The 121,896-nt window shown below is 43.4% G+C and overlaps 2 protein-coding genes and 2 long non-coding RNA genes across 6 annotated transcripts; 2 read left to right on the forward strand and 2 right to left on the reverse strand.

Annotated features, from left to right (window-relative positions):
• The first annotated feature begins 7,962 nt into the window (after positions 1 to 7,962).
• On the forward strand, positions 7,963 to 27,949 carry LOC140587604 (uncharacterized). 2 transcript variants are annotated; one of them, XR_011989247.1, is made up of 4 exons: positions 7,963 to 8,099; positions 25,289 to 25,375; positions 25,483 to 25,663; positions 27,314 to 27,949. It is a non-coding gene; the product is annotated as an uncharacterized lncRNA (long non-coding RNA). The 2 variants fall into 2 exon arrangements; XR_011989246.1 differs by lacking the exon at positions 27,314 to 27,949 and having other exon boundaries at positions 25,483 to 27,032.
• A 378-nt stretch (positions 27,950 to 28,327) lies between these two features.
• bmp2k (BMP2 inducible kinase) lies at positions 28,328 to 58,519 on the reverse strand. Its single transcript, XM_072708929.1, has 16 exons — positions 57,714 to 58,519; positions 44,296 to 44,414; positions 43,962 to 44,067; positions 42,538 to 42,680; positions 41,595 to 41,716; positions 41,245 to 41,326; positions 40,901 to 41,033; positions 39,197 to 39,300; positions 38,947 to 39,026; positions 38,540 to 38,688; positions 37,889 to 38,409; positions 37,405 to 37,503; positions 36,090 to 36,265; positions 35,726 to 35,880; positions 35,123 to 35,233; positions 28,328 to 30,946 (listed from the first exon to the last, which is right to left on the reverse strand). The coding sequence occupies exons 1-16, from the start codon at positions 57,862 to 57,864 to the stop codon at positions 29,610 to 29,612; spliced, it is 3,588 nt and encodes a 1,195-aa protein (XP_072565030.1). The 5' UTR covers positions 57,865 to 58,519; the 3' UTR covers positions 28,328 to 29,609.
• Positions 58,520 to 60,186: 1,667 nt separating this feature from the next.
• Positions 60,187 to 117,626, reverse strand: fras1 (Fraser extracellular matrix complex subunit 1). Of its 2 annotated transcripts, none has more exons than XM_023820753.2 (73): positions 116,894 to 117,626; positions 115,920 to 115,951; positions 97,788 to 97,895; positions 97,518 to 97,610; positions 97,040 to 97,199; positions 96,583 to 96,716; positions 95,945 to 96,028; positions 95,243 to 95,344; positions 94,829 to 95,020; positions 94,223 to 94,312; positions 93,765 to 93,912; positions 92,709 to 92,852; positions 92,487 to 92,621; positions 91,129 to 91,272; positions 90,623 to 90,763; positions 90,332 to 90,472; positions 89,626 to 89,793; positions 89,085 to 89,225; positions 88,649 to 88,792; positions 88,205 to 88,357; positions 87,552 to 87,698; positions 87,295 to 87,441; positions 87,043 to 87,183; positions 86,567 to 86,707; positions 85,945 to 86,085; positions 85,371 to 85,641; positions 84,263 to 84,347; positions 83,715 to 84,035; positions 82,632 to 82,791; positions 82,160 to 82,338; positions 80,597 to 80,707; positions 80,389 to 80,503; positions 79,971 to 80,108; positions 79,823 to 79,855; positions 79,380 to 79,511; positions 79,084 to 79,212; positions 78,739 to 78,986; positions 78,496 to 78,647; positions 78,236 to 78,398; positions 77,899 to 78,031; positions 77,544 to 77,734; positions 76,962 to 77,118; positions 76,404 to 76,667; positions 76,101 to 76,289; positions 75,855 to 75,974; positions 75,578 to 75,757; positions 74,796 to 74,920; positions 74,445 to 74,585; positions 74,125 to 74,352; positions 73,092 to 73,205; positions 72,824 to 72,974; positions 71,898 to 72,057; positions 71,516 to 71,684; positions 69,776 to 70,022; positions 68,991 to 69,335; positions 68,741 to 68,901; positions 68,450 to 68,597; positions 68,131 to 68,336; positions 67,803 to 67,959; positions 67,352 to 67,552; positions 67,007 to 67,194; positions 66,631 to 66,906; positions 66,263 to 66,495; positions 65,865 to 66,025; positions 65,169 to 65,383; positions 64,939 to 65,089; positions 64,653 to 64,760; positions 64,399 to 64,558; positions 64,178 to 64,294; positions 63,251 to 63,417; positions 62,908 to 63,113; positions 62,114 to 62,260; positions 60,187 to 62,025 (listed from the first exon to the last, which is right to left on the reverse strand). In XM_023820753.2, exons 1-73 carry the CDS (start codon positions 116,982 to 116,984, stop codon positions 61,441 to 61,443), a joined length of 12,000 nt encoding a protein of 3,999 aa, XP_023676521.2. In that variant the 5' UTR covers positions 116,985 to 117,626; the 3' UTR covers positions 60,187 to 61,440. The 2 variants fall into 2 exon arrangements, with proteins under 2 accessions (XP_023676521.2, XP_072565031.1); XM_072708930.1 differs by lacking the exon at positions 116,894 to 117,626 and adding an exon at positions 116,229 to 116,290.
• Positions 97,796 to 99,287, forward strand: LOC111848597 (uncharacterized). The gene is made up of 3 exons (XR_002839348.2): positions 97,796 to 97,915; positions 98,360 to 98,437; positions 98,802 to 99,287. It is a non-coding gene; the product is annotated as an uncharacterized lncRNA (long non-coding RNA).
• Positions 117,627 to 121,896: the final 4,270 nt, after the last annotated feature.

Here is a 121,896-nt window from a genome sequence, read left to right on the forward strand (position 1 = left end):
AACTCTGTCACCTTTAAGGCTGAATTATTAAGGCTCACCGTTCAAAGAGTCGGTATTTCAGATTCCAAGTTAAATAGAGACGCCCTATGGCACTTTGGGGGAGATGGAAGAATGTCCTTTTGTATTTTATACCTAAATATATTTATACCCAAATGTGTGTGTCTGTGTGTGTGTCTGTGTATGTGTGTGTGTGTGTGTGTGTGTGAGAGAGAGAGAGAGAGAGAGAGAGAGAATTTGTAATTATTGCATTGTGGGGACCCAATGTGACAAACCCTGTTACTTTTAACATTGTGGGGATATTTTTTTGGTCCCCACAAGAATTATCTCAATTTTATAAAAATATGTGAATGCAATCAAAAAAACTAAAAATGCCAAAATTTTGTATTTTACTTATGTTTGATGTTACGGCTGGGTAAGTGTTAAGGTCATCATTGTTGGATTAGGGTTTTTCTCCATAGAAATGAATGGAGAGTCACCATAAAGATAGGAATACATGGACTCTGTGTGTGTGTGTGTGTGTGTGTGTGTGTGTGTGTGTATGTGTTTGTTTGTGATTCACACTAATAATACACAGCTACAGTTAAATTAGCAGAGAAAAAAGCTGCTCATGTGTTGTGATTTTGCATTATGCACTTATGCATGAATACAGCACAGTAGGACTTTCTCATCACTGTTTGTCCAATGAAGAACAAAACACAGCACAGTGGTGAGGCTCAGTGTTTATAAACCAATCCTGCAGTCTCTCCCATACTCAGAATGGTTTAATTTAGTCAAAAGAGACAGAGCCAAGTCTGTGAAGTTGGCAGCTGTCTCCTACCCTAAAAGCCATGTAGTTCTGCTTATGTTTCCAAGCACTGAGCATCTGAGTGCAGCCTTCACTTGGGGTTCAGTGTTCAGTAATGTCACAGGCAGAAGGATGACCGGGAACACAATGTGACCTTCCAGGGCTTAACGTCAGCTTTCGATGAAGACACACGGTCCAGTTAAACACCTACGATGTTCAGCACCGACTCACATGCACTCCTATAGAGGCGTGCAGGACATCTGTATCCCGAATGCACGAAATGTAAAATCTCTGCTGTGTTTTTAACAAAAACCCTTTAAGTCTGTGTGCAAAAGTTCTGTGTCCAATCAATGCAGGAACTAAGCTTTTTGAAATGAAGAGATGGTAAATAAAACTTCTCCCACAAATGCCCACTTGGCACAAAGATGCTGTAATGGGCACCATGCCCGGCATGGGAGATTCACACCTAGATCTGCGCCTGGCTCTATGCAAATGTGACCTAAACGGACCGCTTAGCCTCCCTTTCCGTCGAGCGCCGGTCCTCTGAGCAGCGAAACAAGCCTCGGAGACGCGGCTGACGCGCGCGAGCACAATCTTATTAACGGCGGCTGGCTGACGCGCGCGAGCGCGAGGTTATTAAGCGGCGGCGGCCAGGCTATTAGGCCGCTGCCGCGCTTCATTTTGCTGCTGTCAAAGACAATATCTGTTACTTCCTTTCGGCTGAAGCACGTTTAGCCACCGGGAAGGGAGAGTCACAGCCGTGTTTCCTTCTAGATGAACCCTGCAAAAGCGGACAGGTAAACCCGTCAAAATAACCTGTGAATGGAAACCAAGGCGAAAGCAGGTTGGGAATCGCATAGTTAGTCCATTATTCCATTTCTTTATTATAAGGTGTTCTGCCAAATTCTGTGAAGCAAGGTTTCAAAGTATTGTTACGTCTGGCCTGAAATAGGCTGAGATTTAAGTTCTGTATGCTTCACTCTTTTCCATTATTATGCAAACATGAAATAACTGACGAGACTAAGTAATGCGTTAAAATGTGTACTGTAGGTTTAACAACGATGTGAAGCAGGTGATTACAGCTCTTTTGTTGTACAGTATATATCTTCACATTATACACTCAAATTACAAACCTAAATAGTACTGAGTTTGATGAGTAAAATGGAGTTTTAAGCACACAGATTATTGAAATCCAGTACTACAGTGGAGGTTATTGTGGATGTTTGGAATACGAGTTCTCTAATTTGTCTTTTGTGTAAATACTTAAATAAGCCATTTACTTTAAGTAAAAATGTATCAGATGCTGCTAATGATTGGCAGAAGCTACAAGAAATGGGCGGGTGATCTTCTGGGTTGTAATAAAAAATATAATATATATAACAGAAAGGACTAATTAAGTTAATAGCATCCTGGTCAGACTGGTGTTTCTGAGATCTGTAGTCAGCATTGTCAGCTGACTTTTTCACAATAAGCACCCCCATTCTGGATCTCTGAAAGCAGTGGAAGTGAACAATTCAGGCATTTCTATTCTGATCTTCTGCTCTGTTTCCCAGCCTCTTCCCCCTCCTCTCGACTCGGCTCTCTGGTGGAAAACTGGCTTCCTTGGAATCATTTCCATAGAGATTGCCTTCAATGGTCTGTTGTTGACACATTCCATATTTGGTTAAGACAGTGTTGTCCCACAATCTACCAGTCTTGTAAAAGAACATTTGCATGTTTTGCTGTCTAGTGCCCCTGTATACCTACTATCTGCAAGCGCTGTAACACTACTAGCTAGCTATCAGCTATGCTATTTATTTGCTTAGAATAAATTTAATTGCACAAACAGAAAGCATCTCACTTTGCTGGGCTCTGAGTCACTGGTGATATTTGGACTCTGTCTTGTTGAAGATTTTGCAGCAGTAGCGACAGAATTTTCTCCAACGATCTTAACAATGATACATTATAGAGGATACTATGCTGTTGCTTTTGAGCCTGGTAGCCTGCATTGTTGTTTTATTTTCTTATTGGGGTAATCAACAAATAAAACATTTTGCACTTCTGTTCCTAATTGCAATGGGAAACAAGCATAGCGCTTAATTGTTTAAAGGTTTAAATCTTTCATATGACTACTTCAAACTCATTGTGTCCCAAATGGGTAGATCAGAAGTGCATCATTAGTACCTGATTACAATTAATAAGCACATATGTCAGCTAAAGGTTTTCAAATGTGGAATTGATATCATCTAAGCCACTCAGCGCACAAAAGTCAACAAGCTCATGCAGTGACGGAGCTGATGTTGCTGGTCCCATATGCATGACCTCATACAAGGGCTTCTGTACCTACAAATACTTCAAGGTTCATATACACTTAGGGTTCTGTATAATTTGTATTAAAGAGGCAAAGAACCATTTTAAATTAAGTACCACACATTACAGGAACACCATCTACTGTAGGTACCTCACATTATGGGAGGGTAGAGAGGTAAGGAGCATGCACTGGTTACAGAGCATTGCCACACCCACCACACAATAAACCACCACAGGGATGAGAACCTGAGTACAGCCATGTGGCGGGTGTTACCTCAGCACCACTGTAGGCTGAATGGACCAGTGTGCCACCAACCCCCACATTTTTCCCTGTAAGTTGGAGGACCTCCTTATAGGGCTGGATGTAGATTAACATCATACCCAGGATGAAGCAATTGCAGGTTAAGGGCCTTGCTCAAGGGTCTAACGGAATAGAATCACTCTGGGCATTCAGGGGATTTGAACCCACAACCTTCCAGTTGCTGGCACAGATCCATAGCCTCAGAGCCACCACGCCATCAGATTATGGGAAAGCGCTTTTAGTTACTGGTTAGTAAAGTTTTACTTTTGAAATGTAATTCCTCATTCTTGATCATACCACTGACCATAAACCTGCTATAAAGAGAAGCGTGTACCCGTTTCCCAATCATTTGACTTTTTTCCAGTATGTAGAGAGATGTGTTGTCATCCCCAGTGAGAGACTTACATATGTACTGGTATTTACACCCCTGTTTTCTGTCCACAGGGTTCTCAGAGGGAAAATTCAGAAGCTTATAACAGTAATAAAAGACTGAGGATAGTATATTCAATTCAAAAAACCTAGATGGACTTTCATTTACCCAATCACATTGTTTATTGAATAAAAAGCAGAGAGCCCCCTCCCACACTGGGAACATACAGAGCAATCACACTAGTCAGTGTGCAACTGGGGTCACCCAGCTCTCCAGCTGGTATTTGAAGCAGTGGTGAGTCACTCAGAATTTTGTAATTTTCTGACGGGTTCGGCAGCAGTATCACAGAGAGACATCTAAAATTGACCTCCGGCTGAACATAAGCTGCTTTCATGTAAGACAGCGATCCTCATGGCCGGGGGTGCTGAAATCCCAGTGTGTTTACAGTGAATCATGAGAACTGTCAGTCACACATTTCCTTCGCAGTACATTACTGTCAGCCAGGTGAGAAAGGGGTTCAGGGATCTGAATCAGTGTTACAGGAAAGCCTCTGTTGTGACACCTTCACTGTGTCACTGGTGTTCCTGCACAAGCCCTTACTTCTTTTTCTGGATGGAGGACAAAATTTCACTTAGATTCACATAATCATATCATGGAATAGATGCTTGAGGTCTCTTACCTGTTTTTTTTACTTGTTTGGTAGCATTTCATTCTATATGGTTACAGAATCAGACCTATGATGACATCTATCCCATACAGATGCGAAGCCATTGAATGTTAATCTATTTGATACAAGCTCTTCAGACAAATGTATCTTTTGGTCAAATGAATGGAACATTGCTTCTGTGAATACACTATATGGCTAAAAGTATGTGGACACCCCTATTAATTTGAGGAATTGTCTAATTAAGCCACACTGATCATCAAACGTATAATTAAGCACACAGTTATGTAACATTATGCAGCAAAGATTAGCAGCAGACTGGGTAGTTGTATAGAAGAGGTCAGTGAATTTCCACTTGGCACCATCATAAGATACCATATTTCGAAGACAGTTCACCAAATTTCTGCCCTGCTAAATCTGCCCTGGTCAACTCCAAGTGAGGTAATTGTGATCTGGAGACGGCTGGGAGCAGCTTCAGTTGCGAAGTGGGTGGTCATATAAACTCACAGAAAGGGACCTGATCACCCAACATCAATACCCAGTGCTCAATGGCAGCAAATCCCACCAGCACGAAAATAATCAACAACTTAACAAGTTGATTATTTTCATTAATTCGCACACCTTGACATGGATCATGCAGCTTATACAGCTTATAAAGATATTTTAAAGTCACATTTCCACATGAGTTAATTGTGACTATAGAAATCTAATTATAAAACACACAAAATAATAATAATATAATAAACTACTCATGGTTATTTTTTTCACTTGGCATTTAATGGTGATCCAACGTGCTCTTAAAAGTATAGTCCCTATAAGGATAGAGCATTTGCTTAGGCTACTCACTGGAAGTAGCTGGTCTGCTAAGTTACCATAGAAACCATCAACAGACAGCCTCTTGCATTTTGAAAACCAAGGAAAATTATGCTGATAAGAATGACTGCTTATTTATGATTAAAAAAATTACACAGGTTTTTATATTAATATATTTATTAAAACATTAAAACCCATTAATATAGAATATTATTAGGCTGCCAGAACTACCTGTGTGGTTCCACGAAAATAATCAACAGCCACGTGACATCGCTGGACCAACAGGAAAATTGTATTTACCAAAGTCATAGTATAATAGGGAAAAACTATGACCATCTGCATATTCATACCCTTAATTTAGGAATGAGATGTGGGACAAGCTGGTGTCCACCTACCTTTGGCCATACAGTGTACTTGTAGAAGATATGCAGGTTATCTGGAAGGTCACAATATGTAAATAATATACAAATTCGTATGTGAAATAGAATACTGATGTTTTGAGAAAAAAATGCCAGGAACTGGTAATATTAGAAAAGTAAAACACAGAAAATGTATCTGAATAGTCTGATTTGTCCTTTTATAATTCTTGTACATTTTCTTTAGCAATGAAAAATTACTGTGTGGTGAATAAAATCACATTTTAAATTAAGACTTGAAATGTTCGCGTGGTACTGCCTAATTTTTATGGGGGCAAAATGACGGAGACTTGCAAGTCAAAAGTGGCTGTGAGCACATGAATAGTGTGGGGCAGGTGCGCAGTAGCATCCTGTGGCAAAGTGAAGTCTTAGGAGAGGTGCAGTCTTAGCATAATGTGCTAAACAGCTGGGTCCCATCACTTCTCATTGTGTGCCAGAAACAGACATGGCTGACAGAGTGATGCACACAACCTATCCTTGCCTAATGACTGTGCAATTCTCCATCATTATCTCCATCATTAAGAAATTAGGGGACAGAAGGTATTTACTGTAAACCTGCCACCTCCCAAGGAGAGAGAAATTAAAACTGATAAATGCAATCTCACTGTCTATGATCCTGCTGACTCCCAGATCCAGTATATACAACCTTAACCGTCATTAATATCCTGTAATTGGCTTGGATCTCCACCACGCGCATTAAGATGCTCTTCAGTAAGAGACATTGTGATGAATATCACCGTCTAACCGCTCTAAGGCAGACTCCTCCTGTTCTAGTGTGCTGCACCGTGTAAGCAAAGAGGAGGGTAGGCTAGCTTCCTGGAGAGCAGGTGCTAACACCATACTAGAAGAAATGATATAAGTTCTTAAATGTAATTTATCTTCCAAAATGTTTTAAGGTAAGCAGAGAGCTCATGGTAGTTTTACTTACACAAAAATAACCAATCGGATTGGAGAGGAGGTGGGTCCAAGCAACTAGAGGAGGCAGGACTAAGACATCCGATTGGTTGGTCATGCCTCCTGTAGTTGTTTCGACCCACCTTCTCTCCAGTCTGATTGGTTATCTCTCTAAACCAATCATTTTTCCTTCTGCCCTCAAAACTCCCATGAGCAGAGATTACTGTATATGTTTATAATGGGACAGCGTATTAAAATAGCATTTTATTTCATTTTAAACAATGGTGGAAATACATTGTAGGTTCAAAAACTTGATTTATAATTTGATAAGGATATATGGACAGCAGAATACATCCATTTTGCAATGGCCTTGCTCAAGGGTCATTCAGAGTTATGACTACTCTGCCAAGGATAGGATTTAAACCAGCAACCTTCTGATACCAGAAGGCCTAACCCGCTGTGCCACACACTGCCCCCCTTTCCATCAAAGGGTACATAATGTGCACACGCAATTATACCCTACAGACAATATGGAGGCACTAACTAGTCCACCTGCATCCCTTTGTGGTGGGGGATCAAAACCCAGAGACATGGAAGCACATACAAACTCCCCACACACAAGGGAAATGGGATTTAAACCCCCAAATCTGGCCACATTGCCCCATGGATAAACCACCAAAACAGTGTATTTAGCTTTAGCTTTTTTGGAAAATCCCCAGAATGTCTCTGTTTATGTCACCATCTAAATGAAGGCAAGCAGGCAGTGAGCCCAATACTATTGGAAACAGAAGCATAATACATTAATAACGAACAAATGTATGGATGTGTCTCTGATATAGCAATCATAGGCTTGATAATTGTAATTGAAGTTTTAATTTTGGTCCCAGAGGTGCCTGGCAGAGTCTATCAATTACAGCTTTAATGCAGTGGCCATCTGCAGCTGCAGCCACACGGAGTCGTGTCTGAACTGCTGCGGCCCCCACACCCAACCGCACTCCACCCCCCTCCACTGACACCATGGTTCAAACAGCTCATTATAGTCACTCTGTTCCTCCCCATACAGAAATGCTTTTCATTAGGAGATGCCTGTATGTTTGTGTGTGCGTGTGTGTGTGCGTGTGCGTGCACGCTTGTGCTCGTGTCTGCAATAAATGAGCACCAAATGAGCAGGTGTCTTGAGAAAGCTGTACGACGCAGCTACTAGTTATTATTTATCTACATTACAGTGCTGAGACTTTCTCATCTACTGTAGTTAGTGCACTAGCAGGTAAATCAACTGAAACAGCAAACTTGCAATTTTATTTAAGCAACTGGCAAATTCACGAGAAAACATGCGCACTGTTCAGCTGAATTCACTATAGAGTGCAGCAGGAAGCCACAGGCAGGCTCCGAAACGCTGCTAAATCCCCATTTTGTTTTGTGTCATGAGAAGTTCGTGCTCTAGTTTGAAGAGGAATGGACGATTCAGGTGCAGTAGGGATGCAGAGTAGCAGATTTCCCGAGTGCAGTGGAGCAGCGCGCTCCGAGAAATCCACGTGCATCCGAAACTTTCCAGAAGAGCAGATGAAGTAAGTCAGACGTTGGCCCGGTCGGCCTACAGCGTCTGGTGCGTGCCAAGCTGTCTGACTGGCTTCGGGGCTGGGGGCCGCATCCTGCCTTCCTGGCAGGCAAGAAGCTAGAACATTTTGAGTAGGAGAAAAATTAATGGAAGTAACGTGTGGGTGTCTTTGCTTGGAGGAATGAGGGCTTGTGAGAAAGAGAGAGAGAGAGAGAGCAAGTGTGTGTGTGTGTGTGTGTGCGTGCGTGTGTGTGTGTGTGTGTTGTGGGAAGTGTGCGGGGGTGGCATGTAAAAGAAATTCAGGTCAGTCTTACAAATACTCACTGGGACTGAGAATATTCCCTGATTCTAAATGTACATCTCGGGCTCTCGTTTCACAATCACAGACAATGAAGTTGAAAGGAATGAGATGAATGAAGATTTTCTCCTCTTATTATCAGGGTCACTAAAGCATAGATGCCGACCCTGTGCTTCAGAAAGATTGCAGACCACTGCTGTCTGAGGCTTTTTTTGTACTGGAAAAAATCCTCAAATTTCTTATGTAAGAGTGTGATAATTAAAGAGCTTTGGGGAAAAAAAAGGTTGACATAACAGAAGTACAGCCTGAATATATAATAAAATCTGTTATAAAGTCATTTAATGGCCGTGAGACTCTGCAAGCCACCCGAACGCGTCTCACAGGAAGCGATTTGGCAAGTATGAACAAATGTTCAGTGTTACAAATGAGCAAACTCTAGTGTGTGTGAGCCAGAGTCTCAGATGGTCAAACGTGGCCCGAGGAGAGGACAGCAGCACACTGCCAGCCACTGTGCAAAGCAAGGCCGACGCTCTTTGGGGTGAGATGTTAAACCAAGGTCCTTGGTACCAATACTGACAGTCCGTTTTGTTTTTTTCCCGAGCCCTGTACTTCTGAGAACTTTGAAGGTTCTTTTTATTGTTTGGCATGGAGAGATGGGCATAGTTAAAGCACCCTGAATATGAGTACATAATACAATCACTTTATTCTGATTCTGGGCTCCATCTGACTTTAGACTTCTGTGTCCCTATACTGTACTGGCGTGCTGTTCTACTGACTAAACTCTATCCATTCATTTTTGTTTCATGGTTGTGTACTCATGGTTGTGTACTGTCTTTGTACTTTCTCTTGTTACGCATTAAATGTTTGCTTGTGCGCACATTACACACCTTGTTGTTGTGTGCACTAGAATATCCTCCTGGGAAAAAATAAAAGTTTTATCTTACCTTTATTTTATTTAAATGAAATAATAACACTATCAGCATTCAACACCCAGAAAAAAATGTAATAAAATTCATTAATGTAGCTGTTCATTGTCCACATTAGAACATCTGCTTGGATAGGCTACACATCGATCACATCCCCCGTTGGGTTCCTTTATGAAATAAATTATGAAAAATTAAACTGGCTTCTAAAATGTTAATGAGCAAATAAGCCAGTTATTGGAGTGTACATAACTTACATATCTTTCCTATTTTAAGCCTGGATATCACACATTATAATACAGCAAGTGAATTAGTGAGAAAACTCATCACATACCCCCGGAAGAATAAGCCTGCAAGTAAAAGCTCAAAAACTGGGCGAGTTTTGATAGTTAATTTATTTAAACAAGCAAAGGATTTGGGAAGAAGAACACAGACTTCCTACCTATCTTGCCTCTTTCCTCAAGGGGGCGATGTGATGACTATTGGCCCAGCTTGCAATAATGATTTTGATCATTCTGGGATCAGCAAATTCTCAGGCCTATAGTGTAGATGTAGTAGCTGCTGTACATTTGTGGTTGTTTGCTGTCTTCTTTTAACAGTCATCGGCATGACAACTACAATGAATGGGAGGTTTAAGCATTCAACACCACACTTAGTCATTGGTCAAATGTAGTGTCATCCTGCAGGCAATAAGAGTTTCGCAGAGCAATTTTTAACAGCCCTATTTATACAAATTTTGGTTTATAACCTTGGTTTCAATAGTAGCTAATTAACAGTTTAGCTGAAAAACATATAGAGTAATCACTCCAAACTAAAACAGGCATATTTTCAGTTTAAAGGTGAATGCTTAACTGCGTACCAGTTATGTCAATCCCTGTCTATAAACATACAGTTACAATATAGCGATACACCAAAAGGTGAATATCAAGGTAACTGCTACAGTATATCTAGCTGTAAACTGACACTAAAATAACCAGATGAAAAAGGGATCACGTTCCCGTTCATCTGAGGGTAATTTAAAGTTCAAAAGGAGTTCAGACAAGCAAGATGAGTCAAATATACAAAGATCACTCCTTTACGGAAGAAAAGATCTTAAACAATGATTTCTGAGGTGTAATTGTGTTTATGGGCTCACGTGTCTCATTTAGTATTCCATGCATCTTTATTTTCATTCCACTATTATCAAAGCATTTCCAACTTCAGGGCTCAAATATTACTGTTCCCCCCATTAATAAGATATTATTTTGCAGGGCCAATCAATGAATAGGGAAAGAGACAGAGAGCTTTAAACTTTATAACCTATATAAAAAGGTCCACTCTGCCCTTCAACCTTGAAACGTTTAACATGATACAGACAGTTAACTGGTTATTTTTCATCTCTGGTGTTAATCTTCAGCTTTTATAGTTAGTGTCTTCCTCTGCCCACTGTCTATATGAGTGTCTATAATTACACTCAATCTACTCCACAGTTCCAGTGGACATGCACTGGCAGAAAAATACGGTACAGCCCTGGTACCAGTTTACAAGATACAAACAACAATAATGTACCCCCAATGGTACAAAAAAGTTCCTTAGGCAGCCATTTCTGTACCCTAAATTATTCTAAAACGTACATTTACCTACAGCTAGGGTATAACTGGCAGACCCTTGAGGGTGCAGCTCCAGTGACAAGTAATTGTACCCTCAAATGTTTTCCTGACAGTGTGTTCACACGTTTTTGAGACATGGCTAGCAAATGAACACACAGGCTTGGTCGTTGGAATTACGGCATTTTGTTGGTAACAGTAGAGGCCAAACAACAAATATTCACATTCTCTTTTTTTACGGACAGGGCAGAAAATCCACCCAGACGTGTGGGAAGCTGTGGTCCCAGCAGCGGCCAAACAAGCCCCTCGTCTCGTCACATCAGCACGGCCTTCAGGCGTGCAATAATTAAAGTAATTCGAAATCTCACAGGCCACTGCACAGATCTAATGGTGCTCATCTCTTCATCCTGTAGCCCAGGAGCACAAGATACTGCGATTTGCTCCAGAAACTTCTACTCTCACCCTGAAGCCTGAGACTCGTACATAACGCCCCTTGGATTTAAACTCTTTCAGTCAGCATGACAGATTTGTTTTCTTATTTCATGTTAATCTCCTTGGGGTAGAGTTCTGTTCGTGTATTGGCTATAATTGTGCCAAATTCTATGAGACTTGAGGTTCTTTCGGTCGGTCGACAAACATGATACCAATATCCACGGCGACACTGTTCCCAGCGTGAGATATGTTAAGCTTCTTTCCAATGCTTCCATCATCATGTCAGTTACAGATTTGCAGCATAAACCAGCTGCGGGCATCAATGTCTTAATTCAAGACTCAAGATTCAATTCTTTATGTACAACAGTACAATGATATTGGGATAGCAGCTTTGCGAGCAGTGCAAACAAAACACAAGAAATGTAATATTTAACTATATGTGCAAAATACAAAATAGTCAATAAAAAGGTGCAAAATAATGGGAGTTTACGATCAAATACACTGAAATACACAGAAGACTTTAAATGAATCAGACGGATTATAAGCACTGTGACGGGTTGGTGCCCCATCCTGGGTTGTTCCCTGCCTTCCGCCTTTAGCTTCCAAGATGGGCTCTGGATTCCCAGTGACCCTGAATAAAACAAACAGTTGAGGCTGAACAGACCGGGAATTAATGGAGAAGAAGCGTTTCAATGAAGAAGAGACAAGAGCTTTATTCTGCTATTCAAGACAGATGCTCCGCAGCTAAGATACAATAAAGTAGTCAATTGGGAGACAGGACAGAAAATTAGGACAGGGCAGCGTGAGAGAATGACCACTGCCAAAGGCAAACTCGTGTGGTACAGTCAGGTGTAGACTGGGCTCAAGTGTGACAATGAAGGCTACCAGAGATCTTATGTGGAGACCAGCGTCATCTGGTGACCTTGAATGATACATAATTCGACATATTAGTCAATATTAGTTTTCTCAGATGTTTCTTTTTAGAAGAGTATTGGAAAAAAAAAACTAACTTGGGAGACAGTTCAGCTCTAGCACTCTTCTGTCAAAGCACTTGATCACAGTATTAATTTTGTTAGCATATTTTGATTTAGTCTTAGTCTTTTGAAAAAAATGCAGTTTAATTTTAGCCATCTTTTAGTCATCTAATTTTATTTTTAGTTTTAGGCTCGATTTAGTCGATGCTAATTACAGGATGTTTAGTCGACGAAATCTATTTTACATTTAGTTGACAAAATCTACAGTACATGCAGTCAATCAAACTATCAGGTTTAGTCATATTTTAATACACATTCTTATTTTCACATGTACACACATACACACACACCAGGGTCTACCTCTATCTGTTCTGTATCCATCTGTAAAACTGTTATTAAGGCATGTCATTAGGTTTGAACACATGCTCTTTAAGGACACAGATGGTTGTAAAGGCTGTAATACGAAACATTCCACTAATTCAAAATGACTTTATATGATTTTTATTTAACAGTAAATAAAATATAAATAAAACCAAAATTTATTTGGAAACAACATACTTGCACATGACACATCTTGATTCATATTATAAGTAAAAACACCAGTGCATAGAACCTGAATACAGAAAACTGAAGTGTCATCTCTCAAAAACACAAACAGATATCAGACTAGTCAAAATCAACAGGCTGGTGCTCATTCACGACACTGAACACAGTTCATGACACTGAACTTTTCAAACACATTAAAATAAAAATCAACTATTTTGTTTCTATTTATTTCATTCTGCTTCATGTTTGTGATGTTTATCCGTTATTACTGCAGGCAGCTTGCAGAGTCTTGTTTTCTATCACATTATATGTGAACTTTATCGATATGTCAGAATGTTTTTTTCCTACCTGAAGCCGTCTGTGGCCTGGATCAGGTTATTAGTACCTCATATTCCCTACCGTCAAATGCTCCAGACATTCTAAGGTTCCCCATGGTAAAAGTTGCCCCAGCCTAGCGCAAATGTAGCAAGTTTATACACAGACTTTAAAGACAAACTGCATGGTTTACACTCTTGAAGCTAGTTAGATCAACATTATCTAATCATGCACGACTTCAGTCAACACTAACTAAAGATTCTACTTCTGAATGAATCAATTTAAAATCTCTTCCTGACATTGTCTTTTTTTCAAAGAAAGAGTCAGTACATTTCGATTTTTGGCATCATAATTTTATTTTTTTACTCTCATCTTGGTTTCATCAATTAAATTCTCCTTATGATTTTCGTCACCAAAATTAATACTGCTTGATCAAATTGATTGAATAGATCTTTGACAGGCATTAGAAAGCTGTCGCCTGATAAGAAACACTTAGGTCTAACACGTCTGACCTTTTCCGTAATTATGTGATTAAGTATTGACATGACGCTAAATTGCCCTTTCATTGTAAGGCTTTCTTGTAGCAGAGGCATGGTAGCTACACTGCCTCGTTACTTCAGGTTGAATTGTTCAGTCATGGCTTGTTGAGATGTGATCGTAACACTAAAACACAGGTTGTTTGCATTCTGCATACGCACAGACAAATAGGCCTGATTTATGCTGGCTAAAAAGGTCATTTTCAATTTCTGTGTAGAAATGATCTTTTCCCACAATGCAATAAACATTTGTCTGATGCCTTCATTGGTTTTATTGGAGCTGACAGTGTAGTTAAGCTGTTTCCCTTTGCTGAGTGGGGTCATGACAGTAACGCTGTGAAAAGCTCCATCTCCGACTTGGTATTTATTGGGATTAGAACGGGAAGGACAGTACGTCCATCTTGAGCCTCAATCCTGTGGACCAAAGGTTCCTACTGACCTTCTCAGGTACATTCATATGTACAAACATCAGGACACAGGAGGGGCCACCAGGGTCTTGTAAAAGAACAGGACTCTGAAGCCATTTTCTTTCTTCCATGATGTTTTGCACGAAGAAGAGTCAAATAAAATTACATATACGTAACTGTAACACGTGGACCTACATGTGACAGTGAAAAAGATACTGCTTGTGTTTGTGTGCGGATAACACAGTGTGTACTTGCTTTTAAATAAGCAATTAAAATTTCTACAATGAGATTTCGTTCACCTGGGTTGATAACAGATGGGAAATGACCTGCAAGGATTCTATTAAAACTCATGTGAAGCGTCCTGTTCCATCTCCAGCAGGAAAGTGATACAAGGGTGTCATTAATATTGGAATATCACCCTTCCCTTTTGTAGCGGAAGGTCAGCGTGACTATGTCCTTCCAAGGTTAAGTAATCATGTCTTCAGAATGGGACGTTGGTACAGGCTTCTGCTCTTTTCTGACCTATGCTGGAGCTTTGGGAATCCCTTTTGGGAGCTGTCATCTTTTTAGGGCAGCATGGCGTGCAATGTGGGGCAAACGGATAACAATGCAGAAGTGAAGATGTCCTGTATAAGACTTCCTGTGCTGATATGAATCCAGACCATCTGCGTTCCCAGCTGGAGTGCCAGCGATGGTCTGGCACCAGTACTGCGGCATATTTACAGATCTAAACACAAATGGCTACTGCCTGATTGTTTCACGATTCATTAGTCAGACAAGCTCCCCTCTCCCGCCAGCCCAGCTGTTACAGAGTAAACCTTTGTCACTTAATAGGGCTGGTTATTGCTTTCCATCAAATTTATTGATCTATGTCAGACACCTTTTAGGTTGAGCCGCGAATCAGACCAGCCCAGAGAACAGTGTAAATGATTGTTTTTACAATGCCGATGTATCTGATCACAGAGATAGGGATCTTAACATCACTCTATGAGACAAAAGAATGTTTAACATTTATTGATTTATTACACATCGTGCATTTAACACTTCAACATATGAAACTCTTATCCTAGAAGATGCGTTTTACATTACACCATGAAATGCCCAGGAGTCTAAATTTCTGATCAAATACCATGTAAAAAAGATGCAGCTCCATTGAACAGCACAGTGAAATTCATGAGGACTTGGGTTGACTTGGTTTGAGAGGCTTCCGTGCTATACCACTTTACATTTCATAATCCCTATAAAAACATGCAGCAGTCTGAATGCTTTGTAGTATTCATAAGCCACTTAATTATAATTTAGTTTTTAAGTAATTGCATTATAAAAAGAACTTCTGCATGTTCTTTGATCAGCTCTTACCATTTCTTATAGTATATAATGATTCAGTATTTCTGACACAGGCTAGGAAAGGTTTAGCCACCATTTTACTGAGAGGCACATTTCAAAATGAGTTCACCAAATCTGCAGTAAAATCATGACAATTTTTAAATCCACTCTTGCATGCCCCCCCACCCCCACCTTGCACGCCTCTTCAACACAGCTGAGGCACTAACACAACGTTAGTGTTACTGCATATGGGAAGAATGAGCACGTGACAAGGCAGGTCGAGTCTTTTCACCAGCAGCCCGATCGATTTCAGGACAAATGTTGCTACACATCACTACTTTGACCTGGGACTCAAATCATAGTCTCCTGCTGGCCTGCTGCCATCGATCCTGCTCAGTATTATACATTCACATCTCTGTGTCACAGTCAATGGGAGCCATATGGTGGTTTTAATGCTGATCTGTAAGCTGATTATTAGTTAAACATGTATTTCATTCATTAACTGCCTGAAAAAATTTTGCCGATCGTCGCAAGATATTCGCATGCCTTGGGTCTTTAAAGAACACTAAGTGCGTGTTGCATTGCTCTTACGGATTTCCACATATGTCTGCCTATCTCCTCTTCCTAGAACCGTATCTAAATGAGACTGTATGCTAGAACAGGCATTACATGCCTCAGAATTTTAAATTCATTATAACTCATTAACATCTTATTAGCATATTAGTACATTCAGGCCCTCAACCATTGCTGATTGATCATGTTGATTGATGCACTATTAATTTCCTCCAAACTCAATTGAACCTTTTATGAATATTGGACATCAAAGTGGTACTTGTTTAATTAGTGGTGCCACCTTTTTCCAGATGTTCAAGGGCCTCCTTAATGGTAATATATAAATGACATATGCTGGTTTCCAACTAAAAGCTATAAAGAAATGTTTAATTGAGGGAACCATTGAAATAATTTGATTTGCTCCTGACATAAAATGCCTTTTACAAGAGTACTGAGCTGCTCTCTTTCAGATCACCCATCACACAATGATAGTGAGGTCTTAATGTATATTTGTATGCATGTATATATTACACATGTGTAGCACTGAGTGTGTGTCTGCCTGCAAGCGTATTGACATTAAATGAGGTATACTGTTGATCTCTCGTCACACATGAAAACCTACTTATTCTACATATTCTACAGAAATGAAACCTAAATATTCTACAGAAAACTGTGGTGGTTGAGGTGAGAGTTGAGGAGCTTCTTCCAGCTAGCCTGAGCTGTTAAGCTCCTCTGAAGCCACCTTCAGGAGCTGTGTCTTGGACAGAGGTGACCTGACATGGTGGACACCCAATCCAGCACAATGCCTGCACAATAAAACTTTGATCATAAGCAATAATGAGATGCTGAGTCTTGATTTAAACATTTCTTATATATGTTTTATTTAAAAGTATGCATTGAAAAAATCCATCCATTCATCCATCCATCCATCCATCCATCCATCATTAATACATTAAAATATTGTATGTAAATGGATTATTTTCAGTCATAGTCATGTAAGGGAGATTTTACAGTACATATGTTTGATTGTCTAATGTGTCTGTGTGTGTGTGTGTGTGTGTGTGTGTGTGTGTGAGCGGGTTTACCTATCCTTATGGGGATATAATGTCCCCATAACGTGATAAATATGTGTTTTTTTTTCCCTTATGGTCCTTGTCCCCATAAGGGAAAACTCTATTTTATAAAAATCGGTGACTGCTATGAAAAAACTAAAAATGCAAAAACTCTTGTATTTTGTTAGGTTACTTATGGTTATGGTTAGGGCAGGGTAGGGGTTAAGGTTGTCATAGTTAGCGTTAGCATTTTCCCCATTGAAATGAATGAGCGGTCCCCATAAGGATATGTTTACCCTACACATGTGTGTGTGTGTGTGTGTGTGTGTTGTGTGGGTTTGCACAGATCACATTTTAGAACCAAATTGTCCCCGAAAGTATAGTAAAACCTGAAATTTTCCTACTTTTGGGGACATCTTTTGAGGTCCCCATTTGCATAACCTCAGTTTTACAAAAATTTGTGAATGCAATCAAAACAGTAAAAATGCCAAAAGTCTTGTATTTGGGTTAGTTATTTATCGTTAAGATTAGGGCTGGGTAGAGGTTAAGGTTGTCATGTTGGGATTAGAGTTTTCCCCACAGAAATGAATGGAGAGTCTCCACAAAGTTATAATTACAAACCTGTGTGTGTGTGTGTGTGTATACATATTTATATATTTATATTCATACATTTGCCCAGGCTAGTCATCTATTTAGTCTACGCTGAGTGTGAGATCTGCATGTACGATCTGCATGCTGTCTAGGTGCAGAAGCCAGGTGGTGACAGGGAAGATTCTGTACCCGCATGTACCTGCATGTACCCGCTTGTATCACTGCAGAGCTGCGTGTGCCTGTTAAAATTCTGGGCCATTGCCCAGTCTGGATTGCTATCGTCCCTAGAGCCCTGTTCCCATGAATGGGCCCCGGGGGGCTGGGGTGGGGGGGGGGTGGTGGTTGCTGGCTACTCAAAGCCCTTTACTAAGGTCATTATATCCTCCACACTCCACATATCCTTAGAAGAATCCTGACAATGAGAATGTACATTATAGCTAATGATGCCAAGAGTTGCTGAGTGAGAGGCTCGTATGGTAGAGGGAAATATATGGTCAGGATTTAGAAAGGCCACTTGTGTAATCAGCTGTAAAAGCAGTGTGCTGTATGAAGGTCAGAGCAGATTTCCTGGGGTTCAGCAGATGAAGGCTCACTTAACTTCTACGTGGGACTGGTTTATATTTGAAATTGCATGGGAGGGTGCTGCATGATTCTGGCATTTACTTATTTTTGACATCAGTTATATCATCATCACCTTGAATAAAATACATTAACTACTTTATAATTGCTGTGATGTTGCCGTTAAACTGGTTGTTGTGTATTATCAGTTGGTCACAGTGCACATACTTACTCCATGTGCTTAGGAAGTGTAGCTCCCATCTAACTGGGAATGAAAGATGAACGACAGTGTAACTATTCAGTTTCACAATTTGGTAACTGAATCATTAATGTAAGCACTGTGACCTAGTTTAAAATAGCTGCTGACCTAGTATTGGTAGCTCAAATAATAATAATAACGTTTTTTTAAGTTTGACTTTTAAATCTAAGGAACATAAGTACGATGCTGTAAAGTCGGCTCTCCTGTCCAGCTGGGGTGGGCTTGCTGCTGCCTTCTGCTACGTCACACAGTGGGGTTTGGGGTCCCACAGTCACTGCACTTTGGACCCTGAGAAACAGCAGGACTGGCTGGTATTGCACCTTGTGGTCTTAGACTGAGAAACAAATTATACCAGCATTAACTTCCTTATTTGACAATTTTGAAAATGATAAAAAAATATATAAACATGATGTCTATTGATGTAATAATTAACATTAACATTATTACAGTTGATAAATGCATCAATACACATATTAACACAAAAGACCTTTTCTGACCAAAGTTTAAAAAGCACCTCATCACAGCTGAGTGACGTTATTCTAGCCTTAGAGGACATTTCTCTCAATCTGGCTGTATGGTCAAACTTGGAGTCTTTCAGGAAGTAGGTTAACATCCCTGTACAATCCAGGGCTCTACATGCAATTCTGCAGCAGGGTGGGGATCCTAACTGGCTGCTATGCCAGCAAATCAACTCTTTCAAATCATATTACTTTTGCTAAGCTGAATATAAATTCTCCATTCTCATCAAGCTCTCACAGTATGGTCTCCTCTGACTGATATTGGCTCATCATACTTAATCTAGGGTGAAATTTCCTAGTCTGTGCTAAATGACTTGCAGCCTTCATGAGAGAAAAGATATTTATTTTTCTCAGGGCTAATGACCTGTCCCCCAGACCCACCCACTGATGGTTATTTACTAGAGCCCAGATGCTTGGGCTCAAAATGAGTGGTAATGTCAGCAGGGCCCATCTTTCAGCTGGCTTCCTGATTGAATCCGAGTGATCCCATTGACATTGACTCTGTGACTTTTAAAGCCATTACCTTCTGCAGGAGATGATCACCTCATCAGAGCTGCGAGCCGACAGCTGATTAGCAACAAATTACTGACAGGACTGAGTGCTGACATTAGTGGGAAGGAAGCGGCAAATAAGACGGGATGGAAATAGGACGTTTCACCCAAGACTGACTGCTCTGCGATGCACATTGTGTGGTTCTGAATCAGGGTGGGAATCAAGCTACATTCTTACACGCTAAACACTAAGCATTTACTGTATTTTTATACATATACAACCATTGGTTATTCAAAAAACAAATACAAGATGTTTTAGACTGTCCGGCAGTTCAAAAATGGCAGAATCACGGCTCAGCATTTTTTGTGTTCCTTTGCCTTCCTCTCCCTTTGAATTTCACTCAGAGTGCTGCTAGTTTTTCACCACCTTCAGTTGGTATCATTGGGCTTTGGAATGTGCCAGACAGCTGCCTGATCCATACTTTCCGATAAACACGACTGCTAACAAGCACACAAACTAACCATAAAATAAAATTGCTTCATTGATATGGCCAACTAATGCACATGGGAGTTTACGTAAAAAAAAATGTTCTTAGGACAGAAGGAAAAATGATTGGTTCAGAGAGATAACCAATCAGATTGTAGAGGAGGTGGGTCCAAGCAATTAAAGGAGGCGGGACCATCCAATCAATCAAGCAAACATCCATAGAGACCTAAAATTTTAACCTGTTTAAGGCTGATATCCCATCTTTCAGACTAGAGTGATTTCCAGGGGATTCTTCGGATTTACCCAATTGGGCACTGTAAGGGGGGGGGGGAAGTTAGGACGATTCCAAGGGCCCCGGTGTGACAGGAGACCTAAAAAATTTGGAAAATAATTAGATTGACCTGGACTGGGGGGTCTAATATGATATGCTCTCATGGGGCCCGAAATCTTTAGCAACGCCCCTGATGGGTACCGTTGGATGTTGTAGAGCCTCTGGAATAAAAGTGCGTTGAAAATTTATTTCCATGATATTCTGTTTCTGCGATATATGCTGCTGACCGATGCTGAGATTTTTCTTTCTATGAATCCATTTGGGGACTACAAACATGACGCCGTTTACCCAGAACTAGGAAGAATGGTCTCAGCTCTTTATTGGCTTATAGTTCTGTCAATCAGAGCCCAGATAACTTGTTGGATTTAAGGTAGTCACACAACAGACAGGAACGAGTATGTATGATTTTAAACATTAAACATTATTCACTTTACCTGCAAAGAAAATGTTAGCGGATTTACAGTCAGTGGAACTAAATTTAGCAGAAGCTAATCGGTCTGCTAATGGTTTTCAAAGTTGGTGGAAACAACAAGCAACAAACATGAAAAAGTAGCAGGTAGCGGATTAACGGAACCCTGCCCGCCACTGCTGCTGAACCCTTCATCTTGGGAATGGTTAGCAGAAGCTGTAGCAGATAACACCTCAACATTGCCTGCTCCCATTTTTTAACTGTATTTTTAAAAACCAGCACCAACCATCTGACTAAGAACCATTATATATATCTCTAAGCAGAAGAACAATAAAAACAGGAAAAACATGAATTTGGATGGAACATGTAGATAAGTAATTCATGTGTCGTGTTTATGCAGAATGCCTTGCTTGTCTTTCTGATTACATTTATGTAGTGAGTGTGCTGTCATTCTGTGCAATTGGAAGCATCTCTGACTGCTTACAGTCCTACAGCTAGAATTCAGCGGAGGCCCTTCAGCTGAAATTTGTCGAGGGTGTGTTTGATCACAGAAGGCCCAAGATGGATGTTGACAAAGGCTAAACCATTAGGTCCCTGTAGCAGTCCTCTGAGGATTGTGGTGTTTAAGCCAGTAATGGACTTGTCCTTGGTGTCCTGGTTTAGTAGCGCTCTGGAACGTCTGTCACTTGTCTGGATGGGGTCAAGATTGGATGAAAGTATGCTTGCCTTAGGAGTTCATCCGCCAGGGCGAACCTTCAGCTGGTTTTTAGGCAGTGCCGAAATCATTGCTCAGCCTGCAAACTCAAATTTGGCTAGACTTTAAATCTATTGGGATTCTAGTGATTCCCTGTTGCTCGTAGATGAGTACTTATCTAAAACCATCGTATCTGACTGTTCATGTATTATGCAATACCTCTTGCTTCTTTCGTTCGTGCTCTTATCCTTTTATGTCACTAGTGATACCAGTTACATCACTGGTTTTATCAGGAAGATGCTTCTCTCTCCCTTAAGTGCTTCAGTACATCTGGCTGTGTTTTTTCCCCTGTCTGTACTCCTAGTGCATCCAAATTGCCAGATTCCCACAGCTGAGGTTGTGAGGGTCGGACTCCTCCACGTTGTAGAGAAATGTTTTAATTACCACTTGATTAACCACAGGTAATATGCAAAGTGCTACTTCACTAAACAATTAAAGGCTGAGGTAAAAAGCAGAATACTCCACCACCCTCAAAGTTGTAGGTGCACATTCAAAGTCATGGTTGAAATGCACCACCAGATTTCATTTCCCTCTTTTACATAAACAGATAATCCCATGTAATAAAAAATCCATCAAACAAAGGTGAAATGGATCAATTTTCTTTTCCAAGATAAATCTCACGTTTTACACTGACAGGATCATTACACAAGTCACATTTCTGAAATGATGTATTTTAAAAACCCAGCTTTCCAATCTCCTTTAAGAAAAGCTTATACTCTGGGCAATAAAGTACATTAGTGCACAATATGATACAGTCCATGAAGATCAGGGTTTGATGAGGGTTAGAGAAAGATCAGCATATTTTAGAGCACATCGCAGTCCTGCCGTTATCACTGTGGAGTCACTGTGCCTTCCATCTTAATGGCATTCTATGGTGTTAAAGAGTAAACTGGCTTTTCCTTTCATTTATGTCAATGGACAGCTGCAGTCCTTCAGCCCTGTACAGTACATGGTGCCAAAAGTGTAGGAAGGAAAGAATTGCAATTATTTCAGACCATACATATTAACTTCTATACCGAAGTGTGACCTTGAGACGGTTCATATTGTACATGATTGGTACACTGGATCCTTCTTGGAGGAAAATACCAATTTTGACGAAATACTGAAATCCAGAAAACTTGTAATGGTTCTGACCGCCACGCGGACAATTATTTTCACGGTATCTTCTCATTCAACGTTAAATATCAGCATAAACATCTATTTAATATTAATGTACTCGGTAAGAAGAATAAAATGCAATTATCTCCTCCATGTGCACTGGATGAACGAGTGAGATAACTGGAACTGTATTGCAAAGAACTAGCTTCAAAACTAACTGTGGAATGTGCAAATTCCATGGTGATATAGAGTCGTTATATTTATTGTGTTTTAAAATCATTTTAAAGCTTTAATTTACGCGTAGTTCTAGATTATTGAATTGCAACATCGCCATCTGGCGGAGCGTCCGAAGAATTGCTTTGGTTGTTCAGCCACAACCAAACACAAGGGGACACGGTTGCATATCCTCGGTGTTATTGTTCTATAATTTGTCTGTTTTTTTTTTTTACATATATATATAATTCATTTAATGAGTTTAAATCTACATGTAATTTTACAAACCAAATTTTTACTTCTATTTGAATTCTAAATGGATACGCAGTAAGCCGTATCTGTATAAGTTTAAATTTGATATTTTGCTTTATTTTGATATATTGAAGTTTGAGATCGTGGTACAGCCTAAAGCATGTTCAATCGGCAAAAGTGCAAAAAGGGGTTTTCTGCTCCGATTTCCTCCGACAAACCAACTGAACAGGAAAAATGGTGAATTATTTGTCTAAGTCTCTCTTCTTTTTTACAGCACCGTGAGCAGGATATTACAAAGATGAAGAATTACAAATAGTCTGATATTTTACGTTTGACAATATTTTACGTTGATACTGCATTAACGGTTTATTGATATTTCACCTGGAATTAAATCAGAAAAAAAAATTAAGTACCAATATAAAATGAAGGTTTTCTAAACTATTTCAAGTGTATTTACGACACATACTGAATAATAGTTCGTCTCGATGTGCTACACTTCATACGCTTTAATACCGGACGACTATGCAAGCGATAATATCTCCTGTATAGGAGCCTATGATCGTAATCAATAATGTTACCTTCACTGGAACATGGCTTTTTATTGCACGTGTACCATGTGATGATTCCTTAATCAGTGAATTTATAAGACAATTTTTTTGGCTTATAATAAAAAGAACGGTATCACCAGGGCTACTAAACTTGCACGTTCATGAAGAGAATTTTATTTAACAATTTATGAAGGACAGAGCATTACAATACAGTTTGAAGTCCAAATGCTTATTTAATTCAGATAAATGTGAAAGTAAAATTAATTTCGTTTTTAAATACATATCTGGGAATAATAATAATAAAAAAACAAATTTTCTTAAATCAATATTAAAATGCAGCAGTAATGTTGTAAGGGAATGTACACCATAGGTGTTGAATTATTTATATATATATATATAGTGTTGGTCTTTATTTTAAACATGTCTCTAAAGATCAGTAAATATTATACCAATATATTCATGTAGTGTAGATTGCCCATTTATCTGTCTCATGGTGAAGCACTGAGCACAAGACCCTGGGTGGGGTGCTAGCCCAAACATACACACCAACTCTCCTGTCAGGACCACCTACACGGAGTGTCTCTAGACCATGGGGGGAACCGGAGCACCCAGACAGAACCCACAAGAACTAAGGGAAAGCAAACAAGCTTAGCACAGACAATGCCAAGGCACAGAACTGAAGGCACACCATGCAAGATTCAGATCACAAAGCTACCAGCAAGTTAGAAAGAAAATAGAAAATGTGTTTCGAATTATATGCATATTGTGTACTGTTTAATTCTTTCTCAAATTCAGAGTAATTAGACTTCAGTCTAATTTTGGTTCAGAAAATGACAGTGGGAAGGTTTTATCATTTGTAATATATACTAATTATTACAAAAGATTTATCTAGTAACAGTAAGTGGCAAAAGCTATGATGGATCATTATAAAGGTTTTATGACAATAATAATACTTACATTCATCCATCTACCTGCTTTTCCTGGATGGGGCTGTGAGGGTCTCAGACCCTATTCCAGGCCACATGGGTCTCCAGCCAGAGAGCATGACAGGCAGGGGGATTAATCATTCAAAAACACAATTAAATTATCTCAAAGTTCTAGTCAAAACCATGGACAGGGTTTGCTTCTGTGTACTTCTCTAGTGTCTTTCCGCAAAGGGTATGACATCGTTTAACATTGTTTACTCGAGAGGGAACAAAATGTTATGTACTCTCATGGGCATCATGATACATTATGTAAAATTTATGAATGCTGGATCCACTCACGCTTAAGCATTAATATTCATGATCTGCCTGTATAATAATTTTTCAACTGCAAGGCTTTCAGCTATTAGAAGAAGAAAGGCTTTTCAGCATATCCTGGGTGCCTTAGGTGTCATTGGTCTTGAGACCATCGGCAGATAGTTTACAAAGAGAGCATGAAAGCAAGATGTAGGAATCCCACCAGACAAGTAGAAATTTACCACAATGGAACAGGCTGTAGGATCTGCTTATTAAATATCTCATAAATAACCTTGAGTAAACACCAGTCTGCTTGGTCAAACAACATACCCACTCCTCAGTCATCTTATCTCACTAATCAAGCCCAGGAAGCAGAATTAAATAGGATGCCCATCCTACTGAAACAAACAGCAGCATCCCTTGCCAGCTGCATGGAGCAGGACTCCGAATGCATTCCCTTGGGAAGCTGACGCGCTCTCTCTCTCGCTCTCTCTCTCTCTCTCTCTCTCTCTGTGGGCACCAGGGACAGAGTTGTGTCTGCAGCAGATGTCTCATGGCTGAGACTATAAATAAAGTCAACGATTCGGGGGAGCGCCGATGCGCCGGAGAGGTCGGTGACAAGCCTGCCGCTTCTTCTCATCTCTTTATCTCGGAGGACGATACCAGGTTTGTCACTTCCGTATTGGACGTATCCTCATGGTAGGACCGTTTTCACAGGGAAGCAGAATGGGGAGATGTCGGCAGGAGGCATCGACTCCTGGCAACATGTCAGAGACGGGTGGAAGGACAGAGAACAGCACCTCCGGGCACTGCAGGCGAACGCGAGACCAGCAGGACGCCACCATTCTCAGCTAGCTTGGCAGAACTGGCCCAGCTTCAAGGAAGAGTGAATTTTTGTGTGAAAGTGTCTCGGTTAAACAGTTGGTCATTTATTATGAAAGGAGGAAAATGACATACATGTATGTTTGTAGGGCATCTCAGAAGTACAGGTCTAAATGGAGAAGGGTTACTAATAAGCAGTGTACCCTGCAGCGTTAATAATCAAGCACTATTCCTGAATTTAACAATTTATCATGTACTGCGTTTTTTCATGGACCTACTAAATTAGACAGTGAAAAATGCCAGCATGGATTTGGCAAAAATAATTATAATTTGCTTCTTGTAAAAATGGTCATTCTCATCTTGTCAGAACAAAAGTACACAGGAGCTCCCGCATCAGATAATGTAATAAAGCAGAGGTGGTTTGCTGTGACATTTCTGCTGATCAGTCCTTCAGCTGTAGACCATGCCTGGAGGGAAGGCGCCTAAATGTTGCCCACGATGCCATTTATTGTTGACTGTTTTTGCATTCCTTGGTTCTCTGAAATGCCCATTAACTTTGATCCTGTACCTGGAATATGGGGCTGTTACCATGAGATGATATGAGTCTTGGCATTACAGCACACTGGTCTACAGCCTCGCTGTCTATATGGGGTGGTGTATGACAACCAGGATGCTTACGGTGCGCAATAGTTAAAATCTGTTAAAAGTTAAATTTATACACATAAGATCCATCCATCCATTTTCTGAAACCGCTTGTCCAATTCAGAGTCCTATCCGGGAGGCTATAGGAGGCTATAGGGAACAACCCAGGACGGGGCGTCAACCCATTGCAGTATAATTACGATAAAAAGCTTATATACTATAACATGGGTAATGGTGTTTGTATGTAGCTATTTCTAGTAGCAATGCATGATAATTCATAATTTATTATTCCCTGCAAGATTCTCATAATGCTGGTAAAATTCCATTAATAGAGGATTTCTAACACATATGTGAAATAATTAACTTGAGCATCACAGCTGGGGGGGTCTCAGATCTCACACTTTTAAGTATTTGTGAAATCTTCGTTGTGAAGGTCAGCAGGGGGGCTCAGCGCACAACTCTGCTTCACAACCTGCCATGATCACGCATAGCGCCTCTAATTAATGTTTGCAGTGATTAATGATTAACGTTACTGTGACTGCATTTTAACGGAGTGTCTCATTTAAACAGGTACGAACTAAGCGATGCTTGAAACAGTGGCGTTTAATAATCGTTGGCAGAGCTTAATTTGCTTTAATTGTGCTACATATAAGTTGTAGGGATTCATTAGCAGTGTCAGAGTTGTGAATTGGCAGGAGAAATATGCACTGATTTTGTCTGTGGGCTGAGGGACACAAAAAAAGGAGACAGTGACCTTTAATTCATGAAAATGCCGAACCACGTTGGATTTGAATTCCATTTGTTGGATTTTTTTAATTAATTAAAACATATTTTATTAATCACGGTCATAAATGGTCCAAGGTTAGTACTATTTTACTTAAGATGATTAAGTACGATGCTTCATCAGAAAGGAGATGAGCTCTTGCTGTTTGTGTTCGCTTGGTTTCGTCATATTCATCCAAGCCTTTGGGTGTCTTGCCCTGCCAACTGCTATTAGAACTTCGTAACTGAATTTACTCTTCATATGCAGATTTCATCAGGCTTTGTAAGATTAATGTTCAAACCCTGTATTATGTTTTTACAGGCAAGGCTGCAGAGGCGAAGAACCCCCCGATGTGAAACTGGACTTGCGTGACATCATGTTTTGGCATGTTAAGTAGAACTGTAAAGTATGACTGGACTCCAAGTGCATTACATCAGTAAATCGGTTTGCTGCTTAATCACTGACCACAGGTCCTAGTCCTTAGCTGAAGCACTGTTGTGGTCCAAATGATGTGCAGCAAGTTCTTTGCATTACCTGCATTTGCATTTACCGGCACTACCTGTGCTTCTAAGGACATTAATCAACACCTTCCTGATTCAACAGTGCCATGGTAAAATGTCTTTTAATCCCTTTAGTTCTGGATTTTGGTGGCACGCCAGCGTTTGCATAGTTTTCAAATATCTCAAATGTTATGCATGTAATTGTATACTGGGGGTAGCATGAGGCCCAGCAGGGTGGGACACTGTGCCTGTGATTGGAAGGTCAATGGTTCAAATCTTGCAGTCGACAGTGAATTGCACCACTGGGTCCTTGAGCAAGGCCCTTAACTCCCAGATGCCCCAGGGATCAGCTGACCCTGCTTCCTCAAAAATCTGTCGCTTCTGATAAAAGCATCTAGTAAAATGTACTGTAAAGCAACAGATTTTTGGACTGGGTGCTGCAAAATGTTTCATATAATAAAAGCCCTTTAAACATGATGTGGTCTGATGGAATGTCACCTTCCTTGTAGTTCAGATTTACATTTTGTCTCTACAAACTGACCTTTTCCTTACTTCATTTCCTTCTATCCTTTACAGATCTGACCTAAGATGCCACCTGACTCCAAACACTGTGACATGCCCACAATGGCTGAATACCAGAACGCCTCTGACACTTCTCAGTCATTATTCAGCTGTCCCTGCCCATCTCAATGAAATGTAGCACCAAGTGATTGGGGGGGGGGGGCATCTCAGAAGTCTAATATCATGGGAAATAATGAAGCCTCTTCATTGTTTTTTTATGATTATGCTTCAGCAACTGACCACTGGTGTTTAAGCAAACACAGACATCCTCAGCTTCATTAGTCCAACTGATTTATTGGATTCTTAGACAGCAAACAGATGTTTGATCAAACTTAAAAATTGTAAAATGCATAAGTTTATTTCTTCAATTTCAAACAAATCAATATGGATCAAGAAACTAAAAGGAGGGAAAAAAAACACACTGTCATATTAGTCAGGATTAATGTGGGTAAATACGTCACCACTGGCAAATCCCACTTATATTCCCAAAACTCAATTTTTATTCACTCCCTTTCAAGTGAGCTCCCATGAAAGTGAGACTGTGGAAAGTGCACTTAATTTGTATGGAGCAACTTCAACCTGCTGTCATTTCACAAAGGGCTATTTCCTACAAAACCTCACTTTCCATACAAATGGTCAGTAGCTGTAAATATTGATTTTATCAACATCAGCAAAGGAGACAGAGAGGTTGTTCATCCCCTTAAACTGCAAGGATATCATTTATATATTGCTACACAAAAAACAATCACATTATATTCCATGTGTAAGGATATTGTGAATTTGTCTACAAAAACACAGCAAAATTTTATTTAAAAGTATCCGAACACAAAGTGTCTGATGGTATTAGAATTAGTTAGATTCAATACTAAAATGTAACTGATGACAGCTCAAAAATTAAAAAAGAAGTCCCTTTTTATTTTAATAATCCAAAAAAGAAAAAAAAAATACAACTGCTATATGTATTCAGGAAACTGAAACTAAAAACACAGAAATCCAAGGAAATGTAAATTGAGACCAGGTGAGAGAGTTTTAAAGGCTTACATTAGGTGTTTGAGCCCCGACACGGTGCCAGGTTTTGCTTCATGGTTGAGGTACGGTGCTGTGCCATGCCTCCCCCCCCCCCCCCCCATAAGGCTTTGCGGTGTCGACGTCTTATTGTTCGCCTGCAGAAGAAGCCGCAGTCTATGTGAAGCTTTGCAGCAACTCAAGCAGTCAATGAGGCGCGTTTATCACAGTATGGTCAAGTCAATCGAACAATAATTCCTATTTTAAAAAAAGTCCCGACGGGTAGATTTTAGAACAATTATGTCACGTAAAAAGGCTTCTTAGCGAACAGAAGCAGGCTGAAGGTAATGCAGATAAATTCTAAAAAAGATCATTCCTCCCCAACATGGTCCAAAGACCACTTCTTTATTAAAATATATATATTACATATAAAAGTAAGCTTTGAAGATTGGACTGAACACGTATCCCCAGGTTGGCAGCAGATCAGTGGGGATTCAATCCAAGGACTGTGTGGATCTTCTCTCATCACAATGCTGGATGCTGGAAGACGGTCAAGGTTTCGAGGGGAAAGGAGCGGCACCAAAAGGATCCAGCTCCACCTGCGCCGACTGCTGCGTTACGCCGTGGACCATCTCTGTGAACGGCACGGCCCCAAAGTCATCCATTTTATTCCCGTCACTGAACGTGCTCTGCAAAGATGTGGCTCGAGGTCTCCCATTAGAGCAGCCGATGTCCCCTTGATGCTGAGTGTGCCAGCCAGTGTCTTGTGGATGAAAAGGTTTGGCACCAAAAGGGTCCAGAGTGACCTCCTCAGCCGGCAAGGGTGTTCCCTTGTCTTTGACATCCCCAACGCTGACGCTGATGTTCTCCTTGGAGTCAGAGGCGCTGAGGAACTCGTTGCTGCTCTGAGAGTCTCTCCTGCCCACTCGCTTGTGTCGCCGGACACGTTCCGGCGTACGGAAACTGGGCTTGCCCGTCTTCCTGCCGCTGGTGGGGGTCCCGTGGTGACGCTTACCATTGCTATTGCTGGTCTCCTGTTTCGTACGTCTCTGCCTCGAAGAGAGCTTCTGAAGGCTACGCTGCTTTATCTTTTGTTGTTGGCTGCCGCTCTCTTCGAAGGGGACCTGGCCAAAGACATCCTCTGTGGTCGCAGAAAGTGGCAGTGAATGGCCAGGCTGGAAAGGAGAGGAGCCGAACACGTCCACACTGTCGGGGGACACAGGGGGCGTTTGTCCTATTGGAGCGTCAATGCTCTTGTTTGTTCTGGACAAGTTTCTATTGAATGGGGCTTTGGTAAATACATCAAATTCATCCATAATCTGCTCCTGGCTGGCCTGTCTGAATGGGGCCTTGGCGAAAATGTCACCACTTTCAGCTTCAGGTTTGGCCTGTTCACTGTCGAGGAAAGGCACTGCTCCGAAGACATCCTTCGTGCTCACGACGGGTGACTCAGGGGGCGTGATCAGACTGGAGCCGGACTCCGCCCTGGCGGCTCCCTCCACTGTACTCGCTGCTTTTCGCTCTGCTGGGCTCCTTGCCAGCGCTTTGCCCTTCTTCTGGTCGTCGTCAGAATCGGAGCTGTGCTTTTCTTCATCCTCCTCGTCAGAATCCATGAGCAGGGGCCGCTGCCCGAGGTTCTCGCATTCTGTGTAGTCGTTGAACTCCCCATGCTCACTGTTCAGCCCTTCGTCTTCCTCAATCTCCTCCTCCTCGCTGCTCTTTGGAGACGGAGGATCTGATTCAAAGTCGCTGTCTGACTCCTCTCCTGCTCTGCACTGCAGGCCAGAAGAGGCGCTTCTCTTGTTGGATTTGCACTCTTTCGCCGGTTGGTCTTCAGCAGCGGGATGAGGCTCCGGCGTGGGCTGCTCTGGGGTCTTCGTACTGGCATCTAATGGGTTAAACCAGAAAGAGATCCTGGGATGAGAGAACTGAAGACGTAATGAATGTGTGCCAACCAGTGTTTTAATTATAACCTAATTTGTGCTCACAAATGATCAGGAGCTATCAAAAACTACAGCACTGCACACAATTTAGAGATGCTGCTTCAGTCACTACTAGGCCTCACAGTAGCAACGGAATAGATAAACGTTATTTTCGCAAGTTAATGCTTCACGCCGTAAAGTGGAAATGTCTGTTTTCAGTTTTCCAGGGAGCTATACGGAGGGCATGGCAGGAAATTTTTACCGAGCAATTTCAAAGGAACAGAGAGGACAATAAAATGTCACGTGACCCAAAAGCTGTTATCTATTACACTACCCCAGAACACCACACGAAAAACCGCCAGGAAGCGTGTGTGAAACAGACTCGTGTTTCGTGAGCAGAGCAGAGCCTGACTCTACAGCGGTCGCTTCTGTGCATGGATTGGCTCGTGTAGTACGTTGTGATATAGGAGCACTAAAGCAAACCCTGGTCATCAGAATAAGAAATTTTGTAAGCAGAAATGTCTTATAATATACAAGAAAGATGGAAAATCATGGGTAATACTGAAGTATCAGAAAATACAAATCAAGACAGTATTCTTTAGAGAGCACAATAGTAATCCAGTATTAATACTGCAAATGTGTTTGTGCACAGCTCACTTACTACTTTAACTCAATGCCTTACTCACTGTGCTATACTCATTCGTGCTGGAAAAATGTGGAACCAGGCATGAGAGAGACAGGGAGACTGAAAAGGCATCTTAGACTGCAGCTCAGGGCTGGAGCTACTCCTGTAAATGCTGGTACTGTACAGTCAGGTGGAGCAATTCAGTCTAATGGCAGGGCAGTCCGATAACAGATTAACATTTAGCCTTTTATGCCTGTGCTTCTGTGCGTTAAGATTATAAACAGCATGACTAACACATGCAGCCGGCGTGTAAGAAGTACTCCAGTCCTCGTACCTCGGAGAGGTAGCTCAGATGCATCACTCATCAGGCATGTTACAGGTCTGGCATATATTATGTGAAGTGAGACAGCCATGTTAGCAAAACCATCTTGTACTGATTATGTAGTGGTGGGTGACACAGGAAACTCTGGGAAATGAGCGAGGGTGCGGGGGCGGGGCAGGGGGCGGGGCAAGCTCCCCAGGGACCTGAACATTAGCTAACAAAATAAAGTGACAAAAACTAGATTTGTTTTTTAATATGCTTTATTATCATTATTTTTAAAGAGCAGCACATCATTCAGTATTACATTATGATACATATTTATAGGCCTTTACAGAGTATTTCTGTGCAAACAGCTGTTAAGTTGAAACACTGAGGGGGTCTGGCACTGCAGCTGTAAGCTTCCAACACAGGAGGACACAGTTTGAGCTCTAACACGACACACAGCAGGTCTGGCCGCTTCCCCATGGCTGCTAGACGAGAGTAGGCGATGGCAGCGTTATGCTCATGTCGCAGTAAGTGGGGGGGAAAAAACTGGGAAAAATTAAAATAAACCATAATAATCTGGCCGTAACCAGTAATACACTATACTTCTGAAAACGGAATGCATTTTAATAAAAGGTTCTTTCAAAATGCATCGTTTTGCCCACATTTCAAAAGTATAGCTAATTTACACACCTACCCACCAGTACAAAAGTGAAAGATGGTCTCAACATGGCTGTCTTACTTCACCCATAAAAGCGGCAAATGAATTGACTGACTGGCAGTGAGATGTTTGTAAAGTAAGTTGAGGGGGAAAAAAAAAAAACAAATGAGATAAATCCCATTAGAAAAACAGCCCCAATATGCTGTCAACTTACCTTTGATGACCAAAAACTTACTTGTGTATGGACATAAATGGATATGTAAAAATGCACAACAAGTGAGTGTATGAATCTCACACACATATGTAATAAGTATGAGGTCGACTCCTATGGAAGGACAATGAATGATGTAATGTCACGCTCTCCTCACAGCGTGCTCACAGACAGGCTGTACTAGCTGCAGACTGAGGCGCACGGTGAGGCTCCAAGGCACTCTGTGTGTGGCTAAACCAACCTGGCCCCTTCCCTTTAACTGCGAAAATGGACTCTGCACCATGAAGATCTTCGTTCACTTTCATGTGGCTAGTAAATTCAACCTTACACACAACAATTAAATGAATGCTAACTTGAAACACAAATACACATTTAGAAATGAAAAAAATTGCAATCACAAAAATACTATTTTAAGACGCGGTCCCATCAACCTTTTCCAGAAATTGCCTTTAATTAAAATAGAAAATAGTGTCAGAGATATGTGACGTTATCCACCTTAGTAAGGTGGGACCAGGGTCGAATGCTCTGCAATGGTATTCTGCCCAGCTACAGTACACCCCCACCTTTGTATCGGAGGTAAACTGCGGTGCCAGGCTTTTTGAAAGCAAATCAATACAACATACATTAATGAATGCAGTAAATCAAGTGTGCTTTACTGTAACATTACTCTAACATTACTCTAACATGCTTCACAACTGAACTCATTCTGTAGGACAGGACATTTTTTCCAGAATGACCAGTGTAGAAACTTTAACTAGTTCACAATTTTCAAAAAGCAAAACATAATACAATAAAGCTGGATCTGTCATTATGGTTTCTGAAACGACCACCGTAGACAGCTTTTTTGGCCCCTTGAATATAAACCAGAGTTTTGGAAGAACTCTGACGTAAACGATCATTTTTAATTCTCATTGTTATTCTGTTGCCTTTTTACTCCCTGTGTTGTTGGTACGATCAAGAAGAAATTAAGCCCTTTAAGGACTCGCAGCAAGGATCATCATCAGCAAACCATGGGCCTCCGTCGAGACCCAAGTGCCTCTACACCTGCCAAACTAGCTTCCCTTATGGCATCACCACAAAAGTAAACCATCAAGTCCACTTCCATTATGTCCCATCTTTTCTGATTAGTAAAAGCAAAAGTAATTACCTACACTACTCCACTTAGTGGCAAGAGCTTATTCATGACAGGTAAACGTGCAAGTGGCTTTCCCTTGTCGAGCAGAATGACACGCACAGTGAATCTGTCTATAATGGCTCATGACATTCACTGCTATACATTAGCGAGCGGGAAGATGCATGTGATCTCCCCTCTACCGCTTTGATCTTGTGTTTCTTCTCCTGTCCAGGTACTTAAAAACCCTGAGTTAACCCTTGGGGGTAACATGGACGGTCATTCTTACCTCCCAGTAAATGAGCAGGAATTCAGGCAAAGCATTAGACTGAGAAGGAACACTTTGCCTGTACATAAGCCTTGCACAGTGCTAAGGTAGATGGGAGGCTAATCTGCTCAAAGACAGGTCAGTCACCTCTCGGGGGGAGAGAACAATTTAGTACACAACAAAAAGCTTCAACTGAATTTCTTGAAATAACTATCAAGTTATAATCAAATGCACACCTCAGTAATACAGAAGCACCAACGAACAAAAACTTAGTTAACCCACAGCGTTCCACGGAGCAGGAATAACCCCAGAGCACATTCTTGCACCTGTCTGCTACAAGCTAAAGCAGCTAACCAAAGCCAATGACAAACCATCCATTTTAATAGATGATGCTTCTTGCTGGAAGTTCCTAACAGCGTACATTGGTAGTGTAAAGGCCCATTACGGTTTTTCCACTTTAAAAACGGGATGTGTGCAGAACCAAAGCAAGTTAATACAGGAAGCCCCCAGAAAGCTCACAGTAAAATTAGGTTAATCTTAAATGTATGTTGGAAGTACTGTTAGTCTACTAAATCAAAATAATGACAGCAGGCAACCAAACCACTTAGCTCTTCTTGTTAACTGTAAAACAATGAACATCTGCCAGTTTCTCACTGAAGTAGCTACTTGGTGATGCATGGGGCATCACAGTTAGATGCGCAGTCAGGACTGGCCAACAGCACAGGCACAGCCTCTGCACTGATCCGGTTTCTGACCAAGTCAACCACAAGCCAATAGTACAGCAGCACACACACGATTGGCTGCGCGCGTGTCCTACGCATGAGGTCACCGTGAGCACGGCTTCCCGCTCCCGAAGCTCTAATTAGCGTTAGCAAAGACGTGTCGGCAGTTGGGAAGCTAACACACAGACACAAAAGCCAAGGATTTCAATGGTTGTTCTTCAGAGGTTCCTTAAAACTTGCCTGGGCTGGACAGAAAAGGTACAGAGCCAAAAAGGTCATCCTGCAGAGGCTCTGAGGGCAGCTGCTTCCCTACGCTGAGGTCTACACTGGCTGCTCCCTCCGTGGGCTTTTCTGTCAGAGGACGGAGAAGGGGGTCTCGTTAAACAAGTCCTGACATCAGCATGGCAGCCAGCAGGCTCTTGTGTTGGTTGTAGGCTTGAATTGTTTAGAAGCAAACTGCTGAACTGCTACACGACAGAGCCACACACACACAAGCCAAACGTGTGTGTGTGTGTGTGTGTGTGTGTGCGTGTGTGTCTTACAGCAGCACAGAGCCAGGACAATAAGTCAAGCTTGTTAGCTTGCTAACACAGCCATTTATGTAAGACAAATGTTGGTACATGACGCACACATCTCAGTGCTGACACTAAGTGTTCATTTATGAATGTGGATGTGACTGAATTTGATGTGAAAGAAACGTAGTCATTTGAATTACCCTAAACCACATAATTGAAATATCCCTGAAAACTGATGATATAAAAAAAGGCATAATTTCCAAATTTTAAGAACACAGACGTTTCAGAAGCTGTTCTGCTAATGAGGACAGAATGAATCAAAACTTGCTCGCTCTCAGGAGGTCAAACTCTCTGTCCAGCAGGTCCTCTTCAGTCATCTTGGAGAAGTTGTCTTCTCCGAAGGGATTCCATCCTGACATATCAGGGGGATTACTGATGCTCTGTGGGGGAGGGGTAACCACCTCTGAACTCACGGAGGGGTTTCTACCAAAGAGAGAAGCAAATTTTGGGTCACTGCAGATTCTGCGTCTTACCTTCTTCTGCGAATCCCATGAACAATTCAAAACGAAGGTCACAGCGACAAGATAGACAGTGGACCCATGGTGTTTGGAGGGGTAGCGTAAAATGGATTTGCTGGGTAGAGACTCACATACACCATCGTGGTTACAGTATGGGGATGGCAGGACTGTTACCTGGTGTTAGTGAATGAAGGTTCCACAGCGACAGGCCCCATGCAACCCAACCCAGAAGGGCTAAAGTTCGTGTGGGAAGCCTGGAATTCCAACGGGGAGGTGTGATAGGGGACCTGCTGATGATTGGGATGTTGGTGTTGCTGCTGCTGTGCAAAGGCCTGCTGATACTGGTGCATCTGTTAAAGGAGGTCAGAATGCTGATTCAACACACCGTGTATGGTCTTCAAAGCACACACACAAGGGACAACTCCACATCCAAAAGCTAAGAGGACAAATGGAGGTAATTATGACGCTCAAGGCTTTGAGATGATCATTGCATCACACTGTGGTTAGTAGACAAGAGAATCACACTATCCACCGGTTAACAGAGTAAACAGTGTGAGGCTTCAGCTCCAGGGTGAAAATAAAGTATCCATAAATTATGTATATTATTTTATTTGGGTTAAGAAACTTATATAGCTCCCAATCTCGAAAATAGAGCCTTAAGGTCGACAATTTTCTTACTCGATCCGCAAAACAAAAAGGGGAAAAAATACAGGAAACCACTCGCTTAACTTATTTAATTAATAAATAGTAAAAAAAAATAAAAAATACAACAGTATTTGTTTGTTACATGGAAAACTTTGCAGTTTTTGAGGTACTTCAAATAAAGTGAGACAGAGGTCAAAAGACCATGCAGCTCCATCCTCCACAGGCTAACTGCTTAATAATGACCTCCCCTCTCACGCTATGCGACACTCTTAAAGGCAAACACTAACTTAAATATCTGATATATTACCGTAAATAAATCACAAAATAATCTCCATCGGCAACATAAGACCTATTACACCTTCAACCCATAAACCCGAATCAATATGTAACAAATTATCACAAGTATATTAATGATCCTACAACAGGTAATTTCAACCATTAAAACGATATAATTCTCCACCTTGAATAGTATTATGTGATGGACTGCTAACCTATATGCAGGTCACAGACACCCCGCAGATGGAAATGCACAGCTGAGAAACTCGACTAAACCACTCCACAGTGGGAAGAAAGAAACAGGGATTCAAATGGAAGGATAGGACTTCTCCACACTCCCCCTGTTTTCACAAAGCAGGGTCACTAGCAGAAACAGCTGGCAAATTCACAGAAATCGAAAGAAACCGTTAGACGAAGGGAAGCTGCTGACTGAGGGTGAATCATGTGCTAACCCTCCGATTGCTTTTATAAAGACTGACTCGCCCCGGGCCGTTTGTGGACACTGCATCACAGATGTAGCTGCTGTCTGTCAGAGCGCGATCCACACGCGGGAAAGGGAGGCTCTTACCATGGCCGCGTACTGGGCCTGCTGCTGATACACAGGCTGCATTGCCATCTGCTGGCTGAGCATGTGCGGCTGCTGACGCATCTGGAGGGCCTGGTGGTACTGGGAGGAGAAGATACACATCAACACTGCAGGACACAGAAACAATGCAGGACAGCCGCCATCTTAGAATAGCTCAGCACTTGAGATGCCAATCTGAAAATAAAATTAGTTTGTGAAACTTAGTTATTAAAATTACACTGCCTGCTTTTGGATGACAGGCTGATGGCATTATTTGCACAAATCTCTTACATTTTTATTCATTAAAAAAGGAGGGAATCACTGAGCCAGTACAACATCAAGACAAAATCCTTGCCCAGTATCCTCAAACTACCTTCAAAAATACACCTGTGCTAAAGGTGTGTTTTTAACCATTCAACTGTGGAAATATGCATGATACTACCTACTCTGCATTTGTTGAAGTTAGTGATGTAAGAGTAAAGCTCACCTGCTGTAGGTAGATAAGCTGCTGCTGATTTGGTTGCTGCTGATGCTGCTGCTGAAGCTGTTGTTGTTGGAGCTGTTTTTGCTGTTGTTGGAGCTGTTGCTGTTGCTGTAGCTGTTGTTGGAGCTGTTGCTGTTGCTGTTGTTGGAGCTGTTGCTGTTGTTGGAGCTGTTGCTGTTGCTGTTGTTGTTGTTGGAGCTGTTGCTGTTGTTGTTGTTGGAGCTGTTGCTGTTGTTGTTGTTGGAGCTGTTGCTGTTGTTGTTGTTGGAGCTGTTGCTGTTGCTGTTGTTGGAGCTGTTGCTGTTGCTGTTGTTGGAGCTGTTGCTGTTGCTGTTGTTGGAGCTGTTGCTGTTGCTGTTGTTGGAGCTGTTGCTGTTGCTGTTGTTGGAGCTGTTGCTGTTGCTGCTGCTGTTTTTGAAACTGCTGCAGTCGCAGGTCTCCAGGCTGCAGCTGCTGCAGGATGCGGTGCTGCTGGCTGCTTGAGGAAGTCTGCAAAGCAGACTGTCCGTTCCCCGGGCCCGGCACTATCAAAGACATCCACCACAGGAGAGAGAGACATCAACTGTCATTTCAGGTAGCCAAAGTGAAAACTGACCAGTATCAGATCTTTAACGTTCACGTATGAGGGCACTGCAATCCCAAAGTACCGCTTACCTTTCTGTCCATTGCTCACTGGTCCAGTAGGAACCGTCATTTTCACAGGAGTAACAGTATTGTGAATGGACACGACATTGGCATTTGCAGCCTTTGGTCTCTGTCTTGGGGCAATTGAGGTTTCTGTTGGTCCAACCGAGTCCGTTATTCTGCAGTAATAATTCTGTGTATTAATTTACAGCAGTTTAAAAACCACAACATCCATAAAGTTAATACAGTAATTAGAGCAAATATTTATGAATATAAATGTCGAACCACAGGAGAGCTTCAGTTTAGACATGAAGGTGACACTTCTGCTCCTTTAAAGCAGCATTTCTCGCACCATGAAGTGTGCATAGATGAGCATGCAGAGCAGCCGGCTCCTGCTCCAAGAAGAAGAAGAAGAGCAGACCGCTTCTCTACGGTACCTGGCCTTCGTCAAACTCTTCTTAGCAGCCACCTCACTGGCAGTAAGAGGCTCTGGGAGGGACGTCGGCAGGGAAGAGTTCTGCAGAAAGCAGGGAAGATAAAACGGCACATCTCCATAGCTTCTCCCAAACCATATTCACATAAGCGCTACAGTCATTAGGCAGCAATTACTTTGGCATTACATCCACCTGCAGCACAGTTTTGGCCAAGGCCTGCTCAGTGAATTATAGCTGCTGAGGTGATACTCACAAAGAGGTTTGGCACGGGACACTCTTTTCCAGCCAACTTGAAGGCAAAGTAGGAAACCTGGTAGATGTCAGGTCTCTTCTCCACATCTGGCTCAAGCATGTATCCTTTTTGAGGGGGGAACAAACATATCCATGTTACCGCAAAGTAGATGCAAAGTAGTTCACTTCAATATTTTCCTCATTCTGGGTCCATTCTATAATTCCAAAAATATGGTCATTTCATTGTAGTGTTCACTAAGAATTATCATGGTCTAAATGAATAAAGTTTACAGAACACTAGTTCTTCATTCGTGATATATGGCTCATGATCAACCAGTCATAATTCCTGGATGGCTTAAGTTTATGGTCACCTCCAGTGTAAAGATCAACATGACAACAGGCCACTCGATTCCAGTCGAAAGCAGCCCAACGACTTCCCACCTCTGTACTGGTTTTGATTTTCATGAATAAACCAACAACGAAGAACAAAAATGTTAATTCTCAGCACTGGAAATAGGGAAGAGTAGAAATATGAACGAGATGAAACGAAATGCAGCCTCTTCCACGATCTTCTGTTTTTTCAAATGTAAGGTCATTAGCAAGAACACCTTGTATATTAAAATGACTATGGGGAATGGTGAGAAGAAGGGAACTGACTGCGTGAAGTTCACCTATGACTGTGCTGCCAGATGAGGAGGGGAAGCTTCCACTGGAAGAACAACAGAGGGTGATGAAGGGCGATTATTAAGGTCATGAAAGGTTACAGGCCTCCTTAGGGGAGACTTACAATGAAGGTAATCAACATGAGACACACTGAGCTCATGACACTCTCCAAGCTCAGATCACTCCTCACACAGGTAAGAGCTTCCAACATTGGATACATTCTGGCATCCATCTTGCATCAGTGTAGTATAGCAACTAAAAAGCCTGCCAGGGTTTGCATCTGGGAATTAGAGGGACCTTTAGCTCACTTCGCAGTGCCACTATCTCATAGACACTGCTAGAAGTCACAGTCCTGAAGAAAAGCATGCAAATGGAGGCGATGTATCAAAAGACATCCCAGGGAAGAACCATGTGGGATCCGCTCTCTATAAACTCATCAGGATGAGTTAAATGAAGAACTGGAGTTCTCTGTTAGAGGACAGCCCACAGCTACATGCCTTTGCAAAACTTAACACTCTTCTTATTGTCATTTTCTGAACAATATTCCTACTATGAAGACCAAATTTTCTGCTTCAGCCTTTCCGCTGTCATGTCACGTTTTGGATTGGGATTGGATTGGGTCTTAGCTGTGATCAATCCCTTTTCTTTACTACCTGTAGAAACTGACCACATATGGTGCAATGATGTTGATCTTTACATAAGAGTCGCACACAGTCTCAAGGCACTTCAATGCACTTAATTTCAATAATACATTTCAGCATTTTAATAAGTGGGTGGATCAGATGTCCTTTGTGTTTGGCTAGCAGCCAGCGAGGAGAAAATCAGGAAGATATACAGTGACTGCTGATGGTGACCAGATAAAAAAAAAATAAAAAATTATATATATATATATATATATATATATTTTACATTTGCTCAGAAGAAATTGAATGTTCTCACCACAGGAGGGGGCTACTGTATCTGGTGAGAATACAGTTGGAAAAAACACTATTGTTTAATCACTAGGGCTTCTGCATTCAGTGTGTTTAGAAGGCAACCGTAAAGTTATCTAGCGTCTACTTACTGATTAAGCAGTGCAGCTTAAAGGAGAATCTGGAGTTATCTGGAATAATGAAGTTCCCATCAGACATGGCAACCTGGCTCTCCCCAAATGGAAGTGAGAAGAAACAAAGCTTGTACAACAAGCATCCAAGTGCCTGGAGGGGAAGAAGGTATTTTAGCTCTGAAACATTATTCAGGATCTATAAAGCAACAGTACACATTATTATAGCCATAAGAAAATAATAATCTAAAACAGCACAGTCATTTTTTTGATGGAGAACATGCCTGGAAATAAATTAAAAAATTAATATCACTAAACTTCCCTGCATTACAAAGGACTGTCATCATCTGTCATAAATCTCTCACCCATATATCAGCCTTGGTGGTAATGGGCTTCCCTCCATACAGATTAACCATCTCAGGGGCTCGGTACGAGAGGGTGGTGTACCTGCAAGAAATGGCACCAAACGGCACCATAATCACCATCACTCAGTGCACAGAACATATAATAATGATGATAATAACCATAATACGTGTCCTTTATTTGACCACTTATTATAGGCCAGACAGTATGCTGTGATGAGCAAGCATCCCTTACAAGCTATTCCATAGATACATCATTGCTACAATAATTTCAGGAGGAGATATAAAAAGCACTAGACTTCTGACCAGTCTTTCCTCCTATTTTGTTTTACTTAATCGATCCCCAAACTTACTTTTTTATTTCATCTTCTACTGCATTCACTCCATCTTTATGAGGATGGAGCACTCTGTGTGTGGCACTTCCGAAGTCGCACAGAACGTAGTGCCCCTGGTCATTCAGGAGGATGTTCTCCACCTGACAGATAAAAGCACAAATTCACACGTTTCTCCAGCAAGTACAGCAATATCTCATCTGTTACACAAGCACCACCAAGACAACAATCGGCAACTTGAAAAAGCAGGATTATTGCTTAAATTACAATTGCTACATAACATAACATTATAAGAAAAAGTTGTGAAAACACTTGTCAAACTACTGTAAATTTATTATTCAAAGTCCTAGCAGATAAAATTACCACTTTTCTTTTTATTAAGCTCAGTGCCAGTCAACCCATTAGGTGACAGAGGTGGCCACCAAGGGTGCTGCACCCCCACCCCCCCCCCACCAAGTTTCACTGAGGTTTCACTGAGGACACAGTGGCAGAGCTCCAGCTGACTGTGGGTTCCACTGAGCAGCAAAAATGTGGAGCCCTGTCCCTCTACAGTGACACTGCTCTCACAAGTGAGTTCTCACATTCCACAGAGAATCAAGAAGTGATCTCAGGGTCAGGGCTGGAAACGGACTATTGCTCCCTAACCCCAGCATGGGCTCCACACTCCTAACTCTGCCCAAGCTTTTCTTCAAGATTAATTTTAAACAAGATTCCACTAAATGTTCAGTGACTAACTCTTATTCACGCTCTTGCAGATTGGGGAAAACCTGCATAGCAGCCAAAACAGAGAATTCCCACGGCATTTTGATTTCTGTTCCCATAAAAACAGGCCAAGTTCTGCTTTTCTATTTAAATAAAAACAAAATGGTGTGATCTACATTATATACGGAAGCAACAAAGTTACACTGTTGCATTTTCTTCAAGATAAGAGAAATGAGTGGCAGCCATAGAAACAGCACAGTACCTTTAGATCTCGATGAATGATTGGGGTCTTGCACTGATGTAACCTGGCAACGGCCTCACAGGTATCACAAAAGATGGCCAAGACTTCTGCCTCACTGAAGCCTGTTTGAAGACGCTGGTTCATCTGTTTAACCACCTGACCAGCTGTCAACAGGGAAAGCAGGCAAATGTAAGACTCAAAGACAAACGCACAACAGTGAAACACACAAAAACAAAGGTTACTTTTTTTAGTATATCGTCCATATTCCAATTTGATGTGTAATACTTTTAATATGCTCTTCCAGAAATATCTCCCAGAGCCAAGCCATTTCGTCCTATAATGATCTCTAGCTACTCCATTCCCATGGCTACTAAAGCCAAAGTTGAGCCTTCCTAAACCAAAAGAAGTCCAGGAGAAAGGACATCCAGATTTGAAAAGCAGCACCAGACACAGAACAAATGATGATAATTCAAACAAAAGGACAAAAGAAATCCAAAACAAGAGAGGCTGGCTCCTACCCACACTGACGCTACCTACATTACAGCTCGCATGGTACTATTTCTGGGTTTAGAATTGAGGAAGACCTTGCTCTACATGCTCAGAGATAAAGCTGCAGAGCAGGGTGGTGACCTCTCCGAGCTTCATTTACAGCTGAAGGATACCATCGCCCTTTGAATTCTACTAATTAATCCCTAGGTTTCCATGGGGACCAGTGCATATACATTTTTGTAATGTAAACAAAAAAAGCTAGAACACAGATGTGGGACTTTCCGCACCTCCCCATTATGTACAAACACTGAACAGTATATGCTAAGTTAACTTACCCACCCACCCACCCACACACACCCACCCACCCACACACACACACACACACTCTGACCAATATCTATTTGATGCCAAATATAACCCGTGCAGGGCTCAGAGATGAAACTGATGTGCAGTTGTTCATTTAGTTGATTTTGGTCTCATTATTTTTTATTTATATGCAAATAAATGACATGAACACACTGCATGATTTTAGCAAGGATCATTCCTCCATAACACTAGAAGATAATTTAACAGATTAATGATTTACATTTTAGAGACAATTGACACGCCAAATTAAGAAGCAATTTTCAAAGTTTTAGCAAGCTGGTCCCTTACAGATGTCACCTAGAGGGATGGACTGGCAGCTGCCCTGCCAGTATGCATATAATCCAAACTACTTTAGCATCCATCCCATGCTCCTTAATGAATTTGCATTCTGCACAAATCAATAGCAGATTACTTCACTGAAGTAATGTCAGGTAAGGATCTTCCTAGACAGCTCCAAAGCAGATGCTCTAATGGGTATAACTGAGCAAAGCTGGCTACGAGGCTAGCCTAAGGACAACACGACATGGAAGAATGGATTTAGCAAATAGCTAGACAGCAGTAAGAAAGTCACCAGGTGGGACAGAACATACCTCTGCAGTACTCCATGAGAATCAGGACCTCCCAGACACTCTCTGCCACAGCATTAATGGCAGAATCCAAGTAGCGTACAATATTCTTGTGATCCAAAAGCTCTTTCTGTTAATGAAAACAAATTCAGGGCACAAGATCATTAAAGTATGTAGATGAGATTGTGAGATGGAAATGAGATGGACACTGGTGATAAGCACCATGAAGCTGCTTTGTATCATCAGAGCCGCTCCTTTTCCAGACAAATTTAGGAGGTAGCGAGCGTTTACCTGCATAAGATTAAGGTATTAAGGGTTAGTTAAAGAGGTCCCAATGGATCTGTTTGCTGTGGCCTACCATGATCGTGATCTCCCTCTTGTAGACGCTGAGGTCCGCCACATTATTTACGTACATCCTCTTCAGGGCACATCGAACTCCACTATGAGTTCGAGCAAGAAAAACTACGGAAAATCCACCTGCAAGAGGGGAAAATTGTGACACTATATTAGTCAACTGAGTGCAGAGAAAAGGCTATATACCTTCACCTCAGGCCAATCCTACCTAAACAGAAACTGTGACATTTCCTAAAGTGTCCAGTTAAAACCTCTAGTACAGACACCAGTCAGTAATATTCGCTCACTGACATGAGGACGTGTTTTATAACGACAAATAACCTAACACTAGCAATCATGTGAGGTTAATTCAGTTTAATGTGTTGCCTTTCACCATAGCCCTGTCCTTTAAAGCTAACTGTTCCTGATCCTCTACAATACCATAGTAAGGTGATTTGCTACATGCTATTTTGTCCACTGGATTCCCCACAAAATCATCACAGGCTCATCTACTTCCCAGGTCAGCCATTAAAATCACAGAGCTGATTCATGTCCACAGTCCAAATTTAACCAACCCAAAACTCTGGGATCACTAGTGCAGCAAGTTTATGATGGAGTCTCCAGCTTTTCAGTTTTTATAATCCTACTTATTCAAACTTTGCCAAGTACTTTAGGACAGGTGCTATATCAGATTCAATAGACTTGGGAAAGGAATTTTTAAAAGTGATTAACAATCTTTGCCTCCGTATTCTGACCACAAGGGAATGAATACTACACATAATGCAGGGAAAACTACATATTTGCCAAATATTGTCAACAGGCAGACAAATATGCTTTTAAGTCGAAGAATTATTTATTTGACTGCTTATGAAGGATGACTCCACAGCAGCTAAAATCACAATATTACATTATATATCTTTAAAAAGCCTTTTGGTATTCCAGACAAAATGGTTTATGTAATTTTAAGACGCTGAGGGGTTGAAGATACCGATCTAGACAAAGCTAAATGGGAAATCTGAACAAATGCATTGGGGTAGCTGTTTAATATGGAGTCATAAATTGCTAGTGTTCAATGATGTGTTTAACTGAGAACAACTGAAATACTCATTTAATTACAATGGGATGGCTGTTCACAATAGTACAGATGTTCTCTGTCCTTGCAATGCCTATTAGGACATAGACACAAAGGTGGCATCCTTCTCAAAGAAGGACTTCACACAAAACTCCAGGAAAGCTACCACAGTAGAACATTATCTCCTCAAATGCTGGAGAAAGTACAAAGTCAAAACTCACTCAATTTGTATTTAATATAATATAATATAATATAATATAAATATAATATAATATAATATAGGATAAGCGGTTTGGAAAATGGATGGATGGATAATATAATATATGCACACATTTTTTTCTCCCCAATTTTTTTCCACATTTTATTTATTGATATTGTATTACGCTACTGGGAGATGCTACTGTCTCATTGTTCTATGCAATAATAAAAATTCTTGATTCACATCAAGCAGTGGACATACAGAGAGAGGCTGGACTGACAGGCTCTAAGCATCAGCACTGAGAGGCCAAGACAGCCAAAGTTCATAGTGGAATCGCTCTCTCGCAGAGCAACGATAAATTGGGTCAAACCTGTGGTTTTTCTGATAATTCCAAAATGTCCAAAATAATCATTCTAATGAAGAGAATTTAATTTCCACATGACAAAATATTTCCATTTCAATGTTTTTACAAAATTCGATAAAGCATACTCTCTTCAAACAAGAAAAAAGCCTAATGAGAATGTTCAAAGCTCTTAGAATGAATAAGCAAACCTAAGGAGGTCATTCACAAACTTGTACTAGACCCAGTTTTAGGGTCTGCATCTCTGTGGTCTGGTTTATCTGTCCTCATTGCACACATACTCAGCCCTAGTTGGTACTCGTAACAGCAGGGAGGTCTTCTCCAGAACACCCATCTCTAAAGGACACTCTGCATTTCCTTAGAGCTTACCCACGTTACACTCTAATGACACTCAAAGTTATCTCCAAAAAAAAAAAAAAAGGCAGCCTAAAAATAACTCGAGCGTGATGATGGTGTGCAGATAAGAGATTCTGCACTTGGAGATATGACATCCCCTGATACAGCACAGAGCTACCCTGACCCTCTTCTAGAACCTTTAGCCGTAAATCAGAGATGAGTTCCTTACTGAACATCAAATTACCAGAGTAGAGTAAATCTTCAAATCCAAATACAATGACAATTTACAAACTAAAAAATCTCCTACATAAAATTCAATGATTGAACCAGAAATTTTAAACTAATTTATTATTAATTTATCTTTTACTACAAGAAATATGCAAGCAAGATGTGAGTGAACAGCCTGAGAATGGCCAACCAAACAAAGTGTACCTTAATCAACTGCAGTAAATCTATTTTTAAAAACTTAATTCCAGGCAACAGAAGTTCGGTAAACTAGGTTAAGCATGTGTCTGGCTTGTAGCTGCACACATGCAGCTTACTGTGAACATATTTGCCTCTAGCTTGGGGGTGTGAATCGGAGCACACCTATCTTTAGCAAGGGGAACTGATTCTTTTAGCTGTATGAGGACAAGGTCTGGAGGAAGGAATTGTAAGTAATTAATGATAAATAAAGAGTTCTGCAAAAGATTAAACAGTATTAAGAAGCAAGGCATAGGGGGTAACAGGAGAGGTGCAATGAAAAAATGTGTTGGAAAATGATCTGTGCTAATTACTGATTTTATGGTCTGAAATACATAGAATGGCATAGGACCAGACTTGATATGAAAAATACAGACCCCCTCAACATTCCACAGCCACAAAAGCACAAGGCATAAGACTTAAAAAATCTGAGGCTCCAGATGAGCAAGAAAGGCATGAACCAGCAGCTGCATCCCACCACTAGTGAGAGGCTGTTAGTCATTGATCGGACATAATAATGCTTAAAAATAAAGGTATTTCGCTGAGCAGTAATGCCAATGCCAAAATTGAGGTTCTTCATTCCCTTCTGATAGTCCTGATTAGGGCTGGGTGATACAAAAAGACATTTTATCATGATAACTTCCCCCCCAAATGAGTCAATATTGATAATTCACCATGTAATTCAACACATATTTCTTTAAAGCTCCATTTTTGCTTAAAATTCCTGGAGGATTCCCATTAAAATAGACTGAAAGCATGAAAAATAACGACAAATGTAATGGAATGAAATGTTTAAGAAATAAGTCATACAAAAACAACCTTTTTGTCGTTGGGCGTTAACACTAGAAAATGCAGAAAGTACAGTTTGTTGCTGGGCCTTTTTCTGTAGAGTGCTTAGCAGCCCCTTCCAGATGACAGGTCTCACACTGTTGGCATTTGTAAGTGTAAATGCATGCTTTCTGTATGTTCTACTGAATGGCGATGCTACAGGTGGGGAAATAAGTATTTCCAGTTTTAGTTGACAAGTGTACAGGATAATTTACAGCACCGGTCTGTTGCATGTTGGATTTTAAATGTTATTCAAAGTACTGCCACACCACTGATGTCTTTCAGCTTATTTATCCACAGTATCTCCTTTTCACAAAGGATATTGTAGCTGCTGTGCAGTCACTTTCTTCAGTTCTTTTCTGAGGGAGAGGTCATTCCATCCATGACTCACGTGTAATACTAAAACAGCAGAGGTGTGCTCCACTAACTCAACCACCCAAGCTGTGCATTTGTATGTTGTCTTTTCTTAATAGAATAGCATAGATGGTTGGAATTGCATTGGTTTCTTTAAACAGGCTGACACCGCGCAACGCTCCTTATCGGCAGAGTAAATCAAAAAATGAGAAACTTCAGTAAATTTTTTGAAGACCACAAGTGTGTCCCTTGTTTACATTGTCCAGCCCAAGCACTGATCTTAAGGTGGTAGCGCCCTCATTACAGCTCAGCTGCTGCATATTTGCTGCAATCTCAAGTTTAATTTGGCTAGAGTCGCAAGTTCTTCACACCAGCTCATTAGCCTTTATCTGAAGGCTGGAATGTAAGCCCATTATTACCAAATACATATATATCGTTCCACAGTCAGAAATGAGAACCGTGATCAATATCTCTTTGAAATCACTGTTTTAACACCATTCCTGGGCCTTAGAAGCCAACATTCTTAAATCATCAAGAGTGAGTGTCTTGTGACAATACAACTTAATGCTGGCATTACACCAAACAACCTTTCAGGCGATTTCACTGTCACAGACAAGTTCCCAAAGTCAGAATAAAATCATGAGTGTTGCGGACATTAGTGATGTGGACATTATCAACAACCAATAGATGAGCTCTCTCCAGCACTAAACAGGAAGCAGCAAAACGGGATCTCAGGAATCTCAAACCATTTCTGTGATGAAACAAGAGCAGCTGTGGCCAAAAGCTGCTTATATTTCAGCTCTATTGTTCAACAATTTTTCTCTTTGTGTAAATTTCTACCAGGAGCATGATGGGAAATAATCTCAAAAGGAATCCAGTTTGCAGTCTTGCAAACAGTGACCCTGCAAGATTCCCAGTCTTTGCAAAATCATAGTCTGTGACAAAACTCTGACTAATGATACATTGTCTTTAGATGTGAGAGGGCGTTGGACAGTCTTTGAAAAGACTCTGAAAAGATTTTTATAAAGTCTTCTAGTGTATGTTTAGTATAAAGGGGTGTATTAAGTAATGCACAAACTGCTGTACATAAACTCTTTGGACAGTAAACACCCAAGACTGATGGTACAGGAATCACTTGTTAGACAAAGTTCACTTGTTTTCTCACAAACACTGCTTGTTAGGTAAACTTGTTCAACTTCCCAAGTTACATTTTAACTGGTCCTGCCTTTCTCCCCAGCAACACTCAAAGTTTACTTTAACACAACAGAACAATTGAACCGAAGAATAACGAGTGCAGAAAATGGCTTCAAATCTAATGTATTACAGCAATAATGCTCATTTGCTCAAACTGTGTCGAGACCACTGACAGAGAACAATGCTGCAGCTGAACAACTGGCTCATCAAATGCCTGTTTATGTAGCATGGATTTTAGCACAAAGTCTGTATACTAAAGGATGGCACCCTACAGTCAAGGGAGTCCTACGTATATAACACCACGTTCCTGGTAGAATAGTTACAATGTGGGCATGCACAACTTCCTTTTGCTCTACTGTTGCCTTCCACAAAAGCTTGTGACTAAGAAATGCCTGTATTCTAAATCATCCATACAATAATGTTGGAGACTGATTTCCAAGCAAATCTCAGAATATAACAATGTTGATAAACAGGGAAAGACAAATAAGGAGCCTTAAAGATCATTATGCAACAGACTTCCTGTTGAGCTTCACAGGATTTAAAACTCAATGATTGCAACATAAAGAAGTTACCAGGCAGCAAGAAAAAACAGGAAGAAGACTAGAAGATGCACTGTGGGATGAATGAAAACATTGCAACTGATCAAGCAAAATGCTGAAGGTTCCTCTTCTGTAATGTTAAATGTCACTAAAGCTCAAATGGGATTTACTAAAAGCTTAAACCAAGTTCAGCTTAAATAGCACAAGAATTTCCAGAATTTTCCAAGTGAGTTTGAATATAACCTTATTTCATAAACAGTCATTGATGTGAACAACAGAAACTACAGATATTGTCTGCAAACAAGATACATACAGGCACATAAGATACAAGTCAGAGAGCAGAGGCTGGCTGCTTCAAACAATTCCTCCTGGCCCTAAAGTTCCATAGAAAGCATGCAGGCCAGATTGTGTGTAGTCGTAATTGAGCAGCCCTAAGTTAAAATTAAAATTAAAGCGAGACAAAATTGGCTGGGAAGGGGTACGGAGGGTTTGTAACACAAGAGAAAATGGGAGCATTACTGTGAAACAAAACGTGGCACAATGGTTTTATCTTGATACAGTGGTACCTCAGTTCTCGAACTCATTAGAACTCAAATTTCTTAAAAGTCGAACCAGCCCATTTGAAAAAAATTACCTAGAACTCGATCTGAATCTCAGAAGTCAAACCGTGAACGCCGACCTAAGTAGGGCTGCCCCCAAATAGTCGACTAAACGTTAGTCGATATGAAGAGGGCTTGGTCGAATACATTTTCATTAGTCGGTTAGTCGCAAAAAAATTCACGTGAAATTAGGCAATCAGGGGCTGCACAGTCAATGTATGACATCAAAGCAACGAGAGATCAACGCGATCTCGTGCCTCGCGGTATACCAAAGCGCACTTGTGGGAGAGGTGTCTGGCTGATGCTAATAATTACAGGAAAAAAGTCCAAAGTGTGGGATTATTAATTTTGAAAATTAATATAATTTTTATATTGTTCAAAAGGAAAATTAACAATTTAATAAATGCACATGGCACATCGCACAACGCCAGAACTTAGAATAAAAAAGACAAACAAATTAACAGCCTAAGTATTTGATTAAATTGTTTAGAACAACTATATTTAAGACAAAATGTGGAACAAATAATTTAAAGAACACTAATACAAATCAAAAATATCAGAGCTAAGCCGCAAACTGCCATTAAGACGACGGATGAGTCTTGACCTGAAACAACAAATTGCAAACATCAGACTAATTTTTCTAACAGAATAAAAAACAACTTGTGGAGTACGCATCTTCTCGTTCGTGTTGGTCAAAGAATGACAAGCTCTTAAAACGTGGGTCTAAGACAGCAGCTTGTATATAAATGCTGGTCGCGATATTTTCCGTCAGTTGCCATCTCGTGTCAATTTCTTTTGCTAGTTCGGTCTTCTAAACTAACTAAATTTTAGTTTATTTTATTCAAAACTGTTTTTGTTTGTTTGTTTGACATGTAACTGTTACAGTTTGTATTTTTGATAATAAATTATTAAAATGCACAGGCAGTCTGATTGCTGTTTTTATGTTTTATAATTAGCCTATAACATTCCGGCCACTGATTTTTGTGTCCGTAAGCGCTGTATACTTTAAACGCTTTACTATTCTGTTTTAAGCGCTTTTCATTTTGAACGCGCTAATATCATGCTTTAGCATTTTCTGTCATATGGAAGTGTTAAACTTCAACTTGGAATGTACCTTTCCTTGTATATACGCAAGTTATTATATTAATATCATAAATGAACGATTATTCGACTAATCGCTAAAATGCAGGAGTGTTAGTCGACTAGGAATATCTTTAGTCGGGGGCAGCCCTAGACCTAAGATAACTTGTACGCGCGAGGAAATGAGTCACGCGGCACGTCTCTCAGCGGAAACAAGGGGTAAAGCTTCAGTCTCAGCCTCGCATTCACTGTGATAGCATCGTGCATTTTTACACTAGCTGAATACAAATATTTAGACAGTAAAAATACATTTAGACAATGATAGACAGTAACAGTAATTATTATAATATAATAAAATACATTTAAAAATAAAGATTTCTTATTCATTATTGTAACATTAATAATAAACCATTAATACATTAATTATAATAATATTGTCGTGCCTAGCGGGAACGGAACGGAGACAAAGGCGCAGACATCAGGGTATCGGGGAATACGGGGTTTAATTACAGGTAAGGCAGGCAAAACGCAGACGGACAATACAATGACCGAACTGGGGAAACAAACTGAAACACGATCTAAATACAGAGGACTAATGACAACAACCAGAAACAGCTGATCACACAAGGATTCCACACTGGGTTAACGAGGGGGCGTGGCACGCAGAAGGAGCGGACGATCGGGGCAGGACACATCGTTTGGATACATTTATTTTCTTACTTTACAAATTACTGTTTTGATAAATGTGCTCAGATGTGTTTAGTACAGTATATGCTCTTGTTTTATCAGGTTAATTTTGCGCTTAAATGCTAAAAAAATCTCAACATATTTAGGTGTAATTTCTTGGGGCCGGGAACCAATTAATTGGTTTTCCATTATTTCTTATGGGGAAAATTCGATCACAACCCGAACTTTTTAGGATTCGATCTGGAGTTCTGAACAGATTAAATTCGAGTTCTGAGGTACCACTGTATTTTGTTTTGATAACTGTTGGAAGCCAAAATCATAATTGAAATTGAAATTCAATTAACTGTCCAGCCCTAAGACCAGAGGAGTGCCACATGCTCCACAAGTGGAAGAGACAAGGCCGCAATCAAGAGTACAAGATAAAATGAAAATGTATGATTCTGGCTTCTGTTATCAAAACATAATAAATTAGTACTGAACTTAGCTTAGACTCAAGTCCACTGATTTTCTCTTGCTGTATCAAATGACAAGAAAAATACAATATGCAATAACATTAGGGCTGCACAATATTTCATTTCAGCAACATCGAGGTGTGCTCATGCATAATAATTACATCCTATTTGTTTGGCACTGCTTTATGTTTGTTGAATACTCGCAGCAACATCAATTTATCTGATACTTTACCTTTGTTTCAGGTAATCTTTTTTGTTTTAAGAATATCACAGTATTACTCAGGGAAATGTCACGTATCGCAAAATGATATCACACAGCTGTAATTAGCACAAATGAAATTACAACAAAACAAAGCCAGCACGAACAATGAGTTAGCAGAACTGGAAAGTGCCAACCTGGAATAACCAATCATGCATATACCCTTCCGCTTTAAGCCACATGCTCATGCCATCTTGGGTGGCGTGTAGACCGAAACACTCCACCACTGATTGTGATTATCTACCTGCCCAGTTCCTCTGCAGGCTGAAGGCTTCAAATGCGACACGGCCATTTGCTGTATTTCATCTGCAGCTGTGTAGGCACCCAGCTGACTGGAGATGTTACTGGAGAGCAATGAAGAGCAGAAGAACCCAGGAAACCCCAGTTTGTCCCTAGATAAAGTTCAGAGCCAATATTCCCACAAAAAAAAAAAAAACAACAAGCAGTGGATGGAAAAGCAATTCCAGATTCAAGTCAACTTATTTATTCCAGATTTGCATAAAGAATTAGAAGTGTACATCTTATTTGACTTAGGTATGGCAGTCACCATATCATTCAATACATGACATTCTATTCAAAATTTAAAGCATTTGGCTGAAGTTCAGTAGACTTTCTAAACAGGCTTTGTAACAATTCGCCCATTCTTTTGTATACGCCCAAGTGGCCTGAACCATAAACAAGGGTTGACATAACGGGTGCGCAGGTATGCATTCACCTTTAAAAGTGACAAAAATCGATTACTGTTACAGCACAAATAAGTACGTATTTTATGTGCATTTGCGCAGAAAACAAGAAATTACCGTGCATTTTAACCTATATACCGCAAATGTAGCACAAATTAGTATATAATGGTTAAAATGCACAATATCTTGTCTTATCGGCGCAAATGCACATAAAATACGTACGCATTCATCCTGTTACATTGCTGTACGTACAGTATAGCTTTTAAAAGGTGATTGCATACTACATGCATACCAGTTATGTCAATCCCTGACTATAAATTACACTGTGCATATCAGCACTAAATGTATAATATGAAATATGACAAGGAGTATTCTCATTAGACATAAGATGCTATTTTATAAAAGGAGCTTGTATATAATCTGAAATAACTGAAATCTCTTTTAGAAAGAGGTTACAAGATCCTGAGCTGCCTAAACAAAACCTAGTTTATGATTTGGACATATTTTAACTAGGTTTGCCAGGATTAATCGACAGAATAAACAAAACCACTGTAAGTGTTGCCTATTCATGTTTATTAAATTACCATTAGTACGGGTAAGTACTAAATATACTCATTATGAAAGCCATAACGTTGTCTGCCTGCTACCTTGGATTCTCCATTGAATAAGTCTTAGTGAAAATGTTTAGGCTAAAATCTGGGCTTATTTTATGTGGATTGGCAGTGCCAGTGTGTGTTCATGTGCATTGGACATGTTGGGACCCGTTTATCGTAAACTAAAACTGAAATGAAAATAGACACTAAATAAAAGGAAATAATTTGTGAACTGAAATAAAAATGAAAATATTTACAAGAAAACGTCAGACTTTAAATCGGCAAAAAGCCACACCACCACCACCAACGTTTTGCCTTGTTTATCCACAAAATCTCCTCTTTTAGGAGATGTTGTGGTTGCTGAGCTGTCCCTTTCTTGTTCCTTTTTTCCATGATTTACCAAAACAGTTGCATGTGGCTTGCCCAGTTTACCGAATTTAATAAGCAGAAGGATACCCCTAATTTATACAAATTAACAACTTTTGGGTATAACAAGAAACATCTCAATATTTTAGGCATACTGCTAATTTGCTCATTGAATTGTGGGCAAAAATAATGTCTGTATAGCGCTGAAAAGCCGGTGCCCACTATCTAAAGCCCTGCAATAACATACAGTTTGTTGTTGTCAAAATAAAATTAGCCTAAATGGTCTATTGGATTTTCTGGAGGAAAATTAATCATTTAGATTAATCCACTAATCTGTAAAATAGTCGAAAGATTAACCCAAAGAAAATCAGTCATTAGTGGCAGACCTAATTTTAACAGAATTTTATGAAGAAAATTTGTAACTTTGAAATCTTAACTGACAAACCAAAGCAAATGTGGCAATCATCTTTAGGACATTTTCACATATAATTCCAGATTTTTCCCAAGCAACACTACCACCAAGGCTGAAGGAAAATTCCATAAATATATATATATATATGGATCTTTAAACGTAATGAGGGGTGCCAGCCAAAACCTGAAATGTCAGATAAATGCACCAAACAAAATTTGACTTTTTTTCCCCCCTCAAATCACTGGGAAAAGTAATAGCTATAAATATTACTTCTCACAAATATGAATGCAGGGACTTCAGTGCATGAACCCTTAATGTCAAAACATACGTAATAACAGCAGCAGCCACAAAGACGGCCAAGACTGCTCCATGGACACCTGACCTCCGACCCTCACTTCTATGTCGCTTTAGACAAAAGCATCTGCTTAATAAAAGTACGTTTCAGGACTCGTTTAAAATCACTGTAATCATGAATTTAATGAGAAGTGCTTTTAGGCAACACAGACCCAAATGATGTTTAAGAGCTCATTTTCCAACAAGCTCACACAAGTTCCTGTTCTACAAAAGCACAATTGCACCATACTGTCCCTGCTGTTACCACATCATCCTAAATGTTTGTCTCTTATCAGATAACATTTTAAATATTTATGGAGAAATGCAAAACAGTATGCCTCAATAAGCCAATACAAAGGAAACAACCTCCAATGGGGGACTGAGGACTGCATGGTACCAGTATTCTTTATATAAAGAACGGGACAGGACAGAACAGTGGGGGACAATCCACCCATTCAGAACTGATACAGTATGCAATTAAGGTTGATGCAATACATTCCCATTGGCCACTGCAGAAACAAACAGTCACCCTGACCAAGCTCTGTTCGTAACAGACCCTATTGGCATCCGCTTCAGGAATTTAAAATACTCACTGAAACAGAACAATGATGTTACTATCAAACCTAAGGCATCACAAATGCATAGTTGCAGTTCAAAACAAAGGGTACAATTTAATTATCTATACACAAGGAAATGCATACATAAACACACTTTATTCTGCTATGACTGTACTAGCAGGAAAGATAGCACATATAAATATCTGAAGACTCCATACGAAACTGCTTAACCTATCATGTGATGTCACACAGAGCTATGCAGCTGAAGCGGTATCTACAGGTCCCAGATTACAAGCAGGGGCAAAAACTCAAGCCTGCTCTAGCTCAGCAGGCATATGACACACTTGGGGGGGGGGCAAAAGAAAGCAAGCGGCACTAAAAAAGCCAATGGCCACAGGCAAAGGACACAGATTTTAAAAACAGAGCAGAGTGTAAAGGAATCACTGTACATGTACATGTCTTCTTGGCTCCAAAACGAAAGAGCAATTTTGTAACAAGCATAAAGGGCGAATGAACGTTAGTCATTCGGACAGGTATACGCCAGATCTTTCAGCAGAGAACCTGTTTATCAACATGTCAGAGTAAGGGGAAGCGTCCGAGTGGACTACGTACTGAGTCGCTCCGTTTGTGATTCTAGTATAAAGAAAAAAAGGAGCTTATACTAGAATACCCATATTCATAAAATGTTTTCTAGCTATGTCAGTCTGAAACACTACAGGCCAACCAAACAGTAAGCCACCATTCCCCCGCCCCCCCCCACCACCACAAACCACCAAACGTATGTTGCTAACAACAGAAATTGAGGAAGGAAACAAAACTGTTGTCTCGTTAATAGAGCCAATGACTGAAAAGGAGGGGGGCTGGGGAAAAATAGAGAGCGCGAGAGAGAGGGACAGATGCATCCTGTAATGTGGATAGTTAACTCATATCTAGAGAGAGAGAGCATGGCAGCAAAAAGTCTATTAGACATGGCAAAGTCACATTAAGGGAGTCAGTTTATTTGGCTCTTTGAGGATTACAGCTCTGAACCAAAGTGCAGGAAAGGTACCCCTCGCTTGGCAAAATCTACACGGATCTTCAGCAAGCTGACAGATATGCACTGTGACCTCCTTTCATGCAGCGGTGCATGTCCACATGCATGCGGTGATGATACTCTAGTGATCAAATCTCAAATAAGGCCATAAACAGCTCATGTAAAAAAAATGAAGAATGACCAATAAGAGAATCAGCCAGTAGAGAGACATCACTGTCTTACTCAGTCACAATCTTACTCAGGCAGACGTCAAAAAGAAAAATTACACAGTTCCTGGACAATGCAACAATGCATATAGTGCAAAACATTTAAACTATTTACAAGACATATTTATGGAATACAAGTATTATGTCCAGTGTGGTCAGCTGTCCCAGCACTGTAAAAAAAAAAAAAAACATTTAGGAGACTACACAGAACAGCGGAGAACTGAATTGTCAGAACTGAAATCCCCTGTGACTCATTACATCACGCCACAAAGACAAGCAGGAAAAATGTTAAGCTTTTTAAATTATTTTTAAAACATACTCCACAAAAAGACACATTGTAGCATTTCCTCATTAAGGACAAGAGTCCCTGGAGCCCTGAGATGAAGGTCAACATTTTCTATGAGGACCGACTTTTTTTCCACTTTTTCTCATTCCGTATTCTTCTTATTGAAAGTTACTTAAAAGGCGTGTAGTTTTTAAACCTTCAGTCACAGGTAAGGCGTTTACAAGAAAGGCTCCGGGAAACAGATCTTAACATTTTAAGCACTAATGCTGAGCAAGTTGTAGCAATTAGTGTGTGTGTGTGTGTAAGGTAACCCCACACTAATGGCACGATAAAATAACCTCGGTTGGTTCCAGAGCCATTTCAAAGAGATTATGAAAGGTAGCAGTTTCACGAAGGACAGAGTAACGGGACCGTTACGGCAGTTAGACAAGGGAGGGGGAGGCGTTGGTCCGGCCGCGAAATCAGCAAACGAACACGGAGCGAGAAATACATTTCGCGTGACATCTGTAAAGGGCCGTTAGCGCACAGAGCCCGACGGAGGCGTCGCCCTACCTTCCGCGATGAGCTCCTCCACGGTGACCTGGTACCGGCCCACGGCGAACACCCTTCCGATGTAGCTGGAGACCCCCGAAGAGGAGCCCGAGCCGCAGCCCCCGCCTGGCCCGCCGCTCTCGGATCTCGGCATGCGGGAGAACTTCTTCATCCTCGTCCCGGTTCTGGCACGTCAAGACGGCGGCCGAAAGCGCACAGTAATGCCCAGGTTCCTACAACTTCCCCCCTGTCCTCATCTCAGCGACGTGCGCCTCCTGCTTCGCATACTCCGCCACAGCCTGCGATCCGGGGCGTTGAGGCGCTCCTTCGCGGGCCGGCCGCAGGAGCGGGGACGGGCTTTAGCCCAAGACGGCTATCGGCAGCCCTGTGAACACCGAGCACGGAGCCCCGCACCTCCAACAACACGGTACCCGGGGAAAGAGCCCCTGCGCTGAGAAGTGCTGCTGCCTCACTTCCCCTTTGTGCCGCGCTAACGCGCTAAGCAGCCAGAACACGGTACAGTTAGCTACACTTAGCTAAGGTTAGCTACAGTTAGCTAGTGTCAGTACTCGGTGCGGAAATACAGGCCAGCCGCAGCGACTCCGAGCGACACACACTCACATGAAGGCCACCTCGCTGACCATCACACATGTACCGCCGCACTCTCCCTCCCTAACCGAATAACAAACAGCCAAACCCCATCAGCTTCCCTCAGTTTCGCATGTTCCTCCCGTTCCACCCCCTGAAACTTCCAACTCCCGTGATTCTCTGTCGGCACAAAGGTGGGTGGCTTGTTGTTACCCAATGCGCCTGATTGACAACCTAACACAGCTTAGTCCCGCCCCTCCCATTGTACTGATTGGTTTCTCGTTACACAATAGGTGTGATTGACAGCATTGCTGACATCTATCCTGCTCTTCCTGTCGTATCGCTTGGTTTGGTATTACCCAATGCGCCCGAATGACACCAAAAACACACGTTTTTTTGCCCGTCCCATTTCAATAATTCGTTTGTTGTTACCCATCACGCTTGATTAACAACCTAACACAACGTCCTGGACCTTCCCTCTGTAATGATTGGTTTGTTATTATCCAATGCGCTCCATTGACATCCCAACTCCACTCGTCCCACCCTGCGCCCTGTAATAAAACGGTCCTTTCTGAAAAGGTAGAATAAAATCTTGGTCCTTTGTTTGTTGTTCATTCTGTTTAGCTGCGAAAGAAAGGATTAAGCGTTATGTCATTTGCCTCTGATTTTCTTTAAATGGAATCATATTCTCGCAATTAGTGGAAACCAAGTACGCCTTAATGTTTTAATTCTGTTTTTAAAAACTATTTAAACCTTTCAATATTCATTTTTCTGTATTTTATTATAGTTGTACATTTAAAGTTCATACCAGTGTATATGGCATGGGTTTACGTCTATTTCGATTTAATTAATTGAAAAAAGTGCATAACGACGAATTTCACACGAGGCACACGATTTTTTCAAGTCAGTTGAGCCAAGTAATTTTCAGTAACCGGCAGTATTATGCTTCCATCAGATCTTAGACTTAAATGGGACATAAATGCATTGTATCTTTATCTGTAGTTTACAGTGTCAAAGTTAATGCTTCCATGCAGTAGGCCTGCTTAATTTACGGAAACGTATATCGATCTATGATGACAGGCAAGGGCGCTTTAATCCACGGCCTTACCCAGGCGTAAGCCCAGGGGTCTCCGCTAAAAACGGGCCTTAACTAACTTCGTTTAATAAAATTATAAACTTAGAGTTGCCAGCCATCCTTTATTGCAAAATATGACGGTGTGCCTCATTTTTAAACAATGTGTCAACATATGCTGCAGTCGACTAGAACGTGGATCTCCTGATACTGCAAAGGGTACGTGTGAAAACAGCAGACTGAATTGTTTGGCTTTAAGAGTGACATCATACCTCAGTGGGTAGTTCTGACCCCCGACCCCCGGTTGGTAGTTATGGCTAGTCCTGGCCGAGCTCTGCTCAAATGTTTTTATAGCTTTGAATCCAGCCCAGCTCTGTGTGAGTAAAGATGCCAGTTCAAGCTGCGATAGACAGAGGCTCACATATATAGCGATATTGATTAGTTTGCAGTGTCATTGTGTAATGCTGTAATTTATATATTGTATGTATATGGTATTGGTTGGCCTTTCCAGGGCTGTGTGGTTGCATGTCTTCTTTTTGGATGATGGAAGGAAATGCAAACATGGGTAGAACATGCAAACTCCACAAAAACACAGTCCAGAGGATGTGAAACTGCAGTGTTACACTATATATATATATATATATATATATATATATATATATATATATATATGTATATATATATATATATATATATATATATATATATATGTGTGTGTGTGTGTGTGTGTGTATATGTATATATGTGTGTGTAGAATGAGGAGTATTATGGATCAAATTAGAGAAGTTATTACTCTAAGTAGGTCATTCAAGTTTACAAAAAAAAAACACAGCATTAACATGATTTTTGTTTTATTATTAAAAGGCACAGAATACAGGCATCATCATTACAGCACTGTTATTCCTTGTGAATGACAGGACCAGGACGTTCTGGTATTTGCTCATCCGCCTTTATGGTTCTGTAACATTCCCTGCAGTGAACTAGTGAACTAAAAAAACATACAATTCTAAACAAATACAAACACCAACTTGAATGATCCTTTACTGTGATGTATTCAGGGAAGATAGAGTGATTAAAATATTTAAATGATGCATTGTTTATTGCTGAGCACTGTAATACTTCCACCATGGAAATTAAAGACCATTCTGTGGAAGATAAAAATGTCACATATGTAATCCATTATATTAAGGTAATACAAAATTATGCTAAAAGTAACAAACAGGTTTCAAAAGCACAATATTGTAGCTGAAAACTGATCACAGGAATAAGTAAACACTAAAAAAGAGTAAGGCCATCTTATTTGTTTTGGTAAAATTCATGTACCGGAGAGGCCAGGCACAATGGTATAAAACACTGACATTTGATGTTTAAAAAACAAAAAATTGCATAATTTCAGAATGACTGCAGCCTCTAATCTAGCTGGGCATGTCAAGCCAATCTCTCCCATCTACTTTGATTTTGGGAACAAAAAAATACAACTTAAAAAGCAGCCATTTATATTTTGTCATATGAACTGAAGATTACAATAAGGTGTAATGCCTTTATTTTTAAATTGATTTCAATGATTGGTTAGTGTTTGGAGCTGCATACATGAATACTGTGTGAAACTGTAAAGGAGCTGTCAAGTGAAATGGACCTGATATCAAAGCTCCAATGGACTGCTGGCACATAATTGCACTTTAATAGATTAACAAATATCACAAGAGCTGCCAGTGTTTTGCACTTAATCATGAGCTGAATACTGACACCAACCGTACTGCTTATGACGTCAGAAAGGGACTATGCAGCTCAAGAAAGGAACACTTTATCAAAACAGGAGAAAGCAAGTGAGCTGCCATTGCAATGTTAAAATGTAAAAATAAACTCCCAGGACCAACTAGCATTCAACTGATGACACTAAAAATGTCTTCAAAAGCTATGAATTAGGCAACAGGTCTTTGCTCTTGTGAGGTAGCGCAGTTGGTAAATGATTTGCACTGTAAATATGATCAAGAATAATTCCCATGTTCATGTATAAAAATACAATACAGTATCTTTTCCATTACAATGAAAGGAAATGTGCCTTTCACAATATACACTTATGTATTGTCAGACCTCTGTGCCATCATTCAAGTTGTTGTGAAGTTTGACCTCCAAGTTGACCTGCTTGACCTTGACACTGTTGACTTTGCAAACCTCCTGGTTTTTATTGAGGATGTTGACATTTGTCACAGTGCAGTGTTTGTTGTTGAAGTTCTTCTGTTCTTTTGCATTCGCAGGGAAAACCTCTACTTTGGTGTTTAGAGGGTACTCCTTTGCCCCATTCTTTAGTGACAGCTTCTTCCCTTTCCGGCGACATTTCCTTAAGAGGAAGCAGGAAGCCAGACAGACAAGCAGAAGCAGGGAAGCAGCTGCCAACCCACCAGTAAGGGAACCATCAGCTTGAGGGCTGAAGGTTACAGACGGCTGCATCTCCAGCCGCAGCGTCTTCATGTTTGTGCCATTCTTCACTTGGTCACCCTCATTGTCGTAGATAAGTGAATCATCCAGGGTCAGCCGCCCCGTCCTGTCCACCAAATCTCTGCGATCCCTTCTCATCAGGTAAGTCAACGAACGTTGAATTCTTGGACCAGAGATGGACTCTGGGCCAATCACGTAGATTACCTGCAGGTACCACTGATGTCCTGCTTCCACCTGTATCACAGTGAATACATTAAGGCAGGTAGTGAAAACGCTGTCAAGACCTGTGAGGATCACGTACAAGAATGAGCGCATCACTGACCTTGTAAAGTGCGTCCACCTTCACTGTGAATCCATCCACGCCTGGCATTAGCGTCATGGGATGCAGCTCAGAAATGTCAGAGGCAAAGCTGGCTTCGAATGGGACGTCGTGGAAATACCGGTCACACACCTCTGGCTGCTTTCGGTCCTACAGTTAAGAAATTGAAATACTATGACAATTGCATTAAATTTTATAAAATTTAAGGCGGCATAGCATTTCAAGCGAGTTAGTATTTGAAGTTGCGGTTAAGTGCGTTATTTTGCATCTGTGCTTCTGTTTACAACACTCACAGAAAGTCCTGGGACACTTGCTAAATTCAGCAAAAAAAACATTATTCATTTACAAAAAATATATATCACATAAGAATTAAACAACAAGTAGTTTTAAGTAAACATTCATTTCAAACAGTAATAAACTGAAACACAAATTGTAGTTCTAAACGAGCTGTTCTGTTGAAAATTCATTGTCAAGCAGTTTTTTGGGGTGTTTTTTAATTAGTGATACCTTTGCATTAATATAAAACACGATTTGTGTTTACTATCCCTTTGGGAGCCAATGACTATGACTGCAATTATTAGCAAAATGGCAAGAACAGAACTGAATGAGTCAGTCAGAAAAATTCTGACAATAAAAAGAACAAGTCTGTCCAGAAGATATCTGCAGATATTATACATACCTTGTCAATGGACATTTATTATGAAATCAATAAATTAGCAATATTTTTACAGAATTAATTGAGCGTACGAAGACTTTCTGTGAACACTGTATATAATGGTACCAGTATTGGGACGCACCAGCAGCAGGAATCTGTGTTTGAGGTGTTTGTTTGGCTGAATGCAGCCATACTGCGGGCCCTCATTGTACAGCGTGCCGGTGGGGTCAAAGTAGGGCACATATCCATCCCTTCCAGTGCATAAGTAGACCTTTTCCAGCTGGAGTTTGTAGGCCGCATTCAGGTTCTGCTCTGGGTTCCAGAGCACCCGGCCATAGAGCGTCTGGCCTGAGAGAAGAAAAGTTAATCAAAGTTAACAGAAAAATATGTCCCTTACTCCAAGACACTACTAAATGCCTTGTGAACTTGGAGTAATAGTGTTTTCTGCTACATATGAGGATACGCTTCTTCATACAGTTGATTACCCATGGAGAAGGCTCCTTTATAATCCATCTCAGCCATGGACACATCCGACTTGGCGGGATCCATCATGAAAATCTTCTCATTGTTGCACAGTTGAAACTCAGTGTTTAGGGAGTAGACTACAGGAACTGGACGGTTGGTCTGCTGGAAGGCGATAGGAACGAGGAACCTGCAGAAGAAGCAGGTTTATGACATCAGCTTCTTTCAGTCACGGAGAACATTCGGCTGTGTCAGTGGACGGCCATGCAAACACTGCCTGAACTCATCCTTATTGGGCTTGGCAGCTTTCCTTTTCGCTGGTGTCCACCAGCAAGTCCTTGGGTTCCCACGACAGACTCTTGGCAGCCGCTTCAACGTCTGAGCCCCTAAAGTAGGTCTATTGAGACTGAATGTCGCCGGCCCCACTTAGTACGCAGTAAAAGGTTTCTGGAGGTGTGAGCTGAATTAATCTAGCATAGAAGCTTTTGCCAGACATTCCCAGCAAACCCTAATTGCTCATCTGGGTTGTCAAGGCCCATCTGACCTCCTCCTTATGCATCGAATCCAACTCACCATAAAATGGCAACTGGTTAACAGCCTAGCCTCTCTCATCACCCCAGTGTCCAAACAACACAAGCACAAAGTCAAGGTGATCTGGTACCATGTACCTTTATGAGCATCCTTGTGTTCAAATACAGTGCTTGTTATGGACAATCAGTGCAGCTATCTTGTGGGCTCATTACCAGTAAGGTGAAAGCTGAGGGTCGTGTGTAATGCCATTTGGGTAAGGTGGTCAGTGTAGGGGAATAAAACTGGTTATACACCAATAGTAAGATACACAACACTAATGTCAAAAAGTATATAGTTCATCTAAATAACATTTTTCCTAAATAAGGATCCGTTCTCTGAAAGAATCTCATTTACAGTGAGCCTGCATTGGAGTGACATACTTTTCTGGGGCGTGTGCCGTGCAGGATAGGGGCTTGTCTCCCGGGTCGATCCACGGCTGAGTAGGCTGCACAGTGCAGGGTATGAGAAAGGCCGTGTATTCTCCAGAGTAATCCTTCCTGAGTCACACCACAAGAAAAACACCAGGACCACGTGAAATGAGAAGGTCTCGTGACAGGTGATGACATGTCAGAAGCTCTGTGACCTAGGAATCCTTGCTGACCTGCTATAGGAACTGGTGGCCCTCCACAGCTGGTAAGGTGAGTCAAAGGTCTGGGCACTCCATAGCAGCTGCAGGTCAAAGTGCATACCCCCCAGGGGGTCAGGAGCCATGAGCTGTGACTTATGACCAGGGAGAGTGTGGTGCTCCAGGACAAAGTGACCTGGAAAATGCAGCAGCATAAAACACAGTATGCAATTCAGTGTGCTCATGCAGTTCATTCAGCCTCAGCAGAAATGAGTTTTTGGGTAAGTCACCTCTGAATTTGGCATGAGTTTTAAACTCAATCACCAGACGTCCATCCTCTCTAATGTAGATCCTGAGAATCTGCAGTCTGGCAGACAATACGCTGTCAGTCTGAATTCCTGACAAGACAGTGGGAAAATAGGTTTATGGACACATTTGTGCAGTTCGTTAGAGATAGGCAGAGCTGTAGTTAGTCATTTATGGTAAGTCAATTAGGGAAATGCTTAAGTCTGTGCAAGAAGGTCTGTAGAGTTTAGCAAATCTCTATAACATTTCTAGACCTGTGCATGTGTTTACCTGTCCTCCAAAGTATAGTATCATAAAAGAAGGAAAACTCCATCTCAGTGTGATGCTCCAGTGAGGCCCAGCCCCTTGGTGCCGTCACGTAGATGTAGGACACATAAAGTGGCACTTGCACTGTAAGGAAGGACTGGGTCGAGTCCCTCACCTGTCACAGCACACAAAGACAGAAGGTTAAAATGAGTACATGTGACCCAAGCCGACGTGAGGTGAAGTCAGAGACACACCTGAAAGTCAGCCGTGACCGTGCCCCCGCAGACATCGATCAGTTCGGTCATGTCGTAGTACGCCTCGAAAGTCCAGATGCAGTTCTTCAGATTGAGGTGTTTGTACAGCTGAATGGTCTTAGACTCTCTAATATCTGGGTTGAACTGGTAAGGCCGGTCGTAGCCAGGACCCTGGGAAATGCTGTCATAGGCCACGTCCTCCAGGAAGCCTGCCTCTGGGATGGACAGAGAGAATCCCACACATTAACACCGTGCCCCTGTAGTGGAAAAGCAGCGTGAGCAATAGATAGGTGGACAGCGAACTTAATCATTTTGTTAAAAAATATTTGCATAGCAAATTCAGATGCTAATACTGTCTAGTTTGTTGTCCATAAAAATGTATTTGAATTATTTTTGGCAAATGGCTTTAATAAAAGATACTATTTAAATTAAATTATCACTGTTGCTAATGCTGTTCTTGCCATTTTGAATGATCACTTTACTTCCAAATGTAACATACTCTGACATCAAAAGACGCACTCAACCCTCCTAGGAGGAATTTCAGATCCAGAAAGTAAAAATCCACACCATGATTTTCTTTCAGCCAATCAGTTGAGTACTCTATGACTCTTGACACACAACTGGTTGGTTGAAACAAAATCCTGGCCAGGATTTTTTCTTTCTGTACCAGAAGCTTTCACCTCTGACCCTCCTTACCTGAGATACCCTCAAGATCTTTGAGGGTAACAAGGTTGGAGCAGATGTGCTGGTGACGATAGATAGACTCAGAGAGAAGGAAGTGTAGGTTGTGAAGGGGCAAGGTTGACACCAAGGGGAACATGCCATCCTGATGAGGGATCTGCACTGTAATGTGAATCCTGCAACGTGAACATTACATGCATTAATTATAACTAGTTTCCTCATTTCTGTGATGTTTATACTGCCCATATGCATTTACGCTGAAAAGGTAAAATATGTCACTAATTAAATACAAAGCGGTAGCCAGTTCTGCTGCTTTCCCAGCCCTTTTCTCAGAGGCATAGCATGATCTAGTTAACAACCCTCCCCCACAGCTGAAAAGGTTCATACCCGTCAGGTCACATGACCATGCTCACCTGTTCGGATGCTCCTTGTGCTTGACGTCCAGGTACTTGAGAGTAGCAACGAATGACTGAGCCTGGAAGCCGCGAGCAGTTCCTGTAGTGACTGGCGTGTGGCAGATGGAGCCTTCGGTGCTGATAATGACGATGTTACTCCTGAGTGGAGTGCCCAGGTGTCCGGCCTTGTCCCGGGCTTGGGCCACGCAGCGCACGTGGAAGCGACGGCTGAAGTAAATGCTGTCCAGCACCTACCCACGGAACCCACACATCAAAGAACGCACCATTGTGTCAAACACTGAGGGGGCGACCAAGCTGTATGCCACAGCTGCTTAGGTCTCAGTATTTACCTACTAAATGGGAGAAAGAACTATGGTTTGTCCCACCTTGTGGTTGACACTCGTAAAAGGGGTGTTGTCGGTCACTGTTTCGAATGGTGATCTCGCACCATTGGCATCTGTTGGGGCGGCAACTTCCCAGCTGAAGTGGATAGAGGACTGATTGATGCCCGCTTCCTCACAGCGCTCCCTCATCACAAAGTACTTTGGATAGTGAGGGTCACACGGGGTGACACAGATGAGGGGGTATCCCGCGGAGGGTGACTTCTTGTTCTCCTCTTTTGAAACCTCTTGGACATAGTCATAATCAGATAGAGACACCACCTGCAGGGGGATTGAAGTATCATTTAATCAGTGCACCTCTCTATGACCAAACTGCTGTTTCATTCATAGATCTAAATACCAAAGCAAATCACACACTTACGATTGGTGGCGCAGGAAGGATGAGGCTTCCTGCAGCCTCCTGATCCAAAACAGTCACTGTTGCCACGGTGATCTCTCCAAGTACCGCCTCTACAGGATCATCAGGGCCAAGGACCACTGAGAAAGATTCATGCCATTCACGGTCCTCACTGGACAAGATCTCAACTTTGAAAAGAACGTGGTCCATACCTTCGAAAGGGAAGATGGCATAATTTTGAGACATAATGCTAAACGTAGAATACTCTACACAACAAACATTTTGTAAGCATTCAGCATAGAGAACAATAATAAAAACAATGAAACTAGGGGAAAAAAAATCTGCCAAGGACCGTTGTTGGAAACTGACCAGGGTTGAACTTGAGCACCCTGCTCTTGGGGTTATAGTCCACACCCGACTGGGCCGACCCATCTCTGGTACTGCAGCGGACCTTTGATAAACGGTTCTGATCTCCTTTCCGGATGACCTTGATGGTCACCACCTCAATACCATCCAGGCCTGGAGGTTCCCGAACTTGATATGTTGCCTCCTCAAATTCAATAGTCGGGGCTGTGAAGGACAATTTGGTACATTAAAGGAATCACTGGGATATTTAGTGTGTTCCACATTACACACAACCTTTGTTCCTTGTTCTGAGTTTGAAAGCAAGTTCTTCCCATGTCATGTTTCCTGCTGTAGTCCAAAGTAGTCACATGCAGTTAGAAAATTGGTGAGTCTAAAATGCCCACAATATGTACAGGGTACACCTCAACCTGTGCCCTATGCTGCCTCTGAGTGAAGGCACCGAGTCCTTCCTCACCATCCTCATCATTGGTGATGGTGACAGTGGCAACATCACGAATCCCCACCATGGCTCCAGTCCAGTGGTCACCCTGTGGACTCCCAAGATGCACCTGGAACTCCTCTTCAGGTTCAAAGATAGAGTCATCATTGATCTGGACAGTGCAGTTCTTCACCTGAAATGAATAAATATAGACGCTCACCACCCATAATCTTCCCATGAATTCACCACAGGCCACAGAGACCTTCACTGTCCTACAAGCAGCTTTATTTGATGAATACCTGTAAAAAATACAATGTATAGTTCAGTCACATTTCAATAAGCCATGAGATCCGAAGAGCTGCACCTTCTCTCCCTCATGAAAGATGATTCTAGAACTGTCAGTGTTTGTCCTCTCTTCAAAGTCGTCCATAACCATGGCAGACATTGTCCTGGTGTAGCATCTCACTGAGGATTTGAGGGTCAGATCTCCAGTGCGGATGATGGGAATGTGCAGGATGCCGTCTTTCTCTTTCACAGTGTACTTGCTCTTCTCCAGCTGCATCTGGGGAACTGAGAAGAGATACATACGAGATCAACATCTGCTTCATGTCTTAATCAGAGAACCAAAGTCAAGTTCTTAACAGAAGGTTGTTGATGCACGTCCATGGGGCATTGCTACTTACTGTCTTGGACAGTGTCTTCAATGATGACAGATGCCTCAAAAGGTTCCGTGAGCACAGCCCCCTGTGCTGAGCTAAGAAACACCACAAACGACTCAGACCCTTCGATGGCTGGATTCTGAATGTCATCCATTATTGACAAACTACAGGTCTGTGGAAAATGTACAAGAATGAGGAAAGGTAACGTAAGATGTCATTCATGAGTCTCAGCTCAAACAGTGTAATATAGAAAATGAAAGCTACTAGAACCCTATCAAAGTGTTCTAGGCTTTTCCCAAAACTCTGAATGCATACCTCTACTGTCTTCCCAGGCTTGAACTCAATCTTCTTAGAGCTGGGGATGTAGTCTACACCAGGAGTGGCAGAGGGAGGCTTCGAGGGTCGGGTGGCACACCACACAGAGACCAAAGACGACAGGTCACTGCCATGCCTGTGAACAGGGATCTCAATGGTGCCTGAGAACAGAAGATCAAAAGGCTGTATTCAGACAACTGCATCTGGCTAAAAGTACAAAAATGGATGCTATAGTTCTGTAAACACTTACCTGCATCCTCACTGAACGTAAAAGAGGAATTGCCCAGGAAGACCTTGGATGCATCATTAGGTCCATCAATCACCACTTTAGCTACACTGACATCCCCAATCCGTGCATTGTCAGAGGGGTCAGACAAAACCAGCTCAAACTCCTCAGACAGCTCATACTCGCTGTCATCGATCAGCCTGACATCACATGACGACATGCTGACCCCAGGTCCAAAGATGACCCGGTTCTCCCTGCTCATCCCACGAGACTTGAAGTCTGAGCCCGATTGTAGAACGTGGAGACTGCTGCCTTGGGCAGATTTAGAGACCGAGTAGCACAGGGCAGATGCTGTGCTGCTGGTGTCACCTGCGGGTCCCAAGGCACACGTTTAGGACATGGAGACAGCAAACACACAGTGATAAGCACTGAAAAGACACTGTACATTCATAAGTGGCTATCTGGTGAAGCATATAAAAATGACTAAACGATAGGTTGTTGTTTAATCAACTAGGCATGCAGAAAAATAACAATACACCACCATTTTACCAAAATGAACAGCTTCTATGGATGGACGGATGGACGACCATCTTTTATTTTAAAGATACTGCTGCAAATATTCAGTATTAATGAAAACTGATCTTGGAATCCTGGACAAAAGCACCATCACCTGAAATAGCATCTTTTCATTTCCATTATCATTACAATAATTTTTCTAGCCTCAGATGACAGACGTAAAGGTTAAATAGCTTTGCCTTAACCACCTCAGACGGTAGCGACTCATGTTAAACTGAGCTTCTGACACTAACCTTTCCTCTCAATGGGAATAAGTGCCAAACCGGCGCTCTCATTGACGTGATGGATCTTCTTGTCAAACTGCAGTGTGGGCTCATCCTCTGTGTCGTTAATGTGGACCTTGACGCGGGTCACTGAGCCCAGCAGGGCGTATGCAGGCATGCTTAGCTCAACACTGAACATCTCGATGTTCTCAAACACTTGGTCATCATTTATCACAATAGTGCACAGCTTGGTGTCCTCTCGCTCATCAAACTGCACCTGAAGGCAAAAAAATTATGCTTCAATATTTCAGTTTTCTAATTTAATGATGTATAATACAAGCAAAATTAAAGTATTCATGATGTGTTTTTTAATATGTTCATTCTGAATTCCATAACTGAACATCTATTACACTATTACACCAAAGCTAACAGTATTTTACCCTAAATGCAAAAATGGAATCTAATCTTCTGATTTCCAGGGTATCTTAAATATAAAAACTACTGTTATCCTTTCACAGTTATATATGCTAATTGATCTGATTCGGTTTTTCAAAACAGCAGGAGTATAATGGTACACAAAATTGACCTTGGTTTTGGATTCATGGTTCAATGCAATTTCAGGAAAACAAAATTTGTTTGGAAATTATTATTATAACACAATTTTGAACAATGCGTCTGGCAACATGTATCAATAACAAGACCTAAGAGATATTTATTTACACATTGTGAAAATATGTAAAATAAAATAAAAATCAAAAAGTACAAGGAAAATAAAGTTGAATTGAGATTGAGTAACAGAAATATAATACAGAAAATAATGAAATGCATAACATATAAAATAAAATCTGTTCACGCAACCAGGGTAATGTCTCCATCCATCTATCCATCTTCAACACACAAGAGCAGCTGTGGCCAAAAGCCATTTCTGTTTCCACTCCACTGTTCAACAGTTTTCCCCTTCCTGTAAATTTCCACCAGGGACATGCTGGGAAATAATCTCAAAGGAAGCTGGTTTGCAGTCTTGCACATGGGACCCTGCAAGATCCCCAGTTTTTGCAAAATCATATTCTATGACAAAAAAAACTCTGCAACTGTCTTTAAATGTGAGAGACTCTTGGACTTTACTCTATAAAAAAAATCTTCTAGTGCACTGTTTTTCAACTCACTCCTTGGGGACCGCCAGACGGTCCACGTTTTTGTCCAATCCCAACACCCATCACATTTGTGCCAGGTATTTGGAGTCCTTGATTGGCTACGAACTGGGAGGGAGCAAATATGTGGACCATCTGGGCGCCCCTGATGACCAGGTTGAGAAACACTGTTCTAGTGTATGGTCAGCATTAGGTGCTACAGGGAGACTAACATGCAGAGGCTCTTTCTGCCTTCCTCCAATCATACACACGCTCGGATGATGTAATCTCAAATGAGTTACAACGCTGGATGTGTTTCCAGCAACATATTAGAGTCTGGCGTAACAGCCTGATCTTAAAACTGGTCTCTCAGTTGTTGGTGTAATTTATTGGGAAACCAAAATGTTCAGAAACCGCCAATTATGAGTGATTGTAATCAGCATTAGCTGTAACCAATATCACAGCCACAATTAGCATAATTTTTTCCATGTTGAAAATATATTTGTAGATCTTGGTTCCACCCAGGTGAATAAAATTGTTCTTTTGTTTCACTGTGCGTACTGAACCGAAAATTATGTAATTGAAAGTAGCACTACACCACTGCAACAATCGCCGAGTTGTTGGGATACTAGTAGCCTACCTGACCAGCATACTCCACATAGTCCTGCTGGCTTGGCTGGGAAGCTGTGCTGGGTGTGGAGGTGGCTGTCCCCTGCTCCGTCCGGCACAGCACGATGGAGTACTGGTTCAAATTGCCAGTCCTCTTGACCGTCACAGCCACGGTCCCAGCCTGCTCGCTCACATTGTAACTGAATACACACAGTGAGCCATTGGAAGACGTCATTAACACCATCCAATCCCAAAGAATGTGCAGTGTGACATCCAAGGTTTTTTTCCCTCAATAAACTTGATAAATTATTAGGGCTATATTTCTGCCATTGTATTCATGCGGAACTACTTGTTAATGTCTGAGGTTTCGTGCTTTTTTCATCTAAACAGAAATAATGTACTGAGCCACAAACCTTGCATGTTCAAAGCTGATGAGAGACCACTGGATGTGGAATACATTGTCAGTGACCACATTGGGTTTACTGTCTTTGACCAGGAACTTGAAGTTGTCCATGGTCTCTTGGATTCGTTCCTCATTGAGGACATACCGGATTAAGCCCAAGTTTATATCAGCTGCAAGGACAAAATATATAGATATATAACCTTGTATTTTTATTAAAGTAAACTAGGGGTCTCATTCATCAAAGTGTACATAAAACAAGTCCTAAACGTGTGTGTATGAATCCCTGGTACACAGAGGCAAACAGGTATTCATCACTCGTGCATAAGAACAGCCATACAGAATAAATGTTGATAAATCTCACAGATTTATCAACATGACTGTGCATGCATGGCACCCTCAGAGAACCATATGTGGGCATATAACTTCCGCATTAAATTGCAGTTCGGCAAGTTAATCAGTGGCCTGTCAAAGAGAGAGAAGGACCTAGCGTGGGGACAGGTGACATATGCAGTTAATGCCGTGTCACCTGTAATGTAAACAGCGGTAGAGGCGAGTAAGAACTGGTTAGATCTGAAAAAAAGGATGGCAGCCCGCAGGTGCCACGTCTGCGCCAGAGGGTGCCACGTCTGCGCCACAGAGGGTGCCACGTCTGCGTCACCTCTGGACGAAAAGGAATTGTGCCAGACATGTCAGTTGTCTTCTAAATCATATATTTTGTGACAGTGATATATCATTTTTTTGGGCCTCATATGACTTGAATGATTCCTTGCCATGAGCACGACCTGCCTGCACATTTTGTTCACATTTTGTGAATTGATAAATACCAGTCTATCTGCAAAAATGTGCGTAAGCATGGTTTACGCAAAAAAGTGTTCGTAAGCACGGCTGATAAATGAGACCCATAGTTTAAAACTTTACCACTACAAATAACAACACCTTGTGTGAAGCTGGTGATAGGAGAGCCCGGGTTAAGTTTGGTTTCCAGAAAGCCATGCTTGGGTTCAACTGTGACCTCGTACACCAGCTGCTCATCTTCAGTGTCGGGATCCATCGTCAGAAGCTCTTTCTTAGAAATCAAATTTGTAGCCTGGAATCATGAAACGAAAGTTAGAAGTAGAAGAATTTTTAAGCTGGTTTTGAGTTACAGAATTCATGTCAATTTCACAACATAAATGTCACTTGCGGAAAAAAAATCCAACCTTACCTTATTGTCCATGTACTCCAACCAGTGCAGGCCCAGGTTGGTGACGATGCGCGGCGTGCCGTCATCTACCGGCAGGATCTCTATCCTGAACTTCTGAGGAGCAACTGTCACAACCTAAGGAGGCATCAGTGGCCAATAGCTTCAAACAGAAACCACATCTATTGGCTTAATAATGATTGATCTAAAATGCACATACAATTGCACATAACCAGGCTTGTCCGTTTAATTTTATAACTTAATCTTGTTATAGATATAATTGTCTTTGGACATACTCTCACTCGCCCGGTTGCCTCATACCAGGCCCGAGCATGACTGCCCCCCCCCTCCTCAATCCCCCACTGGTCTGCACCCACATTGCACTTAACGTTCGTAGCCTGAACGCGCTTTCGTCATCACCGTGCAATTTTTTTTTGTGTTGAAGTAAACATAGGAAGAAAAGTGCTATCGCACAGCACGATGGAGTTTATGATTAAGGTCCTTATTTTGTGCCTTATTTGGAGTCACTTTTGGGGGGGTGACACACGTCCCTGTTACAAACTTGTGGAGTATGCATTTAACTGCGCTGCTGTATTTTACCAGATATCTCGGGAAGTTTTTGTGCGTCACATTCAGTGGCTCCTGGATTCCCTCTTCAGCCCAAAATTCCCAGGAAATGCCGCAACTCTGCTGTAGACCAATGATCCCTTTGCCACAACATTTGTCACTAACTGATCTGTACAGCCTACCCGATCCATTCCTGCCAAGTTCGGTTCATGTGCAATGTACGTGTGCATGCGTGTGCTTAGTCGCATCACTGACGTCATGTCTGTGTTTCGTACCCGGGCATGGTTAACAAACCTAAGTCCAACTGAAGTGTGCCCAGTCCCATCTCTTCACGTACTGTGCCTGGGCATGTTATGGTCTGATCACACCAGTTAAACGAATTTGACTTTGCGGATCAAATGTTCTTGATCCAGAACCCTTCTAACCTGTGAGGTGCTGACGTGATCTTCACACCTGTTAAGCACACACCTCTTCTGACAGGTACACTCACCTCCTTCCCTTCTTCCTCCACCAGAAAGAACAGGTTGGACCCATCGGTTATGGTGAAAGTGAAGCGGTCTCTCAGAGAGTTACTCCCATCGTGGTTATAGCTAACGCGGTTTTGGTAGATGTCATCCATAGTGAAGGTGCTGGTTTGCCGGTAGTTCTGCCCATTGTGTGTGCGCTCGATGGTGCCGTGCCGGGGAGCCTGTACGACGGTGAAGGTGATGAACTCCTCCTACATGGAGAAGGACACGATGCATCCACAGGTTAAAAAAAATGGTAAATGGGTCTTTCAGATAGAAACCAGGCCACCGCGCGGACACTCACTTCCGTGTCGGCATCCGTGGCCTTCAGCTCAAACTCCGTGATGGTTTTCCTGACACCTTCCTGCACCCTCATTGCTTGCATCTGAAGCACGGGTAGGGAATCGTCCACTGGTCGGATGGTGATGTAAAACGTCTGAGAGACCTGCGTGGCACACAGGGACGCGTAAAAGGGGACAGTAGCATGCAGCAGCGATCCAAACCCAAGATGCCAGAAGCGATTTGTCAAATTAAGTGGACTGAGAAATTAATAGAAATTGTATCAGACTGTTAATTTTTTGCGCTCAAGCATTAACTTGGCTATTTTTGTTTGACACCCATGTAACAGGCTGGCGAGTTTCTACTGTAGACTCACCTCATTGACACCATCGGACACCGTGAAGGTGAAATCATCCGCGTGCTTCTCTTCCTCGCTGGTGTGTATGTATTGCACCTTGCGGGAGGCCAAGTCGGCCTGCGTGAATGTTCTGATCTGTGTCCCTGGAAAGGAGTTCAATATTCATACGTAATGCTTAATCTGTTTGGACGGCCCCGATTAACATCTGATTGACCTCTTTGATTCTCTGGTATTTTAGGGCATGGAAAATCCAGAAATTTTTTAAATGAATGTTTCTGACTTTTTTACTAAGAACAGAATATACATACAGTATACATACTGTAATTACAGAATATATATATATAATTACATGTAATTATTACTTATTATTCATGTTTCTATGCTGATGATCAAATCCTAGTTTGTACAAGGTGCATGTGTGATGCACTGTACAGACTCCTGTGTATTGCATTGAAGGGACTCCTGTGTGATGCATTGAAGGGACTCCTGTGTATTGCATCGAAGGGACTCCTGTGTGATGCATCTTAGGGGCTCCTGTGTGATGCATCGTAGGGGCTCCTGTGTGATGCATCGTAGGGGCTCCTGTGTGATGCATTGAAGGGACTCCTGTGTATTGCATCTTAGGGGCTCCTGTGTGATGCATCGTAGGGGCTCCTGTGTGATGCATCGTAGGGACTCCTGTGTGATGCATCGTGGGGACTCCTGTGTGATGCATCGTGGGGACTCCTGTGTGATGCATCGTAGGGGCTCCTGTGGGCCGGGGCATGTCTTTATAGGCGCTAGTGTGGCCGGCAGGTTACCCGGTGATGCGACGTACTCCAGGTGGCCCAGCTGGGGCTGCTTCGTTACCCGGTACACCAGCTCCCCTGGCTCACTGTCATGGTCAGTGGCCGACAGCTCCAGGGTGGTGATCTTCTTCACCGTGTTCTCATCCAACACCAGACCTTTGTTCACTACCACCGAAGGGGGCAGTCTGTCCTCTGAGAATCCAGGAACAGACAGTAAACATAACATAGAAACACCTCCAAGGTTGAGTTCTAACCACTTAGAAATAAGAGAACCAAGATGTAAACGTACCAAGAACACTGATGAAGAAGGACTGATCTATCACTTTGTTTCCTTCCGGGTCAATGAGGTTAAACTTGAACAGGAAACTGCCCCCCTTCTCTCCCTTTTCATGCTGGTATTGCACAAATCCTGGGAAATATCACGCTGGTCAGTATACATGCAAAACAAATTTACCAAACACAGTTACCATGAATTCACGTGTATATTTGAGGTCCTCTATTTCAGTCAAACTATTGTGTAAATAAAAACTCAAACCTTTGTTGATTTCTTCTTGTGTGAAGCTGGTTATAGGTCCTTTAACTGAGATCTGGACCAAAACTCCATTCTTGGATAATTTTAGTCCTCCCACTGTGGGGTCTTTGGTTATGACGTATCTCAGTTTAAGGTCATCGGAGTCTTTGTCTACACCTTTAAGATGTTGGTCTGTGATTTGAGACGTGGATCCTGAGGAAGACACCAAACTTCCCTGAACTAACTCCGGTCACACCTCCTGGTCTCCCACACATCAAGCATGCCAATGCCATGATCTCACAGAATCTGCTTGATGTTTCTTCTTACCTGCTGTGAGCTGAAGACCACGGTTGGTGGCCACACGTGGTCCCTCTCTCTTCGCTATGTCCATGGTGAACTCCAGCTGACAAGTTTCAGTGTGCACTCCATCCGTGACGGAGAAGTGCACCTCGTCAGTCCCCCTAGACAGGCTATCTGGGGTGTATCCCAGCAGCTTGTCCAGGACGTCCTGGTATGTAAATGTGGAGCCCTGAGACAAGACACGGCCATTTTCTAACGGCTGAGAGAAGGACTGCCGTCTGCGTAGCTTTCCTGTGGACATAAGATGGCAGACAGCACCACTGAAACATGTTACTAATGTTTTAAATAAACATAGCACCCACCCCCAGAACCCATGATAAAATTTAAAAGAAAAATCTGCTTTTCTGCTTCTACTTTGGCTGAATGTCTTATACACGTACATTCACAATTCCAGTCATCAGTGGTGAAATAATATATCTATATGTTCTGCCATAAACGTAATTATTGTCATAATCATGCGGGTGTTCAATCAAGTCCATTAAAAAGCAGTATCTTTCTCAGCGCGTGTCATTAGACAGACCATACCATAGGAGGGCTTCTTAGTGACGGTGAAGATGACCTCATTTCCTGGGAGGTCACGGCCCAGAACCATAAGGGAGGAGTTTGTGATGACCACGCCAGAGCTCTCGTCCACTTGGATGTTACTCACAGAGATTAGGGGGGTCTTTTCTTCCTTACTTTGCTATGAAGGCAGGTTGTTAATAATATATACTATTTGTAAGTCAACAGAACAATATTTTTGACTAAAACATACATTCAAGCAAATTTTAAATTTTACTTTCATTAAGATACCCCCTTCAATTGTAAATATGTTTCTTTTTTAATTCATATAACAACCATCTGAGTTTTTTTTAATGAACTAGTCAACCAATATATTTTTTGACAGTCTTGCAAGGCAATATGAAAATCCACCATTATTAAGTTACAGTATGATTAATTAAACCCAGCCAGACAGCAACCTTAATTTAAACAAATTTGTATTTTTCATATTGTGGCTATAAGTCTTTCACGATGCTTACTATCTGCTCTAGAGCTCCAAACTATAAATATGGCAAGAAATGCCTCTATTTAAAATAATACAGTGTTAAAAACATTAGAAAACTCTACCTGGATATTAATATTGATATTGAAAGCTTCTGTCTGTGTATATCCATCACTGATGTAGAAGCTGAACTCATCGTGATGGTGGTCAGTGATCTGCTGGATGTTCTGAATATAGACAATGTGGTCTGACATAAGGTCCTCCACTGAGAAAGGAACCTCAGGGCTGATGATTTGAGCTCCACCAGTTTCTCCAGCTTCAAGATGGACAAAACAAATTTTAGCTCAACACACTTCAGTTCACTGGTGCTCAGCCCCTCAGGTATTATGAAACTGCTGCGGAGGCCGTTCGGTGAGTGACAAATGAAAATCTCTCATTTGAAATGTGCTGGTTTTGCTAACAGTTTAGCTGCTAGCTCACCTTGGTTCGTGTTCTCAATGAAGCCATACTTTGGGGGACTGATCAGCCACACCAGAAGCTCTGTTTTCGGTGTGTCCGGATCGCTAACGATGATGTGATTAGCAGACAGGTGCACTCTGCCTCCTTCTTCAACCTGCACATAAAATTTAGAATATTTTCCGCTATAAATCTCCCGTGACCTTAAGCCGTTAACCCTGAACCGCAAGCTACATCGAATAAATAAACGTTTTTAAATCAGCTTAAAAGATGTTTATTACAGACAAGGAGTCAAAACTGTGACTGCAGTGACATCAGATTTCAGTGGACAAGAAGATCCATTCCAGGGTCCCAAACCTACCTTGATATCACCATGAACTGTAACCACAGGAGGGCGCTTCAGCACTGGTGTTATGGTAATGGTGTACATCTGGCCGTCAAGTCGATTGTTTTCCCCGTCGTAGACGATGAAGTGGAAAATATCAGTGACTGGCTGATTCCCAGTCTCAAACGAGGTAACATATCTGCAATTTAAGATAAAGAATGTGTAGCACCTCCTATACAAATAACGATACATATAAACAAGGAATAAGCACAGATATGTTTAAAAAGCATTTATACCGTATACTGTGGTCATTGATGTCCTCCATTGAAAAAATGGAATACTCCGTCAGTTCCTTGTGATGTGATGCAGAGTCAGTTCTGGTCAGGATGCCGTACATGGGAGTAGAAACTATCTGGAATCGAATCTGCTCATCTGGAGATTTGTTGTCCTGCACAGTAAGTACATTTTTAACAAGAAACCCGAAAAGCTCGTGAGAAATGGCTCATCACTCTGACGGCAGTCCGGCTATGAGCTGTTACCACATAAGCCAGGTGGCTTCGCGTGATGACGGTGCTGCTCTTCTCTGGGACTTCCATGGACAGCAGGGCTTCAGGGTGGCGCTCTGGCCCGTCTCCCTTCACCTCCATCACCAGGACCTGCACCGTGATGGTGGCTTCGGAGGAGCCGTCCGTCACCGTGAATACAATCGCGTCGTTTTCCGTCGTGATCCCGGCATGCTCGTACTGCAGAACGTTCCGCGTGATGTCACTGAAGGAGAACGCGTCACCTGAAAATCAAACGCGATCGTCACGTGCCGAACGCCATCCGCGGACTGCTAACCGGCACAGGACAGGTGGCGGGACGTGTGACCACGGGCTGTTTACCATTCACCATCTCACTCCCAACACCTCCATCTACTTTGAGAAGAGTTCCATGCCGAGGTGTCTCCTCCAGCAGAAATTCCAGATCATCGGGGGCAGTGTCAGCATCAGTTACATCTAGCTGCTGAACACCTACACAACACAAGTATAGAACAAGCTCCATGAATATTTAAACACCAAACTAGCATTCTGGGGATACATGCATACCAATTGAGGAAATCACTGCAGGTTCTCTGAGACGGACCTGTAAGACTGGCTTCTGCAGCGTAAGGACACCCCAAGACTACTTCAGCTCTTACCTATCGGGGCTCTACCTCCCAGGCTGACCTCGAGCACTGGGTCCAGGATCTGAAAGACAGGAGGCTGCTGGTGGTTGGCCAGCAGATGGATGGCAAACGGTATCGGTGGAGTGGTGCGTTCCCCGTCTGACACTGAAAGGACAAACCAAACGTATGTGTGTGTCAGATGTATGCAACTCAACACACTTCAAGCGACCAGGAAATGCCTGTTCCAGGGAAAGGCTCCAGGCTCTCTGTGACTGTATGAGGTATGCAGTTGGATGATGGATGGATGGATGGATGGTTTAATTCTTCTAGTACCAAGAAATTCTATTTTTAGGCAACCATGCTTACTGCAAAAGATAATGAAGTCTAAAATGGAGTAGTTATGTGAAAAAATGTGTCCTACAGACCAAAAACATTTGAAATGATGGATTGGATGCTTGACTGTACATGGGTAATACCTGTGAAATTGAAGGTCACGAATTCTGGAAGACCTGCAGATAGAAAAGCAGTTAAGAGTTTGTTTATCAGCGACAAACCTATGTAAACAGATGACACGACGTCGATTTCAGTTTTGATAAGCCAGAACGACGGAGATGTGCTGCTGACCTGCGAAGGAATAGGGGTAGAGTTCTTGCAGGTGGGGTGGAGTGGAAGGAGGCCGGTAGATGATCTTGCCACCGTCGATGTCCAATTGCGTGAAAACATACACAGGTTTATAAGGCCTGTCTTTATGCTCAATGGTACCTGCGGGGACAGCACTAAACTCAAACAATTGTAACTACCATAAAATAATAATTAATACGTATTTATAGCTGTACTTTCCACTATGGTCTAATGAGAAACTGAGTGCTTCCTTTTTTTTGCATTACCAGGAAGTATGTTGCAAGGGTTTAAAATGAAATGTATTTATATCGTAAGCTTATTTATATCAGACATATTTAAATGTGGTGTGGCCTCTGTCCCTAAGGTCAGACACCAGGCCACGATCCTGAAAAGATTCTTCACATAGAGGGATTTATTTAACCTTGTTCTTGAGTTAAGGGCACAGTGATATCGTAGACCAAATTTTCACTCGGTGTCTCAATGTCCACGAAGGAGAGAGCAGAGGGTGTTATCACTGTAGTTCGATCCTCCAGGGCCTGCATCGGGAAAAAGCAGCAGCCACAGAAAAGGTGAAGTGGCAAAGCAAGACGACGTGGCTGACGTGGGTCGGCACGGCGTCTGCACCTTACCGTCACGTGTAACCTCGCCCCCGCAGCCAGGCGAGGGAAGCCCGGCGTCTCAGAAACCACGCCGACCTCAAAGCTCCGGCTGTCACCGAGCACGCCGTCCTCGCTCGACACCTGCGGGGAAACATGCAGCCGTCAAGCCCAGCAGCTGGAGTCTTTCTGCAGATTACATCATCTGTCATTGGCCAGCTTGATCATAATCTTTTTTTTTTTTGCAGGCCCGCCATCTTGGTGCAGGCCCGCCATCTTGGTGCAGGCCCGCTATCTTGGGGGGACCACTGGGGAAGTCATCAGGGCCTAGGCCCAGCCCTACGGGACACCCAGGAGAGGTCTTCATGAAGACCCAGCTGAAGTAGAGATGCACGGCGGGTCTGCCTGTCTCAATTCACAAGCTTATTAGACCATAGGGTCATGCTCACCACTCTGCCAGGTGGGGGATGATACCGCTGACTGATCGGTCCCCTTTTTCTGACGGTTCTGCTTATTCACTAAGCGGTTAGACAAGCATCCATCCATCCGCACAGGGAAAATGTGCAAGTTCCACACGCTGAGGAGTTGGGGTTCAAACCCCCAACCGTGTGGCAACCTCAGACAGCCATGGGCGCAGATGAGGATGCCTACTGCTAGCCGTTCTTTTTTTATCATGAAAAATATCAGTATGCCGTATCAGAGCTCTTCATTCGCTTTCATTCAGCCAATAGATGTCGCCATTCTCATGTTGTGAAACTAATGTATCTGAATAGTGCTCATGTGTTCAATGCATGTTCATTCTCAGTGTCCTAATTCTGAAGTTCCTTGGAACTTCCTGTCAAAATTTCTACTCCCCTGCTGTTTTAAGTGGCCTCAATATCTGCAGCAGCCTAAACTTGAACTAGATTCTTAAGTTTCGCATACAGTGTTTACCATTCTTAATTACATTTCCAAGTAGAAATGAGGTAGGGTGACCCCCTTTGAATTTAGAAAATTGGGTTAATATATATGTGATCTGTTGAATTATACAGATGCATGCAGCAATATGGCACAGTCAAGAGTCGACAAATAATTTAAGATGCTGGAATGAAAAGTTCACGGAAGATGACATCATTTCCCAGGGCAGAAAAACCAATCAGGAGGCCACAAGCACTGTCCTCAGTAGCCAACCACACAGTTCCCCTGACCGATACACTAAATAGTGCCCCAGGCCAAGGAGCTTTGGTAGCGTCTCTCCACACCAAAATCCTTCATGGGAGCCGCTGTTGCCCCAGAGGGCAGGATGAGAATGTCATTCCTCTGTATCAGACAGCAGGTGGCGCTCCACACTGCAATTCACGCTGACATGAGTACAAAAAAAATGTACTGAGAAAAATCCTGTGCATTTTAAGCCTTCTATAAATACCTGAGACACCATTCCACTCATAACAACATCTTAATGGATTTTTTTTCTTATTCTTCCTGGGGGTGCTTTATTCACCGCCGATATTCAGAAGTGAGTGAGGACACCTGCAAAGCGTATCTCCAGCATACCACAGTGACCCCTCCATGAACATCTCCCTGGGAATCCCTCAGACACGCAGCTTCTCTGCTCACCCATAAGTCAAAGCCATCCCTCTGGGCCCCGCGGGCGAAGCGCTGGTACCAGACCGCTCCCACGTCCACGTCCCGCTGGCTGAAGGAGGTGGTGGAGAGGGAGGCCCGCCCGTCGGGCAGCTGCTGCCAGCCGTCAGCTGGCCCGTCCGCTGGCATCGGTACCAGGAGCACCAGCTTGCCTGCAACACCAGTCCAGACGTCAACGGAAGAATGCTGGCTGTGGTTTTTCATAAGTGGGTCAGTACTGCGGCACTGGAATGCATGTGTTTGCAGGATGGTGACACAGGCTCACCACTGGAAGTGAGAACTGATAGAGCAGTAAAAGGCAAGCAAGAAAACTGCAAAAAGAATCTCCGGAGTGAAGAAAGTCTGATCAGTGGCTTCCAACAATAGATAAACGGATTTGGTTAGTTTGAGGAACTACAGCTGAACTACCCCACACTGGCTATGTAGCTGTAAGGTCAGTCTGTACCATATCTGGGCCTTTCCTTGGAGGGGACCACAGTGTACAGAGTCTTGAGGTCACTGGAGGTCTTGTTTTTCACTCCCAGGTGTGCACTGGTAATCTGAGCCATCCCACCTTCTCCAACCCAGAGAGTCGGATTGGATGGTTTGAGAGGAGAGGTGACATTCTGTGAAAATAATGACATTGACACTGTTTAATGATCACATCCATTGACCATGAGATTTTTTTTTTTTGCAAATTTAGCAATTTAACTTTGTAGTTACTAAATTACAATTAGAATGCTTCAACAAAAATGAAGCATATCAGTTTGAATGTCATGTGTCAGCTATAAGAGACAACTGTCAACCTGTATTCCAATATGGGATCATGGTGCATCAGTGATCAAAACTGGTAATTTTTTGAGTCCAGTCTCAAAAATCATTGCCACTTATGCCAAACAGACATACTGGATTTGAAAAAGAACAGTGGTCACAGATTAAAGCTCACAATCAAAAAAAGATGGACATTTAACAGGATAGCAGCTAAACACCAAAAAAGTGCAACATGAATAATGACTGCAGAACTGAAATCGGCACCTTTGTGACTAAGTCTCAAAGACAATGTGGAAAATAAACAAAGCTGGAATTCATAGTAGGATGTGTTACTGCAAAGGGGGTTTCTATGTCCTTCAAAGAACTAGAAGCTTCTCTTCTTGGATGGCTCAGCACCCCACCACTCACAGTTCAGGAAGTGTACTGGCGCTTTCCCACTGGCACCAGGAATCGAGCCGTACCATGAACTGACGGTTTTCCATCGTAAATTATCCAAGCCGCATCCGAGCCATAAGCGCGCTGACATGGCCCTGCTTAGTACTAAGACTGAAAGATTGACGAGCTGGCATTGTGCTGTAACTTGTCTCTCTTTGCAGTATAGCTCAGGTACGGTTCTGTTCCTGTATGCCAGTGGAAAAGCAATGCAAGTAGGAATGAGGCAAAAGGTGGCACACCCTCCTTATTAAGTCTTTGCTATTAATAGATAGTTAGTTGCTTCCATTATTTTGTCCACCCTGTGCATGTTTGTTTGTGTATTGCAGTTGTACTGCTTCCATACCATTTTAGCCACATTGACGTGGACAAGCAGGTTCTGGTAACTGTAACCATCACTGATCTGCAGCAACAATGTGTCATGAGGTCCATCTGAGCCATCATGAACATAGTATAGCTGCTCTTGGACCAGGTCATCCAGCCTGAACTGCTGCAGTGGGCGGTCATGGAGGAGATGGCGCAGGTGCCCGTGCTGGGGTGGGTCCCGAACTACGACAAGCACATCTTCGGGATTGTCGTCATCCTGGATCTGCAGCACTGAACTTGTGAGGAGCACTTTTTCACCCTTATTCACCAGAAGAGGTTCACTGGTCAAGACGTATGGAGCCTGTACACCAATGGAGAGAGCCAAGTTCAACTCTGAAGGCACTGAAGCCCAGAATATTTGCAGTCCATAAAATATTGTAAAAACTTTCTGATATATCTAAGAGTGTTTTTTTGTGAAACATGTCCAACGTGCTTTTTTTTGGATGGACTTCAGATTCTAATGAGACCTAAATAAATCACTGTTTGATGACAAGAAAAGCAGGAAAACATGATCAGGGCTGCAGGTACCTGGAAGGAAACCGCCTGGATATTGATGGTCTCTGGTGCAGAGAAGAGCTGCTGGTCAGTGACTAGCAAAGTGAAGTGTCCACTCCTGCAGGACCACAAAATCAACCATCAGTGTGGCAGCAACACGGTATAACAGCAACTGCTTAGGGACTGATCTGGAAATATGCATATGGTGACTGCAGATCATCCAGAGTTGGCAAGATAGTCTGAAGGTAGTTCATTGTATCTGATTATCTCTCTGTAACTGCTGGAGCAATCAGCAGTGGTTTAAGATCACTAAGGGGCGGAAAATTTCTGGAAACTTTCCAGAAACTTTATATTCCATGGGAAGTTAAACTGGGGAATTTTGTAAATATTCCAAGTTGGAAACTTTCCATGGGAATTAACGGGAATATATAGGGATTAACAGGAAAATTCCCAGAATTTTGAAACCTTAGTCTGCACCCTCCATTTACTTATGAAACCTTATCAAAGCTTTATCGCAGCACTAAATCCTAGTCCAGCAGGTAATCAATGCCTCCCTCCAAGCAGAAGGAAGGCCTTGGAGATCTACAGACCGCACAATGAATGCAAGATAAAATACTGTGATAGAAAAGAAGCACTAAAACACAATGTATGTTAAACTTGTGGAGGAACATCCCAGTTACAGGTTGTGGAGAAATGTCATGCTTATCAATGGTACTTTTTCACTAACTTAAAGCCAGTCACACTATACTCTACAAATTTTCCCACCATTCTGAGTCACGAAAATGCAGTTTTTAGCCAGTCTGGGGATCAGAAGTTTTTTTTTTCCTGCATGTAAATTTTTTTTCTTTGGGGGGGAGAAATCATCCACCCAGCTAAAAGATTCAAGTGTGTCACCCAAAGAAGTTCAATCCAAAAACTATTTCATGTTACTTGCAACCAGAAGACCCCTTGCAAAGAGTATCTGGCAACATGTTCAAAAATCTAAGTTTACCAAGTAAAAGTGGGTAACATTCAAAGTTGTTCATTTTGTATAAACCTATAGCACAACAAAGTAGCAAAAAATGTGTTGGATTGATTCAACTGAAAAGTTCAACACCACAAACCAGAAGATTGTTTCTATAAACAAAAAGTCTGAACTGACTTTGATTTCCCCTTGGCATGGGTAAAGCGAACAGCTCGGTCTTTGAAGTCTGAGAAGCTGAATGTGTCCTCTTTCTTCAGCCTCGTTTCCCTCCCACCCATGATATGGAACAGGTGCCCATTGGTGGGCGGCTGGAGGACACGGAAGATCATGCTGTCTGCATCGCCGTCTGGGTCCTGAGCCGTCATGAAGGACACGTCCAGTGCAGCTGTGCCCCCGACCTCCACCAACAAGGAGCCATTGGCTTGTATTACTGGGGCATGATGGTTCTCTGATGGGACACACAAACCAAACGGTGATCGCAGGAAAATTACAATCTGATCATGAGATAATGCCCATTTACTGCATTTCCTGTTACAGTCCTGGTGAGTATAATGTAGAAAATGGGAAGCTGAGTGTCAGTCCATCAGAGAACACTCACACACTAATAGTAAGAGAGCAAACAGTTATATGGTGATCAAGATAAATAAAATGAACAGGAGCAAATTCTACATGCAAACTGTGGCAGATACAAGCTGGAGAGCAATGGCGCTCGGGAGAGCGTGGTAACACCAGGCAATTAACGAAGCAGCACCTCTGCACAGTCGCCCCCTGGTGTCCGCGTAGAAGCCCGGCCCACAGTCTGCAGTGCAAAGTCCCTTCTTCAGGAAGCTGCTCTCCTTACAGACTTTGCACTGGTGAATCCCCTCACATTCCACACAGTTCTCTGGGCATTCTGGGAAGGAGAAAATTCCACGGATCACCAGCTATGTCCTCTTTAGTGAACCAATATGCACCATTAGTAACACATGCCCCATCCATCCATCCATCCCTCATTCATCTGCATTATTCACATTGAACAGTCTACTTGTATACTGATTCTTCTTGGTACTGGAAGATACTTCTTGGTAGTAGGTATACTCATTTTCTTAGTATTAGAAGAATTAAACCATCCATCCATCCATCATGCTTCTGCATTACTCATATTGAATTGTCTGCTGGTTCACTGTCTACTGCTTTCTTGTATTTTCCACACACACCGTGTGCATTTAGTGTTTTTATGATTCCATTGGCATGTTACCACTTACATTTGGCACTGAAGTTCAACTTCAACCATAAATCCTCAGTAGAACCCAAACACGATTCCCTGAATCCCCCTGCGCTGCCATCGTCACACTGACATCCTCGTGTCGGCTATCTAGCTCACTGGGACCCACCGGCGCACTGCTGGCGGACGGAATCCAGGAAATAGCCCCTCCCACAGGCGTGCAGGCAGCGGCCCTGCAGCAGCGCGAAGGTGCCCCGGCACCTCAGGCACTGCTGTGACCCCTGGCATTCCTGGCAGTGCGCATCACAGCCTGGCAGAGAGAGCAGGTCAGCAGTGTGCAGTGAGACCGGCATGCAGTGGGAACATAGGTAACCCTTTAATCCCCTGCCCCGTCTGGGAATTCCCCACCTGCTCAGGGTCTTTACCCTAAAATGAAAAAAAAAATAAGCATGCAGACAGACATACCGGCCATCTGGCAGAGGGATAAGGGAAGCGCTGTGGCCACGACTTTGAATTTTTTCAGATGATATAATGTAAAAATCAGACTTTCAAACTTTGTGGGATATTTCAGCACTGCACGATCACTGCGAAACACCGGACGGGCCTGCTTTCGCAAAGACACAACGAGGAGACCCAGATACTAACTCAGACAAGTCTCTCCGTCCTGGTAGAAGCCAGCGGCGCAGCCCTGAGCGCAGACCCCATCCTGCAGCACGTTCCCCTCCATGCACTGCAGGCAGTCGGTATGCAGCGGCCCCTTGCAGACGTTACAGCTCCAGTCGCATTCTGCGGTGCAAGGATTGCACAGTTACAAATGCACACTAATGAGGAGGCACTCTTACAGCCCCCCACTAAGCTTCTGAGCATCTCCTAGACTCTGATGCAGGTTCCACGTACCTCGGCATGCACGTGTGGTGAACTCGAGGTAGTACTGGTGAGCACAGCTTTCATACTGACACTCCCCAAAGAGCAGGACTTTCGCAGGGTCTCTACACGACGTGCACATTCCCGCCATTTCACACGTTAGGCAGTGGCTGTCGCAAGCTTAAAAAGACCGACACAGTGTACACCCTTCAGAGTTGGACAGCGTCATAATAATCAAGACCACAACATCAAAGCATTGCATTGAGTCACATGGACTGATGGTGACCTACCGTGACACACTTGGTCTACGTTGGCATAGTACCCTAACGGACACAGTTGGGTACACAGACCAGAGGGTGACAGGACCATGGGAGGGGGGCAGGAGGTGCAGGAGGAAGGACCACCGCCGCTGCAGCTCTGACAGGAGATGTGGCATCCTTGGGAGAGCAGACCCCACGTCAGTGTCAACTTAAGACACTGGGAAAACACTGCAGCCCCAGAATTACAGGGTCCATTCAGCTTGAAGCTCAGCCTAGACTGAGGTCCATAAATGCTCATTCATTCCCACTCTAAATCCCCTGCATTCCACTTCATCCCTACATTTATGAAGGAATATCCTGCCCATGCGATTGATCAAGTAGAACGAAATGGACATGCTTCTTTGTAAATGACCATTAAACCATGTGTAACTGTAATGGGCACCAAAAGGCCTCTGCCCTCAAAATAGCACAGTACAGCAAGGAGTATATATAGTCGATTTATACAAACCACGCACATTTCTACACCATGAAAGCAAGAATATACGGGACGGAAAGAGAGGAAGGAGGACCTGGAGAAAAAGGGAAAGAGGCCCACTGCAGAGTGCCAGTAAAGGAGGCCGAGAATGGCCCCTGGAAGAGGAAGCAGAGAGAGCAGAAGCAGCCGCAGACATGGCGAGACTCACTTTTACAGGCTCCAAGGCTGCCGTAGTGACCGGGGGGGCAGCGGGAAACACAGAGGCCCCCCAGGAGCAGGGTGCGGGGGTCCTGACACCACAGACAGATGCCGCCGTCCTTGTGAGGGTCCGCTACACAGCGCTGGCAGCTTTCATGGCAGCCTGAGGGGGGGTGGGGGGCGGGGGGGGGGGTGAAAGGGAGAAGAGGAACTGGGCATCTACAGACCAGAGGTGCTGCCAGAAGGCTGACTGGGGAAAACACCTTCAGGAATGTAACCGCATTGACAAAGAGCCGCCATAATTAAACCCGATTAGGCAGCTGTGCTGAGCGCAGCCTCGTCATTCAGAGGCCCCAGTGACCTTTCACCCGCATAATTTATCAAAGGTCCTGCAGGACATTTCCCAGTCCACCATCCCCGAGCTCCATGTCCACCAGCTGACACCATCACATACCAGTGCACTGCCCCAGAGTGGTAAGGTACTGCCCCTGGGGGCAGCTAGTCACGCAGGTCGCCCCCTGGAGCTCAGCGTGGGGCAGGCAGGCTGTGCAGTCTGCATCAGAGGGGCCGGAGCACGTCCTGCAGGATGGGTGACAAGCTGGGGGGGGGGGGGAGAGGGATAGATAAAACATATTCTCAACTCTGAAATAAAGAAGTGCTATACAACACTGAGGGCAATGTATATGACTCTTTGCACTTCCCAATTCAATTGTAACCAAAAATATGATCAATCAAGATACTAACTTTGGCATGGAAAAATTCGACATTAAATACGGTGACATAATAATATTAATATGACACTGCACAGACTGATCCTTCAGCATTCCCTTTAAACCAGGGCAGGATCTTGGGTAAAGCCCTAGGGGAGACACACACACACCCACACCCACCATGACAGGCCCTGTCCTGGCTGTAGAAACCTTGGGGACACCTCTGCAGACACTGTCCCTGGTGCAGGTGAAGCGCCGGGCTGCAGGCGGTGCAGTTCAGGTGACCCCCATGTGTACATTCCAGGCATGAGGCATGGCACCCTGACAGGACAGTAAAGTCAGGCAAACCACCGACGTCCATACGCGCTCTTCGCGTAACAGCACTTCCGGCCCGGCTGCGAGCTGGCGCCATTCACGGATCACCACTGTTAACTTTAGACATGCATCTAAAACTGTCGCATTCCTCACAACGAGGCGCATTCTCCATGCTGAAGCTGCTCCATCCTTTTTCAGACACGGTGCTTATTTTAATAGCAAAGTTAGTGAGAGAAACCCCATTGCATCACATAAATGTGTAAGGAACAGCTTCAAATCCTCTGTCCTACTGTTCATGGTAATAGATAGAGGAATTAACCATTCTATTTAAAATCGAGAGTTAAAGTGTTTAAGTAGTAGTACGTTTTAACAGTATGATGGTCTCCGGCCGCTTGTACTGACTTACCTTTACAAGTCTGATCCGTGTCCAGATAGAAACGGTCCGTACAGCTGGAGGCACAAACGCCGCGGGCAGCTTGTCCAGGTTCAAGCTGGAGCACCTCCTCTGGTTTGAGGCACCTCGTGCAATCTGAGGGCGAGGGACCCGTGCAGGAGCGACAGGAGGTGTGGCAGCCTGGGAACACACACACACACACACACACACACACAACCTTTATATCCAAATCTTTATAGAGACCTTCCCTTCATTTCTACAGGGAAACCCCTAACCCTACTATGACAACATACCCAGCCCTAACCTTAACCATGAGCATCCAAACAAAACACAAGTCTTTTTGCATTTCTGATTTGTTTTGTATGAAATTGAATTTTGGGAACCAAAATTTTGGGACATTTGGGAATCAAGATGTCATCATGAAGTCAAAAAAACAGGTAATGAGGACATTTGGTCCCCACAATGTAATGTATATCTGACCCACACACGCACAGATTCTGTGTCCACACACGGCAAAAAGCAGCTCAGTGCAGAGCAGTATCTTCAGAAAGATGAAGAAATAAGGAATAATAGAGGAAGCAACAGATGCACAGAAAAATCAACCAACTTCAACAGCATTTTACAGACATTAGTATTTGTTTGAGTGCTGAAGTATAGCAAGTGGTCACTAAGCCACCCCATCTGACAGACCGCGACAGAGCAGTGAGCAGCTCCTTACTCTGGCAGTGTCCATCCTGGGCGTACAAGCCCTCTCCACAAGCGTCGACACACTGTCCCAGGTGTAAACTCTGGGGGGGGTGACAGCGGCTGCAGTGGGCTACAGACGGACCAGTGCAGGCAGCACAGGAGCTGTGACACACTGAAGGAAATGAAAACACAGAGATGGGATCCAGAGCACAGAAGCAGCGCGTTTTCAGTCTCGTACTCCATTTTTGGTTTTTATTGATCCAAAAAAACCGTCGTGACACACTGGGGACCTCACAGGCTGAAATCCGAGGGAGGCACTCACCCCTGCACATGCCCATTCCGTCGCGGTAATGCTGCTCTGGGCAATGGGGAACACATTTCCCATGATGCAAAGCTGAGGCTGGAGAACAGCTTGCACAACTGGGGTTGTCAGGGTAACAAGTCAAGCAAGATGAGTCACAAGCTGTTGGAGTAAAAACAGAAAAATGGCTGATGGAATCTCCACAGTACTGGATTACAACAGACTGTAATCCCGCTGGTTAGCTGACTGTTTAGGTCTTAGGTAGATAGATAGATTAAGCCAAGTGAAACACAGAGCCAATAATAATGAAAAGAGATATGGAATGTGACTGCCAGGCATTCTAAAGACCAACATGTTCAAACAAGAAGACGTCTTTAGCTTTGATGAAGGTATTTTTATTAGGAGGTGCGGGTAAACAGTCATTAGCACTGATTTCCCCACGTGTCGATTTCATATGCAAGGCCAGGAGCTCTACTGCGGGGTCAGTGTAGGAAATGTAAGACACTAGCTACTGAAACTCTCCTTACCGTTACAGGTGCCTTGTTCGGTGTAGAAACCTGGACCGCAGGCTCCTACACACAACCCATCTTTGAGGAGGTGAGACGGAGCAGAACATGACAAGCAGTCCTGCGGGGTGGCACCATGACAACTAGAACAGGAGTCATGGCAACCTGCAGGAAATCGATGGTAAACTATTCAATGTTCCACCGTGGGACCAGTAGGTCACAGCACAGGATGAGCACAATGTAGAACACAAATGAAGAGTTGGTGCCAAGTTCTCAAGGTCACCTCCAACACTGGCCTCTCTTACATTTTTGTTCCCCAGTGGAGAAAGCTTATAAAGGGTTCTCCTGTGAGAAAAATCGACGTGACACAGTACAAAAGGCCTTCTTTCATGGCCTAGCAGTCACAAAAGAAATTTATTAAATAACTGCAGGAGGCAGTATGCAGAGAAGTAGGCAGCCATCGCACAAGCGTGTGAGGTCTTACTGGGGCTTACAGTGGAGCCTGTGCTATGGAGAGACCTTAACACGAACCCTCATTAGTACTGCAGAGGTAGCACCAACACAAAGAGCATACGAGCTTTGCTGTGAAATCACTTTGGATTTGGCATCCAAAGAATAACTTATGTGGCAGTTACTTTAGTCACAATTTTAAGACAATAATATATATTTGTTATTGTTTCACCTGTATTTGACCTTTGATATGTTAAAGAGATTTCGTTTAAGCTGGTACTGTGACATTGTTTGAAAATAATCCGATTTATAATCGAATTAATTAGGGAACAATGTGAGCCTGGACATTCAATGAGGCATCTTTCAGCAAAACCAAATCATAATGGATTTCAGCATGTCACACCTACAAACACCGTGTTGGAGATAAGGAGGGTGATGTTCCGGCTGGCCAAAAGATCATTTCAAATCAATGTCAGCACCCTCACACCTACAGACATCGTCATGGCGACAAGAGGGATGCTCCGACTGGGTAACAGCTCAAATCAATGACAGCACCCTCACATCTACAGACATCGTCATGGCGATAAGAGGGATGCTCCGACTGGATAACAGCTCAAATCAATGACAGCACCCTCACATCTACAGACATCGTCATGGCGACAAGAGGGATGCTCCGACTGGGTAACAGCTCAAATCAATGACAGCACCCTCACATCTACAGACATCGTCATGGCGATAAGAGGGATGCTCCGACTGGATAACAGCTCAAATCAATGACAGCACCCTCACATCTACAGACATCGTCATGGCGACAAGAGGGATGCTCCGACTGGGTAACAGCTCAAATCAATGACAACACCCTCACACCTATAAACATCAGTGGCTCTCCGCCTGGTTTAGCGTGATGGCTGCAGGAATGATCTACTCACGTGAGCACTGGCCGTGATCCTGGTAGAAGCCTCTGTCGCAGGTGGACACACACTGCGTTCTGCTCATCAGCAGGATGCCGCTGCAGGATGTGCACTCGAAGGCGTTCTCGCAGGCTGCACAGGAACGGGGGCAGGCTGGGGACGGCAGGGTCCATGGCCATCATCACACAGCCCCAGTATGAAAAACCCCCATTGGGAGCAAGGTAGGGAGGCACGTTCTACCTGTGCAAACTCTGCCATTCTGGTAGAAGCCCGAAGGACAGACCGGTAGACAGCGGCCCTCATGCAGAACGGCCTGGGGGTTCTTACAGCTGTCACAGTGATCCGGGCTCTGGGAGCACGTGAGACACTCAGCGTAACACTGAGCTGAGATGCAGAACAAAGAAACATCCAGATAATTAAAGCAACACTATTTAACAGTTCCACAACGATACCTTCCTGATAGCATGCAGTTGCAAAGCACCATGTTAAATAAAATACGCATAATTAAATCTGAACCTAATGTTATAGAAAATTCCAGAACCAATTCACAAAGATTTTGGTCTTCACTTCTGGATGATGTTTTGATTGGCGTTAACTTGCTCACCTCAATAAAACTTACTGTTTTAGAAAGATTCAGAAAAACAACAGAAGGGAATTTTATGCCTTACCCTACTTATTATTGAATGCAAAAACAATGAATGAAGTTGACTGATAAACCAAAAGACTGGCCTTAACCCCCTGGAGTGTTCTTCATGCTGAGGCATGGAGAACATCCTATCTCGAACACTGCATCAAGACTATTAAGTTTCAAAGGTCCCAGTATCTCCATCATTCTGCATCGTCTTCCAACCCCAAACAAGATCTCGAGATGACGTGCAGCAATCGAGCAGAGCCTCACTTCATGCATTGAGGGGGGGGGGGGGGTATGTAGCAGTGTCACACCCCCAGACGGAAACCCAAAACCAGGGTTCAAATTCAGCGAGAAGAAATAGTCACCTGCTTAGCCCTTCCTACCATTCTCACCCAAAATGGTGAACTTATGGGCTTAACAACAGCACCTGTACCCACGAGAGCAAAATCAAAGCTGGGACAGGGAGGACAAATTGTTCACGGGCTGCCTGGGATTGAGTATCACTGATGTATTTAATGACTGTCTGAAGCACTTCGGAGAGCCACGGTGTCAGGTTCTCACCGCATTACCTGCGGCACATTTGAACACAATTGAACTCATAATGAGCGTTGAGTTCGGCACGGCGACTCGCGGGCGCCTGTCCCCGAGACGGCAGCCCGCCTCACCTGTGTGGCATTCAGGACAGCACCCCCCCGGTCTGGCCACAGCAAGGCTGCCAGGTCGGCAGGTTGGGCAGGAGCGCTGGTAACAGGCCGCATGGGAATCCCGGCACTCACACTGCCTACAAGGTCCGTCGTTCCAGCGCTCCAGGTTCTGACACAACAGAGAGACCATCGACTACAGACGGCACAATAGGAGGGTGGGCAGGCACACAATGTGCTTAATTACCCATGAATCATCGGTCTTTCGGCCAACTGTTAATATTTAAGTCAAATGAGTCACTTCTTAAAGGTTCATGGCATTAATATGCAAACAAGGAGGCAGAAGATTACTATCTTAATGCCGCTGTGCTACTTTGAGTAATACGATGCACAGGCTACTACTCTACTCTTAACAATGCAAGTAACAACGCAGGCAATGACACAGGCAGAGCATATAGCCGCTGGCTCACAGAACATGTTACCTGGTAGGTCTGCTGCTTGAACACGCAGTTGCTGCTCACAGACCTGCACTCGGGGCAGCATTTTCCTGGGAAGTGCACCAACTCTTCACCCTGGCAAAAAGGTTTGAAATCTGTTCACTCTTCCTCTGCCCAGATCTCACAGGACCACCACATACTGTGAGGAATATGTACGATAGCTTATTTTGTGCAGATAAATCACCAGCAAAGCACTAGCAGTGATGTCCCTGACCCTCACTTACTGCTTCCAGTCACTCCACCATCGCTCACTGGCTTCAGTCACTCCATCCTTCACCAGTTTCAGTCATCAGTTAAACACTCACTGCTATCAGTCACTTCTTCTTCGCTCACTGGATTTAGTCATTCCATCTCCCACCAGTTTCAGTCATCCTTTTTACTCTCACTGCTTTTATGACTCCATCATTCAGTGTCAGTCTTCCTTCCTCATTCATTAAGCTATACATTTTTTTATTCTGTATTGATGCTGTATTGCCAGACCCTCTGAATAATCCACAGTATGTTTGCAGTTAAGCCCATTCAAAGTATCCTGATGAGTGTGTTTGGTGCACAGCATGGTGTAAAACCTTCCCAAAGTCTCTACTTCCTCACCCATGAGCACTTCACAGTGCCGCAGTCCGCCTTCCGGCAGAGCACCTGACCCCGGTCACAAGTGCAAAATTCGCAGCCTGTGATGTTCCACATGTCACCATGGTAACGGACCATGCCCTGGTACACACAGGTGCCTTTGGGTGAGACACAGTCCTCGCAGCACTGTCCAGCTCGCTTCACTGCATTCTGGCCCTGTGCAGAGACACTGCATTACTTACAGCAAGAGTCTGTAGCCATTAGCCATACGTATTCATAGTGACTTATAGACACGCTTCTCCATTGATAAGTCTGGAATTAAATGTACTTGTACTGCTATGCCAGCAGCCATCTTTAAGATTTCATCTTTCTGATGGATTTGAAACTTTAGATTTTAAAATTAGTGCAAAGATGGCCTCAGGCCTTCTCTCTACCAACCTTCTTGCAGGTCACAGGTGGACATGTCTGCGTGTGACAGCGTTCCTGGCCGTGATCACACCGGCATGTCGTACAGCTGCTCTTCAGCCATTGCTCCCCATGCTGAGGACAAATATGGCCATACAAGCCAGAAATGTTAAAGGATACATTGAGAATTAAATACAAGTATTTTCCTGGCTGCAACTTTTGCAAAGACTAAATTGGCATACTACTCCAACAAAAGACTTGCCACATGTATAATGTTTGTAATCTTTAGTGTGAAATAGTTCAATTCTGTAACTGATTCATAAGTAAAACAATGAATGGATATGTGAAACACAAGGTCACTATAAATGCATCACAAATTGAGTTGTATCTAAAACTGTATGAGCAAAGTCAGGAAAAAGCCATTTGAAAGGTCGACAGGAGTGTTCCAACGACCTCATGCATGACTACACACCAGGGAAACCACTGCTCTGAAGATCAAAAGAGAAACATTCCATGGTACGATGGAGAATCTTATCAGCAAACGGCTCCCACAGGCACCATCTGCAAACTTCCAGAAGAAGGGGTCTTCTCTGGGCTGCCTGGACCCAAGCCAGGCCAGCAGGAAATGGGACCACTCCCTCATTTCACCTCTTATAATTCTTTATTCCACTTTCATCTTTTTCAACTTTCATCCTGTGCTCTTAAATCTCTCTGATGACGATTTTTCAAGGTTACCTTATACTCCGTCCCAACCACAAGACAAGAGTCTGGCTCACACTGAGGGCAGCACTTTCCAGGGTGGACGACCAGGTTTTCATGCTGTAGAAGAACAGGGAAATATTGCTGATGGGGTGTCTAAGCATCCTACCATTTCTGTTTGTGTATTTAAAAATTACAGTCATAGTGTGTATGTGTAGTATCCATTTTGTATGTTTATATAAACAATCACTGACACAGTGTGTGTATACAAGGTACCTGTTGTGCAGACGTGACCTGTTGTACCGAATGTTTATAAAAGAATCCATGACACAGTGTATCCATTCCGTATGTTTACATAAACAATCACTAACACAGCCTATATGTGTATTAAGGTATCCCGCCTGTGTGTTTATAAAAAAAGATCACTGGCACACGATATCCATTCTGTATGTTTATATAAACAATCACCGACCCAATATTTATACAGTATATCCAGGTTTATATAAATTACTGACACATTGTCTCCATTTTGATTGATTAAAAAAAATCAGTGGAGGTATTATACATTATGTAAATTTATATAAACAATCACTGGCACAATATAAATATAAGGAATGAATGATACAGAGTATAGAGAATCACTGGCAGAGTAAGAGTATACACAATGCACCCACCGGCTTGCACACTATGGACTGGCACTCAGCTACAAAACACTGGGTCTCTCCTGCACTGCACACACATTTCATACAGGGGGAGGGGTACCACTGCCCTCCGTCCCGGAACACCAGGCCGTCCGCTGAGCAGGATGCTGTGGAGCCCACAAAATCATGGAGCGATGAGTGTCAAAGGCAGAGATACTCAGTAACACTCAGGAAGAGCTGAATAAAGGGTCAGTTTAAAAAAAAGCACTTTTTGCAAAAAGCAGAAACAGAGGAAAGAGGGTTAAACACCAGCATGAGCACACACAGCAACCTGATGTTACCTCCAATGACTGCAATGCATCATCTGATAAGTGTCATGTACAAAACTATCTGGCTTGAATTATTTCAAAAGCTCCATTCAGTTTAATGACTTATAAAAACATTACAAGCAGCATGATTCAGTTTCAGACTCCCCACCAGGAATGCTGACCTCCACTGCCCTGACATTGGGGACAGCATTCTCCAGGAAGCGTGGAAGGAGTCTGTCCCTTTCCACAGTTGAGGGGGCGACAGGTCAGGGGGTTGCAGGACACTGTCCCTTGAGAACAGGTGCAGAGCGAACACCGTGAGCCGTTCCACTGGCTGCCGTGCTGCGGGGGGGGGGGAGGTGTAGGGTCAGCTCACATGGGCAATGGTATGACCTGACGCACTTTAGTCCCATATTCTTTCTGTGGGAGTGTGCTATCTGCCATTCTCATTATGTTTTCCACACCAGTGAAACTGAACCACTCACCTCTAATTAGGACAGTATTTTTTTTCATTGCATTCCTTAGTGTTTATCTGTGTGTGTGAAGTGAATCTGTACAACAGGGTCAACACTACTACTGCTATAATAAAACGGCTGACATGAATCACACGACCAGACAACGATAAAGCAAGGAGCCAAAAGCGAGAGCGATGTCACTAACCCCGTAGATGGATCCTTCATAATGACAAGAGTCTTGCGATTGTAGGACACACTCAGGACAGCATTTATTGGGAAGTATTCTCAAGATCCCTCCCTAGGAACACATTTTAAAATAGCACCATCGGCAGAACAACAAGACAATCCGCAATGACTAGATGAAAGATGTCAGTTGCTTGATTATTTTTGTAAAGTGTTGTGACTGGAATCCCATGCTAGGTCCAGAAGTAACGTGATGGATTTAACATCTTGGATTCCCACGCTGAAAGCTCACCTTCTGAAAGTCACACTGAGGGTTCAGACACTGAGGAGTTCGGCAAACCACAATGTCATGGGCACAGATGCAGTCCTGGCACGAATCCGGCTTCCAGGAACTGTTATTCTATGGATAATCAGAAAGAGGTGAGTGGACACACACGCTGTCATTTAAAGAGAAATGTTGGTGTGTCTTACATAGTGATATCAGGTAGGAGCTAATGATACCTTAACCTGCTACCCATTCATAGCCCTGACAACCTTCATCAGTACTTAACATGCTAAAAATAACACAAATCAAACAACATATAATAATATAAAGACAATGTGATTAATACTATGCTATAAGGTAAATAGATAATTCAGTCATACCAGAGCTGTAAAAATATACTGATGCATAGTGACCTGAAAGTAGCAATTCAGAGTTTGGCGACTTTTTAGGTTTCAAAAGAGGGGCAACACTGAACAAAACCTGTAGCTCTACGTCAAGCAAAAATTCTTCGGCAACGCAACAAATGCGGCCAATCACAGGAAACTACGGCATGATGCGGACGTGACCCAAACTTATCTGTCCCATTTCTCAATTCACAGGAAGAAGACCCACTAATAGGTGTAAAGGAGCTAAAGATGTGACCATTGTAATACCAGCAAAGGCCCACGGCATCACAGGTGCAGGAAAGCGGGTCTGTGTGTGTACATATACACACACACACACACACACACATTTAAATGAAGGGTCCCATGATAGACATTCAACTTAGAGTGGGCCAACTTGATGAAACAAAAATGTCTGTAAAATGAACATGTGAAGGACCATTTCAGCATTTCAGCATTTCAGTGGTGATAACAGAAGTATTTGGGAGGATCTACTTCCAGAGTGAAAACCACACTTTGGCTCCCCATCTTCCCAGAGTCAGGAGGGGCTCTGTTTACCAGACTCGATGGGAACCTCCTCCACCATTCAGGCACGTCTCTAACGAACGTCCAAGTGAATGCGGAGCGGCTGACCTTTTCACCCTTCATTCTCACACAGGAAATACAGGCACCGCTCAGCGAAAAATCCTTGACGTGATGCAAGACTGAGAACATCAGAACTCCGGGCTGCTGTGGACGCCCATGGAAATGCTGACCAGGGCGAATGATTTCTAATTATATTCCTCTACTTGCCGATCAGCTCCAGGATAAATTTAAACGTGATCTTTATTGGGGAAATATCCAAAGCCCATAAATAGAATGACAACTTTTGTCTGAGAGGAAGTTTCGCGTCTTTGAATCAGCATTGCTGTATGTCTGCACAAAAGGACAAATGAGGCCAGGAGCTAAACATATCGAGTGGCACTTAAGCAGACATTCTCACTGCTGGGCAGGTGGTAGATGCAGACGATGACCCCCACCGACCTTGCGCAGGAATTAAAAAGGCATCTGCAGTGAACTTACCGCGGTCAGCTTTACAGCTGCATACTTTGCTCAGACCATTTCTAATGCTCATTTAAAACAGCCTCTTATAAAGATGGCAGGAAGCCACTCAGCTGTGATGTATCTGTAATTAATACTCAAGACATTTAATCACCACTATTGTAGACCCTAAGTCTGCTTAATAAATTGTTCATTCCATTCAAACTTTTTTTACCGTCATTTTAAATCAGCAAGTATACTTTTCTTACCTTTTTTTTTGGCAAATTCTAGTTTTAAACTAACTTAAACTCAAGATATGAATTAAATCAACACAGCAATGAAAATGTGAAATATCTCATCAGCACAAATATAAGATGATCCTGATTATAACGACCTTCATTATAAGGCAACTGGATTACAAGTGTATTAAACAGCAAATGTTCCAAAAGACAAATGTATTACTGGGGGGGGGGGGGGGCGGGGGACAGATTATGAATATTACAAATCTCACAACCAATGAAGCCGCAGAATGTTTTCGATGCACCAAACCCAAAAAACATACTACTGAGAAAGGTTGAGCCATATTAATAAATTATATGACAGCTCTTTTAAAATTAATGTTATTACCAGTATCAGTTTAATACTAGCAGAAGCACAGCTAGGGAAGCCAGCAATTTATACGACACTCAGGGATTCACGCAAAATACAAGCATTGCAAGGGTTGCAAACTGTCACGCATTTGGAATGATGCTCACACAAGAAATTTTAAGGGAAATCTATATTACAGTAAGTCACCACGCTCGTTACCAAATATCATCTATTACCTTTTTTGAGACCCCAAATATAAGAAGAAATATATTTTGAGAAAGAAAAAACGTCTTATATTCGGGCCAACGTGGTAATTTCTCAGTCTAGTTGTATGCTGAATTGTACGATGTTTCTTCAGTATGAAATTACAGCTGACAGGTATACTCATGAGCACAGTAACAGGAAGCCTGCCCATTCACTGATGTGAAACAACATTCAATTCAGTTTTATTTGCAGAGCGCATTTTCACATTACATAGTGCCTAATGCCCCAAGAATGCAAGGTAGAGGCAACAGTGGCAAGGAAAGACATGTAAAACGTGAAATTCTTTATAGGGATTCCACCCTTTTTCAAAATTTTTCTTCCATAGATTGAAATTTGACAGAACATTACGGCTGTTTTTGACGTGAATATACTGTAACACGTCTTGCCATTCTTTTACCAACCTGGGCTGGCCAGTCAATGTGTGGATAAGGTTCTGAAATAATCTGTTTCATTGAACAGTATACTGGCATAACAGATTCCTGAATATTACACGTCATACAGTGCGATCCTCTAACTAACGGGACCGGCACTGCAGCGACCATGAAAAACCTCACAAACTCAGACAAAGCATACAAGACAACTTTCTACTCTCCGTGGGAGTAGCACTGCTGCAGCTGCCCACAGGAAGGCTGCATCCATCAAGAAGGGGAGGGGGAAAAGCCCCCGGGAGCCTCATCCCTGGAAGAGTTGAAACCGCCAGAGAGTCAATGGGGTCAGACTTGTTGGGGATCAGTGGTGCTGAGGCGTCGCCCACGACACGGCCGCACTTAGATCTTTACCCGAGACGGCTCATCTGGGTAGGAGCGTGGAACGTCTTGTCTCTCCGGCATGATGAACATCTCTCTTGTTGGAGGAGCTTCGTAAACTCCGCATTTCAGTGGCGGCACTGTCTGAGGTATACAGTCCTGGGATTGGCCAGATCTCTGTTGGTTCCTACAGAACTGCAGGGTCTACAGAAGTACCCAGTTTGTGAATTCTGACTACATACTTATTGTTGCTACTCTGAAGATTCAGGTTAGGTCCAGTAGGCTACCACCTACTAGGAGAATGAGGCTGGACCTGGCCAGACTCCTTGATCAAGCTGTTTCTAATGAGTTTACACATGAGTTTGTATGAGGAACTTGCAGACTTGGGTCTGACTGCTGATTCTTACGTGATGCGTGAACTTCTGTGACAAGATCCTGAATGTTGCTGCGGGTTGTGTTGGTGTTGCTGATGATCCCAGAAGGAGGTGTTTCATCTCACAGGGTACCCTGGATATTATTGAGCGGAGTCACTGTACACAACGTGGTTGCAACTCTAGCCTGTACCGGAAACCAAAAAGGGTGGGTGCAAGGGCTCTATAGTCCGCTGACTCACGTCCTGCTTACAGAGGAATCGAAGTATTACGCACATCCGAATCTGTCCCTGAGAGTTTTGCAGTCAGGGAGGGTGATGAAACGGTCCTTACTGACGACATTGAAGTTGTGACCTGCAGGGCCGACTACTGTGAGCTGCTTTTTAACACTGAACCTCTGGCTAGAACGTTAAACATCTCTAGGTCCACAGTTCTTAAGGCTGATCCTCCGATTACCTGTGAACCACCCATTCTCACTGAGATTGCAAAGGTATTGAACTTAGCTGAGGGTAGGGAAGGTTGCAGGGATCTGTGGTATGCAGGGTAAATTTCTCCAGGCTGGTGGTAAGGCTGTCCTCCTGGCATTGCAAACAATCTTTGCTTCCATTTGGGAGATGGGCGTCATCCCAAATGACTGGAAAACAGGATGTTATCCCTATCTGAAAAGGGAAGGGTGATTGCCTGGATTGTGGCAACTACAAGGGGACAACACAGCTATCAGGTAAGGTCCCTGCTAGGGTCATCCTCAATAGGACCTGTGATTAATTTCTCCCCTGCCTAAGAGGTCTACCATCGACCGCATCCTAGCATTGAGGGTTCTTACAGAGTGCAAACACAAATATCAGCAGCATTTCTTTGCAGCCTTTGTTGACTTTCGTAAAACATTCTACTCAGTTGATCGAGCTGCCCTGTGCGACATCTTGAGACTGCACCAAAGTTGCTGGATGTCATGGCTGGCCAGTACACTGGTACTGTGAGTGTTGCGCAGACTGGAGGCAGAACCTCTGTGTTCTTCCCAGTTGATTCTGGTGTTTATCAAGGGTGTGTTCTCACCCCTACAGTGTTCCATGCTTGTGTGAACTGGGTGTTGGGCAGGGTCGTGAAGCAGCTGTCAGGCATCTGGTCTTGAAGAAAGATTCACTGATCTTGACTTTGCCGATGATGCTGTGATCTTGACGGAGTCAATGGAGGCCCTGATCGGGGCTGTCAAGAGACTGAGGGAGGAGTCTAAGTGTCTGGGCATGTGAGTATCCTGGATAAAAACCAAGATGCAGGCCTTTAATGACCTCTTTGGCAGAGCCATCAGCCGTGCGTCTGTCTGTGGAGGGAATGTTGACCGTGTCAAGAGGTTCACTTACCTCGGCAGCAACATTCACGTCTCTGGTGACTCTTCCTATGAAGTCAGTAGACAGACAGAGAGCATGGGGGGGTCATGAGGTTGCTGGAAAGGGGTGTGTGACGCTCCAAAGATCTTTGTAAGAGGATGAAGGTCCTCATCTTTAGAGTCATGGTGCTCCCTGTTTTACTGTATAGATGTGATATAGGGAGTCCCGATTGGGACACATTACCTGCATTGTGAGGGAGTGCCAATTACGGCCCTATGGCCATGTGGCATGATTCTCTGAGGGTGATCTGGCTCTGATCCTCATTACTGACAGCCAGGGTGGGACTAGACCACGTGTCAGCCTGAGGGGTTGTCAACTGGGATGATGTTTCATCATGCGTTGGGTACAGCAACGCGCTGTACCAGTGCATGCTCTCCAATCTTACCTGATCTGAGAGTATATGATTTATTCAACCCACTAAATATCGAGAGATTTTATAATTCTCTCTGAAATAGACTAACTCTTGTTCAAGGTGTACTGGTGCTTAACACGTCATGATGCTCAGTGGAATCAACGATCACTGAAGGTGGATAGATGAAAGGATGGACATATGGGAGAGACGAATGAGCCGATGACTGTCTTAAAAGTTACATTAATCAGTAATTCACACTGGTAACAAACTTTGAGATTCTCAAAAACCTTAACATTGTATGGACATATTGATTAACTTACCACCTTCCTGCATGTTGAACATGAAATATTTATACAGTTAAGGAAAAATGTTTAGGTCTGGTTGTTGGGAAGGCCATGACATCATCCTGGTCTTCATGTAATTGCTCTTGAAATTGGTTATTACTATGTATGGGGGTACTACCATCTTGGAATATGGAAACATGGTTGGTGAACAGAGTTTGCACCATACAGTGCATCTGATCCTGTTGGGTCATTAAAGGGCCATGTGGAGAAAACCTCAAAGCCAATGACTCCCTCAAGATGGCTGCCCTAACTGATAGCAGGAAATCTCCAAATGTAATCCTGTGCAAATCTAGGAAAAAGAATGAAGGATAATTCATCACACCAGGTTTTGTGCTCCTTAAACCAGGTTATGGATCTCTGTATGTTAGCCTTGGATTGCATAAACTTTGAAGCTCTGCCAACACAGAGGAGTTGATCCAGTTCTGGGGTAATTTTTGCACATGTACTTTTGTTGGGTTTAGCTAAAGTCCTGATTTTCCAACATCTTTTATAGCTGAAACATTGCTAATTGTGATGTGTAATTGTTTATAATTGTGATTTACTTTATTAAGGTTAAAATCCTTTTTCATGTGGAGTTTCCATTCTTTTGCCTGCCCTCTATATTTTTGCTGATCCCTTGTAGTGGACGACATTCCAGGAGATAAAAGCTGTCTATAAGCGCAATGCTACAATTACCTGCCTTTTCCATAGGCATAGCTATTGCTTACATTTTAACTTCTCAAGAGGCTATAAAACTCTTCTTCAGGTCTTTTCAATTTTCCACTCTGTGTGTGCTGTCTTCAGTGCACCAAATGCTGCTGATGCATCTTGGGTCCATTGCAATACTAGAATTTTTTTGCAGTAGAAGGCACCGTTTTCAGTTTCACCGCAAAAGGAGGCATGTAATCCAACAGAATGTTATACGAGTCCGCTGTCTGGCATGCTCTGTGGTAAACAGAATGTCACATAACCAACATGTTCCGTACAGTAATCAAATTATGTCACATGACTACCTAGGGTGGCTGCACAAATTACTAGGGCTGCCACTAACAATTATTTTTCTATGGATTAATCTATGAACTATTTTACCAATTGGTTGATTAATTTTCCTCCAGAAAATCAAATATACCTTTTAATTTAAGTTCATTTTATTTTTACAACAACAAACGATGTGTTATTGCGGGGCTTTACATAATGGAAGCTGGCTTTTCAGCACTATACAGACATTATTTTCGCCCACAATTCCATAAGCAAATTAGTAGTATACCTAAAATATTAATGAGATGCATATTGTGATGCAAAAGTTAATCTGTATAAATTCGGCATATCATTATGCTTACTAAATTAGGATAGCGAGGCACCCCATACTACTGTTTTGATAAATGATGGAAATGATGAGCACTGAAGTTAGGGTGAAGAAAGGGACAGCTTAGCAACCACAACGTCTTTTTAAGGAGGAGATATTGTGGATAAACATGGTAAAGAAGACGTTGGTGGTGTGGCACTGCTTTTTGCTGATTAAAGTTCGACACTTTATTTGTAATCATAGTTTTTTTTATTTCAGTTCAAGAATTATTTACTTTTATGAAGTGTACGTTTTTTGTTTCAGTTTTAGTTTTAGTTGTTAGAAGCATTTTAGAAACCATAATTGTAGTTTCATTAAAATATATATTTTTTTAAAACGATGCGTCGATTTAAAATATTGATGTCGGCGCATTTTCAGTGTCGATGTCATCGACTATGTCGACTAATCGCGGCGGCCCTACAAATGACTGCCTGATGTTCTTGAACTTTGCATGAATCATTATACTTGTGGTGACAGCAGGTGCTTAATGTTTAACTCTAGACTTCGCCACATTTAGCCCACTGAGTTATGCAGCTACCATAGATTATTTCAGTGCTGGGCACTGAAGCCCTCAAGCCCTCAAAACAGCTGCAGCTGGCGCCAAGCTGTGAATATGAAATCTATTTTAACATGGCCGCTGTAACATAATATATAGAAATAAATCCCCAGGAGAATATGACTTAATATGCCGTTTGTCAGGGAGGCAAGCTTCTGATATGCACATATAAACACAGACACAGACACACACACCTACACAGCCCTTTGTGGAACACCATCACATTCCTTTGCCATGAAGAGACACTTCTGGGTCTGGGGAAGGATCGCCTCAGCACCTCACAAGGTGATGTGTCGTAACAGATGGTAAACATCTGAACGGTAAACATGATACTGTAAGACGCCTTTTAGTGACCTCATAAAGACAACAGTCGAGACATTTCCAAGCCTGCTTTCCCCCAGTACAGTTACTTCGCTGCATTCAAGTATATGATTACCACATAAATATCTAATGTCACCCAGTTTAATGAATTTTATATTATGCATGAAGGTATGATAATGTGTTCATAGACTTTCACATTGTCCTCGTCTCGGTTTAATTTGAATCATTAATCCTATAAGTTAAATACTCCAACCAATTTAACTTTGTTTACAGAAATGAACAGCAGGCTTTAGAAGCAAGAGAAAATGCATAATTATCAACGGTATTGCGTTGTCTTTTCCTGTTGTGACTTAAATGGAAACTTGCAGGTCTGTGCATGTCGGGCAGAAAGGAGGTTTTGCTCATGAAAGCTGTATCTTCTGATGATCACACAGAGCTGATGAGCAGGGGAGACCCAGAGCAGGCCTTCCCCCACCCCTGGTCCCATCTCATTCAGATGCTGCTTCGGATAATAAGCATGGTCAAACCAAGCATGCAAGAAACCATCATGAACAACTGTAACAATATATATTCAAAGAAACCACAGAAAGGGCACTTGAAAGCACACTGACAACAAGAATGAATGCATGGGAAAGTTTACAAAATTTCAAAAGCCTAACGTCTGCCCAGCTGTCACAGGAACAACACTGCAAAAGCTGCAGCAACAGCAGTAATATCACTGAATGGAACAGAGTAAAGTCTAGGACTTCTGCCAAAATGAGAGACATTCATATCACCTCTTGCATCACTCTTACTGTACATTAGTGTACATACTGACTACATGACTTGTGATGTGTCAAACATCAAAGGCCAGTAAAGTCATGCCATTCTTGACAGCAGCATTTTGACAGCATTTTCGAGTTACGGCGACCTGGGGCAGAACCCGGACGGCTGGTTCACCATCACCTTACACCCCCAAGGCTGCAGATCCAAGCCTGGCAATGTGGAAACTGCAAGTTTTCTTCATGACCAGTTGAGATTCCTGTAGCTGCCCCCATTTTTCCCACACTCTGAAAACCTGCCGTTTTGGGTGACCGTGACTCTTAATATCTGCAATGAGCTGGAGTCCTGTCCAAGATGAAACCCATGCTTCGCAAGATCAGCACCCTAACAGGACAAGCAGTTATTTAAAGAGGTTGGAAATCCATGCTCATGCTCCTAAAACCCAATTTGAACATCACCTCTGTTGTGAGAATAAGTAAAAGGAAATTCCCTGCTGTGGTCACCAGGAATAAGACACCCTCATCTAGCCTTGGCTGCATGGGTTAATTAGCTGCCTCTGCTGCACTGTGTGTTTAGCAATTCAGTACAGGAAGCACCCCTAACCTTTGACCCTGCCCCTTCCCTTTGACTACAATTCAAGCACACTCCTCCTGCAGGAATGCTAAACAGTGGGATTCTCCAGCAGGGAGCCACAACCTGCACATCCCACAATGCCAAGCAGGGCCTAATTCTTCCATAAAGCCAACTCAATCTCTCTCAAACGTTCCCTCTTCAAACCTGTCAAGGCTTTACCTCAAGTTAAAAACCCGCAGACAATGAAGAACTGCAGCACATAGACAGGCCGCAACAGAGATATTTCAACCGCGGATTCCTCTATATGAACCCCCCCCCCCCAAAGTTTCTAAACGGGTCTCTTTTGCTCTGAAAATCCATCACAACGCATGATCTCACATGCATTCAAATTCTTCCTATACAAGTAAAAACGCCAATTTGGTTACTGCACAAAAACGACTCAAGTGGGGGAATAATCATAAATCCTCTGGAGAATAATGTGTGATGGGGGAGCGGAAGCATCCGGTGTGTCACTAAGCCACGCCCCAAGCCGAGGTCCCTTGGCACCATGCTGCTGGGGCCGGATGCCCTCGAGAGAACTCCAGGCATCTACTCCGCATGAAACACAAAAGATCAGCTGACAGCATGCTGACACAGGTTCAGAGGGAGCCGGTCAGGGGCAGGTCTGGCTCCGAGCAACACAATGTCATTTTACGTGGAAGAACGCAACAGGGAAGGCTTCCAAGTTCAGGAATCGGGGCAAAGAAATACATTTCGTGGATCTTATTTTTGCACGAAACTTCCAAATAAGGACAAGGAAGTGATCCACATTTCCACCATAGCTGAAAATACACGTTGACAAGGATGCAAATTTAAACTACAGAACGATTGACAGGCGAGAGCTACACAGAGCTTCTATATCTAGAGCCCAGGACTTAAAATAAGAACATGGTTCTGTCCATCCATCTTCGGGTCGTTTATCCTGGTCGGGGTCACATGGGGCCTGGAGCCCAGCCCAGGCAGCACAGGGCACAAGGCTGGGGGGCATCCTGGACGGGATGCCAGCCCATCAGATGGCACAAAAACACACACAATCACACACTACAGGCAATTCCAAGACGCCCGATTGCTTCACTGCATGTCTTAGGACTGTAGGAGGACACACAGGGCAAAAATGCTAATTCCACACGAAAAGTAGACATGAGATTTGAACCACCAGCCCCAAAGACACAAGGCAACAGCACTGGCCACTGAGCCACAAAACCGAGCAAAGCGTGGGCAGGAACCAAACGGCAAAGCTGAACTCCAGCGTGGCTGAAAAGTCTGTTCATTTTTAACAGGCTCTTTGACAGCCTAGGGGTGTTTGAGTTACTCATGAACTCTGTCTCTCCAGCAGTCCCCATTCAGACTTACCCTTACACTCCTCTGCAGAGAGACTCAACAAAGAAAAGAAAGTTCCTCCACAAAATGCAACTTCACTGTCTGCCCAAGATCTGAATCACATTATGCAGATAAGAACAGGTGTGAAACTCTTGGTGAGTTATGACTAGCTGAGATATATATATGAATACACAGACACATTAAACCATAAAAAAAAAATCATTGCAAATCATAATCACACAATCCTTTGAAGACATTTACAATTTCTCGTTAAAGTAAAATGCACTTTTGATTTCCATTATGAACAACATCACGTTTACATATTCAGCAGGTGGTTTTGTCTAAAGCAACATGTGACTGAAGACAGTCTGGAGTCAAGGAGCATGCCTGGTGCACTGAGGTTAAGGGTCTTGCTCCAGGGGTCATCAGTGAAAAGATTACACTGCTGGCCACGGGACTGGAACCTTCTGCCCTTCAGAAAAACAGTACAGAACACAGATTAGAACCTACTGAAGGTGCTCACCGCTAGTACTAATAGCACAAAATCACAGAAAAGTCAATTGAGTTTTACCTTCAGGTGGTGCAGAGGAAATATCTACACTTAAGAAAAATTATACATGGCTCATTTAATTAATTTTACACAACTGACCATTCCTAATCACTTTAGCCTGTAACCACTGCAGGAAGTAAACCTTGCGATAGGTGAGCTTCCAGAGAAAAACAGGTTAAAAGTCTGTTCCCAGGGCAGCGTGAACTTCCAGCCAAGGGCTGCCTGCCCTTCTCCTGAAGCCCTCGAGAATTACTCGTTACTTTCTTTATGCTGCTGCACCTCAAGAATGTCCGTGGTTCATTTCTTCAGCTAAGCCACTTTTGTTTCTCTTTTGTTTTGAGCAGGCAAAGAAAAGGGCAGCACAAAGGCTCGTTTCTCTGGGGACCCACTGAAGGACCTGGCGCCCAGTTTCATCAAGCTTTCAGAGCTCCCGTCACAACAGACAGCTCGAGTAAACGCCACAGCGAGAGGTCTTCCCCCCAATTCATGGAGCCCACTGTGCCAGCCAGTCCATCATGTTGAAGACAGGCCCAGTATTCTCCTCGCTGTTGGTGGGAGTAATTGCATGCGTTTGGTGAGCTACACTGAAAGCTTGTGGCATTAATACAGGATGCACAAGCACCAAGAATGAAGCTGCTTTCTTTACCATGAAAACGTCTCACCACAAGTAACAGGACCAGGAGCCATGGACTGGCAAGAAACATGTGGATCATGCAAAACATGACCATGTCTGATAGAGCACCAGTGCAGTCATGTTCCTCCAGGCTGAATTATATACAGGGTGGACGCACAGGCCAGAGAGCCTATAGAGCAGACATGCAGTCTTCAGATTCTTGCAGGGTGATGCTCTTTACGGCACTTTAGGGCATATTTAACACTATGTCCGAGAAGCAAGGCTCCACAGCGTTTCATAAGAACGTGCCTCCTTTCATGGCAACAGCCTCACATGCACAGTTTCAAGAAAGCCTAAGAAGGTCAGTTTATTCAGAAGGGAAAAAACAGGAGTTCAGAGCAGAGTTGGAAAGTTCAGATCCAGAAAGTACAAATCTAGACCAAGGTTTTGTTTTGACCAACCAGTTGGGTACTCTGTGAATGTGACTCTTTATGCTCAACTAGTTGGTTGAAACAAAATCTTGGTCTGCATTTGTACTTTCCGGATCTGAACTTACCACCTCTGGTTCAGAGTAGAGATTCCTGCACAGAAGCCCCGATTGATATGAAGAACCTGGTTTACATAATGCATCTAAATGCAAATACAAAGAGAAGTGCTCCACTTACAGCTGAGAAGCTCTCCAGGCAAACTCAGTGATCCTCTTCTGAGAATATGAACCCTCATCAATACCAACGACGTTAAATACTTTAAACAGGCAGCAGCAGGGTAAAGCACAGAAGCCTGGACAGTGAACGCCGCAGTGCCAGTGAAGGTCTCTCACGGCCGAGTGTGTGCAGCTGGTATTTGGACACATGCCTGAGAAATGAATGAGCGAGTGGCATAATGACAGAGCCGCGCTCAGCCGGAATCATCCAGCAAAAGCCGGCTCCTTTCACAGGCACCTTCGCCCGCTTTCAGGCAAATTACAGTTTTCTCGCAGTGACAGAAGGTCCTTCCAGGTGTTGTACCTGATGAACAATGGATGGCTGTAGACGCAAGAACAAGGCCCATTCTCCGCATTCCTGACGTCTCCAACAGGCCGCAGGATGTCTCAGGAGCCCATTTTTAGCCACATGCTAAGGCAGTGTTTCCCAACCCGGTCTGCAGGAACCTGCAGACGGCCCACGTTTTTGCAAAAATGTGCACTGTCTGGCAGAGAGCTGGAAGGGAACCTGGGCGGTCCCCGAGAACCAGGTTGAGAACCACTGTGCTACGGGGTAGAACAGCAGGTGAGAGGGAACTGACTCCCCAGGAAAGACGAGCTGCTGACAGTAGTGCCTGCCCCCATCTGGGAGACATTCTGCTGACTGTTCAGTCAAGCAGTGAAAATAACATTGGTTGAAACATCAGTTTGGTTTTTAAACCATTTCAGAAAGGCAGTCCCCAAAATGGTGGTGTGAGATGTTCCATGTATCTGGCTTCTGTACAGGGCACATGGGAACTCTGACTTTGACATACCCAACCTTGCTCTCCAGGAGTGACATCCAGCATCCAGCGCCCAGCATCCAGGCCAGCAGACAGAAACTTGGCCTCCTGACTCCTGATTTCCCGCTGCGGAGCCTTAACACCCTAAACGGAGGAGACCGGCACCTTACTGTCGGCTGCTCACTGAACCCTGGGCCTTACGCGCGCTGGGGTTCAGTTCCGCCTGCCGTCGTTCACCAGCCAAATGCCGCTAAGCTAAATGACAGAAATGTAGACGTGAATTAAAGCCGGTGGTGAACCAATGTGGAAATTCTGACTGAAACCGATAACCAATGTCACTAACAGTCTAACCTCCAGGCACCACAAATCTGTAATGAAACCGATGCCATGAATGTGTGTAGCCTAACCCTAACCCTAACCCTAACCACACCGTCAGCAAAGTAGACTCAACCGACTTTGAAAACTGCAGTTAGGTTCCAAGTGGTGAATAAATCAATGAAATTCCTCATCCTCTGCTACAGAAAATGGCTGACAGTCTATGGTAGATGTGAGAAGGTTCCCATTTCATACATTTTTTATCTTGTATTATTTTTCCTTATTTTTTCTCTATATTTTGTTATCATGCACAGCTGCTCGGAGGAACCAGGGTTACATTCCACTACATGTTGTACGTGTACAACTGTGTACGTGACGAATAAACCTCTTGAATGTTGAATCTAGACACTCCTGAAATAATCTGGAATGGTTACTCTTCAGATGGCTAATTGAATCTGAGGCGCTGGAAGGCCTAACTCTACACCATCCTTACATGATCCCATTCTTACAGGTCAGGCAGGTAACTAGCCTCCGGGCATTTTCACAGAGGATTATGACCACAGAAACAATGGCTAGTAGTCATGGGACAAACAATAGCCACACCCACTTTTACTCACACGGGACACCAATGTCGATTTTAAGCTAATTTAGAGCTTTTTAAAATATCAGCGTAATAGCAGATATGAAAAACTGTTCTGCTAACTTTGGATATTGACTAAAGTCTAAATTTCAGGCAGCAATAATTAATCAACCAAGACTGACACATCAGGCCAATGCCAAGGTCTTCATTTTTAATAAACGTTGGTCGATACTGATATGTTAACAGATATATCACGTATCTCTGCTTAAAGCATCTTGGCTGGTTTCCTGCCGACTAAGTCTGACATCAGTCCAAATGTAGTACAATCCTTGATTTGATAATAAAACAGATGAAACCCTACCAACCTGATCTCCATCAGACCACAAAGCCCCCTCCCCACACGTGTGAGTGTGAAGGTGGTGGGGGATCCGTTTCACATCACAGGCCATCAAAGCCTGGAATGGTCCTGCCAACCAGTGCTCCTGAACCGCTGCTTGAGAAGTGACTCTGCAGCTGCATAAATTACATTTTAATTTGGATATCAGATATTTTATTGCCGCAGTTTCGGTGCCGACTCTCTACAGGTTTACATTACAAGCAAAGAACGAGCTCCAGTTTACGTTTGCCATTATGTACTTAGCGTACTTAACGCAACGTGACACTCATTCACGTCTGCAGACTGCCACTAAACAGTAACGTTAAAAAGGCATAACTAATGATAACAGCAGCACCAGGGACAGCAGGGCTACAACACTGTACCAGCAAACGGTACTGTAGAATCAGGCTATTCAACTCTGGACCTCGATTCCAAATCCAGGCCATGTTTTCAATTTTCCCAGGTACTTAGTTTAATAATTACTGACTACTCAAGATGTACTCCACTAAAACAAACCTTTGAAGAGTAACCATGCAGTCATGGGAAAACACTGGATACTCATGCAGTGCTTAATAATGGCCATTTATGACCTGTCACGGAGAGGACTGATGAGAGACATCTTTGCTTGACAGGGAATCGGAGAAACAGAAGGTCTCCTTTGTTGTCTGAACATAGGCAGGCCTGTAATAAAATAAGTGGCAACTAGTCGTTCTGCTAAGTAAAGAGGCTTCAGGAGGCCCAGACCTTAAGCTTCGCTCTTTTGATATCTGGTGATTATGCTCATGACAATAATACTCTGATCCCGCTTTCTGTTTCGGCCACAACAACGGAATGAACACAGAAAGGAACAAAGCATGTAATTAAAGTTAAAACAATTGTTAGCCCTTGAAATGATCAACAACAAATACATTAGTATCAGCTCTCAAGTCCAATTTTGCCACTACAAGCAGTAAGGGCTGGATCCACAGTGAAGGAAGTATGGTCCAGTAAGACACAGGACATATAAGGTGAGTCCCACCTCCCCAAGGTAAGGACCTGCCTGTTTTATCTTTGGCGTCAGTTGGGAGAACCGCCAGGGCTTGCTCACCCTGTGTAGTACAAACCAAAAGGCAGCATCCTGGGGGGTCGGCCACACGCATTTGTCTCTCTTCAAAACCATACCATCCTGCAGCAAAGCTTCACCCAGCCCTGGTCTGACTTACTGCAGACACACCACCTCTCCTATACGGGTGTAACTCCGCGCCATTTCTACCCGAGAAGGAAAGTGGGACAGGAGCACAGGCTTAGAGCTGGCTTCGTGCCCAGAGGGTTGCAGAAAGGGAACATTGACTGGACTTCTCAAAGAGTAACACTGCAAATTAAAATCGCTAACGCTAAAAGTGCTTTTTGACATCCAACTTTCAAAAGATAAACTTCGGGAAAAAAAACTAAATAAGTTTGAACGTGATTGTTATTAATCACAGTAAGGATGTAAAGTACAGAAACTTTTTACAGAAAGGCTTGTTTGTAACAACAAAAAAGAAGGGAATTCAAGGTGCCAGAAAATGGAGCGGCAGTGTGCGATATGCAGCATAAAGAGGAGATTTATGTACACAACAACGCACATTTTTAATCAGGCAAGAGAACAGGTCACCAAGATTTCCAGGAAATGAGCAAGGACAGCAGTCGGGTCGGAAAGACAGGAGAATAAAAATTAAATCTGTATGTGGGAACAAAGAACTAGTGGCACGGCTTACAGACGTTGAGTTTACACCAGGACAAGGGGCAGGTCAAGTAAACGAACAAGCACTAAGCAGACACTGCTCTTCCTCCTGAAAATCCCCATTTTACATTGGGCCCCCTCCAAATCTCCCTCCTGAACTGCACTTGCATGCACGCATGTACATAAACACACACACACACACACACACACGTGGATTTAAAGACCCAAGGTGAGCGAGAGAGCACTGTTCACTTTGAGCTCTGGGTGTCACCATCTCGGTTGGGGCCCTGTCCTCTGGAAGGTTCCCAGCCCCGAAGCTCTGACAGACATTAAGAAGATGATGCGCATGTGTACAAACTGTTTGCTTTAACAAGGAAAACATGCCAGCTGAGACCAGCTGAGTGCAACGGCGCCCCTGTCACCATCTTTCCAAAGGACAATAAAAGTCAGGGAGTGTGAAATCAAACCTTTCACAGTCCTTGGCCACACAAGGAGCCGCTCCCCCCCCTCCCCAAGAAGTTTGAAGATCTCCCCCCACAAGAAGTTCGAAGACCCCCCTTCAAAGAGGAATCCTTTCCAGGCCGCTCAGCCACACTTTTGTTTTTCTTGCCTTGGTTGCTGTGGGGACGACTACGAATGTAAAAAGTATAGCGAGAGACATCAGAAACACTGCCGTCAAGCGGTCGCTTAGGTTGGACTGGAAATACTATAGATGTTTGTCAGCGTTGGTCCACATGCCCCCACAAGCACAGAATACATCTGTACACACACATATATGACACATGACCAGCAAGGGAGCCACACTTTTATGAATGATATCTGAAAATCTAACGTTCACCCTGAAAGATAAACTCCAGTCTCCGGCATCGACACCATGCAGTATAAACGTACAGCAAACATATCTGGGAGTTATCAAACCTGCTTTTCAAGTGAAGAAAACTTCCGGCAACATCAGTCCACACTCTGAAGAGGCAGACATTTTGATGCCTTTGAGGGGGGGGGGGGGGGGGGGGAGCTCCTCGCAGCAGCAGGAATGCATGGCCCAGAGCACAATGCAGACACACAGACAGTGCGTAACGGGAAGGTTGGGCAGCACGTCTATCTTCACAAAGGACAGCCAGCTACCTGCCTCTGATAGGTACCATCGTTGTCATTACCCAGATTACAGTGTGAATGAAATACAGAAAATACTTCCAAAATAAAATCAGGCGGCTGAATGAGAAACTACAACACAAACTATTCCAGCTCAAACCAAATAGGGTGTGAAATATTAATGCTTTTACAGCATTATGGCATGTGACACACTTTTGTTAAGCACATATTTAGGCTTTGATGTGACAGGTGAATTTCCGCGTATATGTACACAGTGAACAAGATCAGCTTTCTGCACAAAACAGGCTTTGGACACAGTCTTCATAAACACATACAAAACCATTGGTTTTCATCCATTATTTACTATAATTTCACCCCTTTTAATTCCCAGTCAAAGGCCATGAACCGAAAAACAGAAGGCAGGTAGAATTATGACCGTTATTTCAACGTTTATAACCAGCTCAAAGAAAAAATTCCACTGTCCGGCTCATACTCATAGAAGTCGGATATGCACACATGGCTCATGATTCCTAAAAAGGAGAAGAGCATTTACCTAAGGGCACCCTTTGTTGCTTTAACAGACATCCATCCACCCCCCACCCTCCATGGTCTGTGCATTATTCTTTTACCAGGTGCCGGTGCATTTCCACTTTGAAGACAGGACAAGCCACTTCCTGAATTCGTCAGAACATGTTGGGGCATCTACCTGCCCGTTTCTGTGCCCCCTTATTGTTGCCCTAACGGACACCTCTGTACATTCACAGCAGGACAGTGCTCACCTCTCATTTTAACAGAGTTTAAGAGGACAGCGCATCAAGGTCGTTCAATTACAAGAAAAGTTATGCTAAACTTTACAGCACAGCAACTTTAAGAATGTGGCGTTCTTTAACAAACGACCCAGTATTGGAAGTTAAATGTTGTAGAGGTAGGCAGTACCGGCCCTCAGCTGACGTGGCGCCCTAGGCATGCATCAATGCCGGCGCCCTCGTCCGAGGCAACGCGAAACCGGGTGGAAATTCGGCGCCCCCTCATAAGTCGGCGCCCTAAGCGGCCGCCTATGCCGTCCTTAGGATTGCCCAGCCCTGGAGGTAGTTTTAGGAGAAGGTAGACTGAACTTACCGCAAACAGCTGTCCCTGATAGTGACATTCCCCTGCGGAGAGAACAGCAAGACATCATTGTTAGACAGCCGGAACCCAAGAAACAGCTGAACTTCGATCGGCGTCTATAAATGGTCTGACCGACTAAAGAAACAAGTGATGAAAACCACTCAATTCCTTACCAACTGATGGGGTACGCCTTTCATTTCTTACCGTCATACTAAGATATATTTATTTCGGTAAATAAGTATGAAAACTACACAAGTTAGTTTCCTAGTGAAAACTTACAAAAGCAAAATAATTACAGAATGAAAAAGGCCAGTCGCTTACATTCACGCCAAGGTCGCATATGATCTAACCTGTATCAATGTAAAAACTTTAGTAACTTGTCAAATGTATTTGGTCGGGTAATATGCATCGCTGGCCAAAAAGCAAACATTAATACTGACACGGGACGAAAAGATTAATGATTGTAAGCCTATTCGGGTTGACCTAAATTGCTGTCACAGCGTGTTCACAAGCCGCTTTCATACATTTCTCTGCTTTAAATAAATCGTAAGCGGACCTGCTTATAACATTAACCTCCTGATCACGACAATACTTTGCGGCAAAATCTTAATGCCGCGTGAAAATAAATAGGCATACAAATAAGTAAAATGAATTAAAAACAATGTGGAAGATTTCGCAGTCAAACCACAATTTGCTCGTGAAAAGCAAGACGTGTATTCTTGAGGCCTTTGTAATTAATCTGTACGAATTCAAAATTATCTTTCCATGCATTTTTTCAAACATTAAATTAGTGTTACTATGATTGAAGTCCAACATGCTTCTATATGACATACTGATGCTGATGATGCAAACCGGGCAACAAACATTTTACCAGGATTTGCTATACTAGCCTATATAAATAACAGGTTCCCACCATCTCATTTAGAAACGCATCTTTATTATTGTTTTGTAAGTTTATTCGACTGTAAAAGTGCAATAATACTAACCGTTTACTTCTTGTGGGATGGTAACTATTCCAGCCAGAGCGGCAATAAGGATCCATATATCTGTAAAGCCCATGGTTACACTTCGAAGCATGAGATCCAGAGGAGCTTAAAATCTTTCAAAAATTTACTGCAGCGTTAACAGCCACTTGCTCACAGTCATTACAAATTACTGGAAGAGTTAGGATCCCATTTAAAAAGCGATGCCTTGCAGAAAAGCAGAGCCACTGTTCCTTTTAATGGAAAACCCACGTTTAAAACATTTTCCTGGTCTTCAGTTGTGAATGTCTGACCGATGGCCCTTAAAGAACTGTGGATTTTTCTTATGATTCTAACTAAAGAGCGATACACTTGACACGGTCGCAACTTAAAAATGTTTAAACCGAGAGCCCTGAGATTTCAATCGATCTAAAAATAAACGCTCTCAAGCAGTCGTCGGTATAAAAATTTTACTTTAAACCTTAAGCATGAATATAAATGGCGAAAAATCCCTTTTCAGTACGTCTTTAAAGTCCTGTGCACTTCTTCCATTCAGCTGGTCATGTCTGGACGGATCCAGTGCGGTATACCATTTGGATTGTATTCCTATGCACCTATACTGTCTCAACGCGTAAGAAGCGAAGCATTGAAGAAAGGCATGGTGCAGAAAACACCTATAGCAGCACACAATATACAATTAAAAATATGCATAAGAATATGCGAGACTACCGTGTATAGTTGCACTGAACGTGGTACAGACTCTGAATGAGTGGGAATAGCAAGACAGAGCCGGGCCGAGATTCCTTTGAGTCACGTGGGGGGAACCTGATCCTCAGTCATTGGTGTTGTCCCTGGAGAAAAAAAGAGAGAGGTCCCATGTTCCACAGGAGAACATAAGGGAAGTATGACCTGTGTTCTTCAGAATAACATAAAGTTAGCATAGAGACCTGTGTCCAGAGGAGAACATAAAGAGAGCATGAGGAGCCATGTTGTACAGGAGAACATAGAATAAGCATTATGACCTGTGTTATACAGGATAACACAAAGCAAGCATGAGAATGTTCTATAAGAGAATATAAAGTAAGAATAAAAACATGTATTCTATAGGATAAGATAAAGTGAGCGTAGAGACGTGTTCTGCAGGAGCACATAAAGCAAGCATTGAACCCAATTTACGGGCTGGTCAGTAGAGGGCGTTAGGGCACAACCCTCCCATGGTTTAAAAGGAATTTTTGATTTCTCTTCCTAAAATGTTTTTCAATAAACAATTACTTATTTTTAAGTGTGTATGTGTTGAAAATGTATAACAAGCATAATAACGTGTAATATATATATAAAGCATTATGTTCCTCCACACTCCACCCTCTCACTCAATCTTATTCAAATATCTGTTCTTGGGCGCTTTCTCTAGCGCCCATTCCGTGCACCAGTGTAGCCAATACCTGATAGAAGACATGCGCATAGCAACATAAAATTAGCCAATCAGTGTCCACGAATCAGATTCCTAAAGGGCAATAAATGTATCGCCCCAAGACCACTAGGGGCGTACAAGGAAGGCTGCAATAGATTCGCGCATTAACCTTGTGCCGCCATCTTGGTGCAACTATATTCAGTACGCCACATACGGCAATAACTTTATAAAAGCAAAATAAATAAAAACGAAATAAAGGCCAACGATATAAAGAGAGAACGGATTTTATGGCTGTGACCCACACACACTGAAAGCCATCCATCCATCGTTGTGAGCCGCCCGTTGTCCGTTATGAGGATATCGTTAATTAAATGTTTTTTCAAACGTTGTCGTTAACACTGAAGCGAATGAAAACGACTAAGGTTAATTTGCTGATCGATTCATTTTATCTCTGGATGTGCGGCTTTCATTTAGCTGGGGGGACTGTTGCAGTTGTTTCTTTTTGCTTTCCTCTCTTGATGTCCTTGATGATGAGATGACAGTCTGCTGTCTCAAGTTCGCTGCTATAGTGCCCAGTTAGTTGTCACGATCGGTGGTGCAGACGAGCAGGCAAGCAGACGAGCTGACCAAGGAAGCAGGGTTAACGTGGCTTTATTGCACGCACACAGGACCGGGGAAAACACGACAGCAACGTCAATGACAGAACTGGGGACTACTGACTCAGACACGGACTAAATACAAGAGACAAGCTAGACTTAACAGGACACAGGCGATCACAATTAGGGCTGAACACGAGGTAACGAGGTGGGCGTGGCACACATCAGGAGCGGACGGAGCGGATCATGACAGAACCCCCCCCCAAAGGCGCGCACACTGGGCGCGCCCGAGAGGAGGCGACGGACGGGACGAGACCGGGGAACAAGACCTGGAAGACAAAAGCAAAAACATCAACGAGACACTGGAAACAGGACAGAGACACAGAACAGGAACAAGGACCAACAGAAAGACAGGACCTGACAAAGAACAGGAAACGCAGACAGGCAGACAGAGAAAGGAGACACAGAGGGGACAGAAAACGGAGGAACAGGACGAGGAGTGAACACAGGAGACACTGAGGGACGAGGAGCAAAAACCGGAGGGACAAAGGGACCAGGAGGGAACGGAGGAGACACAGAGGGACGAGGAGCAAAAACAGGCGGGACGGAGGGAAAGGGAGGAGGAACCAGGGGAGCCCGAAGGAACCCAGGCGGGCGACGGGTAGCGGCCGGAGGGGCCGCAGGCGAGAGGGAGGAGGGAGCAGGAGGGGACCACCCAGGGGCCAAGGGAACGGGACGAGGGAGTGACGGAGGGGACACGGAGGGAGCAGGAAGGAACACCAGTGTAGGCAGGCAGGAGGGGGAAGCTGCGGCAGGCGGAGGCGCAGCCGGAGCCGGCGAAGGCGCCGTCCGACGCCAAGCCGGAGCAGGGGGGCCCGGAGGCGGCCAACACGGAGCCGGAGGCGGGACCGAGGACCGGCACCGAGGAACCAGGGGGGGACCCGGAGGCGACCGCCGACCCCGAGCCGGAGGACCCGCAGGCAGCCACCGAGCCACAGCCAGGGGCCGAACGGGCGAGCCAGGGGGCAGGGCGGGCGGGACCCGGGCCCGACGCCTGTGTCCCCGTCCCTTACGGGACACCGAAAGGCGGGGTCCTGGGGGGCGTCGGCTTTGCCGGGGTAAGGGTGAGGGAGTCAAGGCCTCTAAAGAGGCAACAGGCGGGGCAGTCAGAGCCGCGGGCGTGGCCGCAGGCGGGGCAGTCAGAGCCGGCGGCGTGGCCGCAGGCGGGGCAGTCAGAGCCGCGGGCGTGGCCGCAGGCGGGGCAGTCAGAGCCGCGGGCGTGGCTGCAGGCGGGGCAGTCAGAGCCGCGGGCAGGACAGCCAGAGCGGCGGCCTCAGGCGGGGCCACGGACAGGACAGGAACGGCGGCCTCAGGCGGGGCCGTGGGCAGGACAGGAACGGCGGCCGGTTGGACAGGCGAAACGAGCAGGTCAGGCGAGACGGGCTCGGGCGTGCGGCCAGCAGGAGGTGCCGCAGGTAGAGCAGGCACCTCCGGCGTGCGGCCCGCAGGGGGCGCCCCAGCGAGCGCCGCCAGCACGCGGGCAGCAGGGGGCGCAACCGCGGCAACCCCAGGAGGGCCAGGCGCCGGCAGGACCGGCGAGACTGGCAGTTCAGGAGCCGGCAGGACAGGCAAAACAGGAGGGAGCGCCTCTGCAGGCACCTTGGGCGCCTCAGTCCCTTGGCCAGCAGGGGACGCCTCGGCGGGCGCCTTGGGCGTTCGACCAGCAGGGGGCGCCGCAACGGGCGCCGCCCTCACGCGGCCAGTAGGGGGCGCCTCAGCGGGCGCGGGAGTCGCAGGGGGCGCCTCAGCGGGCGCGGGAGTTCCGGGGAGCACTGGAGTCACGGGGAGCACTGGAGTCACGGGGAGCACTGGAGTCACGGGGAGCACTGGAGTCACGGGGAACTCAGGGAACTGGGCAGGAAGTGCCGGAGCGGCCTCGGGCAGTGCAGGAGAAGGAGACGACACGGGTGCCTCTGGGGGCGCTGCGGCCTCAGGAACCACAGGGGGCGCAGGAGCAGGGGCCTCGGACGCGCGACCAGCAGGGGGCGCCTCGGCTGGCACCTCGGACACGCGGCCAGCAGGGGGCGCCGCCGTCACGCGGCCAGCAGGCGTGGCTGCTGGTGAGCAGGGCAGGACGGGCAGGTCATGGGGATCCAGCAGGACAGGCGGGGCAGGCGTAGCCGCCGGCAGATCGGCGGCGGCAGCAGCAGCAGCAGCAGGCGGTGCCGCGGGCAGAGCGGCGACGGCAGCAGCAGCAGCAGGCGCTGCTGGCAGGTCCGAAATCGGCACCAGGATGGGCGTCGGGCGAGCAGGCGTTGTCCCTTTAAGGGCTTTAGGGACCCGGGGGATAGCGTCTCTCACGGCGCGTAAGCCGCCGTGTCCCAGATACTCCGGCCGATAAAAGTATGCCTCTAAAGGAGGCGGCTGCTCAGCCACTGCGACGGGGGCTTTGGGTACCTGTGGGGGTATCGCTGCGAGGGTGTCCATGGTGCTCAGGAATTCCCCCTGATCACCAGCAAAGAGAGAAGCTGGGGAGAGAGAAGCAGCTCCCAGGCAGATGGTTGAGGCGTCCTCAGGTGCGTCTCCCTGTCCGCGTTTTTTCTGCTTCTTTTTTGGCCGCTTACCTGCCGTGGGCAGCGGCGTTTGGGACACCTCCGCCAACTCGGACAATGGACCAAAAGGCAGACCGCTGGCGAGGGCTGCCCTCCGCATATTGGATTCTGCCACCCCTCGTCTTAGCTGCCGCAAGGCTTCGCGCACCTTTCCTGCAAGGTGCGCGTCTCCGGGGAGAGACGCCTCCAACATGTCCCTGCTCCGGCTGGCCGTAGCCAGGAGCAGGGGATCGTGCCGGACTTCGGGCTGACGAAGCCAGTACAGGACCTCGTCGACAAGGGCGAGATATTCAGCCTCGTCTGGCTCTGGTCTTTCGTTAGGGAGTTCTGTCATTCTGTCACGATCGGTGGTGCAGACGAGCAGGCAAGCAGACGAGCTGACCAAGGAAGCAGGGTTAACGTGGCTTT

The sequence above is a fragment of the Paramormyrops kingsleyae genome, chromosome 2 (genome assembly GCF_048594095.1).
Source record: "Paramormyrops kingsleyae isolate MSU_618 chromosome 2, PKINGS_0.4, whole genome shotgun sequence".
In the NCBI taxonomy this organism is placed as follows: Eukaryota; Metazoa; Chordata; class Actinopteri; order Osteoglossiformes; family Mormyridae; genus Paramormyrops; species Paramormyrops kingsleyae.

Excerpts from the sequence above, each read along its gene's own strand:
- bmp2k (XM_072708929.1), bottom strand. The coding sequence starts at position 57,864 with ATGAAGAAGTTCTCCCGCATGCCGAGATCCGAGAGCGGCGGGCCAGGC. Across the intron at positions 44,068-44,295 it reads AGAGGGAGATCACGATCATG|AAAGAGCTTTTGGATCACAA; the intron begins GTAGGCCACAGC and ends TTTCATTAACAG. Across the intron at positions 41,717-42,537 it reads TCATTCATCGAGATCTAAAG|GTGGAGAACATCCTCCTGAA; the intron begins GTACTGTGCTGT and ends TTTATCTGTCAG.
- fras1 (XM_023820753.2), bottom strand. The coding sequence starts at position 116,984 with ATGCTTCGAAGTGTAACCATGGGCTTTACAGATATATGGATCCTTATT. Across the intron at positions 93,913-94,222 it reads TCAAGCAGCAGACCTACCAG|AACCTGGAGCGCTGGAACGA; the intron begins GTAACATGTTCT and ends CTGTTGTGTCAG. Across the intron at positions 66,496-66,630 it reads TTACGAGTGTCAACCACAAG|GTGCTGGACAGCATTTACTT; the intron begins GTGGGACAAACC and ends TTCCGTGGGTAG.